General features: G+C 48.3%; 1 protein-coding gene and 2 pseudogenes across 1 annotated transcript; 2 read left to right on the top strand and 1 right to left on the bottom strand.

Moving 5' to 3' along the window:
* Positions 1-11,791: 11,791 nt before the first annotated feature.
* LOC149355325 (uncharacterized) lies at positions 11,792-37,640 on the bottom strand (annotated as a pseudogene).
* Positions 37,641-38,870: 1,230 nt separating this feature from the next.
* Positions 38,871-44,305, top strand: LOC149355326 (uncharacterized; annotated as a pseudogene).
* A 4,173-nt stretch (positions 44,306-48,478) lies between these two features.
* Positions 48,479-52,098, top strand: LOC149355327 (uncharacterized). Its single transcript, XM_089577618.1, has 4 exons — positions 48,479-48,654; positions 48,877-48,966; positions 50,053-50,164; positions 52,028-52,098. The coding sequence occupies exons 1-4, from the start codon at positions 48,531-48,533 to the stop codon at positions 52,029-52,031; spliced, it is 330 nt and encodes a 109-aa protein (XP_089433744.1). The 5' UTR covers positions 48,479-48,530; the 3' UTR covers positions 52,032-52,098.
* The last annotated feature ends 92,081 nt before the right edge of the window (positions 52,099-144,179 follow it).

The raw sequence follows: 144,179 nt of genomic DNA on the forward strand, positions 1-144,179 counted from the left end.
GAACAATGCTACGACAGCTTCCATTGAGGCAAACATGACATGACATAAGTAGGCGCATCAACACATTGACCATGCAGCACACAGGGATTACTCTTCACATTTCGTTTCTTCAACTGAAAGAATATAGCAGCTATGTTTACACCTGCATGACAATATTGAAAACAAGTTTTAGCATCAACAAATCTGCTCAACGCTAGAGCATTACACCATACGTAGGGCCTGCGCACAACCTCGAGATCTCATTCTTGTCGCTAACCGAAGTAATTTGAAGCAATTCTAATCAAAGTAAAACATACATGAAGTGCAGTTTAAAGTGAAGGTCAAGGACATTCAATACAGCCACTCCTTCCTCGAGTAGGCACAGCATCGAGACGCAGCCATCCTGACCGCAGATACACAAACAGTTCGAAGTGCTTGGAAGAAGTCCTCAGGTTTCGCTGCTGGCACGGCGTCTTCTCCAGGCTGAGGTTGCGGCAGAACTGCACCCACGTTTTGCACCGCTTGAAGCGATGAGTGCGAAGCCTCGGGAAAAGGTTTCGCACTGGCCGTACACCGAAGGAAACGCTCCAGCGGTGCAGCGGGGTGCAGATCTTGCCAAACGGTGACAGAGAGGCGACGGGCAAGGAGGACAAAAACTTAGACCAGCGAGCTTAATTTACACGCTCTCCAAGGCGCGGCATAGCAGGCAGCTGGAGATAAGAAATCGCTTCGCAAGCTCCATTGACCTTGCAAGCTCCCACAGCCCGCAGCCACTGTGGCTGGGTACCGAAACAAGGCCTGCAAAGTCGCGTTGCAAATGCACCGCACACTGATCAACAGAGAGCGCAACAAGAGCGTTGAAAAAAATTACAGAATTCGGCGCAATGTTTAGCTGAAATAGTTTACCTAACTTATAAAACGTGGCATTAAAATATTCATTTCTTTTTGTTGTTTTATAGCATTTTTATCTGTGCTTTTGAATTTCATTATATGAGTGTTTCGGCCGCCCAAAGTGGCTGTGCTGCAGTCGCGCTAAACCGGTTTTGGGCCCAGCCTTCGCCACCATTCTACATCCACCTTGCCCGACGTTCGTGAACACGTGGGGTGGCGGCACGAAGTTGTGGCCAAATTTGTGATGCCCCTACGTCGTATGCTATAGAAATGAAACTGCTTTGTTCGAACCACCCTAAGGCCCAGTCTCTTAAAATTACGTGCAGAGTAATTGGTAGGCCAGGCATCGTGCTTCTTGCCAAGCCCAAAATTAAGCATAGACAGCGGGTTTCTTTCAGTCCGCATTTCATTCATAAAGTGCGCTGAATATATGCGCAAGCTTGTTGCTGGCACAACTCTTTTATGTTCACCAACGACGTTCACTGCCGATATAACTCGGAGTTGGCGGGGAAGTGGTGAAGAAATAGACATCGCAGAAACACTGAGACATCGGCATTATATGGTGCGCGTACATACTGCCAGCGTTTATTTTCGTGCGTTTTCTTTGACTGTTACGGCGGTCCACGATAAACATTGCTGCCTGGAGGACATTGAAATTGCGTACAACATTTCAGCTTTTGTTATACAGATGACAACGCGGATTTGGCCGGTGGATAAGAAGCCGGACGTTGTACCGCACCCCGGATTAACAGCCCAGGAGAAGATGGCAACAGTAGTGTGTCGTGCAGCGCACGTCTTTGAGAGTATTTCTCGCTGTCCTGCGGGCTCCTCGTAAAATGGTGTGTAGAACCGACGACAGCACACATGAACCGCTGAATTGCAATTAAAACCCTTACAGTGACCGAAGAAAGAAATGTTTATGGAGATACCTTGTCAGGGAGTTTGGTTCATGATCGAATGGCTGTAAGTAACGCAGTAAGGAAAAAAAGGAAGATCAACCCCCGAGTGGAATTAAAGTCCCCAAAAGTCATTGGTTCTAACAGAAATATAAACGAAGTGTAAAAGAAAGAAAAGCGCTCTTGCTGAGCATGTTAAATTTTCTGAAATAATATTTTTCTTACAATATTACGTCTCTCAGCTGGATGAGAGAGATAAGATTCGAGTGATTTCAGCCACTAGATGTTGGGTGGTAATCCGATAGGATATAAAAGGCTGCTTTAATGTGCGGAAAATTGATGCAGTTTGTGAGTTTTACTGCAAGGATTCCAAGTTAAAGATGCACATTCTAGTTCTAACCTAACGAGGGCTTTGTAAGCATTGTGCTCAGTGGTGTTTATGGAAGAATGACAGAACTACTAAAAAAAATTAAAATTACAGCTAGCCAACGATGATGCATATTCGATGTGGGTGCTCCAAGAGAAAATGAAAGGTAAGTGCTCCCCCTGGTACTGATATTTAGACACTGTCTTCAGGCACGGTAGTGAAAACTTCTCATGACATTGCAGAAATCGTAGGATTTCTGTCATGTCATTTGCAGCAGCGACGGTGGCAGACCCTGCAAATTTTTCCTATGTTGCAGTGCCAAGTGACCTACACCTCCTCCGTTTTGGAGCTGCTGTTGTCTACGTCCGGCCCAGTGACTGCATATCATCGACGCACCAAGTGCAACTGCACCGGGATTTACCACCCCTTCACCGCTAGCAACGGAGGGCATGCTTTGGCAGCAGCGACGGCGGCAAACGGGCGTCAACTAAATTACCTGCGAATTCGTCCCCTGTTTGCAGGTTGGTCTGCCTTTGTTGTGCTTTCGTATGTACACCCTCCCAAATTTTTGTCGATATGATGGGAGCGACACGGGAAACGCGGATAGAGTTGCCGCATGCGCACTAAGCACAGGCCGCCGCGGCCATCGCCTGCTAGGCTTTCAAGAGCAGAGCTAAGCTACCAGTTTACTTGGTAGCTTGTACTCCGAGGGTCGGCGGACATAACATGCCTGATCGCAGCAGATGTTTAGTCTGTAATCAGCCGGTTTCACCTACGAGTGATGTGAAGTGCACTATGTGTGATAATCAATACCATCTCGGTAAACGCTGAGGTGTGGCTAAAGCTGCTTTTAAATCTAAAAAGGAATCACTGGTTCCAATCTGGAGGTGCCGGAAATGTGTTAGTTCGAGACTGCGGAGAGGAAGCAGTAGGAAAGCTGGTCAGGCTCTTGATGTGCACGCTATCCTCGCCAGTTAGAAGGCCTGGTCCTTTGTCGAAGAAAGTGGGTGGAATAGAATCGAGTATTACTCTCATGTCAGAGAAGTGTGATGAAATTCTAAAGACCGTGAAACGACAGGACGAGTAGCTAAAACCCTGCAAGAGTTGAGGAAATCGCAAGGGCAGACACGTCGGAGCACGTCGCTAAGTTTTGTGCAACAATGAATGACCTCGAGGCGTGAGGAAGGCGTCTGAACTTGATAATTCACAGGATTCCTGAAACGGGCCAGGATGACTTGCTAGCTAAAATAAATGCAGTGGCGAGAACAACCAAGCTGTCTGAACTCACCGAGATATGTGTTGGAGCATTACAGGTTTCCTGAGAAAGACGTTAAAGAAGCGGGCGTTATTCTTTGCTTCCTGCAGCAACCCATGCTTGACAACCGGCTCTCCCAATACAAGGGACTGAGAATTACTTAGTCATCGGTTTATACCGCTGAGAATAACACTAATGTAGCATAGAGGTGGTTTCAGCCCCAAAGATATGGCCAAGGAAGATGACTAAAAGTTTGCTTGGGCTAGAAATGGGAAGATTTTTCTACGACAGACAGAAGGAGACTAAGCTATTGCAAGAAGCACAGGTGACCTTGCGAGCCTGTCAGTATATAACCTTCAAACGAACAAAATATTGCTCAAGTTCGTTCGTATTACGGGAGAAGTTCAAAGGACACCTTGCGATCCTGCAGATTTCAAACCATAAATATATGACTGCACTAATAGTATTCCACGTCACCACGCAGTAAGCTCGTAACAAGCGTGAATTGCTAATAGATTTTTGCAAGTTTCACACTTAAGTTCGGCGACGTTATAACTACTAAAACTTGGTTTAAAGATGATGGTGATGTTATAATGATACCACCTTAAAATTTATATTACCACATCCACTCTGCGAGAACAGGTTGAGGTGTTTTATTCGAGTTCATGATGTGCTTTCCTCAACTCCTTATACCTGAACTATTCAGCTAAAGATGTCATTTTGAGATGTTGACAATTGAGCATTCAACTTATGTCATATGTGTTGTTTGGCGTTCGCTGCATGCTCGAACAGCAATGAAGTCCAGAAGAGGGCAAATGAGGGCTGGTTGGTACATGTTTTACGTATTGGAAAAACAGCGCAATCAAAGACGACACAACAGAATGACAAAACACCAGCGCTGACTAACAACCAAATGGTTTATTGCTACACGTGAGGCAGCATATAAATGAAATGGCACGAGTAAAAACACAAAATAAGCATGAGAGAAAGATACCGCACAACTACACAACTTGACTAAAAAAAGGCGTGTCACTGATTAAGATACCCAAGTTCCTTAGATAGTAGATTTATCGATGGGCTGCTGATACAGGTGTTACCTTGCTTTTTGATATGGCAAGCCTCCGAAATGAGCCTTGTGGTCTCATCTTTATAACGGGCGATGATAGTGGTCCGATTGAGGCGCGCTCCGCAATCTTCACACTCAGCACAGTGCACAGCAAGATCTGCCAGCAAGGCTTGCCATATCAAAAAGCTAGGTAACACCTGTATCAGCAGCCCATCGATAAATTTACTATCTAAGGAACTTGCGTATCTTAATCAGTGACGTGCCTTTTTTTTGGTCAAGTTGTGTGATTGTGCAGTATCTTTCTCTCATGCTTATTTTGTGTTTTTCATTTATATGCTGCCTCACCTGTAGCAATAAACCATTTGGTTGTTAGTCAGTGCTGGTGTTTTGTCCTTCTCTTGTGTCGTCTTTGATTGCGCTGTTTTTCCAATTCGAACAGCAATTTTTTTTGAGCGTCTAGAACGTGTGCTCGACTATGTTATCTGTAATAAATGCAGCGTTATAATGGGTGCCGACATGAATACGAAACTGATCATTAGATCACCTACAAAAGCACATTTCTTTAACACAATGTTACTTCACAGTATAGTTAACGTGATAGATTGCCGGACACGTATTACAGCATACTCGTCATCCCTGCTTCGATTGTTTATTGCCAATCTGGACCACACCAGCACATCAGCAGGAGTGGTAAACTGCTCCATAAGTAACCACATACCCATATACATGATTTTGAAGAAATCCTCTGTAACCCGCAGAAAACTGCTTCTTTCCTTATTCACAAATATCAGTCAATCTACACCAGAAAATTTTTGTCACAATACAGAGTCAAAGACTTCGGAAGATGTTTACCGAGCAAATACCACTGGCTAGTTTGTACAGCATGTTCCTTGCAATATTTCAGGTTATATACGTACAATGAATGCTTTTGCCTATGAATAAGAAAGCATAACATGAAAGCCCAGAAACCATGGACCTCAAAAGAATGCCTGAACATGATGCGTAACATGCGTAACTGTGTGTTACTTTTGGCGAAATTCAGTCATATGAAAGATATGAATGATCTGGAAAATATCGAGAAACTTAGAAACATGCTTGTGAAAACTATGTGTAAATCAAATCAGCGATGCCTAAATGACCTTTTCGTGGCTACAAAGCTTCTGTAGGCTCGAAAAATCTTGGCGGCAACTAAACTCGCTCGTGAACCATCCGAAATTACAGGACGTATAGCTCCAAATAGCCATGAACGGTCAGGTCTTCTCAGGATACACACTCGCGACCTCTTTCACCGTATACCTTGCTACTCTAACAACCCAGAACATTAACCATACATGCAGTACATGTAATAAGGGAGTAATTACTCATTGGCATCCACCCAAGCGCAGCCATACGGCTACAAAGGAAAGCTATACAGCTTTCTCAGAAACTTCGTAGTTAAAGAAAAATTCGTCCTGGTCCGGGGTTCGAACCCGGAACCACCGCCACACCGGAGCAGTCGCTCTACCAATTGCGCTAACCGGGACGGCAATCTTATGGTAGGGCGAGAGCGAATTGATCAGTAACTCGAAGTGGGAAGAGTGTTGGTCAAATGTTTAGGGGAATCCCCCAAGGTGGCTCGGGCGGTGGTTCCGGGTTCGAACCCCGGACCAGGACGAATTTTTCTTTAACTACGAAGTTTCTGAGAAAGCTGTATAGCTTTCCTTTGTAGCCGTATGGCTGCGCTTGGGTGGATGCCAATGAGTAATTACTCCCTTATTACAAATCTACTCCACCTTGGGGGATTCCCCTAAACATTTGACCAACATGCAGTACATACTTCCCCAAAACTTGCCCAGAAAGGTTTTACTTTGATCTCGCTACTCAAACAGAAGTTTTTTATGTTTCCTTTCCGCGAATAGACGCCATCATCCGCAAGGCAACTAACCGAGCCCTGGATCTCCCGGTGGCTACCTCTAATGCCAAACTCAAGGCATTGGGGGTGCTAAACTCCTACCAGGAGCTGAGGGAGGCGCACCTCGTGAACCAATACACGCGGCTCATGCAGACAGCCCCTGGGCGCCGCCTGCTAAACCGCTTACACATCCAACACGACTGCACTCCAGAGGAGGCGGAGCGTATCCCAGTACTGTGGCGCCATATGCTCTGGGTCTCCCCGCTCCTCCGTAACATGGACACTGACATGCACGAAAACAGACGACAAGCTCGGGCTCGGGCTCTTGAGAGACAACACGGCTCCTGACCCGGTGTATATTATGTAGACGTAGCAGGGCCATCACCCACGGGATTTTACACGGCAGCTGTCGTTCACCAGGAAATGCACGTTGATGGACTCTCTTTTCGAGCCCCGAATTCAATGCGAGCCGAGGAAGTAGCGATAGCGCTTGCTGCCGCCCACGCCAATTCGAGAATCATCATTACGGACTCCCGAAAAGCATGCGCTCATTACTTGGCAGGGGAGATCTCCCCCTTAGCTGCTTGCATTCTAAGACGGACAACCACTGATCCAACATCGAAAAGAATCATTTGGGCTCCTGGCCATCAGGGCTTACGAGGTAATGAGGACGCTGACGCGGCTGCCCGAGCGTTTATTCACCGGGCTCCTCATCCAAGCTCCTCTGGCTCGGAGTCTAACCAGCCGCTGCTGCGATTCAGGGAAATGATAACGCATTATAGCGACAACCACCGCCTTTTCCCGGCCCCTGCAAAGGGGCTGAGTAAGACGGAGGAGCGAACTTTAAGGCGCCTGCAGACAGGTACTCTACTCTGTCCTGCAATCTTAAAACATTACGATCCTAACACGGATGGGCGATGCCCGCACTGTGGGGAGACCTGTGATATCTTCCACATGGTGTGGGCATGTACTCAATATCTCCACCTCCCCCCTTCCCCTACCCCTTCCAGAGAGGCATGGGAGACTGCCCTCCTCAACTGCTCCTCGCTTGAGTCCCAAAGGGCTCTCGTGAAACGGGCGAGAGACGGGGCATTGTAATGCGGTGTCCCGGACTAGGGACGCCGACCATGTAGCGGGGCCACTCTGTGGCTCCCAAACTCAACTGCAGCAATTAAAAGTTTTCACCACCACCACCACCACCTTCTGCGCTGCATAGCACCACGTAGGCGACGGAGGACATCCCTGTAGTACTCTTTGGTCATTGTTTGACCCTGTGGGGTGCGTACTCATGGTGTGCCACACAGAGGGAGTCAAAGAAAGCTATCAGCATCACTTTGACAATGCTGCGCACTTGGCGGGCCTTCTTTGGACTTGGTGCCGTGGAATGCTTCCACTGTGACGGCTGGGATTTGGTTTCCGGGTCGTACCCGTACACCCAAGACTCGTCACCAGTGATTATGGTGTTGATGAAGTCAGGGTCACTATTTGTGGAATCCAGCATGTCTTGTGAGACTTCAACATGAAGATGCTTTTGCTCCACCGTGAGCAGCTTCGGCACGAACTTCGCCGCAACTCTCTTCATGGCCAAATCTTCGGTGCTAAAGGAATGTGCATAAAAATTGCTGATGTCCAACTCTTCCGTAATTTCTCGGATAGTCACACGACGGTCCCGCATCACCACAGCGTTCACTTCGGCAGTGACCTGGTCATTTCGGCATGTTGATGGCCGACCGGAGCATGGCTCTCTCTCCACCGATGTGCGGCCGTCTTTGAACCAATTGTACCAGTGCTTAATCTGTGTGCTGCTCATAGCATCGTCACGGAAAGCCGTCTGAATATTTCGAATGGTTTCCACTTGGCTGTCGCCCAGTTTCTGGCAAAATTTGATGCAGTAGCGCTGCTCCTGTCGCTCCGCCATTTTCCTTGCAATAAAAAACCGACGAGAGCGCTGCGCACTGCCTCACTCAAACGCTGGGTCCCAGCGACTGACGCTCTCGGCAGGCGGGAAAAAATTCGTGCATGCGCACGAAGGTTCAAGGTCGGCTGACGCAAGCGCGCTTGTTTCATATCCATCAGGTGTTCGCAAAAAAAATAAAGTCGGATACTTTTCTAACAGACCTCGTACATTAAAGACCCCACCATCCCTGCCACCCTGGCAGGTGGCAGCGTTTCTGACAACGTTGTCAATGCCAAAGCATGCAGACCGTATCTATACCTAGAGCCACGTAGCTTAAAGCACGATTGAGGTGTCCAGTGTGCCAAGAGGGCAGTTATGCGCCTTCCCTCTCGTTCAGGTGTCTACCGAGATGTTTGAGACAGATAATGCGCATTTTCTTTCTTCAAAAACCAATTTACAAATTTTACCCTTTGCTTTCAAGCCCCCGGTGTATTGGTTTCGTAGTTGTAGGAGACAGATACTGGGCATTTCCTTTCCTAAAAAAATACCGAAGACACTTTGAAAGTTCGCAAGTGTGCTTGGCGCAAGCCTTGTGGTCAACTGACTGCCGCTCGCCCGAACCACTTGGCGCGGAATCACTGGGCCGCTTCGGAGCTATGCGTCTCACTCACTCGACTGCAACGAGACGTCTGGCGAAGGAGCGGCGGTGTAGCTGCCACCGCCGACGCGCGCGCTGGTTCTAGCGCTACTGTGTGACGTCACTGTTGCTATCCCCAGCTGCATTCCCCACTGGCGCGCCGGTTGCTAAGGGGGGGGGGGGGGGGAGGAGGTTGTGCTTTTACTTTCTCCTTTCCAAGCTCCCGCTGCATTGCTCTTGCAGCTTAAAGGGTGTCCACTGCTGGTTACAACGGCGACGGCGACAGCGACGCCGCGAAACGCAGAAACGGGCCCCTAGGAGCTGCGCTGTAAAATTATTTATGCCACACTAAACAAATTTTTAGAAAAACCCTCAGTGCTTTCTGACTGTCAATCAGGGCTGGGCAAGATACTTCAAAATAGTATCTTCGATACGATACTCGATACCTTTGAAAATTGTATCTCCGATACCGATACAAGATACAGAACCGAAATCGATTTTCGATACAGATACTCGATACTGTATCGTCGATACTTCGATACATCACTAAAATATCAAATATAATACAGGTTATGTTACGCCTAACGAAGTTTACATAACTGAAATCACTGTCTAATAATGCCGGTAATATAATTGGCGAACTTAGGGGATGTGCGCGTGGTTTCTGTAACCTTTAGTGTATTTCTATAGATCACTTTTCCTGAAAGGACTTATAAACGAATCCGACCGCATGGATGTGTTGAAGCTCGGCTGTCTGCGCAGTTGGCCTTGTTAGAACGTTAATTTGGACTAAAGCCATATATATCTTGAGAGAGAGAGAAAGGAATTTTAATGAGGGAAAGGTGGAGAGGTCGGCCGGTGGTAACATGGCCCTGGCCTGCTACTCCATACAGGGGGAAGGGAAGAGGAGGAAAAGGAAAGTGCGAATGAAGGCTGATGATGGCATAATACAATGAGTTTCTCGGGTGATGTCTACACACCACACACACCACACTGGCTGGCACTGGCATCGCGGTGAGTAGACGCACATAAAACTCATAAAACTGGTGTCAGCAATACAAACACCGACACATGTCATTAACCATGTAGGTTGTGCACAGGCGGTCACAGACGAGTATCCAGGCCTGTTTCACACAAAAAGTTGAGCAGGGCCTTTGTCACACGGCACCAATCAGAACGTCTCGTCCTGGCGCCCAGAAGAGTTTCCTCAGAGAGAGGGCGAGAGTCCAGTCGTTTCACGGTCGCCTCCAATGTTGTTCTTTCAGCAGTATAGTTCGGGCACTCGCAAAGAAGGTGTCCAATAGTCTCTGGAGTGTGGCACTGTGCGCAATTTGGGTTACTTTCGATGCCGATCTTGTGAAGATAGTGTTTGGTGTAGGCAACACCAAGCCGTAGCCGGTGGAGTAAAGTCCCATGACGTCGCACCACCATAGATGGCAAATGTAATCGTGAGCCAGCGTCAAGCTTACAGACGCGGTCCTGTTGATGACTCGAATCATGCCAGTGCGACTGCATTGCCGCTTGCATTAAATGCGTCAACAAGGCTCCAATGTCTGCTCTAGAAAAGGCTATCTCAATGAAAGCACCATCACTATGTGCCATCCGAGCCTCGGCGTCAGCACGCTCGTTTCCCGCTATGCCGCAATGGTTCGGTATCCATTGAAACTTTATTATATGGCCGCGGTGGAAAGCTTCGGCTAACAAAACCACAATTTGTTGAACCAGCTGCTCGCATGCCCTTGGTTTTAGATAAGTTTGTACGACCTGCAATGCCGATCTCGAGTCGCAGAATATAGTCCATTGCTGCGCTGGCTGGTGACCAATATAAAGGACGGCTTCTCGTATGGCTGCCAATTCGGTTGCCGTAGAGGACGTTTTGTGCATGAGCCTGAAACGGTGACATGAGGCATTTCCTGGCACTATCACCGCTGCAGCTGAAGAAGTGGTCGTCACGGATCCGTCCACGAAAACATGCTGGGTGTTAGTATACATAGATGTAATGTATGACAGCGCCAGCTGTTTCAGTCCGACTGTTGGAATGTGCGTCTTCTTTGTTATCCCTGGGATTGTCCGTATAGATGGTTTTGGCACTGCCCAAAGTGGCACCTCCGCAATCTGGTGTGGCGCGTAGTTCGAAGGCACCACATTGCGCTGCATCCTAAGGGCTCTGGAAAAGGCTGCATCTGGACGCGCCGCACTAATGTTGGTCAGGGGGTGATGACGATGCCTGGTCAGATGCCGCAAATGCACACGAAGTGGCTCCTGTTGAAAATAAATTCGTGCTGGGCAGGCTCGGGCCTCATAAAATGTGCCCCATGTAGAAGTTTTACATGGCAAACCCAAGCATACTCTTAAAGCACGAGCCTGCGCGCTTTCAAGCACATGCAGGCCTGATAGTCTGACTCCCGAGAGAACGGGTGCACTGTATCTGAGAAGACCGACTACCAGCGCCTGGTACACATGTAGTAAAGATCGCTCAGAGGGACCCCAACATTTTCCTGCCATACACCGCACAATGCTTGCAAAGCTGTCGAGCTTTTTCTTGAGCACAGAAATGTGTTTCGTCCAGGACAGGTCACGGTCTATATATATCTTGAAGCGATCGCTTCCGTAAGCAGCCTAGCGAAAAATCATTTAACCCAAAGTTCCTCTTACGAATCAGTCTGTAAGCACTTGGCTATATGAATAAACCTGAAACATTTTCTCTTTTGGGTTCGATACTATAGAGTACTTACCCGATCCTTTGATCAAACTAAATGATGCAAGCTTCGTGCGCTTGGGAACCGAACAGTTAGTTTGCCAGTACTGCGATAACAAACTTCTGAAGCTGAAAACTATTCTTGAAGAGCTAGAATGAAAACAACAAGTAAAATGGCTGAACGTTTTTATTAGGCAAAACGTATTCGTTACGTTTACTTGAAGGTCATAAGTAACAACATTTGCTCGAACCACCGGTCCGGAAGAGCCCCGCGATGTGGGCGCGCTATAAGGGAGGCAAATGAAAAAAGCCCCTCTACAAGAGCAGACGAGCACGGCGCAGTGTTATACTTGACGAAGGTTCCTCTTATCAGTGGATAAGAATGAAGCGTAGCCACATCAACTCGAGGATCTTGTAAATAATTGAGAAACTGAAGCTTCACTAACGCCTCCTGAGAGCTACGGCTGGTTATACCGCTTGTCTCTTCAAATGAAAAGAATGCGTCAGCTGACGCATTTGATGCTGCTGGTGCCGATGATCCCACAGCCTCGCGTGCGGAAGAATGCGGGCTAGTGCTGTGCTGACATATTCGACAACAGCTTCTTCTGTAAGCTTCTGAGCATGACGGGGGAAGTCTTTCATTTCTGCTCGCAACCACCACAACTTGAAAAAACGTTGAACTTGAAATGGGGGTGTAGAACAGCTAGCAGCAACTGCTGCCTCTTTTGCACTCGGTTTCATTTTCAAAAAATGGTCGAACAAGCGGGAGAATCCATTCCTAACTGCATCGAAAAGTGGCTTGCAATAAACATAGTATGCAGCAGCTTTCTCGTGAAGGTTTGATTCCATTCGAAGAGTTGGGAGCAGTTCTCCGAAGAAGCAGTCAGCTTCAGCTTGGAGGCGTGTCAAAGCAGAGGCGATACGCTGCAAGACATCGCAGTACTCAAGCAGAGAGGCGAAGTCCCTTTCTTGGAATACTTGCAGCTTGAGTGTTGCATAGGTCTCGAAGCTTGTCCTTCGATCGAAGAAGGTGTTTGATGCTGTCGTATAAAGAACTTTGATATCGGGCCAGGCTTGTTTACGTAATAGTCAGCTTTGACTCAAGTGCAACTCGTACTTATCTTCCAGTAAGTTGTATCTGCATGAAAAAAGTAGCGACCTCATCGGCTAAAACAAAATTTCAAACAAAGTATTTTGACGTAATTTTATCGTTTCTTTTTTCGATTAGCCGAAATGTCCAGCGCCTAGTTTCATCCCGTAAGTGACAGTTAAAATCTCAAATATTAAGGCGTTAAAAACGTAAGCTATGAAAGTTTACGTACAGTCTTTGTCAAAAGTAACCAGGCTGCATGGTTTGCTTCAAACTTGTATAGTGGAGCTCCTGTGGCTTTCCTGAAGATCAAACGGTGTTGGAAGGTAAGCAGACCCCCCGTCCTTACCTTTAACTACCTTTCAACTTCAGGGATGTTGTACGAGCTCCACTGTACGAGCTAGAAGCAAACCATGCAGCCTGGTTACTTTTGACAAAGACTGTACCTTAAGCTGAAGCTTGAAATTCGAAGTCGAGGAGTAGGCACCGCTGATTGTTGTTTTACAAAATGAGCACATGGCCTTGACTTTGTCCTCATCAGATGACATGACAGTGAAATATTTTCCCTCCGTGATGGCACATCGAAGTTCGTCAGCCATAGCTGCTGCTTATCTGTGCGTAACGCGGCGAGGGCTACTGGCGAATACCGCAAACTGGGAACACGTGCGAGCAGTCGCATTCAAATGGGACGGCGGACAGTCGGACGGCGCAGAAACGCTGATCCAGAAGTGGAAGCTTGGGAGTTGGCTAAAAAGTAGCGATGGTGCTGCCCCCCGTCTTGTATTACCGCCTGAGCGAGGGCTTTTACAGCTTTTTTTTGTATCGAGTATCGTAAAATACACGATACACTAAAAATGTATTTTCGATACCGATACTCCGATACTCTGGTTTTCAGCACGCGATACCTAATACCGATACACAAAATGTATCGAAAGATAGTATCGAAGATACATGTATCTTCGATACTGCCCATTACTGCTGTCAATATAGATTCAGGCAAGGGAGGACAACAGAACAAAAAGAACTGATCCTAGATTCTTTTGAGGACCCGAAAAATTGTTCTTGGAATTTGTATTGATTTTAAGAAGGCATATATGACTTAGTCCACTATCGTCTGCTACTGAGCAAGCCACTCCATTATGGAATCAGTGAAATAGGTTTATCGTTTATTGAATCCTACCTAGGAAACAGCATGTAAATGGTTGTCAGTGGCCGCACACCGTCGACATTAAAACCTATTTTTTTATGGAGTCCCACAGGGCAGTATTTGGATCCCTTACTGTTCAGTATCTATATTAATGATATATCTTCCATCCTCTTGCCTGTGACTTTAATAGCTTACGCTGACGACCTCGCAATGCTTTTGCCCGGTGATAATGAAATAGCTCTAGTATTTTATGGAAACCAATTTTTAAAATATTCGCGCGAATGGTCAGGAAATAATTGTTTAAGAGTAAATGCTAGTAAAACTAATGCATTTACCTTCCGTGCAACGAGCAAGCCTATCAGCATGAATCTTGATCTCATGCTGGGGAACACTAGAACTGAAGTTGTAGACACTATAAAATGTATCGGTGTGGTGCTCACGGAAACCCTGAGTTGTGACAAACATATAAAAGCTATCCGCAACAAAATGAACCGAGTTAGTGGTGTCCTGTGTCGACATACATACACACAGCCAATAAAGATAAAGGTTCTTATCTATAATTCAAACTTACTTCATATTACTACCTACTGCATAAGTGTCTGGGGTACGACAATAAAACATAACAAACACAAGATATTCGTTGCACAGAAACCTGCTGTCAGATTGAATTCAAATGTACCATGGCATTCCCATGCATTTCTTTACTTTAAGCAGTGTGGTATTTTGTCTTGATATATTTCACCCGTTTATATTAATATGTGCATCCCAAATGCAGTTAAAACAAATAATCAAGTGTTGCTGGCAGCCTTCAATCTACATCAATACACACCCGTGTACAATACCTGATGTCTTTTACCTTGGCTTTTGCCCTTTTGCCGTACTTTATATCGTAAACAGTCCTTATACTATGACCAAGGAAACTACCTTAAAGGGGTAGAGACACCACATTTTTGTGTTTTACATCTGGGTTGTAAATAATGAGTAGCGATCCAGTGAGCATGGAACACCATCTTAGAATCATGAACTCGCATTAGATAATTAATAATCGTATTATTTGTACCCAGCAGTTTCGGTTTCGGTTCGTAGTTGCCAGGTTTTGCCTGGCTCTTGCATGACGTCAAAAACCAGACAATGCGTTGTCACGTGGGTCCGGAAAGCCGTGACGTCGTGTAGGCATGTCGTCTGCTTGACACGCACGTGGTGCGCGTAAACACGGAGCCGGGCGGAGGGCAAGTCGCAATGCCGAATAGCTCCGAGTCGGAAAGAAGAGTTTTATTTCGGTGAAGACACCGATTATGAGGAATCGCGGGATGACGCAGACGAGGAAGGAGACGCCGCGGTTCGAACCCCGACAACCACTTCATTTTTGATCCGCTGGCCAGCGATTCCGAAGAGGAGGCAGGCGTCAGGCCCGACGTAGCTCAGATTGTGCCAGCGAACGCCGAGCGTGTAGGCAACGCCAAATGGTAAAGGCGCGTTCACACTAGGCCGACGATCGGCCGATTTCAGTCTGGCGATGGTCGGCGGCAGCGATTTTCGTGCCGTCGACGCGTCTGTCACACTGCGCAGACGCCGACCGAGCGCCGGTCGTCGCCCGCCGAGCGCATCGCCGTCGCGTCGCCGAGATAGCAGCCGTCGGCCGACCCGTGTGTCACACTCTGCCGACAACAGCGCCGACCTCACGCCGACGTTGTCCTATCCCGACAGCTCGACGCTGCTGCTTCGTGCGCGCTGCTCGTCTGCTAGCTCCGTTGCTGAAGGCGTCGTGGAAATCGAACTTATCTTCCATTATGGAACGAGTTCGCACTAAAGCGATGTGAAGAGTAGGCCTTTGATTATAGCACAGTCGACTTCCAAAGCGCCGTCAACTACGGCTTCGAAGCGAAATCACCTAGGCCTAGCGACGACTAGGGCAGCCTGGGACCAGCGCGCAGTTAAGGCGCGTTCACACTAGGCCGACGGGACCCCGATGCCGACGGTCGCGTCGGCCAACCTGGTCGTTCCCCGACTAGCCAGTCACACTGCACCGACGACGATGACGACGCCCCCAACGACCAAGCGTCGTCCTAGTGTGACAATGTCGCCGACCAAAGATGCCGACGAGACCCGTCGGCCGACGCGTCTTGGGCAGATCGGTGGCCGAGCGAAAACATTCGCCGACCAAAAGCGAGTACCGAGCTCAGAGCGCAAAATGCAATCATTATGTAGACAAACAATGCACGCGCAGCAACATTCATCAAGCCATATGGCCACTTGGCCGACGCGCCGCACCGATCGTCGCTTGCGAACTGCCGTCCCACTGCAAGCAGGGACACACGGAGCGGTGAGCATCACTGCGCCGCTGTACCCAAGCTCCGCCCACAATCGGTGTCGCACTTGTTATCAGAAAGACTGCTCGAGCAGCGATAAAGCATGCCTGCTTACGTTTCGAGCTTTCGGCAACGGCACCGCTCCGGGCGGCGAGCTCTGATGATGCCTGGCTGCCGTGGTCGTCGCTAGGCCTATAGCCTCTTTCGCATTGGAGCCGCAGCGGCCGGCTCTTCGGAAGTCGCCTTAGCTAGAATAAAAGGCCTACTCGACACATCGCTTTACTGTCAACAGCATCATCTCACAATAAAATAATAGTATAGTAAATCTCCGCGACGCCTTCAGCAGCGAAGCGAGCGTGCACCAGGCGAGTCGGACCCCAACGTCGGGCCAGCGGCAGCTGTGAGGCGGTTTTGGCAAGAAATTTGCTCGTATCACAGTCGTTACCATTGCCAGCAGCTCAGTATTGGTCAGCGATCCTCAAAAATGACACATTTTTCACATTTCTTATCCCAGGGTTTATTATTTACGTCAAGAACACACTTTAGCTCGTTGTATGACGCCGGCAGACGAAATCCAGGCTGGCCGGCCGGCCGGCATGCTCGGCGTACTTCACGTTCGCACAAGAAAATACATAACATCCATGATACCAGAGAATGCTTCCTAGATTAGAGCACCGGCAATATTCCTCTGCAAAAGTGGATCTTTCGGCAACGACATCGCCTGCGGCAACGCCGGGCGTAAAGCACCGTCGCACTCGCGAGCGTGCAGAAAAAGACTCGTGAGCACTCGTCACCAAGGTTGCTAGGCTGTGAAACCGCAAAACTTCGTCCCGTACGTCAGAAAACTGTGCAGTGACGTAGAAAATACTTGCTTGTGTTTTCTTCTCTGTTCCTACGTCACATTGATGCACTAGCGATGGCTCAGACTTCAAGAGTGAGCATTTTCACAAACTTTAAAATGAAATTAAAATATGTTCTAGACATCCCTTAAATTTAATACTTCGCTCTTATGGTCCTCATATACAAAGGAAACGTATGGCAGTCTTTTGTACAACCTTGGAATTTGATGTCTCTACCCCTTTAACACATTTGCAGCAGATAATGTATGTATAGAAGATATTTCAAAGAATCAGGTATTATCTGAGATGTGCATTTTCCAGTGCTTTGTGGCTTAATTGTTAACATGTGTATTGAGGATTAATTGTATCGCATGTTGTTCCTATTATTTATGTGCATCTTTTTTGTTGTGTACGCTTGGGATGTGCATACAGAATCGTCGAGGGATTTTTGAACGCGGTGCGTCGACGGTGGTGCGTCGGACAGTGGAGGGCTGCGCGTGCCAGCCCCGTGTTGCGCGTGTGCACGTGCGAATGGTATGTGCGAGGCGGGCACGAGGAGCGGAGGGCTGACGTGGCAGAAAACCGAGGTGTGAAGGGAGACACCGCAGCGGAAGTCTGGCCATTCAAGCGTGGAGGTGGCAGCTGTCGGACGTTGGGTCCATGCTGCCGGAGACTTCCCTTGGACTTTCAGATTTGAAGGTAGCAGCCGATTGATTGAGGGTCCGTGCTGCCGGGGCACCTTGGATGGGCTGGATGAGCCTACGGTGTTTCGGGACGCCATTGACGTTAGTTGGCTACGCCTTTCCCACTGCTGCTGCCAAGTTCTTGGGTCGGCTGACAACTCCATCGGCGTCTTCCCGTGTTCCACCTTACCGCCTGGCTCTCTACCACCGCTTCCTTCGACGCAACGCCGACTACGCATCTCAAGTCATCAACACGTGTCCTTGCTGCCTGCAAGGCAATCCCGCTTCAAACGGGACGCTGTATATCTGGTGAACTCTTACGTTTTATCTGTAGTGTTGTACGCGCGTTGAGTGTGTGTTTTTCTGGGTGCTTTCGGTTTTTTATTGGCTTTCTTTCATTCAAAGTATAAACATGGCTTCGTTTTTTTTGTTTGATCTGTTTGTTTTCTTGTACAAACCTGCACGCGATAGCGTTCCCCTCCGGCAGTAGGGGACGCGTCACTCAATTCGCGACAACGCTATCAGGGTTATACTGTTGTAGTCCTTTTTATTTGTTGGTTTTGATGGGGATATTGAGCTTACCTTAAACCTGATGTTCGCGAAACACACTTCTGTCGATGTATTCATGGGGCACTCTGAGCTACTTCAAGCTGCATTGCCCAGTGTCCCCTTCTTCCACTGTAATGTGTGTGGAGAAATAAACTTTCAATTTCAAAGTACACTTATTGGATGTTCATGTTGATTCACTTTCACCTCATTCATAGAAAATTCACTGCCTTACGTATTAGCGTGCGTTTTAAACAACGATTTGAGTTACTTCCATCTGATGTACTGCTGTATTGATGGGATGCATCCTAATGGTCTTCGCAAAGGACAACGTATTGTGTTTATCTTGGCTGTACCAGTTTCCCTTTTTTTCCTCTTTCTATCTCCAGTTTGTCAAATATGCTACTTTTTGACCAGTGACAGAATTTTGTCGTTTACGCTGCTATAGCAATTGCTTCGCAACTTGTGACTGTATTTTATTATTAGAGCACCTTAACACAGGCAATACGGTCATTTTTCATTTTTTTCTCTTCCTTTATTTTATTATTTTCAGAAGATTACCTTATGTATGTACTCATTCCTGGAATGACACCGTTGACGCAGCCATTCTTAGCAGGGGCATGGTGCTTTTCAATCCAGTGTTCCTTCTTGCTTTTTCACCACGCTTCAAGCATCATTCACGGTGCTGAATAAATGAATTTCAATTTGATTCTATGTTCACTTGGTTTGGGTGCCAGACTGGTCGACAGCAGGATGCTTCGACCCACACGAACGGAGGGTCATAAAAGTACAATATTCAAGACCCAAAATAGGCTGTCTTCCTATGATTTCCTTCAGATAACGCAAAGATACCATTGACGTCACTGCATGACTCATGTTGTTTTCAACTCATTCAGCGTACAGACCTGGAAGTTCTCACAGCAGAAAAAAGACGAATACAAAATATTCATACTCATTCCAAAATTTTTTTACTGTCGGGTTAACGTAATAAGGCACTAGCTGCGAAAGAGTTCCATACCATGACAGTTAATTAAATCATTATAATTAACTTGGAAAGATTGATACTAAACATCAGGTAATTTAAAATGTGGTGACTCAGCTTGCATTTGCAGCCAAGACAAGTGAGGTAATGAGTCACATCATACTATCACTCTCATTATTTCGCTGTTCACAATAGCATTCACATCAGATCGCTTTGATGCAAATAAAAGGGGCTTAAAACATGTCCAGTCATTACAAAGGGTTTTCGCAGAATGTGTATTTATTGAAAAAATATTTGTTAAATATCCGGGAAAATCATGAACGACCTCGAATTTCTTTGTTCAAATGACCAGTTTTTATGCGCATTGCCTCTGTTGAAGAAAGAGGTCGAATTCCAATACGCAGTGCAGCACACGTTCTAAGTCCTGACATATGCTTGCGATGCTTTCGTTTCATGCAGTACCTTTACTATCATTAGTCATTTGACTCTTCATAACCCACCTTTCATCGCTAACGTTATACTTTTTTATACCAATTTAGGCTGCCCCTTGTGACGTCGTCGTTGTTCTGCCTGCCGCTTTTACTGCCTTTGCAGTTTCTTTTTCGTGATGGCCTTTTACACATACTGGCGTTTGTTTCTTTTAACTTCGTATTATTTGTTGACATAACTTCACTGAAATGCGGCGAATCGTACGCCTTGTTTATATGTATCGTATATTTTCTTACTGTATAACGGTATGCGATGCAATACAAATTCATCTGGCAGTCAGCGCCCTTGTGTGCCTGGTAATTTTTCTGCCACTTTTTGTCCTTATTCCTGGCGCTGTTTTTATAAAAGAGTACCAATTAGCCCGTCAGGTCGCTCTTGTTTCTGAGGTAGCTGCAACTAGTGAGCTCCTGCCCTAGGCTTTACAGAAGCTAGATCTTTTTGGAAAACTGCGCAATAGTTCAATAATGCGGATTTCCTGTACAGCTGCTCAGAGCCCAATACCAAGCGCACTGTACGAGCGTAAGTCTCAACGAAATTTGGATGCAGGCTGGCTATGGGCTGCGTTAAAGAGTGCATTATCATTTCGCTTCAAAAGGACGAACACAATTCGCAAAGGAACCGAATGTCCGAAGTAAATGGAGTAACTGCTCTGCTTGGTTTGTTTTGAATGTTGAACGTTTTGTTATAGTAAATGTCGAAGGTGTGTTAAACTACTGCGGGCCTCTCGCATTTTTTTTTAAATCTTTCTCCTTCGCCGGGGAAGACGATGCCGTGTCTTTTCTGGCGCGGGACGAGCTCATAATGGTATTTTTCGTACGCAGCAACGCTCAGAGTTTCATCGCGATCGACTGCAAAAAGGTAGAGGCAGAAATGCATGAAACAGCTTATACCGCTCGAGAAACCTTCGTTTCATGTCTAGTATAGTGCGCGCTAAACTGTGGGTGCTTGGTTGATTGTTGGGGTGGGTTGTTCTTCTTTTTTATTGTGTTGGTTTTCTTTGGGTTTCTGACTGCTTTTGCTTCTAATGTATGACGCTGCTTTGTTGCTGAGATTTTTTTTATTCCTCTATTTCGTTTCAAAACCCATTTATGAGAAGCTAGTGCTGCTAGTATTTTATACGCACGGGATAAAATGGCTGAGGCTTAGCTAAGGTTAAGCCTAGTCAGATGCGAAGCATATTGATGGCTAGGCTTGGTAAAGTTCCTCGCTTTGTTCTTTAGTTGTTGTAGAACGTTGTCGCCGAGCCGCATATTGAGCACGCCGCTTAGCCAGACGTTCATCCCGCTCTTCATCGGTCTCTGTGGCACGCTGAAGCTTTCGCTTCTCGTTCAATTCAGCCCTGCTTCTAGGCGGCATCCCAACACCTGGCCGCCTCGTAAGTGCCCGGAGAACGAGGCAAGCTCAGCTTTATACCGCTGCTGTAGCGTCACGTGGTCAGCTGCAGCGCCTCTGATGTGGAGCCTCCACCGCCGCGGCCGACCGCGCGAGCCGGCAGCCCATCTCTCCTCTGCTGTGACGTCATGTTTTCACGTGGTCAGCCGCCGCGCCTCTGATGTGGAGCCTCCACCGCCGCGGCCGACCGCGCGAGCCGGCAGCCCATCTCTCCTCTGCTGTGACGTCATGTTGTCACGTGGTCACGCTAAACGTCACGTGGTCACGTGGTCAATGGTAGCTCCACCGCCGCGCTCGACGGGCTGTAGTGTAGCTCTAGTAATATGCTTCGCATAAAAAGGATCCTGCGATTGCATGTATGCTTTCTTGTTTTCATGCCGATCTGCTGTCACTGGCTGTGTTCGGAGCGATAATGCGCTGTCACGTACATGCTTGAGCTCAGGATCATAAGTGTGCCTCTTTTCCGTCTAATAAACTGTTGGTAGAGCGCGCATGTGTTGTCCTTCTTGTGCCGTTGCCGTGGCGCGGCCGTTCATTTCAACAGTGTTACCTTTAATTACCGCTTGCATTAATGCAGAAAACCGTAGTAAAAACGCCTTTAAGGAAGAACACCTACATCCTTTATAAGTAGCACCAATGTGTACTCTGTCAAGCAGATTGAGGCAATGGCGTTAAGAAAGCCGAATGCCGTGAAAAAGTAAACGGCAGCAAGGTTCATTCGCTTGGTGTCATCGGCCTTTAAAGAGAGTTCCGAGAGCGGGAGATATTCGTTCACACGCTTTGCAGTACACAGTTGTCGCGAAATGTGCATGTGTATCACTTCCTACGTTCACTCACAAATGATGCAAAATGCCCGATCCTTTTGGAGCTTTGGCTTGCATCAACGCACGAAGGTGGCACCGCGGTACACGAGAGCGCGAGAGACTCTTTGTCGTACGCAGCTCCTTGCATTAAGTGCCTTGATCCCATACCTTAAGTAATCTGCAATCCGGTTCGAAAGCAGAAGTTTAAAACCGAAACTCCGAGAATGTTTACTCAGTTTACTCTTGAACATGTTCACAATCGTCCTATATTAAAAGAAATGACCACAATCAGTATGCAAAATATTGCATAATGTGTTTAAAACATTGCAAATACGCCTAAGAGTGACGTATAGTTATTTTCTCTGCAGCAGTTTATTTATTTCTTTATTTATTCAAATACCTCACGGGCTCCGACTGGAGTATTATGTGAGGGGGGTTACATAACTGGGGTGGGAAAAAGAAGCAAGTAGAACATGGTTATTTTAACATCGTTATACAAAGAACAAGCAACCAACCAGAAAATAGAACTAAATTGAAAAACGCACTACAGAACACACTTCAGGAGAAAATGCTACTTTTTTTTTGTTTGAAAATAACATGATCTGTGATGTGAACAATGTTTCCAGGAAGACTATTCCAATAAATGATTGCACGGGGCAGGGCTGATGAGTTGAATACAGTGGTCCTTCCCGAAAGGCGCTTAAAACTGAGGTGATTATTCAATCGGTGAGATGTGCGGGCCGGTTTTGTAAGGGGTAGTGTGAAGGAATGATGGCTGTAAACAATTTTATGGAAGAGACAGATAAGTGCTATTGTTCTGCGAGATTCTAAGGATGGAAGGGATAACGAAGCCTTAATGTTAGTTATACTGGAATGTCGGCAATAGTTGCGAGAAATGAAGCGAGCGGCACGATTTTGTACGCGCTCTAGTGAATTAATTAGGTACTGTTGGTGAGGTGACCAAATGGAAGATGCGTATTCAGTTTGAGGGCGGACGAATGTCTGATATGCGAGCTGGCGTCTGGAAGAAGGCGCACCTCTGAGGTTACGCTTTAAATAACCTAATGTACGGCTAGCTTTGGCAGCAATTTTTTCTATGTGGGTTTTCCATGAGAGGTTAGATAAAAAGTGAACGCCAAGGTACTTGTACGATGACGCAAGAGTGACTGGACTGTTGTTAAGCGAGTAAGTGAAAAGGTAATTAGACCGTTTACGGCTAAATGTCATTAACTGGCATTTATCAGTGTTAAGGGACATTTGCCATGATGAGCACCAGTTATTAATGCGATGTAGATCTTCTTGAAGGGCGATGTGGTCATTAAAGGAGCGGATTTTGCGATAAATAACGCAATCGCCTGCAAACATTCTGAGTGTTGAGATAATGCCTAATGGGAGGTCATTGATGTAAATCAGAAAAAGTAACGGGCCTATTACACTACCTTGCGGTACGCCTGATGTTACATCAATTAAAGGGGATGAATGGTTATCAATAGAAGTGAATTGTTTTCGAAATGATAAAAAGTTTCTTATCCAAGAAATTGTTAATGAATCGAGGCGCAATGATGAGAGTTTCGCTATTAAACGACAGTGTGGTACGCGGTCAAAGGCTTTAGCATAGTCTAGGAATATACAGTCGATTTGAAGATTTTCGTCCATACCGTGAAACAGCTCATTAGTAAATTCGAGTAGTTGTGTTTCACATGATAACCCTTTTCTGAACCCAGGTTGTTTTGAAAAGAAGAAATCGTTGCCTTCTAAATGTAATGCCGTGTTAGATGCAATGATGTGTTCGCGAAGTTTGCAAGATATACATGTCAGAGATATTGGGCGATAGTTAGCAACGTCAGTTCGGTCACCGGATTTGAAAATTGGAATAACTTTTCCAATTTTCCACTCGTATGGTATCTCGCCTGTTGAAAGTGATTGCCGAAATATATGAGTGAGTATGACGCTGGAATGAGCCACGGTATGTTTCAAAATTTTCGAATTAATCCCGTCAATACCACATGAATACTTAATTTCAGATTGTTAATCAATGTCGCAACGCCATAAACAGTAACGTCTATTGGGCTCATGTAGTCATAGTCATATTCTGATGCCGATGGAATATTGGAATAGTCTTCCTTCGTGAACATATTGGCGAAAAAGTTATTGAAAGTCTGAGGGCGTTCGTCTTGAGCAATGGGGTCTCCAGCCTCATCAATCAACGTAAAATCTGAAGAAGTTTCGGAAGGTGATAATGTTTTCCAAAATTTTTTTGGATTGTGCTTAAGGAGGGATTGCAGATCGTGAGCCATGAACTTATGCCTAGCTTTCCGTATGGCCGCGCAGTATTCTTTATCCGCGTTTTTATGTTTTTCCCATGATGCGGGTGTTTTGAGCCGTTTAGCTGTTTTAAAAAGTCGTTTTTTTTTGTTCATCAATGAACGCAGGTTCCTGTGGTACCACGGCTTAGATGAGTTAGCACGGAAAGATATGCGGGGTATATAGGTGTTCATTAACTGCGTGAGTTTATCTTTAAAGTGACGCCAGTTTTCGTTAACAGATTGATTAGGAAAGGATTGCAGAAAGGAATCACAGAATGTTTGTAAGCCGAGGTTAATGGCATCGTAGTTCGCGCTGTTATAGTCGAAGATATATTTCTGAGGTGGTCTGCGTTGGTGTGACGGCATTTTTAGAGTGAAATGGAGCAGTTTGTGATCACTGAAACCGTCCGTGAGGGAGATCGGGCTTATATTGTCTGGAGCCGATGTGAGAACAAGGTCTAATATGTTAAGGTCGCGCGTAGGTTGAGAAACTAGCTGAGTTAAAGAAAAGTCTAATGTTAGTTCAACGAAATTAAGCGAGTCCTGTGCCGATGCAGTTAAGGTATTCCAGTTGATATTCGTGTAATTAAAATCAACGAATAAATAAATGTCGGCCTTTGGGAAGTTACTTCTTATATCTAAGAGGTTGGCATGCAAATTTGTTACGAAAGAGTCTGAACTATCTGGTGGTCGGTAACATATGCCAAGAAGAGACTTAAGCGATGAGGACGTGATGCAGACCCATAAAATTTCTAGAGGGGACGAAATGTTAACACGAAAGGAAGGAATGTGTTTTTTTATGGCGATCATCACGCCACCTCCTCTTTTATTAGGTCTGTCATTGCGGTAAATAACAAAATCACGACAGTCAGGTAAGATTTCGTCGTCAGTTATATCCGAGTGCAGCCACGTTTCTGTTAAAGTTAATATGTCAGAGTTACTATCTTCAAGATATGAGTAAAGTTCGGTGCGCTTTGGAAGGATGCTACGTATGTTAGTGAAAGATATGGAAAGCGAAGGGTGGGCAGTGCCGCCGTATGAAGGTTGTGGCTGATAGTCAGAATTGTGTACAACCGCTCTTCGTTTTTGCTATCGGGTACATTGTTTGACAGTGTCAGAAGCAGCGTCGTACATATATACAGTGTCGTTCATGAGCAGTTTATCGACCCTAAGCTTAAACGATCCGCCCTCCGACTTTGCGAAATCTATCAGTTTTTTCCTGGCCAGGCGTGTTGGGAAAGAAAAATCTTCGCGAACGACATACTGTGTATCTTTAAACTTGTGACCTTTATCTATGATCTGCTGTTTGTCCTTGTAGTGCGCAAACTTGACGATGATCGGCCTACACTTCTCTGGTTGGTATCGACCAAGCGGATGAGCCCTTTCAATTTGTGTTGGCTCAAGTGTGCAGCCAAGGTGTTCCGCACACAGCTCCAACACCTTTGTTTCTGAGCTAGACCATGTTTCGGACTCGTTGTCAGGTATACCAAAGAAAAGTAGGTTAGAGCGGCGGAGTCTGTTTTCTGTGTCGTCACATCGTGAGGTAATTATCTTTAATTGCTCGGTTATATTTGAGGGACCTATTGTAGACAGTTCTGTGGATGGCGTAGAAATGGTAGATTTCATTTCTACCATTTCGACCTCGATTGTGCGAATTCTGGTAGATAGCTGTTTTAGTTCAACGTCCACTGATGCCTGCCCTTGTTTTAGTGCTCGTAGGTCATTCCTGATACCATCCTGGCCAGATTCAATTCTCTGGACTGTCTCAAATACAGTTGCCAGGACGCTTTCTTGATCGGTGCCAGGCGGACCGGGATTTGACTCTACGTCTCCAGAAAGCGCTAACAGGATGCTGCTAATACAGAGTGCCATTCTAGTTTTACAACCCGTAAGAACATGCAACCAGTGTCTGGGGCACGAAACCACGAACAAAAAACGATTCGAGGTTTTAGCAGATAAAGGGTCATCATTGTAACTAAGCTGGAAGAACACGAACGGTGAGTGCTTCATGTTGAAAGCGGTGTCGTGCCCCAAGAAAACGCTGTCCGGTTGAAGATTATATCCCGCGCTTCCAACACTGATAGCGGGGTGGGCGGATGTATATGGCTCCGGTTGCCAGCCGAACTTGACAATCTCGTCCAGGAAGGGCGGTTTCGTCCAGCTGTGGGGTCTGGTCGCGTTTGGCAGCGTCCAAAGTTGCAGTGAATCCGCAGTCGGTGTATTCCATGGGAACTGAAGAACCAGGAAAACCTGGAAGAACACGAACGGTGAGTGCTTCATGTTGAAAGCGGTGTCGTGCCCCAAGAAAACGCTGTCCGGTTGAAGATTATATCCCGCGCTTCCAACACTGATAGCGGGGTGGGCGGATGTATATGGCTCCGGTTGCCAGCCGAACTTGACAATCTCGTCCAGGAAGGGCGGTTTCGTCCAGCTGTGGGGTCTGGTCGCGTTTGGCAGCGTCCAAAGTTGCAGTGAATCCGCAGTCGGTGTATTCCATGGGAACTGAAGAACCAGGAAAACCTGGAAGAACACGAACGGTGAGTGCTTCATGTTGAAAGCGGTGTCGTGCCCCCTCAAGTTCAAACTTCACCCATCCTTGACTTTGCGAGAAAAAACTGTACTGGCCACAGTAGTGTGTTGTAAGATGGCTTCCAAGGTGGCGACTTACATGCGTGGACCGCTTTGCTAGCTCAGTTTTACCCCCCTGCTTGGCGCGGAGTAGTCGGCCGGCTGAATGTCGGTCTGCATGTCCAATACTCTTGGAAAAAAGATGTTTGACTATTGGAATTTTTTAAAGTGCTTACAATCGATAAAAATCTTACATGACATGGAAAAACCGCGTTTATAAACTATTTTGCGGCGGAAAAGTATTTGTCCAGAATTGCTCCGTATGCTAGAGTGCTTCGCAGCTATGCGCTTTGCATGCCAGCGTGCATTCGTTGTTGACGCGCGTCGATCGATTTACAAGCGCGTAGCAGCAGAGGAACTCCAAGTACCCCTCCAGGTGATCCTCGTATGAGGTTCTTGCACCGGAACGCACCTCCACCACCGAAAACAGTTGTGGATAGCGACTGTTGCACGCACCTCCACGTTAAGAAACGCGCCTCTCGGCGTGCTCGCTTCGTCAACATACCAAGACGCTGGGCTGCACAACCAGGGATACGAGGACTATTATTACAGAATTTAAATTTGTCCATACGTGTCAGCTTCTACTCATCAGTCTTGACGGCGGCTCGGTGGTGACAGCGAGTGGGTCAGCAGCTGCGCTTGGCTTGCTGCCTAAGCGGCCTACTCTTCGGCGCTTGGACTATCCTGCCAGACCCGCCGCCTCAGCTTTAAAAATACAGCACCTTATGTGGGGTTAAGGCCGTTAAAGTGCAGTCCGCACTTCTTTGCGAGAACTTCATTCTCGTAATCGGGAACGGGATCCATCGTACCGCTTGTGCAAACGAAAGAAAGCGACGACGGTAGGTAGAGGCATTGAACATGCTGCCGGCGGTAGTTTTCATTTCAGTTGCTGCTAAACAGCGCCCCTCGCCGCCAGGAATCGCGGAGTCCAGGTTACAGAAGTTTACGTCACGCTTCGGTTATTTGCTCACTGATAGTTGCCGAGATCGAATCAGAGCACTGGGAAAAAGTTTTTCAACATACATTTGATATCTCCTAGGAAAAAAAGCACTTTCGCCGCCGGAAGAGTGACAACCCTAAAAAAAATTTTTTTATGCAGTCTGTAGACCATCCGTAGACTTTATTCTACAAAGTGGCTAGACTGGCTATAGACAAATCATAGAGGATAGCTTACAGACAACTCCTACAGACAGTCTATAGTCCATCTCTATTTTATGGCCATACAATTTTACTAGACTTTTGTCTCTAGAGAGTCTATAGACTGTGAATAGATTAAACGAACTATCTATACGAAGACAATAGAATATATTAGAAGTTTATAGACTATATAGCGATCATTTTTATAAGGTAACACGGGGTTGTAAGTAAAGCAATGGATTTACTCACACTTTGCTAACAAAAGAATAAACTGATAGAATTGCCCACAGTTTCACTTTAAATAAGTTTGAAGATCCTTAGGAAGTACACTGTGCCCATAAGCTTCGCTAGTGTTTTGCGTTGAAATTCCACAACATAGTCATAAGAACTTTCACTAGAATTTTGATACTTTGGACTAACACGTTTTGCTCGGCTGAGTTATCATGCAAATCCGGTCTGAATTCTTGCATAGACACACTGGAGTTATTTCCAGACACTGTGCAAAGTGCAGCGAGCATGATCGTGGAAAGGAGCTGTAGGTGGAATCTGAGGCAGACATTGCCTCGTCACCTGCTAAAAGCAGAGGTGATTATAAATACTTGTGAAGGTCTCTTATGACTGAAAGCACTGGTCCACACTTCTGACACGGGAATAACATTGCATCATGAAAAAAAATCGCCAGAGACATTTAAGACTGCCTTAGTGTGGGAATACGAATGCATTGGCACCCACACACACACATGCGCGTATGACACAGCACGGAACACTGTACGACGAACGGCTGCAGCACAATTTTGATGCGCAATTTATTTTTGAGGGAAGGAAATGGCGCAGTAACTGTCTCACCCCACTCTGGACATCTCAACCGCGCCTTAAGGGAAGCGGCAAAGAGTCTGGGAAGGCATTTAATTGAATGTGCATATGGGGTCGGTTTGAATCCCTGTCGAACTTAGCCTGCAGCTGACTTGCACATGTAACCTATATGCAACGAGAAATCGTATGACACCACCCAAAACTCTGTACGACAAAAGATTGCGTTTCAAGTTTGGTTCGAATGTTGTCGAGAAAACAGGCGTCACATGGAGGTCTGCAAGTGGCGAGTTTGTATACACGAGTGGCATGTATAGGACTGTCTGAAGTAGCGGTGCTCGGCTCCCTGTGTGCGCAATACGGCCCCTTGATGACATCACACTATTTTTTTCCATCGCTGGGGTTTTGTGTACCGTCCGCAACTACACGCACGCACGCGCGCACGCACGCACCCACCCACCCACCCACCCACCCACCCACCCACACACACACACACACACACACACACACACACACACACGCACGCACGCACGCACGCACACACACACACACACACACACACACACACACACTGAAGCATTTTAAGAGAACAGGGTGGAAGTACACTGTGGTAGGAAAATGAAGCATGAGTTCTTTATCAAGATGGAGAGATAGTAAGGGATCCCAATTCTTATGGTTCTCGTTTCTTATTAAAACGAAAGCTGTAATAGCTTAGTCAAAGGGGCAAACAAACGGGGGAGAACGGCGAAGCACACCACGCAGCATCATGTGGTACACTGAGGAAACGAGGAAAGCCTCTCGCGGGGACACTGAAGAGCCATTTCTCATTGCGCGTTCAAGTGCCCACCTAGAAAGTGCGCGTTTCCTTTCCTTAAAACGAAGAGATTGTTTAGACTGCGACTAACATTATAGATACTGCTCCCTAGTCTAGCCGTATTCGCGGTCTAGACCTTCCAATGAATTTGAGGAACAGAAGTACGCATAACTTGTTTCTTTGCACTGTGGACGCCGCCATCGTGTTGTAAGAGAGAAATGCGAACTCCGACTGCAACCTTGTTTCCATCTAGCATTTATATCTTTCCCTCATGTCGCGATTGGGCTGTCCACCGGCAGAGTGATCCAATTATTTGTATTCTCTTTACTTAGATGCAGCGGAGGTTCGATACCACTTATAGCACCGTTGTCTAAACTGCGAACAAAGGTCGACTGAGAACTAGACTATTTATATGCTCCGTGCAAGCGGCCTGGTCCGAGCAGGGAGGGAAGGATTGAAAGAGGCAGTCCATGCTGCAGAACAGCGGTATGAGTCAGGCGTGCGTCTTTCAGCGCGCACAGCGCTTTGTACACGCGTTCTGCACTGCACCAGCACGCATCAATGGGTCAATCCCTTCAGCGGGAGCTGCTTTTGGAAGCGAAATGTGAACAAACTGGCCTGCTACAGTTCGTGTTGCCGGCCGTGCGTTCGCTGTAGGGTAAATATACTTTCACTTTCCAGTCATTTTCAGGTTAGGGTACTTTTCAGATCTGGTCCTTACTTTTCAAGTCTGCGTTCATTCGCGCCACCAAAAGATCTGCGTTACTCCATAGTTATTGAATGCATATCCAGTACACTACCACAAATACCAAGCAGCCAGACAACTCCTCCTCTCATTTGAACAAAACTGCCAAGACATAAACATAGTCCACGTGCTTGCATATACTGCCTGGAGACCCGACCTACGGCCACCTTGGCAGACCTTCCTGCTGTAGGCAAATTTACCTTGACACGCATTCACAAAAAGCCACCACCACAAGAAAATGTAAAGCAAGAGCTTTTTGCAGTAAGTGAAAAATACGAGAAGTTCGCACATTTCTAGACTGATGGTTCTAAAAGAACACTCTATGTAGGGAGAGTGGCTTCACAAGGGAAATGGGCGAAAGTAGTGAGGCTGCCTCCGTGAGCTTCAGGTTTCACAGCAGAACGGTACGCAATTTCTGTAGCTGTAGAAAAAATGATGGACAACAATCTTAAAAACAGCGGCTCCATCAATCATATTACAGCACTTAACTAAAGAAATTCAGCTGAGCCTATATTCGGCGACATAAAATCTCATAAAAGCTGGTACACAATGACGTACAATAAAGCTCTGCTGGCTGTGTTGTCACGTGGAAACAGCTCGAACGAAAGCGCCGATGCATGTGCCGCACTTGCCCGTAATGGTAAAGTAAACCAAGTATATATACCTAGTAAAGACAGCACGAAGTTTGTACAAAATAAACTGAGAGCAAAAGAGACAACGAATTTATAACAACAAGCTGCACCTTGGAAAAGCCCGTCCTGAGTGAATGGAAGAGCTGTAGGCACAGGAACCTTTTATAGAAGTAATTTTATGTCATCACTGCATTGGACATACGTACCTCATACATAACTTCACTGACGAGACACAACGAATCTCCTGCTGACAGACGAGGGGAGGAGCTCACACTAAACTATCTATTCAAGTGCTAAGCTCAAAACCTGCAAAACTAAGAGGTATTTTAATCAATGTTATAAAGAATGCATTCCTTTTCACCCAGTGCCGCACTTAGGAGATAATGCAATTGTTGACATCTTTCGCGTTCCTAATTTTTTGAGAGAGGCAGGTTTTTTGGACACACTCTGAATCCTCACCGAGTGCTTCAGTTGATTTTTTGGTACACCTGAACGAGTTTATTTTTGATGAGAAGAAAGCTGAGGTCTTACTTTGATTTTTTGGGAGCTTTGAAATCCTTGTACAGCCAAAGATGGCCGCTGAGGATACCCGGCATCTTTTAAAGCTTCTACTATTCGCTAGTTCAAAATATTTCTATATTTTGTGATTACTATAGATTGTAAACGAACTATCTTTTTAGGTAAGCAAGGTAAGGGGAATGAGGGGCTCGTTATCAATATGAGAGAAGCCAACAGCCACAGAAACCAAGGGGCACAGGGGATTTTTAATTAATTTATTTATTTTGCGGTGTTGATTAGTTTAGAATGTTACTGAATATGTCATCGCTTAAAGCTAATTGATTAGAAAAGCAGAAGAAAAAACAGCCACATGCTGCCGGTGGGATCCGAACCCACGACCTCCGAATTACGCGTCCGGTGCTCTACCTCTGAGCTACGGCGACCGCTGTCAATTCTTCTGCTTTCGGGGGTATTTATGTTTTACAAATAATCTAACCTTGAGAGTGTTCATCAGCGCCACCCACGTTCGTAAACGGCGGACGCAGAACGTCCTGAGTTACCGCTGGTGTGAGGTAGAACGTCATCAAACGGCGAGGGTGAAAGCTGTGTGAGAACCCTCTTATGCTTCCTATGGCATCAAGGCTGCCAGAATCGAGGCCCTCGAATCGAGGAAGCATAAGAGGGTTCTCACACAGCTTCCACCCTCGCCGTTTGATGACGTTCTACGTCACACCAGCGGTAACTCAGGACGTTCTACGTCCGCCGCTTACGAACGTTGGTGGCGCTGATGAACACTCTCAAGGTTAGATTATTTGTAAAACATAAATACCCCCGAAAGCAGAAGAATTGACAGCCGTCGCCGTAGCTCAGAGGTAGAGCACCGGACGCGTAATTCGGAGGTCGTGGGTTCGGATCCCACCGGCGGCATGTGGTTGTTTTTTCTTCTGCTTTTCTAATCAATTAGCTTTAAGCGATGACATATTCAGTAACATTCTAAACTAATCAACACCGCAAAATAAATAAATTAATTAAAAATCCCCTGTGCCCCTTGGTTTCTGTGGCTGTTGGCTTCTCTCATATCTTTTTAGGTGTTAACCGAAACGTTCTGTTTAAGGAGCTCTTTCATACCTTCAGCTTGGCCTTAGATGCGTATGCGCCATGAGCCCTGCCGTGGTGGCTCAGTGGTTACGGTGCTCGGCTGCTGACCCGAAAGACGCGGGTTGGATCCCGGCCGCGGCGGCTGAATTTCGATGGAGGCGAAATTCTACAGGCCCGTGTACTGTGCGATGTCAGTGCACGTTAAAGAACCCCAGGTGGTCGAAATTTCCGGAGACCTTCACTACGGCGTCCCTCATAGCCTGAGTCGCTTTAAGACGTTAAACCCCAATAAACCAAACCATAAACCAAACGAAACCTTATGCGCCATTAAACCCAGAAAAACACAACTCTTTATTCAAATTGACTGATTTTTAATCCAAAAGCACGGTTTTAAAAATTGCCCAATTTCCGTATTTACCGAATTTCTAGATAGTGGCGCTTCATTCAAAGGCGCATAACAAACAGAGGAAGCAGAAGTGAAAAACCTCGCTCGTGCTTCTAGCTCTGCGCTCCGCAGCGTTCGTTCGTCCTCGCAGCTTCCCTGTGCATTCTAGGCCCCACGCAGACGGGAGAGCCGCCATCGAAGAGTCGCGGAAGGGTCGTGCTTCTCTCACAAGTCCGCCCTGCGCCACATGGCTGCAGAAATGAGCCCTGGCAATGCGACTACGGAGTCCACCTTGTTGGGTGCGCCCGAGACGGAACGTACATTCACAGCTGCCAACGAAGAAGCAGGTGTACCGCGCCCCGTGGGACGCCAACGCCGTCTGGGCGGGAGTCTGGCATCCAGCGGCCCATCATCCCGGCCATACTCTGCAGCAGCGCACACGGAGTACTCGTCACTGGTGGCGTGCGAGGACACCCAGTCTACGGATGCTGGAAACGTGAAAAGCAGCGCGCTTGTGGCAGCACACGCAACCTGGCCCCGCCGTCGACCGTCCTAGCTGCGACCAGGATGGTGAGGTCATCCCGTAGGCTTGCATGTCTTGTGGTTGACGCACATACGTAAAATTAATCATTAGGCTCCCCTGCAGCAGTCTTCAACAAAAATTCCTTCCATTCAGAGATCCTCGAGACGTCACTGAGGTGACAGGTGGCTGATCATCACTTTCACTTGGGTGCACGAAACTCCTGCATAGGAACGCTATTGAATCTTGTTTGAGTCCTAGTCTTAGCACCCCGGCGAGATTCGCACCTGCACCTCGTCCTCAGAAACCCAACCGGACAACCACTTACTCTTACGGAGCCTACGACTGCGCGGAATAGTCTTGTAACGGATAGTAATAATACTGCAGTTCTGCAATGATGCTCTTTTCGATACACGGACACTAATGAAAACGAGAAAAGCTTCGAGGCCCCGACTAGAGCATTATGAAATAACGATTTTGATTTCTTTCTCCGGAAGGATTTGATTCTTCGTTAAGGTTCCCAGTACAACTTTCAACAATTCGCAATGAGCGCTGTTATTGTGATAGGGTAACAGTCACCGTTCTGCAGAAAATGTGGTGTTGGTGTAGTTGGCGTGGGCTTTGTGAACGAAAAATCACGAGCATGGCTCTGGCAGGTGGTCAGCAGAGAGCAACCTAGGATGCATGTGGCCCACCTAGGTCACGTCATCTTGCGGCGTCATCACAATCTACGCCCGGGATAGTGAGCAAAAATTGCCCATCGCGGCAGGTAGGAGTTAAATGAATGATCGGTCGCTCAAGCAGAAAAACTTTGTCCGCGCAATGCCCACACCTAGGAGCACCTGCCATCTTAGTGGAGTGGTGCCTCGCTTCACCGCTGCATCACTGAGCCAGGAGGAGTAGGAGGTTTCCCAGGGACCTATGAACGTAAAGTAAAGAACGACCTTCTGCATTTATAGGGATTAACACACGGCGTCCCGAGTCATACCCATAAGGTGGAGCCCGTGGGTCCCTTAAAGCGCAAGAAGCAACATAACTTCGTGCTTTTATTTCCGGCGATTGGCAGGACGTTCGCAATGCATCTGCTTCCAACAGCCCCAGAACCTTCCTGTCAATTTGCTTTGCCATTGTCGAACATTTTGTCGCTATGGAGGCATAGACGTGTTATATATTTTCCAGCTCCGAAAACCACAACGTACTTGATGCTGTCACTATGGAGGCATAGACGTGTTATATATTTCCCAGCTCCGAAAACCACAACGTACTTGATGCTCTTTTAATTTGGGCTGTTTCTATTATTTCGCTTTCGGCAGTTTAATCCCCACTTTGTTTTCTTCCCTTCTTTCAGCTGAGGGCCCATGCTCCTTATGCCCCCTTCTCAGAGGCGAGCCGTCCAAACAGCTGTACAGAATGCGCCGCCACTGCCGAAAGAACTGTCTGCACGCAAGCTGTAGCAGCTCAAACAACCGGCCTCATTGCTGCTACGATGTCGCTCAGGCTGGACGGCCGTTCCGGCCTCATTGCTGCTACGATGTCGCTCAGGCTGGTCGGCCGTTCCGGCCTCATTGCTGCTACGATGTCGCTCAGGCTGGTCGGCCGTTCCAGCCTCATTGCTGCTGCGATGTCGCTCAGGCTGGTCGGCCGTTCACGGATGGCTGCTGCTGCATCTTCCTTCCCAGGTGAGGCTTCCGAGCAGACAGCGCTTTGAGCGTTCCGTAAGCATATTGCACAGCGATGTTTCGTTTCTGCCATTGCCGTTTACAGCGGGCGTTTGAAAATCAAGGAAACTTCAAGGCTAATATTAGGTGTGTGCGAATGATCCAAACCTCGACTACGCATTTCGAATGCAACTTTTATTTGTTTCGATTCAGGAATTCGGCTATATATATGTTTCGAATACGGTCGAGCCCACATACTACGGTCGCAGCTATCACGAACGCTCGCTTATTAAGAATGATATGCGGAGCTACCGTCGACTTCCTTGCGCACACTACGCCTATTTTTAATAAGCTCGGTATACTTGCTAAAGACAACATATTTGTGCATAGTTCATCGCTCGAAGCGTTTATTCCCGGACAGACCACTCAAAAATAATTTAGCAATAATTTCGCCAGAGAAGAAACGTCATACAACTTGAGACATGAAATAATTTTTGCACCAAAATATGCATCAACTACAGAACACAGGCTTTGAATTTTCAAAACCCTATTGTATAAAACAATCACCCAAGTGTCCTAGAGAAGCTGGAAACATGTCATTCTTTGGTTTATGCTTTATGGGGTTTTAAGGCTGCAATGCGACTTAGGCAATGGGGGACACGGTAGTGAAGGGCTGCGGAAATTTCGACAAGCGGTTATTGCTTCCCGTGCACTGACATTACACAGTACACGGTCCTCTAGAATTTTCCCTTTTTCGAATTTCGACCGCCGCGACGGGGATCGAACCCGCGTCTTTCGGGTCAGCAGTCGAGTGCATAACCACTGATCCACCACGGCGGGTACATGTCAAAAACATCAGAAAAAATATTTTTTAGAATGCTTTTCTACATCAGATCCTCATCTGTGTTGTGTTGTATATTGCTTAAATTGATCAGATAAATCCTTCCATATTCTTGTTAGAAATTTCGTTTTGATCAATGCATTCTCAGAAATGTTCTATTTCGGTCTTCTTTTTGAGTGAAATAACTACTTGCTGCGCTGTTGTTTTCTTTCCTTCTTTTTTTTTCTCCCCCGGAGAGAGTATGGATGCTTTGGGTATTGTGGCTTCTGTTCGGCAAAATATATTGCGTTTTGTCACAGCACCATGGACTCCTATACGTGTCAAAGAACTTATAAATTGAGATTCAAATTCAGAATTTATATATGCGTGCGTGTGTGCAGGCGTGCGTGTGTGTCTGCGCGTGTGTGTGCGTGTGTGTGCGTGCGTGTGCGTGTGTTCGCGTGCGTGTGCGTGTGCGCACGTGTGTGCGCGCGTCTGTGTGTGCGTGTGTGTGTGTGAGAGAGAGAGAGAGTGAATGCAATGAACTGCGCATGGGATACTCGCAACGGCGCGCCAGCAGTCCCTGTGCATGTTAAGGCATGAACTGGAGATCAAGGGGATTGTATGCATTTATGGAAAAGGGCTCCATGGAAGTAGCTTTTGAAATAACCCTGGACTATATTGACGCTCGTTTTCATTCTTTTCTGTGCAGCAGATAAAGAGTGAAGATCGACTCGCTCGGCGCCCAGGGAGAAATCGGACGGTGTTGCTGCCCAAAAGGAAATGGAGCGACGTTGTCGACTTTTTCCTTCCGAATGGTTGTGCTTTATATTTCCTAAGGTGTCCTGCTAGAAGATTGTAATACAATATATTTAAAATAAACTGAATTCCATTTACAATAACACTCACGAAATAAATATTGGAGGCGAAATACAAAATACGCCCTTCTGTGTGATATCAGTGTACGTTGGGAAACCACAGGTGGTCAGGGTGGAAGTTTTCAGGCGTTGTGGTCATAACTGTCTGCATTTCTATGTCACGGCATTTTGTGAGTGTGCTGCCGCTAACACTGACTTCGCTGTTGCGAAGGAATCTAGAACGAGTCATATTGTAACTGCGATGTACTTTATGCTATGTAGACTGCTCAGCAAATAAATTCATAGAAATATCCACTTAGTTCTACGTGCTTCCTCACTGCAATCAAGAGCTGGTCATATTATTTCACCCCATTAACGTTAAGCAGAGAAAAAACGTACTTGATTCAGTATTCCTCACACTCAGTGGCGGTCCCAGAGCGTGGTTTTAGGGGGGGGGGGGGTGGACGAGGGGGGGGGGCAGATTTTCGTATATCAAAAAAGAAAAAATAGAAACAATGATTTTTTATTTATTTTATTTACACAAAAAGTTTTGTGCGCTTTGTTGTTGAAAAATAAATGGCGAAAGATATAGAGGATATACCATTACTCAGTCTTTGAATGTAACGTTTACGCGAGCAATATTCATTGTCGATAGCAAGGGAAACAAGCCGACGGCTGAGATATTCCGCCACGGCATGTCTACGAAGGTCAAAGCACCGGCCCGAACATTTCACCAGTGGTATTAGTGGCCTTCATTACTCAGTTCTGGGAAGTGGCTTTGTTCTGCTTTCAGTCCCTTCCTTCAAGGCGGCTGGTCGGCGCACCTTCTCAAGCCAAAAGGGGATGATCCCCTCACCGGCGTCGCTATATCCCATGGTGGGAAAAAGGCATGAATGGGTGGCTCTTTGCCACCCCGATGAGGTTGCTGGCCACCGGAACCGGAGGTGAATGGCATCGCCGTTTTCGCCGCGCCGGGGCACGGCAGGACCACGATACCTCGACAATCAGTACGAATTGTGCTCGTATAGGTACTAACACGTAGAACGTGGAACATGGTGAACGTACAAAGTAGGGGACAACTTAACGCATCACAGAGGAAAAAGCTTTTCAGTTCTGCGTCAGAAATTACATCTCATCTCGCGCTACGAGAGCCCGAAAACGCACGTCCGGGAAAATATGCAAAGGTTTTTGAAAAGGGGCGACCGCCCCCTCCCCCCCCCTCCCCCCCCCCCCTCCCCCCCCCCCCCCCTAGGACCGCCACTGCTCACACTGCCAATTCGAGATACGACCTTGGTTAACTGCGATCGGTAATATTTCCGCTTGTGGTGTACGTCCGCTGATTTTTGCAAAGCGCATTGTTTGAAATAAAGAAAATACGCTCAGCAAAGCGTAAGTCATACGCGGGCCACGAGCTTTTTTGTACACAATATTTTTTTCCGCTTTTTATTTTACAAAAAAAAACTGCATACCAGAAAAACATGTGCAGAAAAGATGTTTTATCCTAGATCGGGAGCCGTTCAGCACATGGACTGCGGTGAAAACGATAACCAATTAACGGAACGTTTTTATTACTTTCAGCCACGTTTTACCATGGGAGTGACGAAGTAGACGAAGCTTTTCCCTGAAGATATGCCTTGCCACGGGGAATTAAGGGAATATTTTCTCTGGAATAAGTCATCTGTCCTATTCTGGAGCCTTCACCGTATTCAAAAGGAAGAGCTCCTGCACTCTAAAAAAAAGGGTGTAAGAAGGGTGCATCTTCACGACTTATGCTATCTGAAGGCGCATGGACTAACGATGCACTTTGCAGAGTGCATCGTTACACCCGTGTGGAGGTGGTGGAGGCCGTTAGTCTCTTTCAGAAAACTTACCCCCTTTTTTACTCTTCAAACCAGCTGTGTTCCCGCTGCGCGAAGACGCTGTACAGCAAAGTATGCAGCCTTCACCGCCTCCCTGGAGACTCGCTCCGCGCCCACCGACCGGAGCAGACGTGCGCGGATGGGCTCCCACCCGACCCCGAAGGCTGCGAGTATCTCTCCACACCATCGCCTGCTGTGAGCCGGCTGCCTTGACCGCCTCCCTACCGACCCGACCGGTTCGGCGCGGAACCTGCTTGCCGGATCGACGGCGCCACGGTATGAGGGCCTTCCGCTCGCCTCCCGCGCCTCGTCTCCGTGCTTCGTGTTGGCGGTTCTCATCGAAATAATTTCCCGTGAGGCCACAGGACCACCAAATGGCCACTGGATCGTCGATGAGCGGTGCGACACCGCTATGCGGCACCTCCGCGAATGCATTCTCTCCAAACCCGTCCCACGACGACTCCGAAATGGATTCCCGTGACACTTCTACGCAGAACCAGGATCTTCTGTCCTCTTCGTCCGTGTTGAATGAGGGCTCACCTCTTGGCGGTGGCCCAGGCTGGGAGCACGCACTCATCAAGCGACGGGCAAAGAAGCTCCGCAGACAGGCCAGGCAAAATCAAAATCCATCCACTCCGGACTCTTCTGCCTCCGTGGGCGGAAACCCGCCGAACACGTCTGGACAATCATCGAACGCAATCCGTCAACCGGGAACTCGCCGTCCCAAGCTTCAACCACTACCGAAAAATGACATCAAAGTCGTCATTCGACCGACACGCGGACTACCACTCAAGGCCTATCCGGCTCGGGTCATTTCGGCAGCGCTCGTTCGTTCCTGCCGAGACCCGACCAAGGTAAAGGACAAATACATTCTCCGACCTCATGTCGGGTCCAACATCCTTGTAGTCAGCACCCCGCACGAAGAAACAGCGGCGGAGCTTTGCCAGATCACCCACCTCACCCTGGACGAGAGCCCCCACCCCGTGCGAGCGTACGTCCCTTTCCCAGCCACCACACTCCTAGGGGTTATTCACGGACTCGATCCCCGGGAGACACGCGACACCCTCATGGCGGCGGTGCGCATCAGAGACCATCGCATTGAGCTGTTAGACGTCAGAATCCTAGGCTCTTCGACGACAGCCCTTCTTACACTCGAAGGGCCCAAACGTCCCCGGTCCGTATACTACGACGGCTGCGAATACCCGTGCTTCACGTACAGGCCAGCCAGGCAATTCTGCCAGATTTGTATGCAACCCGGACACCGCCCGGACGTCTGCCCGACACCAAAGGTCAAAGTCTGCCGCCTGTGCGGGGCCCAGGACCCACCCCTAACACACCAATGCCAACCCAAGTGCGGACTGTGTGCCGGCCAGCACGAGACGGGAACCCGGGAGTGCCCGAAACGTCTAAAGCCAGCCAGAACACCGCGACCCGCCACTGACAAAGGCGACAAGAAGACGGCTCACCAGTCCCGTAAAGACATGGGACCCAAGATCTACTACAACAAATGGTTCTCATCGGACGACGAGGACACTACGGGTCGCAGCGAGAGCGGCAGCCGCTCACGGAGCCGCTCCAACTCCAGATCCCGGACGAAGACACCAGTCCCGCCCCCAGGTCTTCCGGCCGCGGACGGCGGAAAACCAGCTAAGAAGACGCCACCACAAGGCCAAAAGCAGGTGAGCTGCGCACAGAGAGTAAGGGACTTCCCGCTCCTTCAAACGACCCCCGTTTCCAACACCTGCAGGCTACCATTGCGTCCCAAAGCGCCAAGATAGCCGACCAAAACACAAAAATTAAGGCCCTAACGTCCAAATTAGAACAGGTCCTCCAACAAAATCAAGTACCCCTGCACCCACGCAAAGACGCAGAGCCACCCCTCGCAAAATCGACAGAACATGTAACCGTCCAAACGCTCCGCGACATTGAAGAACGGATAATGAACTCCCTGCAAGTCTCAATGTCCACGATTCTCCAAACACTAACGGAGAAAATAGAAACTATTCACCATACACTCGCGCAACACGAGGCTATTTTAAATCAGCATACAACTATAATTCATGCACTTCAAACCCAATACTGTAAACGAGCCACGTCGGACGAACACAGCCAGGGCCCCTCGCAATTACGCAGTCGCACCAGCTCAGTTAGCAGCGATGCGGGTCGCACCTCATTCCGAAACGCCCAAGATGGCTATGCAGCCTAAAAACAGCCAAAATGCAGAACACATAGAAATCTGGCAGTGGAACTGTAGAGGTTACAAGCGCAAAGCGGGTCTCCTGAAACAGTTCATTGCCACCACTCCAATCCGTCCAGATCTTATCTGCCTGCAGGAAGTGGGAGCCGATAAGGCCCCGACGCTGGCGGGATACTACACGATTAGTCAGCCCCTGATGCCATCGGTTGCGATCTTAGTGGCAAAATAGATAACTGTCGTGGAACACGCCCTACCGGTACCGGACGCTGAACACTTGACGGTCGAGGTTGTGCCCAACAAGTGTGACCGAGCAAGTACCTTTGTCATAAACATCTACAAGCCCCCCAAGCCTAGGAGAGGGGACTTCACAGATCTACTATTGGCTGTCTCTCACAAAGCGCAGCGTAATCAGCTCGTGATCGTGGGAGATTTCAACGCGCCCCACAGAGAGTGGGGGTATCGCGATAACACTGCAAGAGGTCAGTCTATAGTGAAAGCGATACGCACGATAGGACTGGAACTCCTAACTAATCCTGCCTTTCCGACACGAGAGGGAAACAGTGTGTCTAGAGACTCCTGTCCTGACCTAACCCTGGTCAAGAACGTAAGCCATTCGAAGTGGACCAACCTAACGGAAACATTGGGAAGCGACCACTGTATCCTAAGCACCTCCATCACTTCGTCCAAAATCCGGAGGAGCATTGGACCAGCCAGAATAACGGACTGGCCAAAATTTCGCAACTCGGAATTCCCCACGGGACATATCGAGTCTATTCAGGATTGGAGCACGGCGCTCCGCCAGGCTCACAACACCGCCACCGAAGTCGTACAGCGCACAAACGAGACACCTGAGATAGACAGGCATCTACTCAAGTTATGGGATCAGCGCGCGAAACTCGTTCGCCGTTGGAAGACCCAAAAGTTGAACCGACAACTTCGAACCCGTATAGTCGAGCTCACGGAAGAGGCACAAACGTATGCCACGCAACTCTCGCATCAGAACTGGCAACATTTCTGCGAGTCACTGCGAGGCTCTTTGGGCTCGTCTCGGACATGGGCAATTCTCAGAAACTTGATGGACCCAAGCAAGTCTAAGTGCGAGGCGACCCGTACACTCAAGCGGATTTCCCACCTGTTCCTGGGCGACGACGCAGCTCTTCTCGCAGCGCTACGCGATAGATACATAGGCACTGGGACTACAACACCTAACACGACTAGCTACCAGGGCACCCAAAATCGAGCTTTGGACGCCCCCATAACTACGGCAGAAGTATACGCTGCGGCGCGATCCTGCGTTCGTAATACGGCGGCAGGTGCGGACAAAATCACCAACGCCATAATACGCAACCTCAGCAAGGACCAAATTCAGGACCTAACTCAATACATTAACGAAGAGCTCTGGGAAAAGAATTTCATCCCTCAAGAGTGGAAACACTCCGAAATCATCGTCATTCCAAAGCCGGGAAAACTGCCCACACTTGAGGCGCTCCGCCCCATCTCGCTCACGTCGTGTCTGGGCAAGCTATACGAGAGGGTGATCCAAACTCGTCTGCAGAACTATATCGAAGACAGCAACCTCTTCCCTCCTTCCATGATAGGCTTCCGATCCGGGCTATCTACTCAAGACGCTTTCCTTCTAATCAAGGAGGAGGTACTGGCGCACGTTCCCAGCGGAGGGGAGCACCTTGTGATGGCCCTTGATCTCAAAGGTGCCTTCGACAACGTGTCTCACGATGCCATCCTCACAGAACTGAACAACCTAAATTGTGGGGAACGTGTCTTTCACTACGTCCAAAATTTCCTATCCAACAGAACAGCTACGATCGGCATAGGAGGCACACGCTCGGAACCCCAGGACATGCCGCACAAAGGCACGCCTCAGGGTTCGATCATCTCCCCTCTCGTTTTCAATATCGCCATGGTTGGAGTGGCTCGCAGCCTTCAAACCGTATCGAACATCGGATTTACACTGTACGCCGATGACATAACAATCTGGACTACCAAAGGCTCTCTGGCGGCCAAAGAAGAAACTCTGCAGAAAGCTGCCACCTGTGTCGAGAACGCAGCCGCCCAGTGCGGACTATGCTGTGCGCCGGAAAAGTCAGAGATCATCCGCATAGAAGGACGTAACTACAAGTATCCAGGAGACATTCAGGTCCTCCTACACGGCGTCCCCGTCCAGGAGACCCGTCAGATCCGCATCCTCGGCTTATGGCTCCAGAGTAATAGGAAATCCACCCACGCTATCAAGCTGTTATCCACCACAACACAGCAAGTCGCCAAAATGATCAGGAGGGTGGCACGCAACCGGACAGGCATGCGGGAGAAGGACACGCTGCGCCTCGTCCAAGCACTTGTGGTGAGCCGCATTTCCTACGGCCTACCGTACCTGCAATTAACTCGACAAGAACTCACCAAAGTCAATTCCATGTTGCGTACTGCATACAAACATGCGCTGGGCCTTCCTATCTACACTTCAAACGCCAAGCTAGAGGCCCTCGGCCTATGCAACTCGTTCGAGGAGATCCAGGAGGCTGTTCTCCTCTCGCAACGTGCACGCCTCCTTCGCACGGACACCGGTAGGCAGACTCTGGAGCGGGTGGGCTACCCGGCAGACGTCCAGATAATACAGAGCACGACCAACCTCCCAACAACATATCGCTCGCGGGTGCACGTCGCCCCGATTCCCAAAAACATGTCGAGCGAAGCCGGCTCGGGCAGACGCTCAGCCAGAATCGACTACTTGAAGCGGACGGCGGCACGCAGCCCCCACACGGTGTACGTCGACGCAGCAACACACAGCGAGGCCATGCGGGCGACGGCAGTTGCTGTGAACTCCTCCCACAACGAGGTTGTCAGCGCCTCTTTGAAACACACGACGATCATGGAAGCAGAAGTGGCAGCAATCCTACTGGCGATCCAGTACGGCGACGCCCGTAACCAGGGTGTGCACGTCATGACAGACTCCCAAGCAGCCTGTCGGCTCCTACTTGCAGGCAGAATACCTAAAAAGCTGTTGGGCATAGCATCAGATAACGTGGGTGCCTGGTCACGCGGGATTAGAGGGCAACGAGGTCGCGGACGCACTAGCTCGAGGACATACCAAACGAGCGGGCTCCAACCCCGACCCAAGCTCTCTTACCGAAGTTCCCGTCACCTACAACACGCGACTCCACTTTCTAAGATCACAACGACAGCACTTTCCCCCTCCGCAAAAAAAGCTTAACGCTCAAGAATCTCGGGACTGGAGGCAACCACAGACCGATACATTCCCCAATCTTCACAAATACAACATCATTTTCCCCGAGCGCTATAAAGGAGAATGCCCGTGGTGCGAAGACCGGCCCGATGCATACCACATTACATGGGGATGTAAGGGCCCGAAACCCCCGGACATCACAACACATAGAACGAAGGAGCAATGGGAGACCTCTCTGCTCAGCTCGGAGCTTGATCAGCAGCGCTCACTCGTTGCGCAGGCTAGAGCGGCAGCCAAGGCCAGTGGAGGCTTGAAATGAAGACACCACCCATTGTACATTTCTCCTCGAGCATTTTGTTTTGCTTGTCAATAAAGTTTTCTACTACTACTACACCGCCTCCCTTCCCTCTTGAAGATGGCCCTCTCTCGAAAGCGGGGTGGCGCGGTTATTTTGAGGACAATAGTTAAAAGCTACGCTGGCTCACGCTCCCCCACTGCATTGATCCTTTCATCCGCGCTGGCGAAACTGACCGCGCCTCCTCGCTTCTTCAAGGGACCAGAACCTATTTCTTCGAAGAACACGTACAGCGATCTTCTGCCCATCTCCGCCTGACATGGTCGGCAATAATGGCGGACGAGGCGGCTTGGCGGATGCACAGAACGTTACTGAAAAAAGGTGCATTGGCCGCGATAGGCCACGACAACCATCACGCCTGCAAACATGCTCTTGGTTGCTAACGGCCAAAATAATCACTAATATTCGGTGCATGTGCTCTCATACTCATGATTGGATATCATTTTAAAAAAGAAGTAAGTCAGCAAAGACAGACGGCATGATCGGTGCTGCTACTCATTTGACCAATCGCAGCTCTGAACGAAATCAACAGTTTAGCGTTTCAACACACCAGAGGCATGAAAATTATTGCGCTTATTAATTCGGCTTGTGGTTAAGCTTTTATTAAAGCGGTAATAAAAGCTTTAAAAGGAACAGTTTTGCTTCACAGCCAGCGTAAGCTCTATTAGTCAGCGCTGTTCTTCATTTTCTAATAGCGTACGATAAATACCAGGGCGGTTAATTCCCTCCGTACAATTTCGAATAACGTGCACTGCTTTTCGAATAACCCCTCGTTGTGGCACATGTTCCTGAGCAAATAACAGACGAATAACAGAAAGGGTTCAGGTTAACATGCATACAAGTTAATAAATGAAAATCAGACGAACGAGCGAGATTGTTGACGCAGTAATTTTATGTTAGCTGAAGATGCAATCTAACGCAAATCCCGAATAAATTGCACTCTCATATTTCTGCTCCATTTCAACAACAAAAAAGAGCCCTACTCGCTGATAAACGCGTGATCTTCACCACTAATACTGCAACGCTGAAAAACAAAAATGCAAGAAACTAGGGAAGGAATAATTCTCCATCTGAACTGAGTTGTGAACGTGGCCTGACCATTCCATATATATAGGTACTTTTTTGTTTAGAGTACTTTTACCAAGACACGAGCCAGGCCTCAGAGTCGCACTTTTGCTGGTCTATGAGATCACCAGCATTTGTACATCTGCTCGGAAACTCCTCAACGCAGCGTAAAAGACATTTCTACGTTTTCTTTCCAACAAGTGTACGGATCCTTTCTCTCGGCACAAGATAGCGAAGCCCATAGTAATCAGTTTTCGAGATAGCTGCATTTCCTGATCATGTTTTGGCGCGTACAAGTATTCCACATAGAAGCAGTTCAATTTCAGCTTATTTTAAATTGATGAACAGGGAGCGAGGCGACGAACGCGATTTAAGTCTATTCGAACTTCTCTTGCGTATGAAATTGTGCTGCACGCCTACAAGAGCAGAAATTAGCTTAAACTAAGTACGTAACTTTAAGCTTTTAGGTTGTTCCGCGCAGCTTTAATGCAGTCAAGTAGTACTGATAGTCAGAAATGAAGTTGACTGCCTCCAATTTTTTTTTTCGAACTTTAGCGCTATGGAAGCATCGAATTCCGCAACAAACCGGGTGCCAGAGGAAACAGTAATCAAGGCTCTTATATTGCGGCAGTGCATTGTGAATTCTTATGGAATGGTTCATGCGTCAGGAAATAACTCTTTCTTTTAGAGGCTAATGATAAGCACTAAACAGTACATTGCACTAGATAGACGCAGCCCGAAGACCCAAGCTCGAAAATAAATGAAACTACTCGTATAAACCGGCAGGTTTTCCTTCATCATCGTAAGTTGCTTTGGATGACTGAGACTTTTGTCTTGTACGCACAAATAAAACTGAGCTAAAGGACACATTGTATCGCACTGACGAGCCAATTTTTAACAAAAGCATAAATTCAGCAGTGGCAACTGCCTATATTGAATAAAATGAAAGCGCGTATAATAGACGGAATCGCCCGAATAACCAGTCGGTTGAAGCGTCTTAACGGATGCTTGCTGGCTTAGCGCTGGCAGTGCTCCATTTCTGCTCTGTTGACCAATTTTGAAAATATTTTGAGAACTTCGCGAACACTGGAACGATGAGAGGTGAGAACTGCTGCATCAGCAGTGGTCGACTGTCGTTTGAAGCCCTCTTTTGCGCCATCTTCCTCAAATGTTCAAATGTTGTGAATCCCCGTTGTTTGCCTGACGCTTCTGATCACTCGATGCGGCTTTATGAAATCCATATTTCTACAGCTATATCTATTTCGATTGAGTTAAACTATTTTTGAACAGAGCGGTTTTTTTGCTTTCTTCGGATTCTCCTCACACGTGCGGCCCCATAAGCACAAAAGAAAGTTGAAATTTCTCGCAGCAATATCACGCGGCAATATCATTATTTAAAACTGTTACTGTACCTGACATTGAATCAATAATGCTGCAGCATTTACATCGCTTTTTTAGCCGGTTCTATGAATGATTTAGAAGTACAGGAAGGGCAGTTCATTGATATATATTTCGCAGTGCCTCCTGTACGCGGTAGTAAATGAGAGCTGACGAGAACTTCCGAATGATGCTCGTACCTTTAAGCTGCAGATGCTCTGAAAACTATTCTGTTGCATACGCCACAGATTTACGGCAGCATCTACGTAATTCATACTGCGTAATAGCTGGCTTCAAAGGGATGCTGCAAGGACTGACAAGACGAGTCTCGCCGCGCTCGTTGTCTCCGATAACGAAGAGTTGTGCGCACGCCGAAAGCGTGAAAAAATCCGTGCCACAAGGGCAGAGAGGCGCATGCAAAAATAATAAGCTACCAGCACATTGCAAGGACCAAAGGTTGTCGCCCCGCACGCGGGCGGCTTGACCTTGGGACACTACTGGGAATGCAGACGTTCTTTCAGTCAGCGGAGAAAAGGAAAAGAGGGGAAGCGCGGGGTCCGGCGGAACGAAAGAAAGGCACGAAGCATGGAGGAAGGAAAACCTCCTCTGCAATTCCTCTATGGCGCGAAGCAAGCTTTGGAAGCGATGGCTGGCGATGGGTTGTAGCATGGAGGAAGGAAAACTAAGGAGAGGCCCTTCGTATTCCCAATGCATTGGTGAGAATGTGGCGGAAGTGACGTCAAAATTTAGGCTTAAAAAGTCGGGCCACTAAAGAAAACTCGGGCCACTAGCAACGGCATACGGCGTCGTTAGCGTCGTTGTTGCTAGGGGCCCGAGTGTTTCTCGGTGGTGGTGGACGGGCTTTCGGCACGGTGTGTTCGGCCTTGCGTGTTAAAGTCTACATGCCTGGCGTCGTGACGTTACGCACGCATCTAAGATTGCTTTTAAATGCAGCAAATAACCGCTCATTTGATATTTTGTTCGTCAAACTTGGTGTCGTTACGCGGAGCGATCGATGCATTGAAATGAATCTCGCGAAAAGGTGGCACTCCGGAACCGCACTTCGACACGCGAAGAAGCGTTGATTGTTTTGATCAGCGAACTTTCGCACCTCACCAAACAGCACAGAGACATGAAGCCGCTCTCGGCGATGCTGAGCTGCTTTTCGAAGGGCACACGCGTAGCCCGAGGAGGATGGTGAGCTGAGCAATGTCGTCTTTCTTCGCCTGGCGTCGGAAAAGGTTCACCGCGCCTGAGCGCCGGTCTGTGTCTAGGCGCGTGTTTGCGGGGAGGGAGGTGTAGGAGTGTAGCGGCGAGCGGCGTGGTTTTTTGATAGCTTTCTTTTACGAAGCGCTTGCGAGCCGCGCGCGATCCCCGCCCCGTAGCACGGTGGAGAAAGAAGATAGTGAGGAGAGCCGAGCCAACTTCCGGTTGCGGGGCGGCTTCACAAAAAGTGACGTCAGGGCCTCTCCTTAGTTCTTTCCTTCCTCCATGGGTTGTAGTTTCTCCTGGTTTCTCCCTCCTCTCTCTTCAGGTCACGTGCCTGTCTATTTGGATTGGCCGCTCGCCTAGAGTCGAAGACGAAGCCGCTGTTTACCGCGCCTGGTGCCGTGCGTGTAAGTCGCGACGCGTATTCCTCTTTTTATCTTGTAGTACGGGCCTGTGTGCGTTTAGGTTCTGTTCAGCGATTACTTCATCGTGCAAGCTTCATCGATGTGTGACGCTGCAGTGGGCGACATCTTCGCGAAAGAGTCAACGTCTGAAAGAAACAGCGCACGCCAGATCGTCACGGCGCCCTCATCGTACGGATTCTTTGCGCCCAATTTCAACCGTACAAGTAAGTGACATTTTCGTTTGGTCATACGGGTTGTTTCCTGCCATCAAGTTATGGTGTGTTCAGTACAGATTTTTTATTATGGATTGTGTGCGCGAGCCGCTGCTTGTTGCTATTTCTTGTTTTGAGCCGGTCGCGTGCGGCCGGAGGGAGCCTATCGTGTACAACACACGATCGCTGCGGCGCAATCTGCAGGCGTCTTTCTCATGCTTTCTTTCGCTGCAGGCTCTGATCCTTCGTCTGCCGTGCGAAAGAACATTGCCGGTCGTCTCTTCAACGCCAAGTATTTGTCCCTGCTTACGACCATTCAGTACGGTAAGTCCAAACCGCAGTCTCCGTTCAGAAAGGGGCGAGTAAATTAGTGTGCGCGCTTCTGTGGCACGTACTGCGCGCAGTGCTCACATCTACTGCAGCACTGTATGTGATTCTTATTAGACAATAATCCCTTTATAATTTTAGCGTTGCAAGGCAACTCCTTCTGCCAGGCCGCTTTTTTTTTGCGAATGGACGGCGTCAATTTTTTTGTCTTTATTACGGAGTAGCAAGCAAACGATAAAACAGTAAACGTGAAATTTATTTATTGATAGGCAAGAAATTAGCAGCTCATTTGTGCTCTGCCCTTCCTGGCATGCGGCCGTTTTCGCTTACACCTTGCAATATTTTTGCTAACCCAGAATGTGACTTATCATGCCGGCAGTTTTACTGCATTCGAATGGCAAGATGCGCTTGCTAATGCTGTTAAGTTGATATGTAACTGGCTCTTCACTCAGGCTGAGAACTAATAGAGAAAAGCGAACTTGTTTAGTTCTTTTTACTAGTGAAAAGGTCGGCGCTAGTTGGTGGCCAAACATTAGTTCACAAAAGCATACAGTCTATGTCACCTCTGTTTGTGCTCTTGTATTCTCTTGTGAAAGAGTGAGACGTTAGGTTTGATGTCGCTGTAAGAGGTTGAATAGAAGAATACGCTAGTCGATAAGCTTTTCTGTTTAGAACAATAAGGATTTTGGTTGCACTGCGGTAATCTGTCGACGAAAAAAAAAATTCTGTAATGAATACTGTCAATCTCTTAAGCAGTAACAGTATAGTTCTTTCTTTTTTCTGCAGTGGCTGTTAGAAAATATGTTAGTTATGTTAGGCACTTAGTGACAATTCACTGGTAATAGGCCATTGTGCTGTAGAAGTTTGTCTAGGCTTATTGTGCCAGTGCACTGTGTCAATTATGCCTGTTATAAATATGTGGCAAGTGCTGTAATGTATAAAATTTGGAATAAAAAGTTGTTTCTCGTTTTCAAACTATTCCTGTCGTTTTTTGAGCATGTGTGCTGCCATTACGTGGTTTAATGAACATATAAGTTATCACTAACCATTATACTAACGCTATAAATGACGCCTCTATTGCAGTGCACCTGGAAGAAGGAGGGATGCAAAGGTGCACAACCATTGTCACTCCTAGCACCGAAGTTCAGCCTGGATTCTTCAAAACCGTACAAGTGGCCGGGACTAGATGTGTGTGGTATGTATTTTTTTTATGTAATTGGGACATTGTTGCAAGTTCATCATCACTTGATGTCCATCCGTGCCATGTTGCGCAGCTGCAGCTATTCTATTACAGAGATTTTAGAGCTTTTCAATGTTTTCGAGGACTTAGTTCTGAAAGAATTTCTGAATAATGGTTTGAATAATTGTGACCACTTTTTATGGCTTGAAGTACAAATACAGTTTTTTTTCTGCAAAAGTAGGCTGGACTTCAGCAAAGATTTCATATTGAATTAGTTTGAGAGGCGCTGCCTACAATCCATGTTGCTGGCGTCAGAAAAAAATGACACACAGTCATGGTAATGCTTGGCAGGGTGGCATGCTACCAAGATAATATGACTAGCACCGTTTATGCATGTGAAGCTTAATGTGATATGCAGCTATGTGAGGCTGTTAATCTTCTTTGCACTGTTCACACTTTATTTTTCAGTAGGAAGGTGCTGTTCACTGATGTGAAGAATTTCCAATAACTCACATGAATCCACATTAGCTTTATTTCACATCGGAGTGAACTTAAAATTTAATTAAGCTCCCGTGCCCTGCATGTGACAGCAGATATGGAAGGCAACTGTTTTAATATTCGTTCTTGCATGCTGTCAGTCAGTGTTTACAATTTCATTATGCTAAGCATCTGAAAAGATGTGTAAAGGTAACATTCTATTGTGCCAACAAAATGTAATTCATGAGAACTACTGCTGCTGCATATGCTGCAAGCATTGGATGAAGCAGCACTGTCTAAATAAAAAGACGAGATTTGTAATTTCCTCAAGCAAAAATAGTGCCTTAGAAGGAGACTGTTCTATGCTGCTTGTGTAGTTAATGTAGTCTGTCAGTGAAGGCCAGTCCATAACCAAAGCTTTTTGCACAGGCATAATGTAGAGGTGTAGTATGAAACAGGCTATGAACGTGAATAAAAAGTATCTTTATTATAATGTGGTCCAAATAATTTTTTTGGTATGACGTTACCTCAGGCATGGAGACAACTCTTTAGATGTGTAAGTTGCCCTTGCTATTATTTCACGTTTAGCCGAAAGTTTTTCCTTGTTTTCCAGGAGTGGTACACTAAGATTTATAGTGCATAGCCTTTGTGCATAGGCCTTTCACCAGGTATTTAAACTGTATCGAAAGGCTGTGACAATGGAATGCACCCAGAAATGCCATCACAGGCACAAGCTTCCTGCTGTTTGCTAATCGGAAATGAATTCACAGGTAATATATGCAGGGAAAATTACAGTTGGAAGTATCACTCATTGATGCTCAGATAATCACCTACACTTCTCTTTTAGGAAGAAATTTCACTGTATGGGCAACAAAACATATAATGGCATCAGAGACCAGAGACATGTTGTTAGCAAGGGCTGCATGAAACCTTAACCTCTCTAGATACGGAGAAATAAAAACACGAGAATGGAGGGAAGGGTGTGTTAAACGGCATTTCGTTTTATCACCTTTTAGTAGCTTCCATTTCATGCACATGTTATTCTCTTTCTTGATATGACCCTCTTAGTCTGGCATCCGGGATGCCTACAGCCTGACCGTGCAGCTGGGCACAATATTCTGGATTTTTCCTGAGAAGCCAGTGTGCTTGTGATAATGTCAGCATATGTGAGGGATTAAGTAGCTGCCATTTAGGACATGTTTTGTTTTTCCTGCATATCTTTTCTGATTTTGGTTCTCATTAATAAACAGTATCCTGCACTTGTGGCATTGTTTTCATGCATCTCCCTTTATCCCTGCCTTTTGTGTGGTTTACACTTTTAGACGTGAATTAACTAAGCCCATGGTCACATCGTCTGACCTTTGTGGTTGCAAAATTCATTATGTTTTCTTCTCTGTGCAGGTGAAATACATGGTACATACTGCCTCCACCTGTATGAAGAAGACTGCCAGGGTCATTGCTGTAATATGGGGTAGCATGTGACAAAATAAATATGACGGTATGTTTCTTTCTCCGATTCGTTTATGAAATTTTTGTGTACATTCTGGAATAGTACCTGCACCTGAACACACAATGACACAGACCATCTCACCTGAAAGATTCGTCGAAACATTTTGACACTGCCTGCACTTCCAGAAAGACTCGGGCTTCTACCATATGGGTCAACTTTAGTTCTGCATTCAGTGCGCAAGTTTACGCTACAGAAGGGTAATAATGCTCTCGTGTGGACAGTATAAATACACCACCGAGTAGTGCATAGATACCCTTTGCAGTAGGGCATTACTTTGTACAACTAGAAGGGTAACTTTATCCATTATGTAAGGGTATAAGCTTGCACCACAGGGGTGAAAACTTTGCTCTGTTTATGTCGGTATAAGTTCAGCATTTGATAAAGTAACTTTGCGCTTCTATACATAGCATAAATTTACCTGCTAAAGGTGCAAACTTGCACCTTGCATGCTAGGATATGTTTATACTTTCCTCAGGCTAACATTTACCCCTTTTAGAAAGGCGTAATGTTATACCTAACTGGTTTAAAGTTACTCTTCTTATGTCAGTGCAAGTTTAGGCTATTAGGGCGTAACATTACTCTATGTGCGACAGCATAAATACTTAGTCTCCAAGAAACAGCGTAACCTTACCCCCAAAAAGGTGTCAGCTCAGCGACAAGTGTTTTACCCCCAAAAAGACTAAGATCACACCTTTTTTTCTTAGAGTGTGGGTTAGTGTGGAGTTATCGATCCTCGCGTGATAGTATCTATCGTAGCAAGTGCGCGTGTACTCTTGTGATGCTCGGCGCATGCGTGATGTACTCAGTGTCTGTGTATATACTTGTCAGGTTGCAATAAACGAGGCTTTTTCCTTTGGGCGTGGGCCTGGGGGCCACGCACTAGTCTTCATCGATGTGTCGTCCTGCGAAACACCACATGGTGTCAGAAGTGGTTGTCCAGGTTATACGGGACCCACGGCAGACGTAAGGTTACCGCCTGTGGCCGGCCGCCAGCAGCATCGTATGCGAGCCGGATAACAGCCCAGAAAATGCCGGAAGAAACGAAGGTTTCGTTTCAGCCTTTTTTGGTGCAGCCGCCAGCGAGCTTCAACTTCGACAAGACGACCGAGTGGCCGGGGTGGATACAAGATTTCGATGACTACCGATTCGCCTCAGGACTTAATGAGCGAACTCAAGAGGCTCAGGTGCGTACGCTGCTGTACACGATGGGACGACAGGCACGCAACATTTTTAAGACTTTCAACTTGTCTGAGGAAGACTCGAAGAAATAAGACGTGGTGAAGACACAGTTCGACACCCATTTTGTCGCCACAAGGAACTTAGTCTACGATAGTCCGTGCTTCCATCGCCGCCACCAAGAACCAGGCGAGTCTGTAGATCAGTATGTTACAGAGTTATATACGCTGGCCGATAGATGCGACTACGGGGAGATGAAAGAGCGGATGATTCTCGACCGGTTTGTAGTTGGACTACGGGACGCAAAGTTGTAGGAAGCTCTTCAAATGGATGCGACGTTGACTCTAAAACGTGCTCTCACCAAGGCACGCCTGAAAGAAGCTGTGCAGCGACAGCAGCAGGATCTTCGGAGCGTTGTGGACCGCGAAGAGCATGAATATCTGAGGAGAGCTGAAGTCGACACTGTTCAGAGGCGGACATCGAATCAGGGAGGTCCGGATCACCAGACATGTGCCGCTTGCGGTAGGGGCCCTCATTCGAGGTCTCGTGCTCTGCCAGAGGAGCACTGTGCTACCTGTGCCAGCGCCGGGGACATTTCGCAGCTGTCTGCTCACGGACACACAGGACCACGGAACCCGAAGCTTGGCCTTCAGAGGTAGGCATGCGCAGTGGTCGGGGTGAGCAACTGAACATGAACTGTGTGACATTTTCCGTGGGAGATTTGGCTGTGTCATCTGGAAAGGCTCGCTTTGTTCAGGTTGCTATTGATGGTGCAGTTGTCTCGGCGAAAGTTGACACGGGCGCCGAGGTAAATGTTGTCCCAAGGTCGTTTCCAGCGCTGCCGAAGGCACTACAGCCTACTGATGTTATTCTGATGGGACCAGGCGGTGACAGGTTGAACTTGAAGGGAAAGTTTACTGCCGACATTCTGTGGAAGCGTGCTTCGGTTAGACAGGATGTGTTCGGTGTCGATTCGGTGAGCAAGGCGATTCTTGGCTTACCCGCAATAGAAGCCCTGGGAATAGTTAAATTTGTGGACGAAGCATCAGTTCATCAGGTAGTGTAGACGCGATTTGGTTCCTTGTTCCGCGGTCTGGGGACCATGAAAGGCGAATACTGTATTCGTCTTAAACAAGATGCCATGCCCTATGCCATTCACACTGCTCGTCGCATACCCATCCCGTTGCGAGACGGCGTAAAACAAGAGCTGGAAGAGATGGAAAAGAATGGGGTCATTGGCAAAATTCAAGGGCCTCCGGAGTGGTGTGCTGGCATAGTGCCCGTCTTGAAGCCGTCAGGACAAGTGCGAATATGCGTTGACCTTACTCAACTGAAAAAATCGGTGCAACGCGAACGGTTTGTGCTTCCCACTGTTGATGAGACACTCGGGTTGCTCAGCGGTGCCGTCAAGTTTTCCAAACTCGACGCAAACTCGGGTTTCCATCAAGTGAGGTTAGCAAAGGAATGTCAGCCGCTCACAACCTTCATTACTCCGTTTGGCCGTTATTGCTTTGAGCGGCTACCCTTTGGCATAACTTCGGCTCCGGAGTATTTCCAAAACCAAATGTGCAAGATTCTTGAGGGAATTCCGGGCGTCGTGAACTTAATGGACGATGTCCTTGTCTTTGGCTCTACTCAGAAGGAACACGACGAACGGTTGTTTCGCACCTTGGAACGCTTGGCCGAAAACTGTGTTACCTTAAACAAAGAAAAGTGCCAGTTCAGTGTAAAAGAGCTTTGTTTTCTTAGGTGCCGCGTGAGCCAAGATGGCATACGCCCGGATCCAGCGAAGGTTTGCGCAATTGCAGATCTAAAGCCGCCATCGAACGTTCCAGATATGCGCAGATTTTTAGGTCTTGCTAATCATTGTTCACGATTCATTCCAGACTTGGATGAGCAAACGACGCCTTTGCGTCAACTGCTGCAAAAGAACACTGAGTGGGTCTGGGCAGCGCCTCAGCAGCGCCTCAGCTGCAACTTTTGATAGCGTGAAGAGTGCTATCTGCTCAGATAGGTGTATGGCTAAGTTTGATGCACAACGTCCAACGATTATTTCTGAAGATGCTTCGTCGTACGGCCTAGGAGCAGTTTTACTGCAAGTACAACCGAACAAAGAAAAGCGGCCAGTTGTTTCCGTCTCAAGGTCATTGACACCAACTGAGATGCGCTATGAGCAAATTGAAAAGGAGACTTTAGCTATAACATGGGCCGCGGAACGTCTCGAAAGCTATGTGCGTGGACTGCACATTACTGTAGAAACAGACCACAAACCGTTGGTTCTTTGCTGGGAAAGACTCCACTTGATCTGGTTCCGCCTCGAATTCAAAGGTTCAGAATGCGGCTAATGCGGTTCAGCTTTGAGGTGCAGTATGTCACGGGCAAAAATCTCGAAATAGCTGATGCACTCTCCAGAGCACCAGCGGTCGGCCAAAAGACGAAGAACTTTCTTTCGGTCCATAAAGTGAATTGTTACGTTGCCGGCGTGTTATCTGAGTCGAGCGAGTCGCAGCACTTCGGGCTAGTAGCCGAAGAACAGGCGAAGGACGAGACTTGTCGTACGTTGTGTCGCTACGTCCGTGAGGGGTGGCCTAGTCTACCTTTGTTATCGGCCGTTTTGAGGCCCTATTTACAGGATCACGCCGTTTTGACCGTATGTAAAGGTGTCCTCATGCACGGCACTCCCATTGTGCCACACTGCCTTAGATGCAGAATGTTAAAACTGCTTCATGAGGGCCACCAGGGTGTTGTAAGGTGAGAGCAAGGGCAAGGGAGTCCGTGTGGTGGCCAGGTTTAAGCGCTCAGCTTGCGGTATTCATTGCCGACTGCCGCACGTGTTCCCAATTTCGCTTCCAGACGTGCGGGCCAATGATCCCGACCGAGACACCTCTTCGGCCATGGCAAAGGGTTGCCGCGGATATCTGCCATGTGAGAGGCTGTAACTACTTGGTCATAGTTGCTTACTTTTCTCGATTTCCAGAATTGTGTCCGCTGACCTCTCTTAACAGCGCAGAAGTTATTTATCATCTCAAGAAGGTGTTTTCTACCCACGGTATACCGGGAGCGCTGGTAACCGATAACGGTGCTCAATTTTTCAGCCAGGAGTTCAGCCAGTTCGCGAACTGTTATGGATTCAAACGTCCCACGCGTAGCTCTAGGTACCCGCAGGCAACTGGGGAGGTAGAAAGAATGGTAAAAACTGTGGAAGAGCTGTTGCTAAAATCTGGTGACCTACATTTGGCTTTGTTAGCATACAGGGACACGCCGGGACCCCTAGAAACAACGCCAGCAGAGCTGCTCATGGGGCGGCGCCTTCGCACTGCCTTGCCTCTCCACCTAAAGAAGCTGGCACCCAAGACCCCCAATCTCAAAGAAGCACGGGAAAAAGACGCAGCTTTCAGGGAGACTCAGCGGCAAAATTATGATCGCCGGCATGCTGCCCGACATATGTTCCCGTTGGTGCCAGGTGATTCTGTTCGGGTCAAGGACTACAGGCGGGAAGGTGTGGTGCTTCAGCGCGCAAAGCGGCCACGCTCGTATATTGTGGTTTTGGAATGCGGGGCCAGATTGAACGAAACCGGCGAGCGCTAATCAAGCAGGCGCCAAACAGAGGCTCGGATTCAGAGGACGGGGAGTATGAATTTCTGTCTAGCATAGACGGTACCGAGGAGAACGGAAACTCTGTTTCTATTGCACTAACTGTCCCAGACGGTCCCGAGGAGAACGGAACGGAAGCTCTCCGAAGTGATCCGTTGCAGCCGCCGCCGGAAACCTCTTCGCCTACGGTACAGGGTGAACATGTCACACGCTTTGGTCGACAAGTAAGAAAGCCGGAGCGGTACGGTATTTGTGGATGCCACTCATGGAACCATTGAATCGTTGTTGTATATTGTTTCGCAAGTTGCTGCTTTAGTTTTCTCAAAGGGAAAGGGAAGATGTGGCGTTATCGATCCTCGTGTGATAGTATCTATCGTAGCTAGCGCATGTGTACTCTTGTGATGCTCGGCGCATGCGTGACCTACTCAGTGTCTGTATATATACTTGTCAGGTTGCAATAAACGAGGCTTTTTCCTTTGGGCGTGGGCCTGAGGGCCACGCACTAGTCTTCATCGATGTGTCGTCCTGCGAAACACCGCAGTTAGAGCCTATTGGATGAGGCGGCGGTTCGTTGCTGTGGACTTGGCTTACAAAGTGTGCTCCACTTTCTACGTAAGCTCCGAAGGAGAGGCATCCAAACCATCGGACCGTACATGAAACAATGGGCAGCGCGCACGTTCATTCGTGACATAGAACACGTTAAAAAAGGAGCACACACTATGTGCTGGCTACGTCTTCCTTTCCCATGTAGCCACAGCGCCCTTTCGCGATAGTGCTGTCAAAAGAGAAACTAAGTTAATGCTGAATAGAAGGCTGGCGCTTGTTACAAAGCGTTGGCTATACGTATTGGATTCTACAACATTTACAGATTTTTATTTTAAATGCTGCGAGAGATATGTCGATGAGGTCTGCTCAGCGGGATTGTATAGCAAGGCGGCGATTATACACGTTGTGGGTTTCTGAGTGGACACAGGCCACCAACCACCGCGGGTTCCGGCTTCGCGCGAGCCAAGGGCCCCGATCAGCCGTCACCACACACACCCTGGGACACCACTGTGGCGCACTCAACCTCCGTTGGGAGGAGAGCGATTCGCCGCAAAGAAATAGGCCTCCAAGTTCACCAAGGAGACGTTTATTCACGACGTCCTCCAGCTGATACTCACACACTCAATAGTCACCCCGTTCCGGGGGCGCGCGAGGAGCAAGGCTCCGCTGCGCGCACGAAGCGACTCGAGTAATGCTCGCCGCTAGCACGCCGCTGCAGGAGAATGTCCCCGCGGCAGTGCTCTGATCTCTCTCTCGTATCGACCGTTGGGCCGGTTGCGAGAAAGAGTGGGCAGTCAACGCAAGGTACGCCTGTCGGAGGTCGCTGGACCCCGCTGGACAGGCTCGAGCCGCTGCAGGTCAGAGGACACGTGCGGGCGAGCTCGAGTAAGCACTGGTCCGAACGGCAAAGGCCGGCACGGCCAAACAGTAGCGTACGCACCTGACGCTGTCTCGGAGGGATCTCTCTCTGGGCCCCGCTCGGACGGTCGCGCGGTGCGCGGCCGCCCAGCGGGTCCCGAAATCCCGCCAAAAGGCACCAGTGGCAAAGGCCGTTGGGGAGCCGGGGCGGAGCTGTGGCCAAATGACATTGATTAGTCACCTAGCCGCCTCTCCACCGCCTGAGGCGGGAGCAAGGGAAATAGGCGAAACAACGAAGGAAGCCGGCAGAACTGCGCAAAGGCAACGGCGGAAAGCCAGGATTCCCGCATCCCCCTCTCCTTAAACGCCGTCCTACCCCTCGGCAAAGCATGCGCTCAAAATAAAGAAATCAATACACAAAAAATTAGCTACACTTCAGTTCCAAAATAAAGAAATGAACACACAAAAAAAACTAGCTACACTTCAGTTCCCGCCATAAAAACTAAACACACAAACAAAGGAAAACAAGGCAAACAAAACTTGCGTACGATTCAAGAACACTAAACAGCATGCCGATTATACACACGGTACACAAGGAGATGTGAATACAACTGTACAGCTATGTGACAGGTGGATGCCAGCCTCAAAGTTCGATGGCGCTGCCCAATGGGCCTGTCGGCGACTCACCGCTCGCAGACTTCAAGTTGAACGGGTTGAGAGGGCCGACGACTGATGGTCGTCTTCTTTCCGTTGGTGACGACGGGGCCGCGGCAGAGCACTAACCTCGCGCTCTCGGGCACGACGTCCCGTTCGGGCACAAAACAGTTACTGCACCCCCTTCACGCCGGCTGAAACGGGCGCGGACGTTCGGCAGCGTCCTGAGGTGTAAGCTTGGCAAAAGCGGGTCCTTCTCATCCCCGCGCTCCCGCATAAGCACAACGGCACAACTCACAGGCGTCGCCTCGGCTCATGGTTACGCGCGCACACAGCTACAAACACAAACACACCGGCACGGGCGCAGACGTCGGTCGGCGACAATGATCCGCTCATCAGAACCGTCCAGAGGCGCCGCGGCGAGGGTCAAAGGGTGCACATTCCGCACCCCCCCCCCCCCCATCGCCCCAAACATCCCCTCCACACCGGCCGCACAAAACACGCGCCGCGAGGCACGACTCCTTAACGAGCCAACCACCCACAGTCGGGCCGGAAATTAGAAAATGCGCGCCGTACAAATGACACCCATCTTTTGCCTCTATAGAAGATAAGAGCAAGCACGAGCGGGCTGTAGTTTGCCTATGTACAAGTCTGGTAAAAAAAAAAAAACTGAACGCCAACACAAACGCATGTTACCTATGTACATCTCGGTACGTTAGAACGAAAACAGACGAACAAGCGGGAAACGAAAGTGGCTAGAAACTGACTCAAGCAAACAAATAAATAAACTGATAAACACACAAGGTTGCAACTGAACATGCTGCAAAAACAAAAAAAATAACACACTGTGCTTCAAATGGGTAGGGCCTGACGAGAAAGCTCGCCAGCTAGATGAGGCTGCGTGCATTCGGTTGCGGAAAAGTCCGCCGTCCGGCATCAATCACACCGGTGACCGTCGCCTCAGATTGTACCGGTGCTCCGTACGCTTGCGTTCCGCAGCACCAGTTGTGCCTTTGCGCTTGCCTTTGATACCAATGGGTACCGGCGCGAGCTCGTCAGACCGTGACGCGTAGGCCTTCAGGTCTGCGATGTGGGCACGGCTGGTTTTCCTCGTAAGGGGATCCTACAGCAGGTACGCGAGCGGCGACCAGACTCTGACCACTCGGTACGGACCAAGCCACTTAGGAGCGAGCGAGGCTGAGAACCCCTTGCTCGCATCACTAAGGACGTGGTTGCGCTTCAGGACAACATCACCCACCTGAAAAGTCAGGCGGCGGTGCTTGCGGTCATATTGAGCCTTCTGTTGGGCTCTGGCTGCCGCCAAATTCTGCCTTGCTCTGTTGAGAGCCCGACCATGCCGGTCCCGAAGCGCCGACGCATAAGCTGAGCAGTCTGCCCGCGTCTGCTCATCCCCGAGCTGGCTCTGCATGACGTTTGACATCGGAGTCGCCAGCTCGCTCCCGAAATTGAGGAAGGCGGGAGAGAAACCAGATGAGCGATTCTCAGCTGTTCGAATGGCGAACGCGAACTCACACAAATGGTCTGCCCAATCCTTTTGACACTCGGCAATGGCCGCAAGCATTGGCTTGAGCGTTCGGTTGATTCGCTCGGTCAAATTGGACTGGGGGTGGTAGGCTGAAGTGGTGTAGTGCTCGATTTCGAGGGAACGGCACGTGTTACCGAACACCCGAGCGGTGAAATAGGACGCATTGTCCGTGATCAGTCTTTCCGGAAAGCCGAACCGACAGAACACTTCCTGGAGTTTATCCAGCACCGCTCGTGCTGACACTTTCCGAAGGGGGTACAACTCAACCCATTTGGAAAAGTGGTGAGCGACTACCATCAGGTAAATGAACCCCTGCTTGCTCCTGGGGAAAGGCCCCATCAAATCGCAGGTGGCCATCTGCCACGGACGCACACTGTCAATTGGTTTCATCATTCCAGGCGGCTTGCCGCCCCGTGACTTCACCGCTTGACAGACATGGCAGGAACGGCAATAGCGGAAAATGTCACGCTTCATGCCGGGCCACGTCACCGACTGACTCAGTTTTGCAAAAACTTTGGAGCCACTCAGATGACCGGCCAGTGGTTCGTCATGAGAGAATCTCAACAGTGCGCCTCTCAGACTTTTGGGGATAACCACCTTGAACGGGTCGATGGACTCGTCATCGGTGGCTATGTACTTCAGCACGAGCCCGTCATTGTCCAGCAAATATGAATCCCCGGGGTTCGCCGCGACACACGCTGGCTTCTGGCCCCCTGCGCCCGCTACAATACCAGTAGCGTCACGGCGCTCCGTCTCCCTGAGACCGTCGCTCACCTTGCGACAAAAGGGGTCATTTTGCTGGGCTTTCAGTAGCTCTTTACGGCTGAAAACGATTCCAGTCATCCCAGAGGGGAGCCTGGTCTCGTCCCCACTCAGGTTTGCAGCCAAAATTTCCGTTCGCGTCGGCACTTCCGAGGCGCTCACGAGGAGCTTTGCCTCTCGTCCGCTTTGCGAAGCGCTACTTGCCTGGTTAGCGGAATGGGTTAACCCGTTTGCGGGCTCTCCCTCCTTGCCGCCCGGCGGCTCGTCCGCTGTTTCGCCCCCTCCGCTTACAGGCGTCAAGGCGCCGCTTTCGAGTGGGGCACGGGATAGCGCGTCAGCTACCACGTTTGTGCTCCCCTTTCGATACTGCACCGAATCGTAATGCTGTATCAGGAGAGCCCAGCGCGCCAGCCGACCCGCCGGCTCGCGGAACCGCATGAGCCAACTGAGCGCACTGTGGTCTGTCTACACCACGAATTGCGTTCCATCAAGGTAGACGTCGAATTTGCGCAGTGTAAACACGATGGCGAGGCACTCCTTCTCGGTCACGGAATAATTCCTCTCCGAGGGCAGCAAGAAGCGGCTGGCAAAGGCCAGCGGTTGCAGCACGCCATCGAATTCCTGTAGGAGAACTGCTCCTAAACCCAGATCGCTCGCGTCAGTCTTAACTACGAACTGTCTGGTCAGGTGGGGTAGCCTGAGCTGCGCTGTCTCGGCAATGGCACTAGACAGGAGGCGAATGGATCGCTCTTGCTCGGGCCCTCATCGCCACGCGGCAGTCTTTCCCAAGAGCTTGTTCAAGGGTGCCTGCACGCGGGCACAGGACGGGATGAACGACCGATAAAAATTGGCCATTCCCAGAAAACGGCGGAGGCCACGTACGTCCATGGGCGCGGGAAATTCGAGTATTGCTCGAAGTTTCTCCGCATCAGGCTCAATGGAGCCCTCGCCCAGCGTGAACCCTAGTAACTGAACCCGGGTCCGCGCTATTTGGGCTTTCGCAGGATTCAAAGTCATCCCAGCAGCCCGTACCCTCTCGAGTACGTCGGCAATGTGGCCAAAGTGCTCATCGAAGGTTCGTGAATTTAATCACGATATCATCCAGGTAGCACATGGCGTGGGACCATTTCGCTTCCCCCAGGACGCGGTCCATGAGCCTCTGAAAAGTCGCAGGACCATTGCACAGACCAAAAGGCATACGAGTAAACTCGAAGAGCCCTCTGTGGCACGTGAACGCGGTCTTATACCGGTCAGTGTCAGGCATCTGGACCTGTAGGTAACCTTTGGAGGCATCTAGCGTGTCAAAGTACCGCGCGCTGCCCAGGTTTCCTACGATTGAGCTGATCGTTGGGAGCGGATAGGCATCCTTGCGAGTCAGCGCATTTAGACGGCGATAATCAACACACAAACGGTGGCTGCCATCTTTCTTAGGCACCAACACCACCGGAGACGCCCAGGTGCTGGACGAGCGGCGGATAATGTCCGCCGACAGTATCTCATCCAGCAACCCATCAATCACCTGCCTTTTCGCTAGGCTGACGGGTCTAGGGTTGCACTTCAAAGGAAGCGCGTCTCCAGTGTGGATCTTGTGGCTCACTAAAGTGGTACAGCCAGGTTGATCCGTGAAAAGCTCATCGGACTGACGCAATAGCGCTGTCAAATGAGCCTTCTGTGTGTCATCCAATGTTACCGCACAGGCGGCCAGCGGATGTGGTGCCTGGTCGTGCCGCGCCGCTCGGTCCCAAAGGGGAGGCTGAACGACGGAACGCTCGACACAAGGGCGTGGCCCTGGCCGCTGAGCGTGGCACTCTCCGAACGCCTTCACTGCGCAGGCAGATACTGACGCCGGTGGGCTAATGAACGGCTTAAGCTGGGAAAATGGTCCGTCGCGATAGACGCCATTCGCAATGTCCACCACGATCCCGGTTTTCAGGAGAAAGTCCCTTCCGAGAATCATGGGCACACTGAGCCCTGGGAGGTGGATGAAACGCGTGCGTCTCGTCCGCTCTCCCCACCTGACAGTCAGCCTCGCGGCGCCAGCCGAATGGGCTACGCCTTTCGCAAGGTTGAATGCCGTACGGCAGTCCCGCAAGCGCACAGAGTGCTTTTGCAAGTGGGACAACACCTCTTCACCGAACAAGGAAGCGCTGGCTCCCGTATCCAGTAACGCCGAAAATTCGCGGCCAGAAATGGTGACCGGAAAAAACGGCGCGTGCGTATTAGCAAGGGAGCTGGCTCTGTGCGCAGAGGGAATTAGCAGAGATTGGGCCGGTGGTCCCTTTACGACCGACCCCCGCCGCCGTTTCCCTGCCTCGCAGGAGGCCTGGCTACGGTGCATTCTCTTGCTAAGTGGCCCCTCTCTTGGCAGCGGAAACAGCGCACACCGCCGCGAGCTTCGTCGAGGGACAATGGCGCCTCTCCCTGCCTGGGTCTGCCCGCTGCACGACAAAAGGGTCGGCCGAGTCGGGTTTCCCCCTCCGCTGTGCGTTGGAGCGCTTGGCGCCCCTCAGCGCCCCTCAGCACGCGCTTCAGAAAACGGTGCAGCGCAGGCTGCCCGTCTCCCGTACGAGTAGGGATCGAGAGCTCTGTCGCTCAACTCCCATGCCTCATTCTGCCCTCTAACAGCGGCAAAGGCAGGTTGTGCGGGTGGTCGCCGGTTGGGTAAGGGCAAGGCCCCTCTCCATGTACAGCGTGGCTCAAGGGCCTCGCTTGCCAGCGGTGGCGAACGATAGGCGCGCGCGGCGAGAATGTAGCCTTGAATGTGCCTTGCCTCGGGCCAGCTCTTCCAAATCTCGGAATCGGCCGCCGCGCAGGTAAGCCGAAAAGGTCTGATGTGCCTGCCTGATCGTCCTTTCGACACGCTCCTCGTTCGAGGCTCTGGGCTCGGCGATTGAGAAAAGGTCTTCCATCGCACGAACATACTCTTGCAGCGACTCATCCGGAGCCTGAGTACGGAGCTCCAGCTCTCGCCGCATCCTACGCTCGTAGTCAGCGGGCAGGAATTCGCGCAGGAATGCTGCTCGGAACTCCTCGAGAGTCGCTGCCCGGTGGCCGGAAAGCCGATGCCACCGAGCTGCCGTGTCAGTCAGCGCTGCGGGGATGATGTGTGCAAGCACCACCTGCTCAGTGAGACCCATAGTTCTCTGGTAATGAGTGAGGGACTCAAGGAAATCCCGGGCACTGAGTAGATCATCATACCCGCGGTATGTTGGCATGGGCAACTTGACCGCGGGGTGAGACAACTTCGGCGTGGCCAAAAGCGTCCCAACAGCCCCTGACAGCGACTGGATCATCTGGGCAGCACTGGCTAGCAGCGCCTGCGCCCCGGCCTCAGTGGAGGTTTGGGCGGCCTGCACGAACGAGGGAGGCAAGGCTCCTAGTTCGATGAGCGGCGTGGTTTCCACAGGGAACTGGACCAGCGCCTCGCCGTTACCAGAGCAGAATTGACTGCTCGCGGGGCACGGCTGCTGCTGTTCGAAACTGCGGGTTGCGGCAGCGTGACACGAACTGCTTTCGCACTGGGCGGAAAGCGTGCACAGCTGAGGCATGTGACCAGCGGATGCGCCGCAGGGTGCTTCCGATACAGCTCAAATGGGAGCCGCGTGGTCGACATTTTGGGATGTGTCGCCGTAAACCCCAATGGGGGCCGCGGCCAACCACGGTGTCTGGCTATTCGAAGGAACAGCAGGCAGCGGATCAAACGACGCTACAACTCCGTAGGGAGCCGACATGTAGCTGCCGAGTGCCCCGCTGGGGGTGGTAGACATGGTGCGCAAGCGTGATCGGCAAGGCGACCTGCTCGGCTAATGTGCCATCAAAGGCGTAAGCGCCAATGACTTATCACGTTGGGCGCCAGTTGCGGGTTTCTGAGTGTACACAGGCCACCACCCACCGCGGGTTCGGGCTTCGCGCGAGCCAAGGGCCCCGATCAACCGTCACCACACACACCCTGGGACACCACTCTGGCGCACTCAACCTCCGCTGGGAGGAGAGCGATTCGCCGCAAATAAATAGGCCTCCAAGTTTACCAAGGAGATGTTTATTCACGACGTCCTCCAGCTGATACACACACACTCAATAGTCACCCCGTCCCGGGGGCGCGACAGGAGCAAGGCTCCGCTGCGCGCACGAAGCGACTCGAGTAATGCGCGCCGCTAGCACGCCGCTGCAGGAGAATGTCCCCGCGGCAGTGCTGTGATCTCTCTCTCGTGTCGACCGTTGGGCCGGTTGCGAGAGAGAGTGGGCAATCAACGCAAGGTACGCCTGTCGGAGGTCGCTGGACCCCGCTGGACAGGCTCGAGCCGCTGCAGGTCAGAGGACACGTGCGGGCGAGCTCGAGTATGCACTGGTCCGAACGGCAAAGGCCGGCACGGACAAGAAGTAGCGTACGCACCTTACGCTGTCTCGGGGGGATCTCTCTCTGGGCCCCGCAAGGACGGTCGCTCGGTGCGCGGCCGCCCAGCGGGTCCCGAAATCCCGCCAAAAGGCACCAGTGGCAAAGGCCATTGGGGAGCCGGGGCGGAGCTGTGGCCAAATGACAGTGATTAGTCACTTAGCCGCCTGTCCACCGCCTGAGGCGGGAGCAAGGGAAAGAGGAGAAACAATGCGGGATGCCGGCAAGCCGCGCAAAGGCAACGGCGGAAAGCCAGGATTCGCACAACGTCCTATGGATCAATATTTAAAGGACTAATTAGATGAAATTAAGAACAAAAACTTTAAAATTTAATCTTAGGGGACAAGGTTATATTTTGAAATTCTTGGCCGTTAAATTCAATGATGAGAAGCATTGCGAAAGTTTTTAAATACCTAATGAGTTTCGAAATATCGAACGTCAAAATAGGTGTTTGAAAGCTTATCCAGTTGGATTTCCCGCTTTACGTAATTATAAAATGGTGTCACTGTGCCTAGTATCGGCGCAAAAATCAAGAAAAGTGCATTAAAAAATGAAGCAACTCTGCTTGTACTTTATGTGTAAGAAGTGTGAGAGACGGCATATAAAAATAAGCAATGCGAGAACTCCAATTCATGCGCTTTCAGATGGCTATTATTGACGTCTGATATTTCGAGACACATCGCCAATCAACAAAATTTAAATACACAGATTAATTTCAATGTTCACGGGAGTCGCTTTCGTGATATGATCTTGCAAATTATAAGATTAAAGAGGTTCATTTAATTTTAGTAATTAGGTTTTAATTATTGATCCTATGAAGTACGGACCGTCCGCCTTGCTGTAAAATCAAACTCAGCAGACCGCACCGGCGTACCTTGTATGGATTTCAAAAATCTAAAGTCCTAAGAATGTCACCTTGTATTTTTGCCGAAGACTCAATATTCCAAACTCAGTTACGTTCATATCGCAGGGAAGAATTAACCTGCCTGATGATGGCAGATGACGCAATCTTCGACAGGCGGCTGGAGCCATCGGCGGTCTCATGAGCCGCAGCTTTTACATCCAGAACTCTTCAAACCTGCTCTCAACACGAACTTGCAGACAGCTTAATGTCATGCATGTAGCGTCACATAACGTCATAAAGGCAAAATAAAAAGACCAAATAGGTATTGATGGCACTGTTTCAGCACGTGCGGATGAGGTGATATTTTTTTTAAATTAATGATTGTTCTGGCTATCTTCCGTGACTTACAGCACATTAAAAATAATAATGTTTCAAGATTCGTAAAGAACAAAGAAATCGGTGTTAAGGGAAGCACTCCCTCAGTAAAAGGTGTGGAAGTGCTACGTACACAGTTGTGGATATAACACCTGAAGGAGTTGATTTCGGCCACCTGTAATTCTGCAACCGGTACAGGCATCACTCAGAAGGGCGTCGTTTCCATTTCGCCTCCTCTATTTATTACACGAGTGTTGTTAGAAAATCTGGGATTAATTTTTTTTTTAATTTCTACTACTGACCTTGCTTTAAAATATATTTGCTAATTGGAAACCATCATCTTTCCAAGAAAAAGTTGACAGCGTCGCTTAATTTCACTTGAACCAGATGAGATGGCCGATTGCGCCCAGGGCGTCAAGCGAGTTCACCATCACTCCTTGTTTGCTGCACAGAAAAGAAGGAAAAGGAGCGACATGATGCCTCCTTATCTAAAGGCATACAATGCACGATAGCTCTAAGGAGTACATTTACATGCACAACAACTGTCACGCAAATGCAGTCCACTCAAGTTGGAGGCTTCGTTTTTATCTACAATTCTGTCACGCTAAGCTCTATTAATGAATAATACTAAAATGGAATCCCCACTCCCTACAGGTGAAAAATTGGTTAAGCAAGATAACAACACCGCAGCAAAAGACAACTACAGCGGCAGAGAGGATGAGAGTGCATGCGACGCGCCAGCCAAAGTCAGCCGCAACGCCAAGCAGCTGGTCTAAAGGGCGCTGCAGCAATGCGTGGCGAGCCCGAGACAGCTCGAAGAGTGCCACAAGGTTTCTGCGTGTTACCCGCCCAAAACAAACTGCATCTCGTGGCTGGAAGTTTTAGGGTCAACATATGCCATGGGACCAACGCGTGACTAAAATACTGTGTTTGTACTGTTGAGCATACAAGTGAAGTTCCGGAAAAAAAAGGTGCGCGTTATGGCATACATGACGGAAGCCGACAGCCACCGAAACCGAGTAGCATAGGGGATGGTTTTTTTAGTTGTAGTTTGTCCAAAATGAAGTAATAATAAAAGCATAATAAAAAACAACCACAAGCCACCGGTGGGATCCGTGCCCACGACCTGCGAGCATAACGCTCAGGCAAAACCAACTGCGAGCAATGACGACGTTTTAAATTTGGGTGTCAGAAGAATTTCATAGTGTCCATTGTGACACACTTCGGTTATCGTTGCGAATAATTCGGAACAGCGTAATAGTTAACTTCATTTAGTTAACTTCTTTTACCACGCGGTCGCGGATTTCTGTCGATTGCGTCCATTGCATCTGAACTTCGCAGTAACCGGACTGCTCATATTAAATTAGAAAATACAGGGTCACGTGAAAGCGCGGCGTCCATTTTTATGTAAAGTGCGATATGAGAATCAGCTCCTTCAAACGAACGACATCAAGGCGCTTTGTGAGCTCTCCAACGAAGTCAGGTGCTCGCACGCAGAACAATGCTGCCAAGAGGCTGGCTTAGGGGCGCGATATAAATAATCGCATAGAAAGCGTTTACGGGAATTGGTGGTAGGTCGCCTGGATCGTCACTATCCTCGTCGGATCCTGGCAGTAGGGGAAGGATCGTACATGGTGTACAATGGCTCAATTACATGGCTCTTCGAGCTGAGTGTCAACCTCCGTAACAGCGAAGGCGACATTGTAGTGCCGGCCCACATTTCGCTGGCGGGCCTGTCTAAACCAGCGCTTCGCGCCCGCCGGCGCTCAAAGCAGGCCCGGACTCTCGGACATGTCGCGACGTGCAGCGTGACTCATCCCGCCACCGCGGCGCCGAACCGGACCCTTCCTCCTCCCCTCCTCTCCGTCGGTGCGAGCTCCTCCGACGCTCGTCGGCTCTCGACCATTGGTCTAATTTGAACGGTGGCCAGTGCCGTGACCTGATTGGAGGATTTGAACGGCTGGCTGCCGTAACCGTCACCAGCGGCTTTAAAAGCGAAGCCGCGCTGAACCCGAGCAGCAGACGGGCAGCAGAAGAGCCATCACGCCGGAGCTACGCTCGCCGCCGGTGCCGCTCTTCTTTGTGCTAGCCCGTGGACCGTGGTGCTCTTGGCCCTTGTATCATGTAAAAGCCCTTGTACATACTGTACATAAAAGTCATTTGACTCACCGTCGCCTCGACCGTTTCCTGGCACGGACTCCCAGTCCCAACAGTGGTGGCAGCGGTGGGATGCCTCAGTCCCAACAGTGGTGGCAGCGGTGGGATGCCTCAGTCCCAACAGTGGATGGCAGCTGCGGGATCGACCGGCGTCAGCTACTTCGGCGCGGCGAGTGCCTGATGTTTTCCCTCAATTCGCGAGACTGCTCTAGCACACGTGATTGTAGTTTAGAGTAGGGCTGTGTGTTGCACTGGAGAGAGCTTTGCAGTTTCGAGCCAAGTCGGAGCGCTTTGAAACGAAAGCTGGTGCAGAGGGAGTAAACGAGGCGTTTTGGAATTACTTGCGCGTGTCATGCTAGTAGCGCTATAGTAGTGAACGGCATGGGAATTCTAAGAAAAGGGCAAACTGCAAGAGGCTATTGTGCGCGATGAAGAACTTCAAAGTGAAGGAACTCATCGAAATTTGTGAAGAGTTGGGTATTGATTTGGGCCCCGAAAAACGAAAGCATGCGATTCTTGAGATCATGCGGAAGGAGAATGTAACGGCTGAGGAAGCCAATGAGGCCTGGGAAGAGATCACTGAACGCCGTGAGCGCGAAGAGGAGATAAAACGGCATGCTAAGAAACTTAGGGGCCTTGAGCTTGAAGCGCATGAGATGAGTTTCGAGAGAAATGAAACATTATCCGTTCTGAATGAGGCTAATAGTCGGCAACCGAGAGACAGGCCACGGCCCTTCGTGATCGCCGAGGATATGGCGAAATATCTGGCAGATTTCGAGCGCGTCTGCGAGAGAAAGCGCGTTGAGCGGAATGGGTTGGCACAGAAGTTGGTAGCCCTGCTTTCTAGCGAAGCGTATGACGTTGTAAAGCGCCTGTTGGACGACGGCTTGGCGGACTACGATGAGCTGAAATGCTTCTTACTGACGAGATATAACGTGTCACCGCTGGACCTTCGCCAAAGGTACCTGCGAGAGAATAGCACCCCATCGTTTTACGATTTTCCCTACCAGTTTAAAGCCGACATTTTAGAGTGGCTCGAAAGTGCTGAAGGGTCGGAAGATCGTGACACAGAGGTAGAGTGCGTAGCTGTAGAGCAGAGCTGCCAGTGCGGCACAGAGGAACGTAGTCCGTACGTGGCAAATGTAACTGCTGCTGTAACAGTGGGAATTGCCCCGCATTCGCCAACTGAGAAAGCCTCTATACCATCGGATAAGGTAGTCACAGCATCGGGCGATGCACTTACAGAGGTCTCGCCCATTGAAATTGTGGCGGAGTTACCGGAAAGCGGATCTCCTAGCGTGTCGAAAGCAGGAGAAGTTGCTGAACAGGGCAGAGAGGACGTCCGTCTGGACGTTAATGAAAACGCCTGCGCCGACGCAAGCGAAGTAAACGAGGACGGCACACCGTGGTGTGCAGCGTATTCAACAGAAATGCAGAAACCTGAGACTTCCGATCAACGGATGCGGACGCGTATAGAGTTTGCGGACGCTGAGTTGTGCGCTAGTGTTTGCAGCGAGCGATGCGAAGCGAGTCCCGTGCTTTCGCACTGCTCTGAGCTTTGCGACTTTCCAGAAAGCAGCTGCAGTAGCGGGAACACCGCGACTGAGTGCAGAGCCGACCCTCATCCGAAATTGGCTGAAACGCGTCAGGAGCATGAGGAGAGCTGTATACCAGCACTCATGTTAGTAGAAAACACTGGTTCGTCTGCGCCTGAAGAAACTAAGGTGCTGGACGACAGTGGAGAACAGAACCTTCCAGACGACATGGGGGCTGTAGACGTCATTCCTTCCGAGAAAGATGAGGACGAATGTGCACTCGTAGAGGCTGACAAGGAAGAACGCAGTTTGGAGGACGCTAGTAAAGGCGCTAAAGACAGGCCTGAACTAGGTAGCAAATATGAATCGGCTGACAATCAGAGTGATATTGTCAGGGAACAGGAACCTAGGCGACGGAAGCAGCATGTGCTTCCTCAGGAGAAGATGAAAGGAAGGCATAAGAAAGAAAGCTGCAACCGGAAAGAAAGTAACAGCCAGTTCCGAAAAGAGAGCTATCACCACAAGGTGATAGACAAACAGTGCTGCCGCCGAAAGGACAGTAAAGGCAAGCTCAAGAGAGAGAGCTGTCACCGAAAGACGATGAAAGGTAGGCAAAAGAAAGAGTGGTGCCGCAGAAAGATGAAAGGCAGGCATAAGAAAGACGGGCGCAGCCGAAAAGAGAGAAAGGGCAAACGCGCGAAAACGGGTTCCCACCATCGGAAGCATCAGCTTCAGCGGCACATGGATAGCAGCAAAGTCAGTCACTTCGAGAGCCCTGAAACTAGCGTCAGAATCAGAGCTAAAGAAGTGTTCCAGGCGTCGCTATCGCGCAAAGCGAAGCGCATAAGTGTGTCGAGGCACATAGATCTGGGCAGTAGAATAAACTGCAAAAAGAAAGCGTACACGCATTCCCGCGGAAAAGAGTATCAAGGGTTGAAACCGCGATACAATAGAGCGCTGCCCAGGAGGCGAAAAATTAAGGAGTGGGACAAGTGTGAATTTTGCCGCCAGCACAGAGAGAGCGAGACGCACAAAGGCGCGTGCTCTCATGACGGCTCTCGCTTTCCGCTGCATTCAAGGGAGAAACGGCGCTCCCACAGAAAGCGGCACGCGCGCGCAAGGAAAACGCGAGTACGGCTCAAAGAGCGAAAGAATGTACGAGGCCGCAGTGACAGGGGCAAGAAAATTCGCAAGAAACCGTCTAAGCGCCCGGCCAAACATAGGTATCGCGATGGAAAGCCGCGGTTCGAGATGACGCCACTTAGTAGGCGCAAAATCAAAAGGCTGGGCAGAGGCGAACTACACATCGAGCGGAAAGGCAAACGGGTGCGCGAGAAAGTCAAGACTCGTGCAAGGTTTGACTTGCCCCCACGAACAGAGAGAAAGAAAGAGCGGTCCCATCGGAAGCGTTGCGAACTCGCTATGGAACGTCGCGACTGGCGCGCGAAGCGCAAAGAAAGGGACAAGTTGCCAGTCTATGAAAACGAATCGCTCTCGTACTGTAGCTCCCGTAGAAACTGGAAATACAAGTACAGAGAGAAAGAAAAGCGCGTCTACCGCGAAAGAGGCAGAGACATTAGCTACCGCGGTAGTAGAGAGAGAAAGAAAAGCGCGTCTACCGCGAAAGAGGCAGAGACGTTAGCTACCACGGTAGTAGAGAGAGAGAGAAAAGCGCAGCACAGCGAAAGAGGCAGAGTCATTAGTTTCCGCTGTAGCGGGTGTCGTTTACCGTCCGTTAGAAGCGAGGAAAACGCGAACGTAGACGCACTAAGCCGTGTGTTCTAAGCAAAGCTGACTAAGCCTCCTCGTGACCTACATTTTGTCTCTTCGCGAACCGCTGTTAAGTTCGCTCGTAGATCGGGGGAAAATTAATGTCCTCATTTGTGGCCTCAGCTGAGCGTTCTTCTGGCCGAGTGATCTCAAGAGAGCGAATTTGCTTTGAATTCATTTTATTCCGTGTGTTACATGTGTTTGACACTTTGTTTGAGTTAATCCCACATGTGTCTCTTGTAGAAGAGGGAACAAAAAGGGGACATAAATATAGCCAGCAGAGTTTTTTACTTTGAAGTCTGGTGTTTTGACGGGTGACGGAGGGCACTTGCTCGTGTTGGGTGTTGCCTGTTGTCGGTCGGTTCTTGGCAAGATGCAGAACGATCAACGACCGATGCTGAGAAACAAGCTCTTCCGAAGGACCGAGTGAAGCTGATCCAGTTAGAGCACTGCACGGGCCTCAATTTGAGGCCCAAGCCCGGCCCGGGCCCGAGGCTTGAAGCCCGAGCCCAGCCCAGGCCCGCGGCTTCAAGCCCGGGCCCGGCCCAGGCCCGCTAAATTATCGCTCTAGCCAGCCCGGCCCGGGCCGTGAATCGCGGAGTGAAGCCCAGCCCGGGCCCGGCCCGGCCCGTTTCGCAGTAACGCTTGAGGCATACTGCTCACTCTGAGCAAGTAGACTGCTACTAGACCGATAAGAAACTGGCCGACAAAGGTTCTGAAACCACAGTTTGGCTTGCAGCAAGCTGGTTCTTTTTGACCCAGAAGGAAGTGATTAAGAGTAGTGCTCGCCAGGCCCTCTATTGTACACTGATCTCGTGTAGGTGCGCAAAGATAAACTCGGAAGTTCCGAGAGCCAAATAAAAAGGGCTGCATACGAGCGTAACAGACCACTTTGCATTCTTCCATGATTTTAATCAGTTTTATTTTGCCGCCTGTGAAGTATAAACATTAAAATGCCTAGCAAGCAGGAGGATGACATTTTTTAGTGAACGCGATCTCACAGGTTGAACTCATAGCCGAACTGGTCGCCTTTCAGCCGAAACGAAAAGCTAAAAGGCTTGAGTATCTCACGGTGTGTGTTTTGAGACTATAAGCTTCCTAAACTAATATGTCCTTCCCGAATGCATTTCTAATAGTGTGTAGGTATGTTTTGGGATGACGAACGTCAATGGGCAATTAAGAGTGGTTAAATTTTACTCTTGCTGGTGGAGCAGAGGATAACGCGCGAACCACGTGATAACTTACAGGACAAAACACTTGTCATGTCAACCAGGCTGAAGAAGCAAGGAGGGATAAATGTGCTTATGTGATGAGATTTGCAAACTCTCGGGAGCTTTTGTGGCTATTTCATTTACGGGACGTTCCAGTCAGCTGATCAAAAAGAAAACCAAACGCGCTTTAGTTTGTGACATTTCTCACATGAGAAAAATATAGCTATAAGATAAAAGCTATGTTTTGGGGGCTTAATGGCCCAAGGGGAGTCATGCTGTGAGAGACACCGAAGCAGAGGGTTCCGTATCATTCCGACCACCCGGGTTTCTTCAACGGGCAATGATACTACAAAGTACATGGCTTTCATGCTTGCCGCTTAAACAGAAATGCGGCCGCCGAGGCTAGCAGCAAACCCTGCTTCCCCGGCTTGGTAATCAAGCGCCTTGACCACTAAGCGCCGCGGCGTGGAAATAAGGAAATAAATAAGTCAGTGAATAAAGCTTAGTTTTTTTCTCAGCGCGTACCATAACCATAGCTCATCCGTGTCGCTGCTCCTATGCCGCAGTTCTGTCTGCAATAGTGAATGAATAGTCGGACACCATCCGTTTCTGTACGGACCCAAGCCCGGCTCGGGTCCGTAGCTTTAAGCCCGAGCCCGGCCCAGGGCCGCAACTTCAGGCCCGGGCCCGGCCCAGGCCCGGCAAAACAGATCATGTCCCGGCCCGGCCCGGGCTTTTGGGCCGGCCCGAGCCCGTGCAGTGCACTAGATCCAGTCACCTGGGCGACAAAGCTGCGGAGCAGTGATCCTGTCCTGACGAGCGGGACCTGTTCACGGAAAGGAGCCTGGAGCTACCTGCGGCTGAACACCGGACGACAACTTCGAGGAGCCTGGCGTACGAGCGCGCCCCGCATCCGAGCCACGCGGAAGTAGCTCGTCTTCGTGGCGCATTGTCTGGCGGCGGTGGTGCTGTAGTGCCAGCGCCCACATTTCGCTGGCGGGCCTGTCTAAACCAGCGCTGCGCGCCCGCCGGCGCTCAAAGGAGGCCCAGACTCTCGGACATGTCGCGACGTGCAGCGTGACTCATCCCGCCACCGCGGCGCCGACACGGACCCTTCCTCCTCCCCTCCTCTCCGTTGGTGCGAACTCCTCCGACGGTCGCCGGCTCTCGACCATTGGTCTAATTTGAACGGTGGCCAGTGCTGTGACCTGATTGGAGGATTTGAACGGCTGGCTGCCGTAACCGTTACCAGCGGCTTTAAAAGCGGAGCCGCGCTGAACCCGAGCAGTAGACGGGCAGCAGAAGAGCCATCACGCCGGAGCTACGCTCGCCGCCGGTGCCGCTCTTCTTTGTGCTAGCCCGTGGTGCTCTTGGCCCTTGTATCATGTAAAAGCCCTTGTACATACTGTACATAAAAGTCATTTGACTCACCGTCGCCTCGACCGTTTCCTGGCTCGGACTCCCAGTCCCAACAGTGGTGGCAGCGGTGGGATGGTCAGTCCCAACAACATCAGGCCCAGCCAAACATTATATGAACGATGCCTTCTCAGAAATCCACCTGTGTCTGATAAATACTGGCTTTCGACTACGTCGTCTAATTCCTGGCTCCAGGGAGCTTTTAAGAAAGCCCAGCCTGCACGGAATAACAGTGCAGAACGCAGACAGCTCATTGGAAAGACGATGGGCTACATGACGGGCAGGTCCAGCAAGGCGTACCACGTGGGCAGTATTAATACTTCTGAAATTGGTGCCATTGTTTGATTATCAAGAATGTAGCCGCGCTTTCCACACTGCCCCGGTATACCACCCACCACGCTTCTGCGTACGCTTTTGACGCTTTGCCCAACCGGCAGACACGCGCGTTGATTGCTCTTACAAGCCGTGGAACTTATCGGCGTGCACTTTCTCTCTGGTTATCTAGAATTTCAGTGCTGCCTGTTTTATTGCTTTCTAGGATGCAGCGGCGGCATATAGGTAGCTTCCGCCTCGCGTGCAAGGGAACCGGGGCTCGAATCCCGGTGACGAGCAGTTGTCCGCAGAATAAAGATATGAGAGAGAAAGTTTACAACATTCGTATACAGTGCAAAAGCCCGGCGTATCCATATATACATAATCATTCTGTAGCTACTTAACAACCATAGATCCCTGCGAGTCCTCATACCACTCCTGACACAATGCTGCAGCGGTTAAGCAGTGCACCCCTCCCTTGAGATGGCTGGTGCTCCCACAAGTGGAATTTGCGCGATCTACAGGTAGGTTTATCTCGTACGGACAGACTGCAGAACCAGTCGATTAGAATTTCGGGACGAAAAAAAAAAACTCCGTATGGCGATGGAATTGCATAACCACGCCTGTGATGAGGCCAAATTCTCAGTGACTAGACCCGACAACGCACTCCCTCACGTCCCTCACCAGAACATGATTTGGCCACCATTGCATAGTACTTGGCCTGAACAGCCCACATGAACTCAACAGGACAGGGCTAATTACATTCATATGGGAATGGCCTCTTCCCTGAAGTGGGCGTATTCGGGTGGATGACGATGATGATCGTATCGCTAGTTCTTTCTGGGACGTTATACCGGAGGCTGGCGGACGATTTCTTATCTCCGTTCTTGTGGGAAGTGGGAGATCTTGAGTGAAAATTCGAGTAACTCTCCTGCCTCGTTCGCTGCAACCGAGTGGTCCGAGCACGATGCCCTTGCGCTAATAAGTATTTTGACGCTAGCTCCGCAATCTTGATTAATAAGCGAGCGTTCTCGACAAGTACGCTTATGGAAGTGGGCTACGATGTATTCGAAATGCATGAAATTCGACTCTTCGAATCTGATATAAATAAAAGTAACATTCAAAATTTGTATGCGAAATTTTGATTATTAGCTCCCACTCAACATTAGCCTTCAAAGTTTCGTCGTTTTCAAGGAATGTTGGTCGCCAAAACCTCGTTACTTGGCCCAAGGCGAGAACGACGCAAGGGCGATCCTGGCACAAGGCGCAGGCCGAGAGCACAGGGTCCGCGCAGGGAGCACAGGGCACCCAAGCCAAGAACGCGCGCACCACTGAGGCACTTCGGTCACCTCGTCTTCTTTCATGATGCCCGTCTAAATATCAAGTCTCGGAAGGCACACACCAAATATCGCTCTCTCATATGCTTGCTGCACGCTCAAAGGCCTTTCTGGTAAGAAGCCTCACCTCAGATGGAAGATGCTGCTGCAGTCATCCCTGAACGCCTGACCAGTCTGAGCGACATCGCAGCAGCGATGGGGCCTGCTGTGCGATCTGCTGCTGCTTGCGTGCGGACAGCTATGTGTAAGCAGTGGCGGCCGCTTCTGGACACGTGCTTGGGTGAATTGCCTCCGACAAGAGGAGATAAGGAGCCTCGGCACTCAGCTAAAAAACGGAATGAAATGAAATGGTGGTTAAACTGTAAAAAATAACATTAAAAAAATTAGCTGCACTTCAGCTATTGCTGAACCTGGTTAGAGAGCGAAAGCTGTGCCGTATCGGGCAAATATACGCGGCTTGGAGTCTGTAACGTTGAGTGCGTGCCGGGCTCTGGATAGGCAGCGCGGCCACCCTGCCACCCTGGCAGCTGGGAGTTAATGGTTGATCGCGAGAGTTACCTCAGCCAATGAACGATGCGGTCCTTTGCTGCAGAGCCGCGCGTCTGCCACAATGTTGTCAGCGCTAACGCATGCAGCCAACATCTCTGTCTCACCGCCCCACGCACCTAAAAGCGCGGTTCAGCCGTCCACTGACCTAGGGAGCCAGTAATGCGCAGTTCTTTTCCTCAAAATTTTCGGAGTCTAAAACGTTGTCAACGCCAACGGCAATAAACAGAATGACGGCCTATGGGTTCAGTGCCTATTTTCTACCACAATGTTGTGAATGCCAACGCACGCAGCTATATTTGTCACTACCGCCACGTAGCTTAAAGCACTACTGAGTTGTCCACTGCTCCAAGGGGGCAGTTGAGCGCCTTTATTTTTCTTTCAAAGCTCCCGTACCATTGGTTTCGCAGCTTAAAGCGCGACTAAGGTGTGCATAGTCACAGGGGGCCAGTTATGAGCCTTTCCTTTGCTCTCAAAGCTCAAAGGTCATCTCAAGGTGAAACTTGGGACCACCGTGAAACTGGCTTTACCTAACGTATTGAAGCTTCCGCTTCAAAAATTAAATCAAGGCCTCATTAACAACGGCGTGGCCTTCGAAACTGGACAATATTTAAGAACACATCTCTGCCTCCAGAGTGACTAAAAGTTAAGACATGGCAATCCAGACTTGCACCAAAAATTTCCAGTTGTTAGAAGTTCGCTCACTGTGCAAGTCCTGCCTGTCAAAAGATGGAAAAGGCACGAAGGTGTGTTTTGCTTGTTGTGCATTGCTGCTTCCCCTTCCTTTAGCCCACAACACAGTGAAGAAAGCAGCCATTGAGTTTTGTTGAAAGTGGTACTCTTCAAATTGAACGAACTATGAAAGCCGCATGGCGAGAGAAATCAAATTTCTGGTTTCTTAAAGCACTTACCAACCCATTGGAAGCTTTTGCCCTCCTGAATCAGGTTCGTCTATAAAAAATAGTAGCCTTACTCGACAGCGTAATTCTTACTAGCCCTTGAGAGCTAATTACGCTCAATCGGAGCCTCCATAAGACTCGGTGGTTCGCTCTACTACTAATCACGAGGTGTGCGTATGAGCCCTGCTGCGCTGAAAATCCTGCGACTTAAACCAAATGCACAACCGTCCCTCTCTGCGAGTACCGTGCGCGTTAAAAAAGGCCCGGACGTAGAAAGCAATCCGGATACCCCTACTAAGGAGCAACTTCAGGGTCCCAAATTCTGCGACTTATTTAGCTGCGTTGAGATTTGGCAGCTTAATAGTGCATGATTTCACTGATGCTATTATCATAGAATAATGCGGACACACTCTGAATAAGGCTGCGTAAATGCTACTACTTGCGTTTCTATCGCCTGAGTGACGGCATCATCAGAACTGTATTACCAACCACTTATCCCCTCAGTGACGCCTTCAGGTCCTCTAAGTGTAAGGCATTTTTACAAATGAGCGGCGCGGAGGAGCGTAATGTATTATTCTACGTGTGCGCGTCCACCCCTCGGCATACAAGCCTTCGGGATGACCTCACCAAGCTGGTCGCAGCAACGACACTCGATGACTGGGCCAGGATGGGCGTTCTGTCTCAAGTCCGCTGGTCGTCGCGTTCGCAGCATCCCTGGACCTTGGGCAGGATGTCCTCGGATGCCACCAGTGACGAGTGCTCCGTGTGCGCTGCTGCAGAGTATGCCTGGGACTACGGGCCGCTGTATTCCACACTGTCAGCCAGACGGTGTGCGCATCTCACTGGGGGCGATAAACCCACCGCTCCCGCGGCAGCTGTGAAAGCGTGCTTCATCGCCGGCAGACAAAGCAAGATGGAGTGCATAGTTGCCTTGTCAGAGCTCGTTGGCCTAAACGGGTGGCGGAGGGATGGAGGCTTTGCCTTCCGTGGGGCCTCGAATGAACCGGGCAGCTTCGAGAGCAAACGAGCTGCGAAGAGCCAACCACGAGGGAAGGTTCTTACTTCGGCTTCCTCTTTTTGGTATGCCCGTTGCAATTAAGTGACACTAGGTAGAAACTGGTTGAATACGGAAAGAAGGCATGCTTGAAAACCCTCCTTCGAGATGAAATATCTGTCAATTTTGATCAACAGGGCAAATGACCGAAGGTATACGATATAAAAAGCGATTTCCAAAGTACAGTATCCTCAAAAAGAGGGGAAGGTTTAACGTATGATTCACCTTCAGTGAGACCGCTGCCGGCAAAACGAACTTGAGCAGGACATATTGATCAGATTTGGCCTCCTCGACCGACGATGGGTTTGTACCCGTCGGTAGTAAGAAGGCCATGCGCAGACTGCGGAGACAAACTGAGTCGACGTCAACGACGTCCTCAAGTACGGATACGGTCATCACGGCGCGAAGTGCCGAGGCCCATACAGCCTTGTTCGTGCCATTGGAGCCAACAGAAAACTTGAATCTCCTGAACAGGCAAGCCATCTCCGTATTCCTTGAAAGCCTTGTACCAGGAGGGATTAAAGACATTAGAGTTAACCCGCACACGGACATCATTGCCATTTATGTCATGAAGCGAAGCGAGCTGGACAGTTTGGCCGCCATCACCAAACTGGGAAATATCAGTGTACGCCCACTTATTCTACAAGAAAGCGGAACCACGGCTGGCGTAATTTACAACGTCGACATCGCTATCCCTGACGCCGGCTTGCCCATATTAATCAAGCCGGCAACCAACAGCATTTATATAATGCAAGTTAAGCGCCTTGGAAGGTCTACATGCATCAAGCTGACTTTCAAGGGTGACTGCATTCCATCATACGTGAAGGTGGGGCACTTTCGTCACCCAGTTCGTGCATTCGTACCTAAGCCGCTACAGTGCCGGAAATATATGAAGAATGGTCATGGGAGCGGGGTCTGTCACGACTCCATTGTGTGCCCAAAATGCTCTGAGCCACGCAGCGGCGACAGCTGCCGCGCGACTGCCTTGAAGTGCGCCAATTTTCGTGGCCCTCACGCCTCTTCCTCGAAGGACTGCCCTCGCCTAAAGATTGAGAGGGCTGTACTGAAGCAAATGGTGCGTGATCATTCCACCCACAGAGAAGCCGCTGCAAAGGTGCGACGACGTCGTTCGCGCCGCCGCCGAAGGTCGCTGAAGGAAACAAATACCTTCGAAGAGAAGACCCCAAGCGGCACTGCAGCTTGTCCGCATCCACCGACAACAAATCAGGAAAGCCTGGCGACTCGTGAAACACGCCCTGCTGCCTCTGACACAACGTGGCCATCACTACCAAAGCCTACAGCACACACTTCGTCCGGTACGTTGCCGCACCCCATGTCTGCAACACCTACGACTGATCCGGGCAAAAGGCACGATTCCGACCACGGCCAAGATATACAAGTGATTGCAATGCTAACGTCACTGATGAATGTTATGCGTGCTCTGCTGTCCGGCTTGTGCACGCCAGCAGCACACTACGCACTGCAAGTACTGGACGCGCTACAGCCAGTTCTTGCAGCTCTACATTAGAAGGCACCATGGCTCCCCCGGAACAATCTTTTACGAAGAAAGTCAGGCAAGCTTTTATTTTTCAGTGGAATGCCCATGGGCTCCAGTCCCGGATTTCAGATATTCGACATTATGTTTATGAAAACCGCTTCCCCATTCTTGTTATCTGTGAACCGAATCTACCAAACATTTTGCGATTATCCGGTTATGAAGCTTTTACTTCCCCCACGCGCACCAGAACCAGCAAAGTCATCGTCTACATTCGACGCGAACTTACATATGTGCTTTATTCGGTTCCCCCACACAATGACAACCAGTATGTTTGCCTCACAGTGAAGAGCCGTGACCTCACGTTTACGCTTTTGGCTGTGTACATGGCGCGGTCAAGCCGCTTTGACGAAAAAAAGGTTGAGTGATTTGATGCAAGCCACCTCCGGTCCATGGGTGATTATAGGTGACTTCAATGCTCAGCACGCCATGTGGGGAGGCGTTAGCATGAACCTTAGTGGAAGGAAACTCGTCTCCTTCGCCTCTGACCACGGCCTCCAGTGCCTAAATGACGGAACGCCGACGTATATTCGAGGGGTGATCTATAGCAGCTGCCTAGATTTGACTTTCGTTTCGCGATGCCTAACCAACAACGTCAAATGGTTTTTGGATGTAGAAACCCATCGCAGTGACCACATCCCAACCTACCTGATTTTTACCGGTCATTGCACGTCCCGTTCAGCATAACCTATGCAGCGCATTGATTGGACAGTTTTTAAAGCGCGTATGGAGGATGCATGCATGGAAGGATTCTCGACAGGTCTTGAACAAAAAATTAAGGAGGTCATGGAGAGCGCAACTTGTTGCTACAACCCCATCGCAAAGTACACCGACTTTGATATCGAATTACAACGACTGCGGGCACTACGGCGCAGGGCACAGCGCAGATACCGACGCACAAAGTCGCGCTTAGACCTCAGAGATGCAAGACGCCTGCAGAAGAAAATCCAGCGTAGAATTCAAGCCCTGCAGGCACAACGTTGGAGAACATTTTGCGAGACACTTGACCCACGAAAGCATTTGTCACACGTTTGGAATGTGATCCGTGGCCTTAGCACGTCCCCTCAAAACGCAATCCGTTTAAATCCCTCGCGCTCCACCAAAAACGCAGCGAGGTCGCGGTAGCCGAAGAATTTTGCGCAAGGATAAAAGGCCAACCGAACCCATTCACAACGCTGCACTTCTGTGATGTTCCACCCTCGCGGGATTCACATATTGATAACCTGTTCTCCATGGAGGAACTTGACGCTGCGCTGGCTTGTTGCAGAAGGTCGTCATCGCCGGGGCCCGATGATGTGACATACTCCGCGCTCGCCAACCTTGGCCAAGAGGCTCGACGGATTCTTCTGGACACATACAACAAGTCATGGTGCAAGGGCATAGTTCCTAATGCATGGAAGACCAGTCGTCTCGTACCACTCCTTAAACCGGGAAAATCACCACTCGACATTTCAGCATACCGTCCAATTGCACTCTCCAACAGTGTCGGGAAAGTCATGGAAAGAATGTTGTTAACACGCGTGGAATGGTACCTGGAGCGATACCAAATTTACCCTGCATTTATGTCTGGGTTTCGACGTGGCCGCTCTTCCATTGACAATGTGGTTGGCCTTGTATCATCCGTTCAGCACCAAAAAAACTTGAAAAGATTGACTGCGGCACTATTCTTGGACATCAAGGGCGGCTACGACCACGTAACGCATCAGGCCATTTTGGACGCATTAGAAGCTGCTGAGATTGGAGGCCGCATGTTCAGCTGGATACGCAGCTATTTGTCAGGGAGGTCGTGTTTTGTCCAGACTGAAGACGGACCAACCTCTTTGCATCTAAATTCGCGCGGAGTCCCGCAGGGTGGAGTGCTGAGCCCAACTCTTTTCAACATAGCTCTCATCGGCCTGGTTGACTCATTGCCACAATCAGTCCAGATCTCAATATACGCCGATGATATCTGTATTTGGGCATCAAGCGTGACCCGTCCCCAAGTTCGTGCGAGACTACGAAAGGCGGCAACTGTACTGACGTTATACCTTCGTCAGCAGGGCCTAAGTATTTTAACCGAGAAATGTTCCCTCGTGGCGTTCACGCGAAAAAAAAAATGACAAGTTACCCCGTATATATTAATGGCAACTCCATTCCCTATGAGAAAAACCATCACTTCCTTGGCGTTGTTATCGATAGGAACCTCTCGTGGAGTCCCCATCTTTACGACATGCGAAAGAATTTGACAGCGATTGTTCATATTCTCTCCTTCCTCGGGGGAAAGTCCTGGGGTGCATCTGTACGCTCGATGCTTCAACTGTACCGTTCGCTGTTCCTGGGATACATGCGGTATAGCTTTCCCATTTTAAACAATATCAGAAAGACAAACCTTCAGACACTTCAGAGTGTTCAAGCGCAAGCTCTACAAATCTGCCTTGGGCTACCTAAATGTGCCTCAACGGCAGCCACTATTCTTGTCGATGGGGAGCATCCTGTTACTTCATACATTGCTGTTGAAACCATGAGAACGCACATTCGGCACCTCACGCGAGTTACGAGTCATCATCTTGCAGCTCTTCCCGTACTCAGACCACATACTGCATTTGCAAATGTAATTCAAGCTCACCGTGCCTATCTTCTTTCGCAGTTCGCCCCCCCATCAACATCATGCTCACCCATATGGAGTCTCCATGAACCCCGGGTGAACCTATCTATTCCTGGAGTTAATAAGAAATCTGATTTATCATTGCCTGCTCTCAAGCAACTGACACTGCATCATTTGCATTTTAACCATAAGCACCGCATACATGTCTACACAGATGGCTCAGTGACTTCAACGAGCTCTGCTGGGTCTGTGCTGATACCGGCCAGGTCTATTTTAACGAAGGTGAGGACTACCTATCTCACCTCTTCAACTGGTGCAGAACTAGCTGCCCTACGGGCTGCAGTTCAGTTCATTAGTCAGGAATCTGCACATGACTGGACAGTTTTCACCGACTCTAAAGCAGCCCTTCAAGGCCTGCAAACTGCACTACGCCGTGGGTCACACGAACAACTCGTTGCCGAAATCCGCAAGCTGTACCATGACGCCACATTGAAAGGACATGATATAATTTTCCAGTGGCTGCCGGGCCACTGCGTACCACTGCCACTCCTAACTCTAATGGAGAGTTGTGCAACCGTCGCCTCAGGACATTGGACCCTGGACTGCGCCTCCGTCTTCCGTGTAATGTAGCGCGTCGTGGAGCAACACTACTGTGTCGTCTATGGCTCGGTGTTGCCTTCACGAATAAGTATGCTTTCCGGATCGCGATGGCCGACAGCCCTTCGTGTGGGAACTGCGCCTGTGATTAGACAATCACCCATATCTTGTGTGAGTGCCTTGCCTTTGCAGCCGAAAGACATAAGTATCGATGTGCTCTGGACCGCCTGGACCCTCGCCCTTTCACAGAGGCCAAGATCCTCGGTCCGTGGCCAACACAGTCAACTGCCATCAAGGCTTACAAGGCACTCTTTCGCTTTTTGAGAGAGACTGCCTTGATTCACAGACTGTGATTATTTCCCTTTACTTCTCTCTTTCCTCTTTAATTCCCCTCATTCCCTTCCCCTGTGCAGGGTAGCCAACCGGAATCCTTTCTGGTTAACATCCCTGCCTTTCCCTCTCTCTCTCTCTCTCTCTCAAGAATTTTCAAAATTATTTAAGCGAAATTTTTCTGAGCATTAACTAAACACAGCTCATTGTGATTTTTAAATTCTATTCACCAACCTGTCTGGTTTTGACAGACCTAAAGAACATTGTCTGCGCAGAAACTTTAAATGTTGAAATTTCTTTGCTTGGAATCGTCATCTTGAGTTGTTTCTTTTGCGCGATTTTTTTTTCAAGAAAAAACTACTGCGTAGCTGTATACCATCCCAGCTCACTGCGTTTGCATCTCTGTGCAAATAAAGCTATAAAAAAATAAGTCTTCTATATCTTCATCTTTTTCTCATAATGTATAAAGTGAACAAAGAAGCCTGTTTTACGATATTTAAGATTAAAGACAAAAACAGTTTTTAACTCCATGGTTTTCAAGAAACAGCATGCAGTGAGAGATCTTTGTAGCGTCATTCGTTGTGCATCCGTTGTTGCAGTGTCCCGTGCTTACACAAAGTTAACAAGCACCCGCGTTGTAGAATCAAGTTGAGAGTGCTTGCAGCAATGAGGACGTCAGGTGTGCAGGAACGGAAACGATCGAAAAACTTCGCCAAGGCAGTAACACCTCTGGCGTTTCAGGAGAAAGCACCAGCCCAGAGTCCAGCGGGTTGGAATGGAGTTGCCTATTTGATACTTACGCCGTGACCTTCATCTCCAGAGGTAGCCCTACTGGAAGCCAAATCTGCGCGCCCCAGCATTTCGCATCGGCTTCCTCCTTTAGCTTTGGACGCAAACTATCAACAAGCCATCCGTTTGATCAGCGCACCACAAAGAAGGAATGAATGCGGGAAGGTGAGAAGAAGGAGACAGGAAGAGCTCTACAGCGCAGCCCTTGGGGTTAAGCCACGAAGTGGCCACGGAGAGACGCACCGTGCCTCAACTCACAGCTTGATGTGAGTTCTGGCCGAACCGGGAGCACCCTATACATACCCAGGCAAACATAGTGCAAGCGTCAGGCGGTTTTGTGAGGTCTCTTCACTGGAGTCGATCTGAGACACGGGTCTCAATTTACGTCGGGAAGGCGGTACCCGCCTTCCTGGCTTTTTGTCTACCGTCGGCATCACTGCCGTAAGATCGTGGTGTGACATACTTATCATTCAACCGTTGCTGTCACATTGCATGCAGGCAAGTGTGCTCGTAGCAGCCACTCAGGAGAGGAATCGCACGCGAACCGTCCCTTAGCAAAAATTAATACGTTTGGAATATACGGTGGGCTATTTAAATTGTATTTTAAACATATTTTGTATTCATGAATGCACTAAACATATGTAGGAAATTTGTTCCTGAAATTTCATGCTTGGTATTCGAAATATATTCTTAAAATATGCCAATAATACCTCACTAAAAGCATACTTCGAGCATTTTTCAAATACGTGAAACAATATGTATGCAGTTTTAGCATCTTGTCAGTGTATTAAATGTGTAGTTTCGAAAATATGAAATTGATTCATTCAAAGTATACTTGAAGTCTAAAAAAATGGGCAGTCCTTGTAAACATATATGTATGCAGTTTTAGAATCTTGTCAGTGTATTAAAAGTGTACTTTCGTTAATATGAAACTAATTCATCCGAAGTACACTTCAATTATAAACGGGCAGTCCTTTTAAACGCATTTGCAGCACAATTCTAGCTGCTGTTGAACAGTCGAGTGCTCAAAATCGCGTTTCGGGAAATGGCATTTGCGTGTTGCCAACGTATTTGAAGTGTACTTCCGCAAATACGCAATTAATTCGTCCAAGAATACTTAAATTCTAGCAAATTGGCAGTCCGCATTAGAATATTTCCAACACACTTCGAGCTGTCTTTGAACAACCTAATGCTCGAAATCGAGATTAGGGAAATCGCATTTTGCTGTTGGCAATGTTTTTAAGGGGTACTTCCGTAAATACGCAAGTAATCCGTCCAAGTATACTTCGATTCGAACAAATGGGCACTCAGCGTAAACATATTTGCATTGCACTTCAATCTACCGTGGAACAATCTAGAGCTCGAAATTACGTTTCAGGGAACAGTGAAAACTCTCCCTTTCCTGTCGTCCTTTTGTTGCAACACAGTAATCATAGCGCGGGGGCAACGCAGGACAAAGGCGAGACGGGACAAGAACGCCTGCGTTGTTTTCGCGCTATGATTACTGTGTTGCAATGAATTTCCTACCTGCCCAAGCCTTTTCTGTTCTGAAGTCCTTTCGTTTATGGTAACTTCTAGCAGGAAGGGAATCACCACTTATTTACACTAAGTGCGGAGAACGTGATAGCATGATACCGGCAAAGTCGCTTTGGGTATTTCCGGGCCCGAATATGCCAGCGAAAAGGACCACGACCGACAAGGCAGACCGGCTCCCTTAGACGCCCGTGTATCTGTTGGTTTACAGTTGAACTCCTGACCTATTTCTGACGCAAGTTTCGATTAGAAATTCTGTTCTAGATCGCCTATAAATTCTAACGCGACCAGTAGAGCACTTCTCGGATAATTTTTGGGCCAACAGTCTTTGCGCAAAAAACGCCACACCGGGCAAGATAGTGCGTCGCTCTCGGTGGGTATACATAAGGTAAGCCAAATATGGCGCTTGTCGGAGCATTTGTCGTTTCCTGCGGCACTGTCGTAATGGTTTGCTGCGTTTTTGCCGTTCTCATGCCGTCACGTGACCTTATAATCTCATGTACATCGTGATTGATGATAACTGCGCTTGTACATTTTGTTCTGCAGTCGAAGCATTAACCCGTCTCATTCTGGGAAGCCGACCATCGGGCCTTTTTTTAAGCCGAAGTGAATATGTTTTTAATGTACTAAATGTATATTTTTAGTGTATTTATAATGTAATCTAATTTATTTAATGTATATTTTAGTATACTTTAAATGCATTAGATGTATGCTAAGCGGGCAAATATGTACTTTTCACGTATTTTAAAGAACGTTCAAATATTGTTACGAAGAAGAAGAAGCTGGCAGTGGCGCGGGATGGAGCGCTCGCGCTAGGCCAGAAGCCATTAAATCATCTCTTATCCATCGTTCACCACGCCTTATCTTCGGCTAGCCGCCACGTAAAATTTGGTGTGAGGTGCTGGGGTCCCTTCATCGGCATCCTGGTCACGGAGCTTCGGCGTCCTGCGCCTGCCGTGGACATGGGCAGTGTGTACCTGGCCCGCCCCGAACGGGCGTCCCCCATCCCGCCGAACCTGAACCGATCTCGCCGCTCACGCCAGCCCTGTCCCCCGCCCGGACCACAAGACACGACGAACTGATGACGTTGCCGCGACCATAACGACCCGACCGACCCAAGACCCTGCCCACAGAAGAGGACACCGCCCCCCTGCCGTTCACTGCCCCTGCCGTTCGGTGCGTCCAAGGACCTCGGCCGTCAGCTCCTGGCACCCTACGGCCCGGATGCTTCGTGGACCGGGACTCGTCTGCCTATCATCTCATCCACCGCGGCGGCCAGCACTTCATCACCTTGCCACTTCTTTTCTGCCCTGGAAGCCATCGCTGAATCACGCATCCCTTCGTCTATGTCTTCTTTAGTTTACGATCGGGACGATCGCTCGGTGGCCCCGGATAATATCACGAAGAGGACGAAGCTGGCAGTGGCGCGGGATGGAGCGCTCGCGCTAGGCCAGCGGCCATTAAATCATCTCTTATCCATCGTTCACTACGCCTCATCTTCGGCTAGCCGCCACGTAACAATATTATTCCTAGTATACTTAGAAAGCATTCGTATTGCAGTTTAAGCACAGGGACAAAAATTCGAAATAAATATGAACTTAATACAATATGTTTGAAATGCATTTTAAGCACATCCCCTTTTTCGCTAAGGGGTAAGACACTCCTCTGAAAGTGCCAAAACGTCTTCAAGAAGAACTCCTGCGGCGAACCCAAAGCGATTCTGAATCAGATTTCCCGGAAGTTGCAAACTGCTCCTCAAAGGGCTTCCAATACCGGCACCACTGCAGCTGCGAAAGATAATCTACAGCAAGTTCCAAACCGGCCCGATAGGAGTTCGAGACAATGTGTCCGTTTGATATCGTTGCCATGTTACAGTTATCAAGCTATGTCGCGTGGAATACATTAATACCACATCATAGATCCCCTTTCAGGAGAAATTCTTATCAGGAATCTAAGCGGTCAGCCCTTGCCTCTCTTCGGTCTTTGTGGAGGTTCGGGTTCATGTTTCTTGGTATTGGTGCCACCCTGAGCGTGCTGCGGTACTCATCGGGGATCGTTTTAGTTCTCAATATTTCTCGAATTTGTTCGGTGTAGCCCAGTTTCTTTAAAAGAACTCTGCCTGTGGGGGTCTGCTGTAGTCTGCGCATTTGGGCAACATGCTGCGCTTGAGTATGTAGTGGTCGCTGCCTAAATTTTCCAATAGATTCTTCCATTGTGTTTGTCCGAGTCCTCTTACGAATGTGAGGTCGGGGCAGGTGTCGATGCTGACGCTATTTCCAATTCTGCTAGGGGTTGCTGGGTCCGTGAGTAGGTTGCAGTTGAAGTTATCTGCAACCTCGGCTAGCGTTTTGCCTTTAATGGTGGCCTTTTGGTACCCCCAACTCTTGTCCATGGCGTTGAAATCTCCCAAGATGATTAGCGTGTTGTTTTTCGCTAGTCTGTGGACACCGTGAAAAAGTTCTGAAAATTTTGCTTTTCTTTGCTTCGGGGGGCTGTACACACGCATCCCAGGATACAACAGTGTATGTCGACGCTGCCACATATGCCATGACTAGGGGACAATGCACCAACAACGCAGTAGCAACTGTAGTCAACTCGGAATTACACGAGATTACCAGCGCCTCACTGCAAGACTGCACGATAGCTGAGGCTGAAGAAGCGGCCGTCGCTCTATCGGCAGCGGAGGGCTATCGGACTGGGCGGTCACTGACAATTCTTACTGATTCACAAGCAGCCTGCCGCAACTATCTTTGCGGCAGAGTCGGTCACAGAGCGCTCCGCATACTCCGCCCTGTAGACTGCAAGATGCAACAAACACATGCAAAACCTCACAAGCCGATCAAACATAAGATCATCTGGGTACCGTGGCAAACGGGGGTGGCAGGAAACCAAGAGGCAGACAGGATAGCTCGAGGATATACTAACTACCGAGCGTCCAACGTCAACGACCTTGAGGAATCCCTGCCAGTACCTCAGGAATACTCGGCCATACTCAACAACTACAAAGGCAGCAGGATGCGGTACCCACCACCGCACAAATCTTTAAACAAAGAAGAGGCTGTCACATGGAGACAACTTCAAACGGGGTCATATCCAAATCTAAACACACTAAGTAAAATTCACCCCACACTTTACGCACACAATTGTCCGTGGTGCCATGAAAAACCTACACTGTATCACATCACATGGGCATGTCAAAAAGTCGACATCGTCCCAGTTATACAAAACCGAAGTGTGGAGCAATGGGAGGGTCTGCTCTCCAGCGACTGCCGCGATGACCAGATCGGTTGATACGGCGAGCTCAGCTGACGGCAGCATCCAGCGGAGCCCTGGAATAGGGGCAACCGACCGTTGCGGATGGACTCATCTGACCACATAAAAAAAAACACTTGTGCTAGAGCCAAATAAAGTTATCCTATCCTATCAAGAATCTACGAAACTCAACACTTTTTACATATAAACTTGTCCACACGGTTGTTTAAAGGGCAACTCCGGCGATTTTTCAGCCATTTTAAGTTAATGGCTGTTTTGTGTTCCTAAGAACCTCCTGTAATGTGTACGATACAAGGTTTTCGAAAGCAACCGTAAAATAATTTTTTAACAGCAAAAAACGCAAAACTCAAAACCGAAACCACAAAATCGAAACCGGGGAGGTGCCTTCGTGCGGTATTGACAGTGACGTCACGAGCGGGTTCGCCGCGATGTGAAGTCCCCGAAAATATCACAACTACCCTGAGCCGCGCGGTCGACATGACTGAAAGCACGGAGGACAGCTTTTCCGAGACCGGCGAGTCTCTAGAAGACGACTCATTCGGCAATTTTGGACTGGACGAGTCGCTTTTCAGGTATGATCCACCGCCGCGCGAGCCAGCCGAGTCACACCACAGGCCGCGTCACCTGCAGCACGGAGACGGTCTGAACTCGGAGAAGTGATTACTTGAGTCATTTCTCGTGCATGGATTTCTGACAGAGTCGTCAGAACGAAAGTTAATGAGATGCTCCCGCCGACAACTGTTCGTGCGGCCAGTGCCGGCCGACCCAGCCTGATGAAAGAATCTGCTGCCGGAACGTTGCCGCGGTGCACAACGTCCTTACAGGGGCATGCATCACTAACAGACCTCTCTGCGAAGCTTTATCTCGACGGCGAGCTTTTGGAAGTCAGTTCACGCCAGCTACAGTTCTACAATCCAACATACCGCTTCTTCTTGACGGCCGCGCTTCGTTCAGCTGGCCGCTGCGATAGACGGTTATACTATAATAACGTTGGCACAGAATATGCCTTCAAGCGCCAGTTGAACGAAGCCTTAGCGAGTCCAAAGCTCTAGTACACGCTGTATTCATAGCAATCTGGCGCGAAATGTTACGAGCACAAGCGGGAATGCTTCCTCGGAGACCAGTTTACACGGCGGACAGCTCTCAACAACTTGTTGCGAAGGTTCTTATCGCTAGGAAACCTAGGCTAGATCACGCCCGTTGTCACAGATCAAGAATTTGTGCACCCCACAGCACAACAGGAGTTGCCGTGACACATTACTATGGCGTACACATCACATCAGGCACGTTGAGATGGCGCGAAATTGCACAGGTGGTCGAAATAATTCCGGAGAGCTCCACTACGGACCTCCTTCTTCCTTTCTTCTTTCACTCCTCCCTTACGTCGCTCTTCGGGTGTCCATTACTGCGTCATTTACTTTCCTCAAAAGCAATTTGCAGTTTTCCCCTGCACTGCCAGCGCCAGCGCGCGCCCAACCAGCTTGACACGCCACCCCGCCATCGACGTCACAGAACAGGGTGGCCTGTAGAAGTTGTTCGATCAGTGGGTACCGCTCGCGTCAGCTCGCGTCGAGGAGCGCTTGTCTTCAAAATTCGCTTGCGGAAAAACTAAGCCGGTTTCAGGTGCGAAATTTTACATCAGGCATCAGACTATCATAAAGAATACAGACTTAAAATTTCATTTCAATCGATGCACATCGAAAAACCACCGGAGTTGCCCTTTAACTTGACAACCCATCACACGCTACTTGTGTGCATTCTTTACGACGCTGGAACATTTCAGAGGATACCTTTGGCGAGGCTTGATAAGCATCAATTTTCCAGTCTACCATTATATTGCCTAAAAAGGAATTCTATTTGCTTTATTAACGAGGGAATTGTGGTAATCAAGCGCCGTATATTTACGGCAGTGTAGCACTTTAATAATTTCTCTTCTTCTTTTAAGCGATAAGTTTTTCGGCAAATCCGAGGTTTGTCAACCAGTTAGTAATTCAAGCCCAGCCACTGAGTACACAGTTTAATAGTACACTTAATTTATTATACAGTCCATGGGAGGATATCCTCTGGAGATCGCATACAAGGGCGCCTGCATAAGTTAAACAATGTAGCGACACTTCTTTTGAGGATGAAATCATAACAGAAACATACATTTCATAATATTCTCAAATAAAATTGGTGATTAGGAGTGGCAAATTCTAAAATTTTCTATTATGGAGTCCTATATTCTCCTAATGGATTGGCTGAACGAATGAAAATGTGTATGCTGAAAATTATTCGAAACTGACCGGATGTGGGCTGATGTTTTCGAATTGTTTCCAAACAACTGACATAGAGTTCGCATGGCACACGCCGTAGTTTTGTTCAGCGGCTGTTTCGACAGTAGGACCTACTCTGACGGAGGACAGCAAGCTATTGCGAATAGTGCGCGCAAGTAACCCCGTGACGTGTTCCATACGTGCGGCGTCGTTCATGATGTTCAGGCATATTGCCTCCAAGGATGGGCAAGGCGGCAGGGTTTAGCCAGGTTGAGCAAACTCTGCCTTCATGCCTCATATCGGAGCTCACGGATCATTACTCCCGTCCCTCTCACCAGCTGACATGGGCCGCTACAGTTTGTTCGCCATCGTCAGTAGCAAAAGGTAATTCCCCGATTGGCATGACATGGGGGTTTAGCATTAATAGACTCCTTTAGTACACCGTGTACCGTGTCCCCGTAACCGTAACTGGCGTACAAGGAGGCCTTTATGCGCCAATGTGCACGCGCTATTCTCAGTGCGACAGGCTAGCGTGCAGCTGCCCCCTTAAGGCGATCTGCGCATGCGCGCTGACGGCGCGCAGGCTTTCAGTACTCTGGTAAGGGTAATACAGGGAACGGTATGCTAATGGCGTCCAATATGCTGAGTTCATGCTACGCGCCTCATAGTGGAGATCTCTGTGGCATCCTTCGAGCGGTACACCGTTAACTCAACTTATGATAGCCCCGCCGCGAACGTTTCGCTTGTTTGCATGAATATTCGGTTTGTACAGACATTCGCGCAAAGAAGGCAATTTTTATAGGAATATCCGATTAATATTCTACGCGGTTTTTAGCTACACTGTTCGTATTCGATTCGTACCGAAATGAAACCACGTTTATTCGATTAAACTTCGAAAAAGTTCTATTCGCACAAATGGTCGTGTTATTTTATACTAAATAGCGAAAGGAAGCAATCAACAGGGAATTTTTACTGCTCTGTAGTCTGTACGAATGCACGGATTTTTGCTACGCAGAGAACGACAAAGATGGGGCAGTTCCGCTGGACCGAATGTCAACGGAATAAACAACGGCTATGCACCCTGGCCAATCCCCCGCAGTGGGTATGTGCCGTTAAGCCTGAGGACATCATGCTCATCATCAAACAATGGACGATTTTGCTCGGAGTTGGTAGTGTTTGCGCACTAAAATCGGAATGCCCCGCCGCAGTGGCTCAGTGGTTACGGCGCACGACTGCTGACCAGAAAGGGGCGGGTTCGATCCCTGCCGCGGTGGCTGAATTTCGATGGAGGCGAAATTCTAGAGGCCCGTGTTCTGTGGGATGTCCGTGCACGTGAAAGAAGCCCACGCGGGCGAAATTTCCGGAGCCCTTCACTGCAGCGTCCCTCATATACTGAGTCGCTTTGGGACATTAAACCGCAATAAGCCAATAAACCAAACTAAAATCGGACTTCGTAAATCATTGGCGCCTCTAGAGTCAACTTCTTGAACCCAAGGTGTGCGCGCTGCTTCATTATATTGTCCAGGTGAGGTCTAAAGAATAAAAACTGTAAACCTCAAGAATTATTTACTTATGTAAACTATTTACCACACTATGCTACTTTGGCCTGAACGTTGCAGATGTGCATCCTAGCGAATTCGAATTTTTGGCTTTAGGATATTGATATCCAAAGTTGATTTGCCAACATTAAACGAGAAATATTGCTCGAGAAATCATCTTCCTTCGTTGTCTATCTTCTGCATCATTATTATCATCAGCCTGACTGTGCCCACTGCAGGGAAAAGGCCTCTCCCATGTCTCTCCAATTAACCCTGTCCTTTGCCAGTTGCGGCCACTGTATCCCCGAAAACTTCTTAATCTCATTCGCGCACCCAACTCTCTGCCGTCCCCTGCTACGTTTGCCTTCTCTTGGAATCCACTCCGTTACCCTTAAGGACTAGCGGTTATCTTGCCTTCGCATTACATGCTCTGCCCAAGCCAATTTCTTCCTCTTGATTTCAACTAGGATGTCATTAACCAGCGTTTGTTCCCTTACCCACTCCACCCTCTTCCGATCTTTTAACGTCACACCTATCAGTTTCCTTTCCATAGCTCGCTGCGTTGTTCTTAACTTATGCTGAACCCTCTGTTAGCCTCCACGTTTCAGCCCCATAGGGGAGTACCTATAAGATACAGCTGTTGTATATTTTTCTCTTCAGGGATATTGATAAACTAACATGCATGATCTGAGAGAACTTGCCATATGCGCTCCACCCCATTCTTATTATTCTAGTTATTTTCCTCTCATGATCCGGATCTGCGGTCACTACCTGCCCTAAGGAGACCTATTCTCTTACTACTTCCAGCACCTCGCTACCAATTACAAACTGCTGTTCCCTTGCTAGGCTGTTGAACATTACTTTGGTTTCCTGCATGTTAATTTTTATGCCCACCGTTCTGCTCTGCCTGTCTAACTCATTGATCATGCTTTGCAGATCTTGTTCTGAGTGGCTTAGCAAGGCAGTGTCATCAGCGAATCGCAAATTACTTAGGTAATCTCCAGCGATGGAGAATCCAGAGCAGCGATGGCGTAGAGGTAGAGCATCCGCCTCGCGTGCAAGAGGACCGGGGTTCGAATCTCTGTGCCACGGAATTCTTCACCGGATTAATAAAAATCTCCGCGTGTCGATGGCATTGCGTAACCAGGCCTGGAGTGCGGCCTCAATTCGACGACCAGAACCGATGACGCACTTCCTCACCAGAACAGGATTTGGCCACCCTGGTGTAGTACTTGGCCACAACCTTCCATGAACAAACGAATTAAGCCTCGGCCCTCAGCACCCGCGGGTGCGGAGCAACTGACCAAGGCGGCGGTCAGATCTGTGACACAGCGGAGGCTGCTAAGAATCTCTGGCTGCGGACGGTACGCCATTGGAAACTAAACCTGTCAACGTTCAGCGCAAGAACCTTATGAAGTGAGGCTAGCTTAGCAGTGCTGTTGCAGGAATTAGCCGGTATTAATTGGGATGTCATAGAGCTCAGTGAGGTTAGGAGGACAGATGAGGCGTATACATTACTAAAGGGCGGGCATGTACTGTGCTATCGTGGATTAGCAGATAGGCGAGAACTAGGTGTGGGATTTCTCTTAAATCAGGATATAGCTGGCAATATGGAGGAGTTTTACAGTATTAACGACAGAGTCGCAGCTATCGTAACTAGGCTTAATAAGATGTACAAGCTGAAGGTTGTGCAGGCCTATGCGCCTACAACAGGCCATGATGACCAGATAGTTGAAAGCTTCTATGAGGATGTGGAATCGGGATTCGCCAAAGTAAAATCACAGTACTCTGTACTGATGGGTGACTTTAATGCGAAGGTAGGTAAAAAGAAGGCTGGAGAGCAGGCGGTAGGTGACCATGGCATAGGTTCTAGGAATAGTAGAGGAGAGTTATTAGTAGAGTTTGCAGATAGAAATAATTTATGGATTATAAATACCTTCTTCCACAAAAGAGCAAACAGGAAGTGGCCCCAATGGTGAGACTAAAAATAAAATATACATTATACTGTGTGCTCACTATGGCATCGTAGATGATGTGGAGGTCCTCGGTAAGGTCCGTTGTAGCGACCACAGAATGGTAAGGTCTCGTATTAGCTTAGATTTGAAGAGGAAACGGAGGAAACTAGTGAAGCTAAAGGCTATTAACGAGTTAGCATTAAGAGGGAAGGTGGAGGAATTCAGACTGTCGCTGCAGAACAAGTTTTCCGCTTTAACTGAAGAAGATGCCCCTAGTGTTGAAACAATGAATGATAATCTCACAGCTATCGTCGTAGAGTGCGCTGCAGAAGTAGGTGGTAGGATAGTTCGACAGGATACCAGCAAGCTATCCCAGGAGACTAAAGATCTGATTAATAAACGCCAAAACATGAGAACGTGTAACTCCACAGACAGGATAGAAGTAGCAGAGCTATCGAAGTTAATAAATAAGCGCAAGGTAGCCGACATAAAGTTTAACATGAAGAAAATCTAGCATGCTCTGAGGAACGGAGGTAGCCTAAAATCAGTGAGGAGAAAACTAGGGATAGGTAAAAACCAGATATATGCTCTAAAAGAGAAAGAGGGCAATGTCATTGGCAATATGGATAGGATAGTTAAATTAGCCGAATAGTTCTACGCAAATCTATACAGTAGGGAATGTAATCATCATGTTACAGAGGGAGGTAGTCGACCACAGCAATGGATATCCCGCCAGTAACGAAGGAGGAAGTAAAGAAAGCCTTAGGAGCAATGCAAAGGGGGAAAGCAGCTGGTGAGGATCAGGTAACGAAATATTTGTTGAAGGACGGAGGAGAGATTGTTTTAAAAAAATAGCCACCCTGTGTATCTAATGTCTTAGAACCTCGGGCGTACCAGAAGCTTGGAAAAATGCTGACATTTTCTTTTCATAAGAAAGGAGACGTCAAGGACTTGAAAAATTACCGACTTATCAGCTTACTGTCGCTGGCCTACAAGGTATTTACTAAGATAATTGCAAATAGATTCAGGACCACCCTAAACGTCAATCAACTAAATGATCAGGCAGGCTTTTGTAAAGGATACTCGACAATAGACCACATTCACACTATCAATCAGGTGATAGAGAAATGTGGAGAATATAACTAACCCCTATATATAGCCTTCATTGATTACGAGAAAGCATTTGACTCAGTGGAAACCTCAGCTGTTATGCAGGCATTGCGGAATCAGGGTGTGGAAGAGTGGATTCCATAATGTCAGCAATTAATTTCCAGTACGTAAAGGTTTCAGGCAGGGAGACACGATCTCGCCAATGCTCCTCATTGCCTGCTTACAGGAGGTATTCCGGGGCCTGAAATATGAACAGTTGGGGATAAGTGTTAATGAAGAATACTGCGAAGTGTCCGAGTTCAATTCGCATTCCATATTTACGCGCGTCTCGCGTGCGTGTACGCCGCTCTCCAGTGGCCGGCGCTTGGGCGGTTGGCACACGCGCGTTCAGGCTCTCAAGTGAGCGAGTGAAAAAACGTTTATTGACGAAGGGTGATAAGTCCTGACAGACGTGAGAGCAGTCCTCCGTCAAGGACCCCTGCGTCTTCTACAATTAGATTGCGCTTTATGGCCTACAATATTTATGTCACTGCGTCAAAATGTTTTTTGGGCGGATGAGTTTAGGAGGTTTATAGATTTAAGGCGGCCGGAGCTGACACAAGACCGGGTAATTGGAGAATTACGGAAGGGACATTTTTTGTACAGTGCGCATAGCCAGGCTATGATGAGAGTTTCTGGCACGAATCACCGGCCTTGGGTGCGGGGGGTTGCTGAGAAAGCAGCAACAATTTAATGTTAATTTACCAACAGTGTTTACCACTCGCTTTTGTGCCCGTGATCCCGCATACAATATACGTTAGGATTTTTGGGAGTAGTGTCTGGCTCACCCCTATTAACAGCTAAAAGCTAAGGGCTCATTCCTTTAAAATCGTGTATTCAAAGTTACAAAAAAATGAAAGCACGCCCCGCATGCAACAGAATGTACTAATACACGACCAGGAACAAAACAGGGCTTCACCGAGTGACGGAACAGTGACTTGTTCTGCCCTATTTCTAGAGCGCCCTAATGCCCATGCACCGTGCTCCAAGGCTCGCCATTCATGGGCGTGCAGCACTTTCGAGAGCGAAGCAGTATCTAGGCGCAACGGTGAACCGAGCGCACTCCCCTTCAGTATGGCCGCGCGGCAAACGAGGCAAAGTGGAGCCGCGCTTCTTCGTGCTGAGCTTCAGCCGCGAAACAGCTGAATGGTACACTTGAAGTTCATGAGTCGTTTGACGTGCGCAGATGAGAATGAGGGCGATGTTTTATCGTTCATCACTAGATGCACTCTCGCAGCAAGCGCGCGACGGAGACAGCAGCGCCGCGGTGCGGCCCGAAAGTCACTCCTTGCGCCGGAGCCGTGGGCCGCGTATTTTTGACCGCGATTGTACGTATATGGTACTAACCTATTCATCAGGAGAACTACTGCTGAGAACTGTCTCGTACTGGTAACAGTACACTGACAAATCTCCATGAATGGAGCTTAACCAATCCCTTGAACATTAATTCAGAAGAGACGAAAGGCGTTGTATTCAGAACTAGAAATACCGTACTAAACAGCACCCCAAGTCTGTCCCTCGCTGACATACCCTGAGTGACTAATTCAGAGACTCTGAATAACATTTCACGATCATCTGCATATCAACCATGCATATCGATTCATTATTTATTAAGCGACCCAGAACATGCTGTGTATTGAACAAATTGATAAATCTCTTAAATAAAAATCTTAAATTCCCCATTTACAGCTCGATTTTCTTTAGCCACCTTCCATACGGTAACTTAGTATGGAGTACCACGACACAGACCAACCTGAGCAAGATCGGAATCTTGCATTAAAATACAATGCACACAATTCATAAGATGCCATTTGAGTAGACAAGTGCACATCTATTCCATCAGCTCAATGCCATTTCCGCAAACAGGTTATGCGAATACAAGCTGATAAAAATTACATTAAGAAAAAACCGCCCCTAGCAGACTACTAGAGCACACTGTGGCACAGTGCCACTAATTCCACACAGGAAAGTCGGACCGTCACACTCATGCTTTACAGGACAGTTAGACCGCTGCAATACATGCCACCGTTGTCCTTTCCATTCATGCTGGTTCAGTTAAAGAAAGAAATTATTAAAGCAGCATTTACCTCATACGTTTACCAAATTGATAAAACAAACAAACATGCCGGAGCAATTCTGTCCGTCGACAGCGACCACCTTCCTGTGTTTGCCTTCATTCCAGACCGCAGATCTTTTCCGATACCCGAAAGGACTGCGCCATACTATACAAGAATAGACACCAGCACACTCTAGCGCTTCTATACGAACGTTAGTGAGATAACATACTGAATTTTTCAAGGAAGTTAGCAAAGCATACGATACTCTGTTAACCAAATTAAAGGCATTTTACGATAAGTGTTTCCCACTAGTATGTAGCCGTAAACGTAGAGCAAAGGAACCATTGGTCACCGAAGAGTTACAACTCAAAATAAAGAAAAAACAAAGACTGCAAAGGCAGTTTATGAAGTCTAGGAATCTCGGAAAACTAAAATAGTATAAAAAATTCCACAACCACCCCAACAAGAAGCTACTCAACGTAGTGCTTGTATACTTTACTAAAAAGTTTTCGAGATCGCCCAGCAAAACTTTTAAACTCTGGGATCATCTGAATAAAATTTTGAATTAATACAAACACTACAATTGATAGCGTCATAAGGGATTGTAAACTCATTAAGGACGAAGAGCTGTCAAATTAACTAAACAGTTTTTTGTTAATTTCACAAAGAACCTTTCCGGTTCGTGCACTGGTACCACAGGGTGTGATTATCGAACGCCATTGTTCCTGAGTCTATGTTTTCTGAGCCTGTAAAAGAGCACGAAATAATGACTGTAATCCCACACCTAAAAATAGTAAAGCAGAGAACAGACACGGCTTTCAAATAAGGCCTTTTAAGTTTGTGATTAACTTGCTCACACTGGTAGTGGTAGGCATTTCAAATCTCGCTCTTTCCACGGGAACGGTTCCAGACCAAATGAAAATCGCAAAGGTTGTGGCTACAAATAAGGCTATTGCGAAAACAGAACTGTGCATTTATAGACCAATTTCAGTTCTTCGTGTAGTGTCCAAGGGTTTAGAAAAAAATTACTGATGATTACGTTACTTAATAATGGGAAATTGCAGCGCAGCTCATCAGCTGTTTCAGCTTTTCGATAGATGGAGGCAAAGAATTCGAGCAAGACCTGTGTGTACAATTACTAGACAACTTGCTATTTTTAACACATATTCCTTCTTTAAGAAACTCTACTAACGGTTCTTGATTGTCATGAATGAGGCTTTGTGGACGGATAAATAGAGGGATATATGCTCTAATTGGTGCACCAATGCCTGGTTCTCAAAGATCAGGTCTGCGCAAGTATTTCGCTGGGTTGTCACAGCTGTGGGAGCCGTTACGAGCGTGAGGAACGGGTTGTTCTCTCCCATAAGTTGTAAGAAATTCATGCTTGTCTTTATATCTACATTAAAGACCCCACCCAACCTGCCACCCTGGCAGGTGGCAGCTTTCTGACACAACGTTGTCAATGCCAAAGCATGCAGCGCACATCTGTCACTGCCACCACGTAGCTTAAAGCACCATTGAGGTGTCCACTGTTCGAAGAGGGCAGTTATGCGCCTTCCCTCTCGTTCAGGTGTCTACCGACATGTGTGGGACAGATACTGCGCATTTCCTTTCCTCAGAAACCAATTTACAAATTTTACCCTCTGCTTTCAAGCCGCCGCTCTATTCGTTTCGCAGCTGTAGGAGACAGATACTGGGCATTTCCTTTCCTAAAAAAAAAATACCGAAGACACTTTGAAAATTCTAAAATGTGCTTGGCGAAAGCCTTGTGGTCAATCGACTGCCGCTTGACCGAACGGCTTGGCGCGGAATCACAGGGCCGCTGCGGTGCTATGCGTCTCACTCACTCGACTGCAACGAGACGTCTGGTGAAGGAGCTGCGGTGTAGCTGCCACCGCCGACACGCGCGTGCTCGTTCTACCGCTACTGTGTGACGTGACGGTTGCTATCCCCAGGTACATTCCCCACTGGCGCGCCGGTTGCTAAGGAGGGGAGGAGGTTGCGCTTTTATTTTCTCCTTTCCAAGCTCCCGCTCCATTGCTCTCGCAGCTTAAAGGGTGTCCACTGCTGGTTACAACGGACAACGGCGGCGGCGATAGCAACGCCGCGAAACGCAGAAACGGGCCCCTAGGAGCTGCGCTCTAAAATTATTTATGCCAGACTAAACAAATTTTGAGAAAAACACTCAGTGCTTTCTGACTGTTAATACGGATTCAGGCAAGGGAGGTAAACAGAAATCGCGCTTACTGAACAAAAAGAACTGATCCTAGATTCCTTTAGGACCAAAAAATTGTTCTTGGAATTGGTATTGAATTTACAAAGGCATATTACTTAGTCCACTGTCGTCTGCTACTGAGTAGGCTACTCCATTATGGACTCAGTGAAATAGGTTTATCCTTTATTGAATCGTGCCTCGCAAAGAGCATGCAAATGGTTGTCAGTGACCGCTCGTCGTCGACATTAAAAAGTATTTTTTCTGGAATCCCACAGGGCAGCATTTCGGGTCCCTTATTCTTCAGTATCTATATTAAAGATATATTTTTGTTGCTCTTACCTGTGACTTTAATAGTTTACGTCGATGATCTCGCATTGTTTTTCACCGGTGATAATGAAATATATCTATTATTTTATGGAAACCGGTTTTTAAAATCTTCGCTCGAATGGTCAGAAAAAAATTGTTTAAGAGTAAATGCTAGTAAAACTAATGCAATTATCTTCCATCCAACGAGCAAGCCTATCTCTATGAATCTTGATCTCATGCTGGGCAAGACTAGAATTGAAGTTGTAGCCGCTATAAAATGTATCGGTGTTGTGCTCAAGGAAACCCTGAGTTGTGACAAACATATAAAAGATATCCGAAAGAAAATGAACTGAGTTGGTGTCCTGTGCCGACGTACATACACACATTCAATAAAGAGAAAGGTTCTTATATATAATGCATACTTAGTTCATATTATTACCTACTGCATAAGTGTCTGGGGTACCACAATAAAACTTAACTAACACAAGATATTCGTTGCACAGAAACGTGCTGTCAGATTTAATGCAAATGTACCATGGCATTCCCATGCGTTTCCTTACTTTAAGCAGTATGGTATTTTGTCTGTTGATGTATTTCACCAGTTCAGATTAATATGTGCACCCAAAATGCAGTTAAAACAAACAATCAAGTGTTGCTGGCAGCCTTCAGTCTACATCAATACACACCTGTGCACAATACCCGATGTCTTTTACCCTGGCTTTTGCTCTTTTGCCATACTTTTTATTGTCAACAGTCCTTATACTATAACCAAGGAAATTACGTTAACACATTGGCAGCAATAATGCATGTATAGAATATATGTCAAAGAATCAGGTATTATCTGACGTGCATTTTCCAGTGTATTGTGGCTTAATTGCTAACAGGTTTGGTGTATTGTATTGCATGTTGTTCCTATTATTTATGTGCATCTCTTTTGTTGTGTACGCTTGTGATGTGCATACAGAATCGTCGAGGGATTTTTGAACGCGGAGCGTCGACTGTGGTGCGTCGGACAGTGGAGGGCCGCGCGTGCCAGCCCCGTGTTGCGCGTATGCACGTGCGAATGGTATGTGCGAGGCGTGCACGAGGAGCGGAGGGCTTACGTGTGAGAAAACCGAGGTGTGAAGGGAGGCTCCGCAGCGGAAGTCTGGCCATTCAAGCGTGGAGGTGGCAGCCGTCGGACGTTGGGTCCATGCTGCCGGAGACTTCCCTTGGACTTTTAGATTTTAAGGTAGCAGCCGATTGATTGAGGGTCCGCGCTGCCGGGGCACCTTGGATGGGCTGCATGAGCCTACGGTGTTTCGGGACGCCGTCGATGGCAGTTGGTTACGCCTTTTCCGCTGCTGCCAAGTTCTTGGGTCGGCTGACAATTCCATCGGCGTCTTCCCGTGTTCCACCTTACCGCCTGCTCTCTACTACCGCTTCCTTCGACGCAACGCCAGCGACGCTTCTCAAGTCATCAACACGTGTCCTTGCTGCCTGCAAGGCATTCCCGCTTTAAATGGGACGCTGTGTATCGGGTGAACTCTTTGGTTTTATCTGTAGTGTTGTACGCGCGTTGAGTGTGTGTTTTTCTGGGTGTTTTCGGGTTTTTATTGGCTCCTTTCCTTGAAAGTATAAACACGGCTTCGTTTTCTTTTGTTCGATCGGTTTGTTTTATTGTGCGAACCTGCACGCGATAGCGTTTCCTTCCGGCAGTAAGGGACGCGTCACTCAATTCGCGACAACGCTATCAGGGCTATACTGTTGTAGTCCTTTTTCTTTGTTGGTTTTGATCAAGATATTGAGCTTATACCTTAAGCCACTTCTGTCGATGTATTCAAGGGGCACTGGGTGCTACTTCAAGCTGCATTGCCCAGTGTCCCCTTCTTTCACTGTAATGTGTGTGACGAAATAAACTTTCAATTTCAAAGTACACTTATTGGAGGTTAATGTGGATTCACTTTCACCTCGTTCATAGAAAATTCACTGCCTTACATATTAGCGTGCCTTTTAAACAACGATTTGAGTTACTTCCATCTGATGTACTACTGTATTGATGTGATGCATCCTAATGGTCTTCGCAAAGCACAGTGTATTGTGTTTATCTTGGCTGTACCAGTTTCCCTTTATTACCTGTTTCTATCTCCAGTTTGTCAAATATGCTACTTTTTGACCAGTGGCGGAATTTTGTCGTTTACACTGCTATAGCAATTGCTTCGCAACTTGTGACTGTATTTTATTATTAGTGCACCTTAGCACAGGCAATACGGTCCTTTTTCATTTTTTTCTCTTCGTTTGTTTTATTCTTTTCAGAAGATTACCTTATGTACGTACTCATTCCTGGAATGACACCGTTGACGCAGCCATTGTTAGCAGGGGCATGGTGCTTTTCAATCCAGTGTTCCTTCTCGCTTTTTCGCCACGCTTCAAGCATCATGCACGGTGCTGAATAAATGAATTTCAATTTGATTCTATGTTCACTTGGTTTGGGTGCTAGACTGGTCGACAGCAGGATGCTTTGCCCCACACGAATGGAGGGTCATAAAAGTACAATATTCAAGACGCAAAATAGGCTGTTCCTATGATTTCCTTCAGATAACGCAAAGATACCATTGACGCCACTCCATGACACATGTTGCATTCAACTAATTCAGGGTACAGACCTGGAAGTTCTCATAGCAGAAAACAGACGAATAGGAAATATTCATACTCATTCCAAGATTTTTTTACTGTCGGGTTAACCTAATAAGGCACTAGCTGTGAAGAGCCCCATACGATGACAGTTAATTAAATCATTATAATTAGCTTGAAAAGATTGATTCTAAACACGTAATTTAAAATATGGTGACTCAGCTTGCAATTGCAGTCATGACACGTGAGGTAATGAGTCACATCATACTATCACTCTCATTATGTCGCTGCTCACAATAGCATTCACAACAGATCGGTTTGATGCAAATAAAAGCTGCTTAAAACGTGTCCAGTCATTACAAAGGGTTTTCGCAGAATGTTTATTGATAGAAAAAATATTCGTTAAAATATCCGGGAAAATCATGAACGACCACGAATTTCTTTGTCCAAATGACCAGTTTTTATGCGCATCGCCTCTGTTGAAAAAAGAGGTCGCATTCAATACACAGTGCAGCATACGTTCCAAGTCCTGACATATGCTTGTCATGCTTTCGTTTCATGCAGTACCTTTACTATTAGTAATGATTTGACTGTTCATATCCCACCTTTAATCACTAACGTTATCCTTTTTTATACCAATTTGGGGCCGCCCCTTGTGACCTCGTCGTTGTTCTGCCTTCCGCTTTCACAGCCTTTACAGTTTCTTTTTCGTGATGGCCTTTTACACATACTGGCGTTTGTTTCTTTTAACTTCGTATTATTTATTGAGATAACTTCACTCAAATCCGGCGAATCAGCCGCCTTGTTTCGATGTATCATATATTTTCTTACTGTATAACGGTAAACGATTCATCCGGCAGTCAGCGCCCTTGTGTCCCTTGTAACGTTTCTGCCACTTTTTATCCTTATTCCTGGAGCTGTTTTTATAAAGGAGTACCAATTTGCCCGTCAGCTCGCTCTTGTTTCTGAGGTAGCTGCAACGAATGAGCTCCTGCCATAGGCTTTACGGAAGCTATGCCATTTTGCAAAACTGCGCAATAGTTCAATAATGCGGATTTCCTGTACAGCTGCTCAGAGCCCAATACCAAACGCACTCTACGAGCGTAAGTCTCAACGAAATTTGGATGCAGGCTGGCTATGGGCTGTGTTAAAGAGTGCATTATCATTTCGCTTCAGTGCTGGTAGCCAGTTATAACTACTGGAATTTTGAGGGGTAGAAAAAGCTTAAGAGAATTCATAGGCGTCTCTATGTAGGAGAGAAAAGGCGAGACGGCGCTTAGGCGCTCCAGTTCGGGCACTCCGAGTTGTGTGGAGGAGAAGACTGAGAGCGCAGAGAAAGCACGATGCCTCTTTCACGAATCCCTCCACTTCTACTCGTTGAGTTTATGTTCGCGGCGCGAGGACGACGATGTTACGAGGAGGGGAAGGCACGAATACTTCCGCGCAATACCCTCCGCTTTTCCGGCCTTGTTTGCGCATATCGCAGCGATGTGGAGGTGGCTGTGAGGAATAGAAAGGTGTGAAAACGAAGACCGATGCACTACCGTTGTACACATGCGATAATGTTTGCGCTGAAAGCAAAGGTCTTTTAAGGTGGAAAGGAGCCGGAAGTCATACGCAGGTATCGCCGTCACAGGCTAGTGCCGCAAATGCAAGCCCAATATGAAGCAGCGGAAAAACAGCACGAATCTCTTATGCTGACAAACGTGCATGAAGGATACTGAAATACACGTTCTTTGTTTTGAAACCGCTAGTACAAGCCAAACATAACCTATTCTTGGCGCGGAGTAGTCGGCCGGCGGAATTTCGGTATGCATGTCCAATATTCTTAGGAAAAAGATTTTTTATTATTGGAATTTTTTAAATTGACTACAATCGATGTAAATCTTACATGATATGGAAAAATCGCGTTTATAACCTATTTTTTGGTGGAAAATTATGTGTCCAGAATTGCTCAGTACGCTAGGGTGCTTCGAAACTATGCGCTTAGCATGCCAGCGTGAAATTGTTGTTGACGCGCCTTGAACGATTTACAAGCGCGTAGCAGCAGAGGAGCTCCAAGTACCCCTCCAGGTGATCGTCGTCCGCGCTTCGTGCACCGAAACGCACGTACACCACAGAAAACAGTTGTGAATAGCGACTGTTGCACGCACCTCCACGTTAGGAAACGCGCCGCTCGGCGTGCTCGCTTCGTCAACATACCAAGACGCTGGGCTGGACAGCCAGGGACACGAGGACTATTATTGCAGAATTTAAATTTGTCCATACGTGTCAGCCTCTACTCATCAGTCCTGACTGCGGCTCGGTGGTGACAGCGAGTGGGTCAGCAGCTGCGCTTGGCGTGCTGCCGAAGCGGCCTACTCTTCGGCGCTTGGACTATCCTGCCAGACGCGCCGCCTCAGCTTTAAAAATACAGCACCCTGTGTAGGGTTGAGGCCGTTAAAGTACAGGTCGCCGTTCTTTGCGAGAACTTCGTTCTCGTAATCGGGAACGGGATCCATCGTACGGCTTGTGCAAACGAAAGAAAGCGACGACGGTAGGTAGAGGCATTAAACATGCTGCCGGCGGTAGTTTTCATTTCAACTGCTGCTAAACAGCACCCCTCACCGCCAGGAATCGCGGAGTCCAGGTTACAGAAGTTTCCGTCACGGTTCGGTTATTTCCTCACAGATAGTTGCCGAGATCGGATCAGAGCACTGGGAAAAAGTTTTTCAACATAATTTCGAAATCTCCTGTGAATAAACGCACTTTCGCCGCCGGAAGAGTGACAACCCTAAAAAAGTTTTTATGCAGTCTGTAGACCATCCGTAGACTTTTTTCTACAAAGTCTCTAGATTGGCTATAGACAAATCATAGAGGATAGTCTACAGACAACTCCTATAGACAGTCTATAATCAATCACTATATTTATGGCCATAGACTTTTACTAGACTTTTGTCTCTAGACAGTCTATAGACTGTGAATAGATAAAACGAACTATCTATACGAAAACAATAGATTCTATTACAAGTTTATAGGCTATCTATCGATAATTTTTATAAGGTAACGCGGGCGTCGTTCGCTGCAACCGAGTGTTCCGAGCACGATGCCCTTGCCCTAATAAGTATTTTGATGCTAGCTCCGCAATCTTGATTAATAAGCGAGCGTTCTCGACAAGTACGCTTATGGAAGTGGGCTGCGATGTATTCGAAATGCATGAAATTCGACTTTTCGAATCTGATATAAATAAAAGTAACATTCAAAGTTTGTATGCGAAGTTTTGATGATTAGCTCCCACTCAACATTAGCCTTCAAAGTTTCGTCGTTTTCAAGGAATGTTGGTCGCCAAAACCTCGTTACTTGGCAAAAGGCGAGAACGACGCATGGACGATCGTGGCACAAAGCGCAGGCCGAGAGCACAGGGTCCGCGCAGGGAGCACAGGGCACCCAAACCAAGAACGCGCGCACCACTGAGGCACTTCGGTCACCTCGTCTTCTTTCATGATGCCCGTCTAAATATCAAGTCTCGGAAGGCACACACCAAATATCGCTCTCTCATATGCTTGCTGCACGCTCAAAGGCCTTTCTGGTAAGAAGCCTCACCTCAGATGGAAGATGCTGCTGCAGTCATCCCTGAACGCCTGACCAGTCTGAGCGACATCGCAGCAGCGATGGGGCCTGCTGTGCGATCTGCTGCTGCTTGCGTGCGGACAGCTATGTGTAAGCAGTGGCGGCCGCTTCTGGACACGTTCTTGGGTGAATTGCCTCCGACAAGAGGAGATAAGGAGCCTCGGCACTCAGCTAAAAAACGGAATGAAATGAAATGGTGGTTAGACTGTAAAAAATAACATTAAAAAAATTAGCTGCACTTCAGCTATTGCTGAACCTGGTTAGAGAGCGAAAGCTGTGCCGTATCGGGCAAATATACGCGGCTTGGAGTCTGTAACGTTGAGTGCGTGCCGGGCTCTGGATAGGCAGCGCGGCCACCCTGCCACCCTGGCAGCTGGGAGTTAATGGTTGATCGCGAGAGTTACCTCAGCCAATGAACGATGCGGCCCTTTGCTGCAGAGCCGCGCGTCTGCCACAATGTTGTCAGCGCTAACGCATGCAGCCCACATCTCTGTCTCACCGCCCCACGCACCTAAAAGCGCGGTTCAGCCGTCCACTGACCTAGGGAGCCAGTAATGCGCAGTTCTTTTCCTCAAAATTTTCGGAGTCTAAAACGTTGTCAACGCCAACGGCAATAAACAGAATGACGGCCTATGGGTTCAGTGCCTATTTTCTACCACAATGTTGTGAATGCCAACGCACGCAGCTATATTTGTCACTACCGCCACGTAGCTTAAAGCACTACTGAGGTGTCCACTGCTCCAAGGGGGCAGTTGAGCGCCTTTATTTTTCTTTCAAAGCTCCCGTACCATCGGTTTCGCAGCTTAAAGGGCGACTAAAGTGACCACAGTCACAGGGGGCCAGTTATGAGCCTTTCCTTTGCTCTCAAAGCTCAAAGGTCATCTGAAGGTGAAACTTGGGACCACCGTGAAACTGGCTTTGCCTAACGTATTGAAGCTTCCGCTTCAAAAATTAAATCAAGGCCTCATTAACAACGCCGTGGCCTTTGAAACTGGACATTATTTAAGAACACATCTCTGCCTCCAGAGTGACTGAAAGTTAATAATGGCAATCCAGACTTGCACCAAAAATGTCCAGTTGTTGGAAGTTCGCTCACTGTGCAAGTCCTGCCTGCCAACAGATGGAAAAAGCACGAAGGTGTGTTTTGCTTGTTGTGGATTGCTGCTTCCCCTTCCTTTAGCCCACAACACAGTGAAGAAAGCAGCCATTGAGTTTTGTTGAAAGTGAAAGTGAGTTTTGTGGAAAATCCTGCGACTTAAACCAAATGCACAACCATCCCTCTCTGCGAGTACCGTGCGCGTTAAAAAAGGCCCGGCCGTAGAAAGCAATCCGGATACCCCTACCAAGGAGCAACTTCAGGGTCCCAATGTCTGCGACCTATTTAGCTGCGTTTAGTTTTGACATCTTAAATGTGTATGATTTCACTGATGCTATTCGCATAGAATAATGCGGACACACTCTGAATAACGCTGCGTAAATGCCACTACTTGCGTTTCTATCGCCTGAGTGACGGCATCATCAGAACTGTATTGCCAACCACCCCTCCCCTCAGTGACGCCTTCGGGTCCTCTAAGTGTAAGGCATTTTTACAAATGAGCGGCGCGGAGGAGCGTAATGTATTATTCTACGTGTGCGCGTCCACCCCTCGGCATACAAGCCTTCGGGATGACCTCACCATGCTGGTCGCAGCAACGACACTCGATGACTGGGCCAGGATGGGCGTTCTGCCTCAAGTCCGCTGGTCATCGCGTTCGCAGAATCCCTGGACCTTGGGCAGGATGTCCTCGGATGCCACCAGTGACGAGTGCTCCGTGTGCGCTGCTGCAGAGTATGCCTGGGACTACGGGTCGCGGTATTCCACACTGTCAGCCGGACGGTGTGTGCATCTCACTGGGGGCGATAAACCCACCGCTCCCGCGGCAGCTGTGAAAGCGTGCTTCTTCGCCGGCAGACCCAGCAAGATGGACTGCATAGTTGCCTTGTCAGAGCTCGTTGGCCTAAACGGGTGACGGAGGGATGGAGGCTTTGCCTTCCGTGGGCCCTCGAATGAACCGGGCAGCTTCGAGAGCAAACTAGCGCGGAGAGCCAACCACGAAAGAAGGTTCTTACTTCGGCTTCCTCTTTTTGGTATGCCCGTTGCAATTAAGTGACACTAGGTAGAAACTGGTTGAATACGGAAAGAAGGCATGCTTGAAAACAGTCCTTCGAGATGAAAAATCTGTCAATTTTGATCAACAGGGCAAACGACCGAAGGTATAAGATGTAAAAAGCGATTTCCAAAGTACAGTATCCTCAAAAAGAGGGGAAGGCTTAACGTATGCTTCACCTTCAGTGAGACCACAGCCGGCAAAACGAACTTGAGCAAGACATATTGATCACATTTGGCCTCCTCGACCGACGATGGGTTTGTACCCGAAGTTAGTAAGAAGGCCAAGCGCAGACTGCGGAGACAAACTGAGTCGACGTCAACGACGTCCTCAAGTACGGATACGGTCATCACGGCGCGAAGTGCCGAGGCCCATACAGCCTTGTTCGTGCCATTGGCGCCAACAGAAAACTTGAATCTCCTGAACAGGCAAGCCATCTCCGTATTCCATGAAAGCCTTGTACCAGGAGGGATTAAAGACGTTAGAGTTAACCCGCACAAGAACATCATTGCCATTTATGTCATGAAGCGAAGCGAGCTGGACAGTTTGGCCGCCATCACCAAACTGGGAAATATCAGTGTACGCCCACTTTTTCTCCAAGACAGCGGAACCACGGCTGGCGTAATTTACAACGTCGACATCGCTATCCCTGACGCCGACTTGCCCATATTAATCAAGCCGGCAACCAACAGCATTTCTATAATGCAAGTTAAGCGCCTTGGAAGGTCTACATGCATCAAGCTGACTTTCAAGGGTGACTGCATTCCATCATACGTGAAGGTGGAGCACTTTCGTCACCCAGTTCGTGCATTCGTACCTAAGCCGCTACAGTGCCGGAAATGTATGACGAATGGTCATGTGAGCGGGGTCTGTCACGACTCCATTCCGTGCCCGAAATGCTCTGAGCCACAAAGCGGCGACAGTTGCCGCGCGACTGCCTTGAAGTGCGCCAATTGTCGTGGCCCTCACGCCTTTTCCTCGAAGGACTGCCCTCGCCTAAAGATTGAGAGGGCGGTACTGAAGCAAATGGTGCGTGATCATTCCACCCACAGAGAAGCCGCTGCAAAGGTGCGACGACGTCGTTCGCGCCGTCGCCGAAGGTCGTTGAAGGAAACAAATACCTTCGAAGAGAAGACCCCAAGCGGTACTGCAGCTTGTCCGCCTCCACCGACAACAAATCAGGAAAGCCTGGAGACTCGTGAAACACGCCCTGCTGCCTCTGACACAACGTGGCCACCACTACCAAAGCCTACAGCACACACTTCGTCCGGTACGTTGCCGCACCCCATGTCTGCAACACCTACGACTGATCCGGGCAAAAGGCACGATTCCGACCACGGCCAAGATATACAAGTGATTGCAATGCTAACGTCACTGATGAATGTTATGCGTGCTCTGCTGTCCGGCTTGCGCACGCCAGCAGCACACAACGCACTGCAAGTCCTGGACGCGCTACAGCCAGTTCTTGCAGCTCTACATTAGAAGGCACCATGGCTCCCCCGGAACAATCTTTTACGAAGAAAGTCAGGCAAACTTTTATTTTTCAGTGGAATGCCCGTGGGCTCCAGTCCCGGATTTCAGATATTCGACATTATGTTTATGAAAACCGCTTCCCCATTCTTGTTATCTGTGAACCGAATCTACCCAACATTTTGCGATTATCCGGTTATGAAGCTTTTACTTCCCCCACGCGCAACAGAACCAGCAAAGTCATCGTCTACATTCGACGTGAACTTACATATGTGCTTCATTCGGTTCCCGCACACAATGAAAACCAGTATGTTTGCCTCACAGTGAAGAGCCGTGACCTCACGTTTACGCTTTTGGCTGTGTATATGGCGCCGTCAAGCCGCTTTGACGAAAAAAAGGTTGAGTGATTTGATGCAAGCCACCTCCGGTCCATGGGTGATTATAGGTGACTTCAATGCTCAGCACGCCATGTGGGGAGGCGTTAGCATGAACCTTAGTGGAAGGAAACTCGTCTCCTTCGCCTCTGACCACGGCCTCCAGTGCCTAAATGACGGAACGCCGACGTATATTCGAGGGGTGATCTATAGCAGCTACCTAGATTTGACTTTCGTTTCGCGATGCCTAACCAACAACGTCAAATGGTTTTTGGATGTAGAAACCCATGGCAGTGACCACATCCCAACCTACCTGATTTTTACCGGCCATTGCACGTCCCGTTCTGCCACACGTATGCAGCGCATTAATTGGACAGTTTTTAAAGAGCGTATGGAGGATGCATGCATGGAAGGATTCTCGACAGGTCTTGAACAAAAAATTAAGGAGGTCATGGAGAGCGCAACGTGTTGCTACAACCCCATCGCAATGTACACCGACTTTGGTATCGAGTTACAACGACTGCGGGCACTACGGCGCAGGGCAGAGCGCAGATACCGACGCACAAAGTCGCGCTTAGACCTCAGAGATGCAAGACGCCTGCAGAAGAAAATCCAGCGTAGAATTCAAGCCCTGCAGACACAACGTTGGAGAACGTTTTGCGAGACACTTGACCCACGAAAGCATTGAAGCACGAAAGCACGAAAGCACGTCCCCTCAACAACGCCACCCGTTTAAATCCCTCGCGCTCCACCAAAAACGCAGCGCGGTCGCGGTAGCCGAAGAATTTTGCGCAAAGATAAAAAGGCCAACCGAACCCATCCACAACGCTGCACTGCTGTGATGTTCCACCCTCGCGGGATTCACGAATGGATAACCTGTTCTCCATGGAGGAACTTGACGCTGCGCTGGCTTGTTGCAGAAGGTCGTCATCGCCGGGGCCCGATGGTGTGACATACTCCGCGCTCGCCAACCTTGGCCAAGAGGCTCGACGGGTTGTTCTGGACACATACAACAAGTCATGGTGCGAGGGCATAGTTCCTAATGCATGGAAGACCAGTCGTCTCGTACCACTCCTTAAACCGGGAAAATCACCACTCGACATTTCAGCATACCGTCCAATTGCACTCTCCAGCAGTGTCGGGAAAGTCGTGGAAAGAATGTTGTTAACACGAGTGGAATGGTACCTGGAGCGATACCAAATTTACCCTGCATTTATGTCTGGGTTTCGACGTGGCCGCTCTTCCATTGACAATGTGGTTGGCCTTGTATCATCCGTCCAGCACCAAAAAAACTTGAAAAGATTGACTGCGGCACTATTCTTGGACACCAAGGGCGGCTACGACAACGTAACGCATCAGGCCGTTTTGGACGCATTAGAAGCTGCTGAGATTGGAGGCCGCATGTTCAGCTGGATACGCAGCTATTTGTCAGGGAGGTCGTGTTTTGTCCAGACTGAAGACGGACCAACCTCTTTGCATCTAAATTCGCGCGGAGTCCCGCAGGGTGGAGTGCTGCGCCCAACTCTTTTCAACATAGCTCTCATCGGCCTGGTTGACTCATTGCCACAATCAGTCCAGATCTCAATATACGCCGATGATATCTGTATTTGGGCATCAAGCGTGACCCGTCCCCAAGTTCGTGCGAGACTACGAAAGGCGGCAACGGTACTGACGTTATACCTTCGTCAGCAGGGCCTAAGTATTTCAACCGAGAAATGTTCCCTCGTGGCGTTCACGCGAAAAAAAAATGACAAGTTACCCCGTATATATTAATGGCAACTCCATTCCCTATGAGAAAAACCATCGCTTCCTTGGCGTTGTTATCGATAGGAACCTCTCGTGGAGTCCCCATCTTTACGACATGCGAAAGAATTTGACAGCGATTGTTCATATTCTCTCCTTCCTCGGGGGAAAGTCCTGGGGTGCATCTGTACGCTCGATGCTTCAACTGTACCGTTCGCTGTTCCTGGGATACATGCGGTATAGCTTTCCCATTTTAAACAATATCAGAAAGACAAACCTTCAGACACTTCAGAGTGTTCAAGCGCAAGCTCTACGAATCTGCCTTGGGTTACCTAAATGTGCCTCAACGGCAGCCACTATTCTTGTCGCTCGGGAGCATCCTGTTACATCATACATTGCTGTTGAAACCATGAGAACGCATATTCGGCACCTCACGCGAGTTCCGAGTCATCATCTTGCAGCTCTTCCCGTACTCAGACCACGTACTGCATTTGCAAATGTAATTCAAGCTCACCGTGCCTATCTCCCTTCGCAGTTCGCCCACCCATCAACATCAAGCTCACCCATATGGAGTCTCCATGAACCCCGGGTGCACCTATCTATTCCTGGAGTTAATAAGAAATCTGATTTATCATTGCCTGCTCTCAAGCAACTGACACTGCATCATTTGCATTTTAACCATAAGCACCGCATACATGTCTACACAGATGGCTCAGTGACTTCAACAAGCTCTGCTGGGTCTGTGGTGATACCGGCCAGGTCTATTTTAACGAAGGTGAGGACTACCTAACTCACCTCTTCAACTGGTGCAGAACTAGCTGCCCTACGGGCTGCAGTTCAGTGCATTAGTCAGGAATCTGCACATGACTGGACAGTTTTCACCGACTCTAAAGCAGCCCTTCAAGGCCTGCAAACTGCACTACGCCGTGGGTCACACGATCAACTCGTTGCGGAAATCCGCAAGCTGTACCATGACGCCACATTGAAAGGACATGATATAATTTTCCAGTGGCTGCCGGGCCACTGCGTACCACTGCCACTCCTAACTCTAATGGAGAGTTGTGCAACCGTCGCCTCAGGACATTGGACCCCGGACTGCGCCTCCGTCTTCCGTGTAATGTAGCGCGTCGTGGAGCAACACTACTGTGTCGTCTATGGCTCGGTGTTGCCTTCACGAATAAGTATGCTTTCCGGATCGCGATGGCCGACAGCCCTTCTTGTGTGAACTGCGCCTGTGATGAGACAATCACCCATATCTTGTGTGAGTGCCTTGCCTTTGCAGCCGAAAGACATAAGCTGCGATGTGCTCTGGACCGCCTGGACCCTCGCCCTTTCACAGAGGCCAAGATCCTCGGTCCGTGGCCACAACAGTCAACTGCCATCAAGGCTTACAAGGCACTCTTTCGCTTTTTGAGAGAGACTGCCTTGATTCACAGACTGTGATTATTTCCCGTTACTTCTCTCTTTCCTCTTTAATTCCCCTCATTCCCTTCCCCTGTGCAGGGTAGCCAACCGGAATCCTTTCTGGTTAACATCCCTGCCTTTCCCTCTCTCTCTCTCTCTCAAGAATTTTTAAAATTATTTAAGCGATATTTTTCTCAGCATTAACTAAACTTAGCTCATTGTGATTTTTAAATTCTATTCACTATTCTGTCTGCTTTTGACAGACCTAAAGAACATTGTTTCCGTAGAAACTTTAAATTTTAAAATTTCTTTGCTTGGAATCGTAATCTTGAGTTGTTTTTTTTTACGCGATTTTTTTTTCAAGAAAAAACTACTGCGTAGCTGTATACCATCTCAGCTCACTGCGTTTGCATCTCTGTGCAAATAAAGGCATAAAAAATCAGTCTTCTATATCTTTATCTTTTTCTAATAATGTATAAAGTGAACAAAGAAGCCTGTTTTACGATATTTAAGATTAAAGACAAAAAACAGTTTTTAACTCCATGGTTTTCAAGAAACAGCATGCAGTGAGAGATCTTTGTAGCGTCATTCGTTGCGCATCCGTTGTTGCAGTGTCCCGTGCTTGCATAAAGTTAACAAGCACCCGCGTTGTAGTATCAAGTGAGCGTGCTTGCAGCAATGAGGACGTCAGGTGTGCAGGAACGGAAACGATCGAAAAACTTCGCCAAGGCAGTAACACCTCTGGCGTTTCAGGAGAAAGCACCGGCCCAGAGTCCAGCGGGTTGGAATGGAGTTGCCTCTTTGATACTTATGCCGTGACCTTCATCTCCAGAGGTAGCCCTACTGGAAGCCAAATCTGCGCGCCCCAGCATTTCGCATCGGCTTCCTCCTTTAGCTTTGGACGCAAACTATCAACAAGCCATCCGTTTGATCAGCGCACTACAAAGAAGGAATAAAAGCGGGAAGGTGAGGAGAAGGAGACAGGAAGAGCTCTACAGCGCAGCCCTTGGGGTTAAGCCACGAAGTGGCCACGGAGAGACGCACCGTGCCTCAACTCACTGCCTGATGTGAGTTCTGGCCGAACCGGGAGCTCCCTATACATACCCAGGCAAACATAGTGCAAGCGTCAGGCGGTTTTGTGAGGTCTCTTCACTGGAGTCGATCTGAGACACGGGTCTCAATTTACGTCGGAAAGGCGGTACCCGCCTTCCTGGTTTTTTGTCTGCCGTCGGAATCACTGCCGTCAGATCGTGGTGTGACATACTTATCATTCAACCGTTGCTGTCATATTGCATGCAGGCAAGTGAGCTCCTAGCAGCCACTGAGGAGAGGAATCGCACGCGAACCGTCCCTTAGCAAAAATTAATACGTTTGGAATATACGGTGGGCTATTTAAATTGTATTTTAAACATATTTTGTATTCATGAATGCACTAAACATATGTAGGAAATTTGTTCCTGAAATTTCATGCTTGGTATTCGAAATATATTCTTAAAATATTCCAATAATACCTCACTTAAAGCATACTTCAAGCATTTTTCAAATACGTGAAACAATATGTATGCAGTTTTAGCATCTTGTCAGTGTATTAAATGTGTAGTTTCGAAAATATGAAATTGATTCATTCAAAGTATACTTGAAGTCTAAAAAAATGGGCAGTCCTTGTAAACATATATGTATGCAGTTTTAGAATCTTGTCAGTGTATTAAAAGTGTACTTTCGTTAATATGAAATTAATTCATCTGAAGTACACTTCAATTATAAACGGGCAGTCCTTTTAAACGTATTTGTAGCACAATTCTAGCTGCTGTTGAACAGTCGAGTGCTCAAAATCGCGTTTCGCGAAATGGCATTTGCGTGTTGTCAACGTATTTGAAATGTACTTCCGCAAATACGCAATTAATTCGTGCAAGAATACTTAAATTCTAGCAAATTGGCAGTCCGCATAAGCATATTTCCAACACACTTCGAGCTGCCTTTGAACAACCTAAAGCTCGAAATCGAGATTAGGGAAATGGCATTTTGATGTTGGCAATGTTTAAAAGGGTACTTCCGTAAATACGCAATTAATCCGTCCAAGTATACTTCGATTCGAACAAATGGGCACTCAGCGTAAACATATTTGCATTGCACTTCAATCTACCGTGGAACAATCTAGAGCTCGAAATTACGTTTCAGGGAACAGTGAAAACTCTCTCTTTCCTGTCGTCCTTTTGTTGCAACACAGTAATCATAGCGCGGGGGCAACGCAGGACAAAGGCGAGACGGGACAAGAACGCCTGCGTTGTTTTCGCGCTATGATTACTGTGTTGCAATGAATTTCCTACCTGCCCAATCCTTTTCTGTTCTGAAGTCGTTTCGTTTATGGTAACTTCTAGCAGGAAGGGAATCACCACTTATTTACACTAAGTGCGGAGAACGTGATAGCATGATACCGGCAAAGTCGCCTTGGGTATTTCCGGGCCCGAATATGCCAGCGAAAAGGACCACGACCGGCAAGGCAGACCTGCTCCCTTAGACGCCCGTGTATCTGTTGGTTTACAGTTGGACTCCTGACCTATTTCTGACGCAAGTTTCGATTAGAAATTCTGTTCTAGATCGCCTATCAATTCGAACGCGACCAGTAGAGCACTTCTCGGATAATTTTTGGGCCAACAGTCTTTGCGCAAAAAACGCCTCACCGGGCAAGATAGTGCGTCGCTCTCGGTGGGTATATATAACGTAAGCCAAGTATGGCGCTTGTCGGAGCATTTGTCGTTTGCTGCGGCACTGTCGTAATGGTTTGCTGTGTTTTTGCCGTTCCCATGCCGTCACGTGACCTTATAATTTATTTATTTATTTTATTTATGAATACTGTCAACCCTCATTTGAGGGTCATTACAGGGAGGGAAAATGAAGAGAAAAAAATGCATATATAACCATGAATGAACAAGCTTCTTCGAGCATACAATACAAGAGAGCATAGAAACGCAACACAACTCACATCACTGTAGAGCCACCTGCTATACAAAAAGAAATATTTGACAATCAGTTACGCGCACGTTTGCAGGAATCCCATGCCTAGACGGAATCCCCAAGTGCATTCAAGAATGCCGCTACACCTGTAGACTCAGCAACGTGAGCGGGCAGTTTATTCCAGTGCTCAATAGCATCCGGAAAGAATGAGCAGCGAAAGACGTTAGTTCGTGTCAAGTATGGCCGAATTGCTTTGTGGTGGTTAAGGCGGGAGCTTAGTCTACCTGGAGGCTGCAGATATTTTTCTTTATTGATGTTAATTTCTCCGTGAATGATTTGGTAAAGTATTTTTAATCTCTGCCTTTTACGTCTTTTTTCTAATGTTTCTAGACTACATGAGTTTAACATCTCCGTTACCGAATCTGTTTTCCTGTATTTTGAACAAATAAATCTCGCTGCACGTCTTTGAATCTTTTCTATTTCCGTTGAAAGAATCTTTTGCCGAGGAGACCATACTACAGATGCATATTCTAGGGAAGGCCGGATGAGAGATTTGTATGCTAAAAGTTTGACATCTTTCGTTGCTCTCCCCAACTTTCCTCTTAGAAAACACAGTTTTCTATGTGCCACCGCACAAACATTTTTGACATGATTGTGCCAACTTAGGTTGTGAGAAATTGACACCCCCAGATACTTGAATGTACTAACATTAACCAAATCGTGACCTGCAATACTGTACTGAAAAGAAATTATATTTCGTTTGTTAGTTATATGGGTAAATGTGGTCTTATTGAAGTTGATTTTCATTTCCCATTTCTCACACCAAAGAGCAAAAGCCTGCAGGTTTTGGTTAATGTTAATCTGATCTCCTTCACATGTGACAGGTGCATAAATGAGGCAATCATCCGCAAATAGTTTCAGTTTAACAGAATTTCCAACTGCACATACTACGTCATTGATATAAACTAGAAATAGCAATGGCCCCAGCACAGAACCCTGTGGTACACCAGAATACACATCCAAAAAGCCAGACTCGCAATTGTCAACACGTACCGCCTGTTTGCGTTTCGCCAAGTACGCTTCTATCCATCTAAGGATGTCTCCATTAATGCCAGCCCTTCGCACTTTCAGGAGTAATTTGTCATGAGGAACCTTATCAAAGGCTTTTTCAAAATCTACACAAATAACATCAATCTGTCCCCGGTCATCTATAGCTTTAGAAAGGTCATGTATTGTCTCAATTAACTGTGTCACCGTTGAAAACCCTCGACGGAAGCCATGCTGACATTCAGAAAGTAGTCCATTTGTTTCCAAAAAAATGATAATATGTTTCGCAATAACATGTTCCATTACCTTACAGCAGATTGAAGTAAGTGACACAGGCCGATAGTTGTTCATAAGTGTGCGATTGCCACTTTTAAATACGGGTATAACAATGGCAGTGCGCCAGTCTTGTGGCAGATAATGAGTTACGAGTGATTTTCGGAATATAATTACCAAGTAGAAGGACATCCATTCAGCATACCGTTTCAAGAAGCATGTAGGTATTCCATCCGGGCCGATAGCTTTTTTTTCGTCCAATTCTATCAGCTGCTGAAACACGCCGCTTTGAGTAAAGCTGATAGCATCGATAGACGTTTCACGAGAATGTGCTTCGTCGTGTGCGTCGCTTTGGCTCGTGTTTCTTGCGAATACAGATTGGAAATATTTATTGAAGTGGTCGGCCATATTCGTTTTATCTGCAATAAGTTCGGCTCCCACTGTCACCTGCTTTACTCTTTCCTTTCTTTTATCAAGATAGCGCCAAAATTTCTCTGGAGAATTTCGCAGAAAACCACTAAGAGTGTGATTGAAAAATCTTTCTTTTGCAGCCGATAGCAACATTTTTATTTTTTGACGTAAAACCTGTATGTCGTTGAAGTCGGCTTTCTTTCTACGCAATCTTTTCAACTTCCGTTTCGCGTGAATGATATCCCTGGTGACCCATGGGTTGCGCTGCTTTGTTTTCTTAACTCTAGTTGGAACGTACCGGTCGACACAAGTACTGATGATAACTTTAAGACGCTGCCATAACCATTCAACTGATGCATTTTCAGAGGCACTTTCAAATTCATCAAAACAAGTTTCCAGGTAATCCAGGATGGATGTATCATCGGCCTTCCCGTACTCTTTGATTTCTACTCGAATCATAGGTTCCGCAGGAACGTTTACAGAAGTAAGCACTTTCACGAAAATAATTTTGTGATCAGATATTCCATCGGTGACATTTGTTTCAATATCTCCTACATTATTTGAGAGGAACACCAAGTCTAGTAATGACTGTGAGTGAGGCGATATCCGTGTAGGTTGTCCAACTACTTGTCTCAAATTGTAAAAGAAAGCAATATCCAGCAATTTTTCCGCGCTAGAAATTTCTGTATGCCCAGGCGTAGTCAATCCCCAATCAATATGTGGCAAGTTGAAATCGCCAGTCATTATTAGGCGGGTGCTCCTAGTTACATGACTGAAAAGAAACTCATTTAACTTATCGAGAAAATCGGGTGAAGTATTCGGTGGCCTGTAAATTGCTCCTATGACGTACGCAGCACCAGAAAACATAATTTTACACCACACTGACTCCGGCATTTCGCTCGTAATCGTGGAAACTGAGAGCGATGACTTCACAATAATGGCCACACCACCCCCACGGGAATCTCGATCCCATCTGAGCATTGTGTAGCCAGGAGGAACAATGCAATCAGAAGAAACATCACTGTTGAGCCATGTTTCCGTTATGCAAACGACATGCGGGTTCTCTGAGAGCAATAAAAATTCCAATTCTGTGACCTTGTTAAGAATGCTGCGAGCATTCAACAGAACTATCCTGAGCTATGAATTACTTTCACTTCTGGAAGGTGACCCATTATGGCTGTCATCTGCTGTCTCCGATCCGTTGTGGGTGTTTCGAGCACCCTTACGTTGGGTCCGGCAGAGCAAACGCTCGTTTCGAGTGTCATCCCAAGAGTACAGACGGTCATCTATCTTCAGTTTATCGTGAACCAGCGATACCTTTTGTCCGTTAGATCGTTCGACAGCAGCAGACTGCCACAAATTCCTCCGAACTTGTACAATATCTTTTGCGTAGTCATTGCTGACGCTAACAGACGTGCCTTTAAGTTTGTGGCAGTTTTTAAGAACGCTATCTTTTTCCCTGGAATCATAGAATTTCATAATTACTGGTCTAGTAGCTCCTGTTTTCTTTCTTCCTAGGCGATGAATTCTTTCGACTGAAGTAATCTGAACACCAAGATCCTTGTGGAAAATATTGTCTACAACCGCTTTTCTCAGATCTAACTCTGACTCAGTGGCTTGTTCAGGGAGCCCAAAAACTAAAAGATTGTTACGCCGGCCGCGGCTTTCAAATTCCACTAACTTTTTAGCTTGCTCTTTGATGATAGACTCAAGGTTATCAATTCTTGTGCTCATTTCCTTGAATGCCGCTAGAAAGTCCGATAACCCTTCCGTCCTTGCATTCAGCTCACCGATTTCGTCTTGAATAGCTTTCAATTTGCGATCCGTGTCTGCCTGATTCTTTACAATCATCTGCAAGTATTCCTCTGTTGTAGGCCCCGGATTCTCCTCAATATCACCCGACGTCAACAGCAACAACAACACTGTCCAGCAATCACTCAAAATTGCGCGACACCTGCGAGGGCACGGCAGGACTACTACAAATCTATTGTCATTTCTGTTAGAATGAACATTATGCCAGGAACTAACCTGCAAAACCAGCAGAAGGCGTTTAGCCATGCTGTCCCACAGGCGAGTGCCGTGCCCTCTGAAGAGGCCCGCGCAGGACTGCCGCTTTTGTAGATCCGCTGTAGATGACGTAATTGTCCGGTGGTGTTTCTTCTCGGCAAAACGTAGTTCCACCGTCACGTTTTCCAGATGAGCAAGCGGGAATGCGTGCACGGGTAGTACGCAGGCAGTTGCATCTTGTGTCACGCTGCTTTCTAGATGATCCGGCAGGTTCAGTGGTAGCCCATGTGAAGTGTTCGTTGTCGCATCCGAAAACCACGACACGACCTGCAAAACCAGCAGAAGGCGTTTAGCCATGCTGTCCCACAGGCGAGTGCCGTGCCCTCTGAAGAGGCCCGCGCAGGACTGCCGCTTTTGTAGATCCGCTGTAGATGACGTAATTGTCCGGTGGTGTTTCTTCTCGGCAAAACGTAGTTCCACCGTCACGTTTTCCAGATGAGCAAGCGGGAATGCGTGCACGGGTAGTACGCAGGCAGTTGCATCTTGTGTCACGCTGCTTTCTAGATGATCCGGCAGGTTCAGTGGTAGCCCATGTGAAGTGTTCGTTGTCGCATCCGAAAACCACGACACGACCTGCAAAACCAGCAGAAGGCGTTTAGCCATGCTGTCCCACAGGCGAGTGCCGTGCCCTCTGAAGAGGCCCGCGCAGGACTGCCGCTTTTGTAGATCCGCTGTAGATGACGTAATTGTCCGGTGGTGTTTCTTCTCGGCAAAACGTAGTTCCACCGTCACGTTTTCCAGATGAGCAAGCGGGAATGCGTGCACGGGTAGTACGCAGGCAGTTGCATCTTGTGTCACGCTGCTTTCTAGATGATCCGGCAGGTTCAGTGGTAGCCCATGTGAAGTGTTCGTTGTCGCATCCGAAAACCACGACACGACCTGCAAAACCAGCAGAAGGCGTTTAGCCATGCTGTCCCACAGGCGAGTGCCGTGCCCTCTGAAGAGGCCCGCGCAGGACTGCCGCTTTTGTAGATCCGCTGTAGATGACGTAATTGTCCGGTGGTGTTTCTTCTCGGCAAAACGTAGTTCCACCGTCACGTTTTCCAGATGAGCAAGCGGGAATGCGTGCACGGGTAGTACGCAGGCAGTTGCATCTTGTGTCACGCTGCTTTCTAGATGATCCGGCAGGTTCAGTGGTAGCCCATGTGAAGTGTTCGTTGTCGCATCCGAAAACCACGACACGACCTGCAAAACCAGCAGAAGGCGTTTAGCCATGCTGTCCCACAGGCGAGTGCCGTGCCCTCTCGGCAAAACGTAGTTCCACCGTCACGTTTTCCAGATGAGCAAGCGGGAATGCTCAGCGGGAAATCTCATTTACATCGTGATTGATGATAACTGCGCTTGTACATTTTGTTCTGCTGTCGAAGCATTAACCCGTCTCATTCTGGGAAGCCGACCATCGGGCCTTTTTTTAAGCCGAAGTGAATATATTTTTAATGTACTAAATGTATATTTTCAGTGTATTTATAATCTAATCTAATTTATTTAATGCATATTTTAGTATACTTTTAATGCATTATAAGTATGCTAAGCGGGCAAATATGAACTTTTCACGTATTTTAAAGAACGTTCAAATATTGTTACGAAGAAGAAGAAGCTGGCAGTGGCGCGGGATGGAGCGCTCGCGCTAGGCCAGAAGCCATTAAATCATCTCTTATCCATCGTTCACCACGCCTTATCTTCGGCTAGCCGCCACGTAATATTTGGTGTGAGGTGCTGGGGTCCCTTCATCGGCATCCTGGTCACGGAGCTTCGGCGTCCTGCGCCTGCCGTGGACATGGCAGTGTGTACCTGGCCCGCCCCGCACGGGCGTCCCCCATCCCGCCGAACCTGAACCGATCTCGCCGCTCACGCCAGCCCCGTCCCCCGCCCGGACCACAAGACACGACGAACTGATGACGTTGCCGCGACCATAACGACCCGACCGACCCAAGACCCTGCCCACAGAAGAGGACACCGCCCCCCTGCCCCTGCCGTTCGGTGCGTCCAAGGACCTCGGCCGTCAGCTCCTGGCACCCTATTGCCCGGATGCTTCGTGGACCGGGACTCATCTGCCTATCATCTCATCCACCGCGGCGGCCAGCACTTCATCACCTTGCCACTTCTTTTCTGCCCTGGAAGCCATCGCTGAATCACGCATCCCTTCGTCTATGTCTTCTTTATTTTAATATCGGGACGATCGCTCGGTGGCCCCGGGTAATGTCGCGAAGAGGACGAAGCTGGCAGTGGCGCGGGATGGAGCGCTCGCGCTAGGCCAGCGGCCATTAAATCATCTCTTATCCATCGTTCACCACGCCTCATCTTCGGCTAGCCGCCGCGTAACAATATTATTCCTAGTATTCTTAGAAAGCATTCGTATTGCAGTTTAAGCACAGGGACAAAAATTCGAAATAAATATGAAATTAATACAATAGGTTTGAAATGCATTTTAAGCACATCCCCTTTTTCGCTAAGGGGTAAGACACTCCTCTGAAAGTGCCAAAAAGTCTTCAAGAACTCCTGCAGCGAATCCAAAGCGATTCTGAATCAAATTTCCCGGTTGTTGCAAAGTGCTCCTCAAAGGGCTTCCAATAGCCGCACCACTGCAGCTGCGAAAGATAATCTACAGCAAGCTCCAAACCGGTCCGATAGGAGTTCAAGACAATGTTTCCATTTGATATTGTTGCCATGTTACAGTTATCAAGCTATGTCGCGTGGAATACATTAACACCACATCATAGATGCCCTTTCAGAAGAAATTCTTATCAGGAATCTACGAAACTCAACACTTTTTACATATAAACTTGTACACACGGTTGTTTAAAGGGCAACTCCGACGATTTTTCAGCCATTTTAAGTTAATGGCTGTTTTGTGTTCCTAAGAACCTCCTGTAATGTGTACGATACAAGGTTTTCAAAAGCAACCGAAAATATTTTTTTAACAGCAAAAAACGCAAAAATGGAAACCGAAACCACAAAACCGAAACCGGGGAGGTGCTTTCGTGCGGTATTGACTGTGACGTCACGAGCGGGTTCGCCGCGATGTGAAGTCCCCGAAAATATCACAGCTACCCTGAGCCGCGCGGTCGACATGACTGAAAGCGCGGAGGACAGCTTCTCCGAGATCGGCGAGTCTTTAGAAGACAACTCATTCGGCAATTTTCGACTGGACGAGTCGCCTTTCAGGTATGATCCACCGCCGCGCGAGCCAGCCTAGTCACACCACAGGCCGCGTCACCTGTAGCACGGAGACGGTCTGAACTCGGAGAAGTGATTACTTGAGTCATTTCTCGTGCATGCATTTCTGACAGAGTCGTCAGAACGAAAGTTAATGAGATGCTCCCGCCGACAACTGTTCGTGCGGCCAGTGGCGGCCGACCCAGCCTGATGAAAGAATCTGCTGCCGGAACGTTGCCGCGGTGCACAACGTCCTTACAGGGGCATGCATCACCAAAAGACCTCTCTGCGAAGCTTTATCTCGACGGCGAGCTTTTGGAAGTCAGTTCACGCCAGCTACAGTTCTACAATCCAACATACCGCTTCTTCTTCACGGCCGCGCTTCGTTCAGCTGGCCGCTGCGATAGACGGTTATACTAGAATAACGTTGGCACAGAATATGCCTTCAAGCGCCAGTTGAACGAAGCCTTAGCGAGTCCAAAGCTCTAGTACACGCTGTCTTCATAGCAATCTGGCGCGAAATGTTCTGAGCACAAGCGGGAATGCTTCCTCGGAGACCAGTTTACACGGCGGACAGCTCTCAACAACTTGTGGCGAAGGTTCTTATCGCTAGGCAACCTACTCTAGATCACGCGCGTTGTCACAGATCAAGAATTTGTGCAACCCACAGCACAACAGGAGTTGCCGTGACCCATAACTATGGCGTACACATCACATCAGGCACGTTGAGATGGCGCGAAATTGCACAGGTGGTCGAAATAATTCCGGAGAGCTCCACTACGGACCTCCTTCTTCCTTTCTTCTTTCACTCCTCCCTTACGTCACTCTTCGGGTGTCCATTACTGAGTCATTTACTTTCCTGAAAAGCAATTTGCAGTTTTCCCCTGCACTGTCAGCGCCAGCGCGCGCCCCGCCAGCTTGACACGCCGCCCCGCCAGCGACGTCACAGAACAGGGTGGCCTGTAGAAGTTGTTCGATCAGTGAGTACCGCTCGCGTCAGCCCGCGTCGAGGAGCGCTTGTCTTCAAAATTCGCTTGCGGGAAAACTAAAGGCGGGGACACATGTCAGGCGGGCGCTCCGAATCCGGTCCGGCTCGCCGCGTCCGGCGGCGCCGCTCCGGCCAGCCGGCGACCGCCGGACGCGTCAAACCGCGTAGATATGTCCGGTGCACCGCGTCCGGCGAATGTCCGGCACGCCGCTCCGGTGGGCAGCGGCAGCCAATGCGAGCGCGCAGAGCGCCAACGTCACGATGACGTCGAGTTCGCGACGTCACAGGTGAGCACGACAGAGGTACCGTGGTGAGCGGTGTGTCGGCTGCTCAATTGTACGGTTCGTTTGACAGCGCTGTTTTCGCCGAACACCATGTCTTCGTTCAAACAGTCCCGGATTTGGGAGAACAAACAAGGGTTGCCGAGTGTAGCACCTTTTTTGAGCGCTGGCCAGTCCCGAAGAGCCCGCGGCTGCGGCGTCGATACGAAACCACTAGGCCTAGCGACGACTAGGGCAGTCGGGGACTAGCGCGCAGTTCGTCGCCCGGCGTTGCCGCAGGCGATGTCGTTGCCGAAAGCTCCACTCTAGCACAGGCATGCTGTCGTTGCTCGAATCTAGGAAGCATCCTTTCTGGTAGCATGGCTGTTCTGTATTTTCTTGTGCGAACGTGAAGTAAACCGAGCCTGCCGGTCGACCAGCCTGGATCGCGTCTGCTGGCATCATAAAAACGAGCTAATGAGTGTTCTTCACGTAAATAATAAACCCTGGGATAGGGAAATGAGAAAATTATATCATTTTTCTGGTTCATTGGCCAATACTGAGTTGCTGGTAAAAGTAACAACTGTGGTACGAGCGAATTAGTTGCGAGAACCGCCTCGCAGCTGCCGCTAGCTGGCCCGACGCTGGGGTCCGGCTCGACTGGCGCCCGCTAGCCGCTGCTGAAGGCGCCACGGAAACTGACCGTACTATTATTTTATTGTGTGATGATGCTGTTGACAGCAAAGCGGAGTGAAGAATAGGCCTTGAATTATAGCGCAGGCGACTTCCGAAGCGCCGGCCCCTGCCGCTTCGATGCGGAGCAGGCTATAGGCCTAGCGACGACCACGGCAGACAGGCAGCAGCAGAGCTCGTCGCCCGGAGCGCCCGCGAGCGGTGCCGTTGCCGAAAGCTCGCAACATAAGCAGGCATGCTTTGTCGCCGCTCGAGTATAGCATGCAGTCTTTCTGATAACAAGGCGATGCCGTCTTTTCTTGTAATATTTGTACACCAAGCCAAGCAGCGCTCAGGCACCGCTGCGCGGCGGCGAAGTGCGACGCCGGTTGTGGGCGGAGCTTGGGTTGAGCGGCGCAGCGATGCTCACCGCTCCTTGTGTGTCCCTGCTTGCTGTGGTGCGGCAGTTCGGAAGCGGCGACCGGAGCGGCGCGCCGGACGCGTTGCCGGACATGTGTTCCCTGCTTAAGCCGGCTTCAGGTGCGAAATTTTACTTCAGGCGTCAGACTATCATAAAAAATACAGCCTTAAAATTTCATTTAAATCGATGCACATTGAAAAATCACCGGAGTTGCCCTTTAACTTGACAACCCATCACACGCTACTTGTGTGCATTCTTTACGACGCTGGAACATTTCAGAGGTTACCTTTGGCGAGGCTTGATAAGCAGCAATTTTCCAGTCTACCATTATATTGCTGAAATAGGAATTCTATTTGCTTTATTAACGAGGGAATTGTGTTAATCAAGCGCCATATATTTACGGCAGTGTAGCACTTTAATAATTTCTCTTCTTCTTTTAAGCGATGGGTTTTTCGGCAAATCCGAGGTTTGTCAACCAGTTAGTAATTCAAGCCACCCACTGAGTACACAGTTTAATAGTACACTTAATTTATTATACAGTCCATGGGAGTATATCCTCTGGAGATCGCATACAAGGGCGCCTGCATATGTTAAACAATGTAGCGACACTTCTTTTGAGGATGAAATCATAACAGAAACATTTCATAATATTCTCAAATAAAATTGGTGATTAGGAGTGGCAAATTCTAAAATTTTCTATTATGGAGTCCTATATTCTCCTAATGGATTGGCTGAACGAATGAATTGTGTATGCTGATATTATTGGAAACTGACCGGATGCGAGCTGATGTTTTCGAATTGTTTCCAAATACCTGACATAGAGTTCGCATGGCACACGCCGTAGTTTTGTTCAGCGGCTGTTTCGACAGTAGGACCTACTCTGATGTAGGACAGCAAGCTATTGCGAATAGTGCGCGCAAGTAACCCCGTGACGTGTTCCATACGTGCGGCGTCGTTCATGATGTTCAGGCATATTGCCTCCAAGGATGGGCAAGGCGGCAGGGTTTAGCCAGGTTGAGCAAACTCTGCCTTCATGCCTCATATCGGAGCTCACGGATCATTACTCCCGTCCCTCTCACCAGCTGACATGGGCCGCTACAGTTTGTTCGCCATCGTCAGTAGCAAAAGGTATTTCCCCGATTAGCGTGACATGGGGGTTGAGCGTTAATAGACTCCTTTAGTACACCGTGTACCCGTAACCGTAACTGGCGTACAAGGAGGCCTTTATGCGCCAATGTGCACGCGCTATTCTCATTGCGACAGGCTAGCGTGCAGCTGCCCCCTTAAGGCGATCTGCGCATGCGCGCTGACGGCGCGCAGGCTTTCAGTACTCTGGTAAGGGTAATACAGGGAACGGTATGCTAATGGCGTCCAATATGCTGAGTTCATGCTACGCGCCTCATCCTTCGAGCGGTACACCGTTAACTCAACTTATGATAGCCCCGCCGCGAACGTTTCGCTTGTTTGCATGAATATTCGGTTTGTACAGACATTCGCGCAAAGAAGGCAATTTTTATAGCAATATCCGATTAATATTCTACGCGGTTTTTAGCTACACTGTTCATATTCGATTCGTACCGAAATGAAACCACGTTTATTCGATTCAACTTCGAAAAAGTTCTATTCGCACAAATGGTCGTGTTATTTTATACTAAATAGCGAAAGGAAGCAATTAACAGGAAATTTTTACTGCTCTGTAGTCTGTACGAATGCACGGATTTTTGCTACGCAGAGGACGACAAAGATGGGGCAGTTCCGCTGGACCGAACGTCAACGGAATAAAAAACGGCTATGCATCCTGGCCAATCCCCCGCAGTGGGTATGTGCCGTTAAGCCTGAGGACATCATCATCATCATCATCAAACAATGGACGATTTTGCTCGGAGTTGGTAGTGTTTGCGCACTAAAATCGGAATGCCCCGCCGCAGTGGCTCAGTGGTTACGGCGCACGACTGCTGACCCGAAAGGCGCGGGTTCGATCCCGGCCGCGGCGGCTGAATTTCGATGGAGCCGAAATTCTAGAGGCCCGTGTTCTGTGGGAGGCCCGTGCACGTGACAGAAGCCCACGCGGGCGAAATTTCCGGAGCCCTTCACTGCAGCGTCCCTCATAGCCTGAGTCGCTTTGGGACGTTAAACCGCAAGAAGCCAATAAACCAAACTTAAATCGAACTTCGTAAATCATTGGCGCCTCTAGAGTCAACTTCTTGGACCGAAGGTGTGCGCGCTGCTTCATTATATTGTCCAGGTAAGGTCTAAAGAATAAAAACTGTAAACCTCAAGAATTATTTACTTATGTAAACTATTTACCACACTATGCTACTTTGGCTTGAACGTTCCAGATGTGAATCCCAGCGAATTCGAATTTTTGGCTTTAGGATATTAATATCCAAAGTTTATTTGCCAACATTAAACGAGAAATATTGCTCGAGAAAACATCTTCCTTCGTTGTCTATCTTCTGCATCATTATTATCATCAGCCTCACTGTGCCCACTGCAGGGCAAAGGCCTCTCCCATGTCTCTCCAATTAACCCTGTCCTTTGCCAGTTGCGGCCACTCTATCCCCGCAAACTTCTTAATCTCATTCGCCCACCCAACTCTCTGCCGTCCCCTGCTACGTTTGCCTTCTCTTGGAATCCACTCCGTTATCCTTAAGGACCAGCGGTTATTTTGCCTTCGCATTACATGCCCTGCCCAAGCCAATTAATTCCTATTGATTTTAACTAGGATGTTATTAACCAGCGTTTGTTCCCTTACCCACTCCACCCTCTTCCGATCTTTTAACGTCACACCTATCAGTTTCCTTTCCATAGCTCGCTGCGTTGTTCTTAACTTATGCTGAACCCTCTTTGTTAGCCTCCACGTTTCAGCCCCATAGGGGAGTACCGATAAGATACAGCTGTTGTATGCTTTTCTCTTCAGGGATATTGATAAACTAACATGCATGATCTGAGAGAACTTGCCATATGCGCTCCACCCCATTCTTATTCTTCTAGTTATTTTGCTCTCATGATACGGATCTGCGGTCACTACCTGCCCTAAGGAGACCTATTCTTTTACTACTTCCAGCACCTCGCTACCAATTACAAACTGCTGTTCCCTTGCTAGGCTGTTGAACAATACTTTGGTTTCCTGCATGTTAATTTTTATCCCCACCGTTCTGCTCTGCCTGTCTAACTCATTGATCATGCTTTGCAGATCTTGTCCTGAGTGGCTTAGCAAGGCAGTGTCATCAGCGAATCGCAAATTACTTAGGTAATCTCCAGCGATGGAGAATCCAGAGCAGCGATGGCGTAGAGGTAGAGCATCCGCCTCGCGTCCAAGAGGACCGGGGTTCGAATCTCTGTGCCACGGAATTCTCCACCGGATTAAAAAAAATCTCCGCGTGTCGATGGCATTGCGTAACCAGGCCTGGAGTGCGGCGTCATTTCGACGACCAGAACCGATGACGCACTTCCTCACCAGAACAGGATTTGGCCACCCTGGTGTAGTACTTGGCCACAACCTTCCATGAACAAACCAATTAAGCCTAGGCCCTCAGCACCCGCGGGTGCGGAGCAACTGACCAAGGCGGCGGTCAGATCTGTGACACAGCGGAGGCTGCTAAGAATCTCTGGCTCCGGACGGTACGCCATTGGAAACTAAACCTGGCAACGTTCAACGCAAGAACCTTATGAAGTGAGGCTAGCTTAGCAGTGCTGTTGGAGGAATTAGCCGGTATTAATTGGGATGTCATAGAGCTTAGTGAGGTTAGGAGGACAGATGAGGCGTATACAGTACTAAAGGGCGGGCATGTACTGTGCTATCGTGGATTAGCAGATAGGCGAGAACTGGGTGTGGGATTTCTCCTAAATCAGAATATAGCTGGCAATATGGAGGAGTTTTACAGTATTAACGAGAGAATGGCAGCTATCGTAACTGGGCTTAATAAGATGTACAAGCTGGAGGTGGTGCTGGCCTATGCGACTACAACAGGCCATGATGACCAGATAGTTGAAAGCTTCTATGAGGATGTGGAATCGGCATTGACCAAAGTAAAATCACAGTACTCTGTACTGATGGGTGACTTTATTGCGAAGGTAGGTAAAAGGAAGGCTGGAGAGCAGGCGGTAGGTGACCATGGCATAGGCTCTAGGAATAGTAGGGGAGAGTTATTAGTAGAGTTTGCAGATAGAAATAATTTATGGATTATAAATACCTTCTTCCGCAAACGAGCAAAACAGGAAGTGGCCCCAATGGTGAGACTAAAAATAAAATATACTTTATACTGGGTGCCCAGTATGGCATCGTAGATGATGTGAAGATGACTTGTTCTGCCCTATTTCTAGAGCGCCCTAATGCCCATGCACCGTGCACCAAGGCTCGCCATGCATGGGCGTGCAGTACTTTCGAGAGCGAAGCAGTATCTAGGCGCAACGGTGAACCGAGCGCACTCCCCGTCAGTACGGCCGCGCGGCAAACGAGGCAAAGTGGAGGCGCGCTCCTTCGTGCTGAGCTTCAGCCGCGATACAGCTGAATGGCACACTTGAAGTTCATGAGTGGTTTGACGTGCGCAGATGAGAATGAGGGCGATGTTTTATCGTTCATCACCAGATGCACTCTCGCAGCAAGCCCGCGACGGAGACAGCAGCGCCGCGGTGAGGCCCGAAAGCCACTCCTTCCGCCGGAGCCGTGGGCCGCGTATTTTTGACCGCGATTGTACGTATGTGGTACTAACCTATTCATCAGGCGAACTACTGCTGAGAACTGTCTCGTACTGGTAACAGTACACTGACAAATCTCCATGAATGGAGATTAACCAATCCCTTGAACATTAATTCAGAAGAGACGAAAGGCGGTGTATTCAGAACTAGAAATACCGTACTAAACAGCACCCCAAGTCTGTCCCTCGCTGACATACCCTGAGTGACTAATTCAGAGACTCTGAATAACATTTCACGATCATCTGCATATCAACCATGCATATCGATTCATTATTTATTAAGCGACCCAGAACATGCTGTGTATTGAACAAATTGATAAATCTCTTAAATAAAAATCTTAAATTCCCCATTTAAAGCTCGATTTTCTTTAGCCACCTTGCATACGGTAACTTAGTATGGAGTACCACGACGCAGACCAACCTGAGTAAGATCGGAATCTTGCATTAAAATACAATGCACACCATTCATAAGATGCCATTTGAGTAGACAAGTGCACATCTATTCCATCAGCTCAATGCCATTTCCGCAAACAGGTTATGCGAGTACAAGCTGATAAAAATTACACTAAGAAAAAACCGCCCCTAGCAGACTACTAGAGCACACTGTGACACAGTGCCACTAATTCCACACAGGAAAGTCGGACCGTCACACTCATGCTTTACAGGACAGTTAGACCGCTGGAATACATGCCACCGTTGTCCCTTCCATTCATGCTGGTTCAGTTAAAGAAAGAAATTATTAAAGCAGCATTTACCTCAATTGTTTACCAAATTGATAAAACAAAAACACATGCCGGAGCAATTCTTTCCGTCGACAGCGACCACCTTCCTGTGTTTGCCTTCATTCCAGACCGCAGATCTTTTCCGATACCCGAAAGGACTGCGCCATACTATACAAGATTAGACAACAGCACACTCTAGCGCTTCTATACGAACGTTAGTGAGATAACATACTGAATTTTTCAAGGAAGTTAGCAAAGCATACGATACTCTGTTATCCAAATTAAAGGCAGTTTACGATAAGTGTTTCCCACTAGTATGTAGCCGTAAACGTAGACCAAAGGAACCATTGGTCACCGAAGAGTTACAGCTCAAAATAAAGAAAAAAGAAATGCTGTAAAGGCAGTTTATGACGTCTAGGAATCTCGCAAAACTAAAACAGTGTAAAAAATTCCACAACCACCTCAACAAGAAGCTACGCAACGTAGAGCTTGTATACTTTACTAAATAGTTTTCGAGATCGCCCAGCAAAACTTTTAAACTCTGGGATCATGTGAATAAAATTTTGAATCAATACAAACACTACAATTGATAGCGTCATAAGGGATTGTAAACTCATTAAGGACGAAGAACTTTCAAATTAACTAAACAGTTTTTTGTTAATTTCACAAAGAACCTTTCCGGTTCGTGCACTGGTACCACAGGGTGTGATTATCGAACGCCATTGTTCCTGAGTCTATGTTTTCTGAGCCTGTAAAAGAGCACGAAATAATGACTGTAATCACACACCTAGAAATAGTAAAGCAGAGAACAAACACGGCTTTCAAATAAAGCCTTTTAAGTTTGTGATTAACTTGCTCACAATGGTAGTGGTAGGCATTTCAAATCTTGCTCTTTCCACGGGAACGTTTCTAGACCAAATGAAAATCGCAAAGGTTGTGGCTACAAATAAGGCTATTGCGAAAACAGAACTGTGCATTTATAGACCAATTTCAGTTCTTCGTGTAGTGTCCAAGGGCTTAGAAAAAAATTACTGATGATTACGTTACTTCCTAATGCGAAATTTCAGCGCAGCTCATCAGCTGTTTCAGCTTTTCGACAGATGGAGGCAAAGAATTCGAGCAAGACATGAGTGTACAATTACTAGACAACTTGCTATTTTTGACACATATTCCTTCTTTAAGAAACTCTACTAACGGTTCTTGATTGTCAGCAAGGAAGCTTTGTGGACGGATAAATAGAGGGATATATGCTCTAATTGCTGCACCAATGCCTGGTTCTCAAAGATCAGGTCTGCGCAAGTATTTCGCTGGGTTGTCACAGCTGTGGGAGCCGTTACGAGCGTGAGGAACGGGTTGTTCTCTCCCATAAGTGGTAAGAAATTCATGCTTGTCTTTATATCTACATTAAAGACCCCACCCACCCTGCCACTCTGGCAGGTGGCAGCGTTTCTGACACAACGTTGTCAATGCCAAAGCATGCAGCGCACATCTGTCACTACCACCACGTAGCTTAAAGCACCATTGAGGTGTCCACTATTCGAAGAGGGCAGTTATGCGCCTTCCCTCTCGTTCAGGTGTCTACCGACATGTGTGGGACAGATACTGCGCCTTTCCTTTCCTCAGAAACCAATTTACAAATTTTACCCTCTGCTTTCAAGCCGCCGCTCTATTCGTTTCGCAGCTGCAGGAGACAGATACTGGGCATTTCCTTTCCTCAAAAAAAAAAAATACCGAAGACACTTTGAAAATTCTAAAATGTGCTTGGCGAAAGCCTTGTGGTCAATCGACTGCCGCTTGACCGAACCGCTTGGCGCGGAATCACAGGGCCGCTGCGGAGCTATGCGTCTCACTCACTCGACTGCAACGAGACGTCTGGTGAAGGAGCTGCGGTGTAGCTGCCACCGCCGACACGCGTGTGCTTGTTCTACCGCTACTGTGTGACGTCACGGTTGCTATCCCAAGGTGCATTCCCCACTGGCGCGCCGGTTGCTAAGGAGGGGAGGAGGTTGCGCTTTTACTTTCTCCTTTCCAAGCTCCCGCTCCATTGCTCTCGCAGCTTAAAGGGTGTCCACTGCTGGTTACAACGGACAACGGCGGCGGCGATAGCAACGCCGCGAAACGCAGAAACGGGCCCCTAGGAGCTGCGCTCTAAAATTATTTATGCCAGACTAAACAAATTTTGAGAAAAACACTCAGTGCTTTCTGACTGTTAATACGGATTCAGGCAAGGGAGGTAAACAGAAATCGCGCTTACTGAACAAAAAGAACTGATCCTAGATTCCTTTAGGACCGAAAAATTGTTCTTGGAATTTGTATTGATTTTACAAAGGCATATGACTTAGTCCACTGTCGTCTGCTACTGAGTAGGCTACTCCATTATGGAATCTGTGAAATAGGTTTATCCTTTACTGAATTGTGCCTAAAAAAGAGCATGCAAATGGTTGTCAGTGACCGCTCATCGTCGACATTAAAAAGTATTTTTTCTCGAATCCCACAGGGCAGCATTTCCGGTCCCTTATTCTTCAGTATCTATATTAAAGATATATTTTTTTTGCTCTTACCTGTGATTTTAATAGTTTACGTCGATGATCTCGCATTGTTTTTGACCGGTCATAATGAAATATATCTATTATTTTATGGAAACCGGTTTTTAAAATATTCGCTCCAATGGTCAGAAAAAAATTGTTTAAGAGTAAAAGCTAGTAAAACTAATGCAATTATCTTCCATCCAACGAGCAAGCCTACCTCCATGAATCTTGATCTCATGCTGGGCAACACTAGAATTGAAGTTGTAGACACTATAAAATGTATCGGTGTGGTGCTCAAGGAAACCCTGAGTTGTGACAAACATATAAAAGCTATCCGAAAGAAAATGAACTGAGTTGGTGTCCTGTGCCGACGTACATACACACGTTCAATAAAGAGAAAGGTTCTTATATACAATGCATACTTACTTAATATTATTATCTACTGCATAAGTGTCTGGGGTACCACAATAAAACTTAACTAACACAAGATATTCGTTGCACAGAAACGTGGTGTCAGATTTAATGCAAATGTACCATGGCATTCCCATGCGTTTCCTTACTTTAAGCAGTATGGTATTTTGTCTGTTGATATATTTCACCAGTTCAGATTAATATGTGCACCCAAAATGCAGTTAAAACAAACAATCAAGTGTTGCTGGCAGCCTTCAATCTACATCAATACACACATGTGCACAATACCCGATGTCTTTTACCCTGGCTTTTGCTCTTTTGCCGTACATTTTATTGTCAACAGTCCTTATACTATAACGAAGGAAATTACGTTAACACATTGGCAGCAAATAATACATGTATAGAAGATATTTCAAATAATCAGGTATTATCTGACGTGCATTTTCCAGTGTATTGTGGCTTAATTGCTAACAGGTTTGGTGTATTGTATTACATGTTGTTCCTATTATTTATGTGCATCTCTTTTGTTGTGTACGCTTGTGATGTGCATACAGAATCGTCGAGGGATTTTTGAACGCGGTGCGTCGACGTTGGTGCGTCGGACAGTGGAGGGCCGCGCGTGCAAGCCCAGCGTTGCCCGTGTGCACGTGCGAATGGTGTGTGCGAGGCGTGCACGAGGAGCGGAGGGCTGACGTGTGAGAAAACCGAGGTGTGAAAGGAGACTACGCAGCGGAAGTCTGGCCATTCAAGCGTGGAGGTGGCAGCCGTCGGACGTTGTGTCCATGCTGCCGGAGACTTCCCTTGGACTTTCAGATTTTAAGGTAGCAGCCGATTGATTGAGGGTCCGCGCTGCCGGGGCACCTGGGATGGGCTGGATGAGCCTACGGTGTTTCGGGACGCCATTGGCGTTAGTTGGCTACGCCTTTCCCACTGCTGCTGCGAAGTTCTTGGGTCGGCTAACAACTCCATCGGCGTCTTCCCGTGTTCCACCTTACCGCCTGGCTCTCTACCACCGCTTCCTTCGACGCAACGCCGGCTACGCATCTCAAGTCATCAACACGTGTCCTTGCTGCCTGCAAGGCATTCCCGCTTCAAACGGGACGCTGTATATCTGGTGAACTCTTACGTTTTATCTGTAGTGTTGTACGCGCGTTGAGTGTGTGTTTTTCTGGGTGCTTTCGGTTTTTTATTGGCTTTCTTTCCTTCAAAGTATAAACACGGCTTCGTTTTGGTTTGTTTGATCGGTTTGTTTTCTTGTACAAACCTGCACGTGATAGCGTTCCCCTCCGGCAGTAGGGGACGCGTCACTCAATTCGCGACAACGCTATCAGGGTTATACTGTTGTAGTCCTTTTTCTTTGTTGGTTTTGATCAAGATATTGAGCTTACCTTAAGCCACTTCTGTCGATGTATTCAAGGGGCACTGGGTGCTACTTCAAGCTGCATTGCCCAGTGTCCCCTTCTTCCACTGCAATGTGTGTGACGAAATAAACTTTCAATTTCAAAGTACACTTATTGGAGGTTAATGTGGATTCACTTTCACCTCGTTCATAGAAAATTCACTGCCTTACATATTAGCGTGCCTTTTAAACAACGATTTGAGTTACTTCCATCTGATGTACTACTGTATTGATGTGATGCATCCTAATGGTCTTCGCAAAGCACAGTGTATTGTGTTTATCTTGGCTGTACCAGTTGCCCTTTATTTCCTCTTTCTATCTCCAGTTTGTCAAATATGCTGCTTTTTGACCAGTGGCGGAATTTTGTCGTTTACACTGCTATAGCAATAGCTTCGCAACTTGTGACTGTATTTTATTATTAGAGCACCTTAGCACAGGCAATACGGTCCTTTTTCATTGTTTTCTCTTCCTTTGTTTATTTTTTTCAGAAGATTACCTTATGTATGTACTCATTCCCTGAATGGCACCGTTGACGCAGCCATTGTTAGCAGGGGTATGGTGCTTTTCAGTCCTGTGTTCCTTCTCGCTTTTTCGCCACGCTTCAAGCATCATGCACGGTGCTGAATAAATGAATTTCAATTTTTTTTTGTTATTTGATACCTCAAAGGCCCCTGGTATGGGGCATTACATGAGGGATGGGCATGACAGTTAAACAATAATGGTCTTGATGGCGTTCTTAAAATGGATGGCGTTGATGTGATGCACGGCGTCCTGTGGTAGATCATTCCAGTCCCGGGATGACGTGACGAAAAAAGATCGGGAATGAGCGGTAGTTCTTGCGGTGGGGGCGTAGACGGCCTTATGGTGGTTAATACGGCTTGAGAGGCAATAAGCAGGTGATATGACTGATTCTCCTAAAGATGAATGATAAAACATATGAAAGAGGCACAATCGAGAAATTTTTCGTCGCGTTTCAAGGCTGGGTAAGTTAGCTTTAGTTTTTAAGGCAGACACACTAGTGTAGTACGAATAGTCAGAATAAATGAAACGGATAGCTCGATTTTGTATTTTTTCTAAGGTTAAAGAGAAGTTAGACTGGTGAGGATCCCATATTGCCGAAGCATATTCTAGTTTAGGACGGACAAAAGTTACGTATGCTAATGATTTGATGGATGGGGTGGCAAAACGTTGATTGCGCCGTATGAAACCAAGGGTACGATTAGCTTCGTTAGCGATGTTCGTGATATGAGATGACCATGTTAGGTTTTGCGTTACAGTAATACCCAGGTACTTACAGGAAGAGACGGACGATACTTCTGAACCGAAAAGAGTGTATTTGGAAGGAGTATGCATCTGCCGACGATGGAATGAGCTTAAACATGTTTTGGAAATATTGAGAGACATTAACCAACGCTCGCACCAAGTTTGGATTCGGTTAAGATCTTGTTGAAGAATGCCAGCGTCAGTACTGTTAGTGATTGGGCGGTAAATTACACAATCGTCAGCAAATAAACGGATGGTAGAGGAAATACTGGAAGGAAGATCGTTAATATATATGAGGAAAAGCAAAGGTCCTAGGACTGTACCTTGGGGAACACCTGAAATGACTGGGTTACGTGGAGAAGAATGATTGTTAGCATAGACAAATTGCTCTCTGTTAGTCAAAAAGTTAGGAAGCCATTCTAATACTAACGAATTAAGATTTAGACACGATAACTTTAGTAGCAGTCTTTTATGCGGTACTTTATCGAAAGCTTTTTCGAAATCAAGGAAGAGAGTGTCAGTAGGAACGTTTAAATCAAGGTTGGAGCTTAGGTCATTAATAAAGAGAGCCAATTGGGAGTCACATGAGCGTCCTTTCAAAAAGCCATGCTGGTTAGTATGAAAGAATTTTACGGAGACAAGGAATTTGACTATGTGCGAATAAATAATATGTTCCATTAGTTTCGAACAGACGCTTGTGAGAGAAATGGGGCGGTAATTTTTGCATGAAACAGGTGAGCCCTTTTTGGGGACTGGAATGATCTTACCAACTTTCCAATCTTGTGGAAGGACACCTGTTGATATGGACTGCTGAAAGAGGTGGCACAATATTACACTTACAGTGTTTTTAGTATTTTTTAGGATTTTAGAATTTATGCCGTCAACACCAGATGAAGAAGTAAGTTTCAATGATTCAATAAGTTTCATGATTCCGTTAGCATCAATTGTAATCTGTGGCATAGCTGGGTGGCCGAGAGCTGCGAAATCCGGTAAGTCACCGTCAGGTTCTTTAGTAAAAACTGAAGAAAAAAAGTTATTAAGAGCGTGGCTAGATTCGTGTTCCGGGATAAGATTGTTGTCGTCGTCATGTAATGTTAGAGGCTTCGAATGTGATGGGTTTATAGTTTTCCAGAATTTGCGGGGGTTGGTGTGGAACATGGAAGGTAGAACAGACGAGAAAAATGTACGTTTAGTTTTGCCTGTTAAACATAAGTATGTTTTTTCTGCAGAATAATATCTTTCCCATACAGATGCGGTGTCAAAGCGTTTTGCGGATCGAAAAAGACTTTTCTTTTTGTTTCTGAGGCGTTTCAGCTCTTTGTTGAACCATGGTGACGATGGTTTTTCGGTGATGGTGATAGTAGGGACATGTTTATCTATAAGTTGATGCATTTTGTTTCTGAAAAGGGACCAGTTATCTTCGATTGATCGTGCTGAAATATCTCGGAGAAACCACATGCAGAAATCAGCTAGTTCAGAATTAATGGCTGCATAGTTGCCTTTGTCGTATAGAGTTAATGTTTTTTGTATTTTTTGTGTGTGTGACAACTGGCACGAGTACGTGGATTGAATTACGGAATGATCACTGAGTCCTGGTAAATGAAGAAGCGGCGGGATGTTATCAGGGTGAGAAGTTAATACGAGGTCGAGTATGTTGGAGGAATGATTGCTTTGTCTTGTCGGGTTTGATACGAGCTGGGACAGACCAAAGGTTAGACACGTGTTGACAAAATCGCTTTCGATGTTATCTTTACATGTAGTGATGGAGAGGTCGGACCAGTTTATTGCAGGAAATTTAAAGTCGCCGAAAAGAACAATGGGAGTATGTTGGTGAGCCGCTGTTATCGCGCGAAGTGTTTCGTGAAAATTAGCAACAAAAGAATCGGTTAAATCACGTGGACGATAGCAAACTCCGATGATTACGGGAGGAAATGAAGCGTGGCACTGAATGAACAATATTTCTAGAGGGGATAAAGTTTTAATTTCAGAACAACGAAGCGAATCATGGGTTCCTATTAGTACGCCTCCTCCCCGTCTATTAGTTCTGTCGCGACGGAAAATGGTGTAGTTGGGAAAAACGGAAAGTATTTCAGAGTCATGTATGGCTGATGTTAGCCAAGTTTCAGTGAGTATGAATATGTTGCTGTCTATTGTGCGCGTAAGGCTTTCAAGGGCGTCAAGTTTGGGCAGGAGGCTTCGGACATTAGTGTAAAGGAAGGACAAGGAGGAGAGCTTCGGAGTGACGGGAGGTTTATGCAGTAGCTATGGCGTGCGGTCGGGGGAGGGCGTGCGGACGGAGGAGGGCGGGGGGTGGAGGGGGACTACTTTCTGTGAGGAATGGTCGAAAATATGGACAGTGTTATCAATAATTAGTTTATTATGGCGGAGTTTGTATGTCTGTGTTTGGAGTTTCGCAAATTGCAGTAACTGTTTCCTGACAAAGAGGGTAGGTTTTGAGTAGTCTTCCGAGATTCTGTAGTTACTGTTTTTTAGTTTCTTAGCGCAAGAAAGAACTTTCTCTCTAGTTTTGAAGTGAGCGAATTTGACGATGATAGGTCGTTTCTTGTCGCTTTGAAACTTTCCAAGCCTGTGCGCTCTTTCAACATCCATTGGGCAGATTGTGACGTCGAGATTATCCCTACATAACTCCGTAGGGAGTTATGTAGGGATAATGTTCACTTTCTATGTTCACTTGGTTTGGGTGCTAGACTGGTCGACAGCAGGATGCTTTGATCCACACGAATGGAGGGTCATAAATGTACAACATTCAAGACCCAAAATAGGCTGTCTTCCTATGATTTCCTTCAGACAACCCTAAGATACCATTGACGTCACTGCATGACTCATGTTGTATTCAACTTGTAGCGCCCGGCGGCGCTGGCGCTGAGATCGGCGTTCCCGCGCTAGAGGAAAATAAAGATGAACAGCGCGTGCTGGGCGCGCACGCCCGGCACGGGCAGTCCGGAACTAGAAGCCTGCCACGCTGGTCGTCTCTGTCTGGTGCTCCGCTGCGACCTCCGCTAATACCTCAACAGTGGTGACCCGGCGAACCGTGCCTTCTACCCAGCGGCGTCCTAGCATGGCGTACTGGCAGCACCCAAGTTTCGACCCGCCGCTCCCGGCGTTCCGGCCTGCAGGCGTCGGCGGGTGGTTCGCCCAACTGGAGGCTGCGATGTACCTGAACGGCATCACCATCCAGCCGTTTAAACACGAAGTCCTTTGTGACATCCTCCCGCCCGACCTCCTGCGTCGGCTCACCTACTCTGCTTTCGGCGGCCGGCCATACGATGAGCTGCGTGCGGCCGTCTTGGCGTACTTCGGCGCCTACTACGTTCCGCCGCCGCTCTACGACGCAGCGGACCCGTTTTCGCCGCCGCCAGCCTCTGGCCCCGCACCGGCCTCGCTCGCGCCCACGCAGCCTTCATCAGAACCCGGCCCGCCTCAGCAGCCCCTCGCCGCCTCGCCGCCACTCCCGTCCAGCGTCTCCAGCCCGGCTGTCTCTCTCGACGCCACACTAGGTGGGATCCGCACGAGCTCCGCCTCCCGTCCTGCTCCCACTACTATCCGACCCGCGTCTCTGGCTCTGCCTCCTTGCGCTTCAGTGGCGTTGTCGCCAGAGCCTCCTGCAGCCAAGGACGACTCTGCGGCAGCAGCCGTGCTGAGGCTTCCGGCATCTCCATCTACCTCGTCACTACCGCCAACAGCTCTGCAGGCCTCTGCTGTGAGGTTGAAGCCGTCACCGCAGCATGTGCCACATCCCAGCCCCACTACCCTGGCGACCACACCGCCTGCCCAAGAGGCCCCACCCCCAGCCCTCAGTACGGTCAACCGCTTCTCGGATTCTGACCCTGGCAGCTCGACACCGCCGCAGCAAGCGTCTGCTTTGGTGCCTGACTTGAGCCACCTTCGGCACCGCATGGTCGAGCTACCCACACCGAGTAGTGCAGCCACGGTCGAACCACCACCTGTGTCTTTTGCTGCCAGCCAGCCATCTGATGTCGCAGTCTCAGCTGCACGGCCTGTCACTGCAACAACCTTTTTGCAGCCACCTACAGCCGACCATGCTCACACGCGCATCATCCCTGGCCAACCGCTCCAGACTGTCGATCCCGCTTCACCCAAGCACCTGACAATGAGCCCCGCAACTTCCTCCACCATCGTCACGGCTCTCACCGTTGTGTCAACAGTCACACCTGTGCCAAATACTGTTACAGCTGCTGCTGTCGCAGCACAGCTGCATTCAGTCCATGGAGCTGTTTCGCCCGCTCCTGTGCTTGTGATCGTGTACTCGGCGCGTCAGATTCCCATCGGCATCTACTGCAACGTTCCGACACTGATGACACTTGTGCCAGCGGGCAGCACTACAGTCGGTGCCGGCCCAATCATGGCCTCTCCTGCCCCGATGTCCATTGTCAGCTGGACACCCTGCATCATTCGCCCATTGCGCAGCAGCCAGGCTCGTCCACCTGAGCCCGCGCACTCCACCCGACAGCTCTTCCCGGCTCATGACATGAACTTACTGGACACTTCTACTCTCTTTTCTTTTACCGAGCGCACATTCCGACGTTCCGTCTAGGCGGGGGGCCCTGTAGCGCCCGGCGGCGCTGGCGCTGAGATCGGCGTTCCCGCGCTAGAGGAAAATAAAGAAGAACAGCGCGTGCTGGGCGCGCACGCCCGGCACGGGCAGTCCGGAACTAGAAGCCTGCCACGCTGGTCGTCTCTGTCTGGTGCTCCGCTGCGACCTCCGCTAATACCTCAACAAACTAATTCAGCGTACAGACCTGGAAGTTCTCATAGCAGAAAACAGACGAATAGGAAATATTCATACTCATTCCAAATTTTTTTTACTGTCGGGTTGACCTAGTAAGGCACTAGCTGTAAAGAGCCCCATACGATGAGAGTTAATTAAATCATTATAATTAGCTTGAAAAGATTGATTCTAAACACGTAATTTAAAATATGGTGACTCAGGTTGCATTTGCAGTCATGACACGTAAGGTAATGAGTCACATCATACTATCACTCTCATTATGTCGCTGCTCACAATAGCATTCACATCAGATCGCTTTGATGCAAATAAAAGCTGCTTAAAATGTGTCCAGCCATTACAAAGGGTTTTCGCAGAATGTTTATTGATAGAGAAAATATTAGTTAAAATATCCGGGAAAATCATGAACGACCACGAATTTCTTTGTCCAAATGACCAGTTTTTATGCGCATCGCCTCTGTTGAAAAAAGAGGTTTCATTCAATACGCAGTGCAACATACCTTCTAAGTCCTGAGATATGCTTGTCATGCTTTCGTTTCATGCAGCACCATTACTATCATTATTCATTTGGCTGTTCATAACCCACCTTTAATCACTAACGTTATCCTTTTTTATACCAATTTGGGGCCGCCCCTTGTGACCTCGTCGTTGTTCTGCCTTCCGCTTTCACTGCCTTGACAGTTTCTTTTTCGTGATGGCCTTTTACACATACTGGCGTTTGTTTCTTTTAACTTCGTATTATTTATTGAGATAACTACACTCAAATCCGGCGAATCAGCCGCCTTGTTTCGTTGTATCATATATTTTCTTACTGTATAACGGTAAACGATGCAATACAGATTCATCTGGCAGTCAGCGCCCTTGTGTCCCTAGTAACGTTTCTGCCACTTTTTGTCCTTATTCCTGGAGCTGTTTTTATAAAGGAGTACCAATTTGCCCGTCAGCTCGCTCTTGTTTCTGAGGTAGCTGCAACGAATGAGCTCCTGCCATAGGCTTTACGGAAGCTATGCCATTTTGCAAAACTGCGCAATAGTTCAATAATGCGGATTTCCTGTACAGCTGCTCAGAGCCCAATACCAAGCGCACTCTACGAGCGTAAGTCTCAACGAAATTTGGATGCAGGCTGGCTATGGGCTGCGTTAAAGAGTGCATTATCATTTCGCTTCATTGCTGGTAGCCAGTTATAACTACTGGAATTTGGAGGGGTAGAAAAAGCTTAAGAGAATTCATAGGCGTCTCTATGTAGGAGAGAAAAGGCGAGACGGCGCTTAGGCGCTCCAGTTCGGGCACTCCGAGTTGTGTGGAGGAGAAGACTGAGAGCGCAGAGAAAGCGCGATGCCTCTTTCACGAATCCCTCCACTTCTACTCGTTGAGTTTATGTTCGCGGCGCGAAGACGACGATGTTACGAGGAGGGGAAAGGCACGAATACTTCCGCGCAATACCCTCCGCTTTTCTGGCCTTGTTTGCGCTTATCGCTGCGATGTGAAGGTGGCTGTGAGGAATGGAAAGGTGTGAAAACG

Source organism: Amblyomma mixtum, chromosome 3, assembly GCF_055824585.1.
Source record: "Amblyomma mixtum isolate Tamu chromosome 3, ASM5582458v1, whole genome shotgun sequence".
NCBI classification, from domain to species: domain Eukaryota; kingdom Metazoa; phylum Arthropoda; class Arachnida; order Ixodida; family Ixodidae; genus Amblyomma; species Amblyomma mixtum.

Bases quoted from the DNA above. Each gene is read 5' to 3' on its own strand.
- LOC149355327 (XM_089577618.1), top strand. From the start codon at position 48,531: ATGTGTGACGCTGCAGTGGGCGACATCTTCGCGAAAGAGTCAACGTCT. The intron at 48,655-48,876 runs GTAAGTGACATT...CTTTCGCTGCAG, and splicing joins GCCCAATTTCAACCGTACAA to GCTCTGATCCTTCGTCTGCC. The intron at 48,967-50,052 runs GTAAGTCCAAAC...CCTCTATTGCAG, and splicing joins GCTTACGACCATTCAGTACG to TGCACCTGGAAGAAGGAGGG.